The 133,363-nt window shown below is 49.3% G+C and overlaps 4 protein-coding genes across 7 annotated transcripts; 2 read left to right on the plus strand and 2 right to left on the minus strand.

The window, feature by feature from the left end:
• Positions 1-12,892: 12,892 nt before the first annotated feature.
• On the minus strand, positions 12,893-15,384 carry MRPL46 (mitochondrial ribosomal protein L46). The gene is made up of 4 exons (XM_085070429.1): positions 15,190-15,384; positions 14,635-14,827; positions 13,918-14,091; positions 12,893-13,341 (listed from the first exon to the last, which is right to left on the minus strand). The coding sequence occupies exons 1-4, from the start codon at positions 15,382-15,384 to the stop codon at positions 13,091-13,093; spliced, it is 813 nt and encodes a 270-aa protein (XP_084926555.1). The 3' UTR covers positions 12,893-13,090.
• Positions 15,373-18,968, plus strand: MRPS11 (mitochondrial ribosomal protein S11). The gene is made up of 6 exons (XM_085070430.1): positions 15,373-15,494; positions 15,665-15,775; positions 16,012-16,101; positions 16,824-16,953; positions 18,312-18,377; positions 18,627-18,968. Exons 1-6 carry the CDS (start codon positions 15,373-15,375, stop codon positions 18,732-18,734), a joined length of 627 nt encoding a protein of 208 aa, XP_084926556.1. The 3' UTR covers positions 18,735-18,968.
• An 8,089-nt stretch (positions 18,969-27,057) lies between these two features.
• Positions 27,058-40,568, minus strand: DET1 (DET1 partner of COP1 E3 ubiquitin ligase). 2 transcript variants are annotated; one of them, XM_085070427.1, is made up of 5 exons: positions 40,476-40,568; positions 38,711-39,819; positions 35,480-35,670; positions 33,663-33,854; positions 27,058-29,924 (listed from the first exon to the last, which is right to left on the minus strand). In XM_085070427.1, the coding sequence occupies exons 2-5, from the start codon at positions 39,791-39,793 to the stop codon at positions 29,735-29,737; spliced, it is 1,656 nt and encodes a 551-aa protein (XP_084926553.1). In that variant the 5' UTR covers positions 39,794-39,819; positions 40,476-40,568; the 3' UTR covers positions 27,058-29,734. The 2 variants fall into 2 exon arrangements, with proteins under 2 accessions (XP_084926553.1, XP_084926554.1); XM_085070428.1 differs by having other exon boundaries at positions 38,711-39,840; positions 40,476-40,524.
• Positions 40,569-59,437: 18,869 nt separating this feature from the next.
• AEN (apoptosis enhancing nuclease) lies at positions 59,438-62,876 on the plus strand. Of its 3 annotated transcripts, none has more exons than XM_085070432.1 (4): positions 59,438-59,505; positions 59,904-60,571; positions 60,871-61,071; positions 61,448-62,876. In XM_085070432.1, exons 1-4 carry the CDS (start codon positions 59,454-59,456, stop codon positions 61,649-61,651), a joined length of 1,125 nt encoding a protein of 374 aa, XP_084926558.1. In that variant the 5' UTR covers positions 59,438-59,453; the 3' UTR covers positions 61,652-62,876. The 3 variants fall into 3 exon arrangements, with proteins under 3 accessions (XP_084926558.1, XP_084926557.1, XP_084926559.1); XM_085070431.1 differs by having other exon boundaries at positions 59,454-59,505; positions 59,901-60,571; XM_085070433.1 differs by lacking the exon at positions 59,438-59,505 and adding an exon at positions 59,641-59,663.
• Positions 62,877-133,363: the final 70,487 nt, after the last annotated feature.

Below are 133,363 nucleotides of genomic sequence, written 5' to 3' on the forward strand. Positions count from 1 at the left end.
TCGATTTACACAGGATTTTCCTGAGACTCTTCGGGGCAAGTCACCATCACAGAGCAGGTGGGATGAAACAGAGGATTCTTCTTTTCTGTTCCCACTCTTCTTCACCTCCGTGCTGAAGCTCCACATGTGCCTTTTAATTCTGCCAGAGAAGCTGCAGGGACCCAGGAGGGAGGAGAGACATTTTTTACTCTTCTGCATGGTAAACAGATGCAGAGTGCTCTCTTGGATTTCTGCTCTAGGAACAGTAAAATCCTTTTTAAGATCGAGCTGTGGCATCGACAGCCAGCCTTAGAAAACGTTTTTAAAAATCATTACAGCCCAGCTCCAATTCATTACTGACTTGTGATATCAGATTTGCTCTTGGGGTAGCACTGTTGAGAGCATCTAGGGAGATATGACCCCCCAGCTTTCCAGGCTGCTTCCTGTGCTTTGGGTGGTGATGGGGAAAGGCTCAAAGGATGCAGGTATGGAGATGAGTGCTGAGGATGCTGCTGCTGACTGCTCTGCTTGCTGGTGAGGGTGGGCTTGACTGGGAGCTGCTGCCAGGCTGCCCGTGGAGGCACTCACTGAGATTTTCTCTTGCCATCTCAGTATCTCCTGCCCCTGCAGCTGTGGGAAGCTCAGAGAGCTCTCAAGGGCACATAGGGCAGCACTCTGAGGTGAGGATGGGCTGGTTCATTACCCCCTTTCAGCACTTCCCAAAAGTCACATGTGAGCTGCAGGTGATGCTCCAGTCTGGTTGTCCCATAATCCAAACTAGGCTATTTGTCTCTCCATGGTTTTTTCTTCTATTACAGAGTGCAAGCAGGGAGAAACACCTCAGAATGCTTAATTGCTTGTATTGGCTGAAACATCTCTTTTTATTAAAAAAAAGCCCAAACAACTCTTCCTAGTTTATTCCAAAGACCTCACTCCAATTTCTTCAGTAAATGTCAGTTTCTGAACATCTTCATATAAAAAGAGCCATTAATCATCGCAATGAGGTTCACAGCATCTTAATTTTGCTTTGACCAGCCTTCTCAGCTGCTTGCTCAGCTCCAGGACTGTTAAGCACTTCTCATCTGCTTCCCTCTGCAGTTTTGAACTAAGGAGGGTTTGTTGCACCAGCAAACAAAATATTCATGGAAAAATCAGAAGGACCAGAGGTGCCAACCCACAAGAATCAGCCCCTCAAAAGCCTCAGCAGAGAGAGGTGAGGAAGGTTCTCAAAGGCTCTCGGTATGGTAAGAAAATTGGAGCCCCTGGGAGAACATGTCCAGAGTCAATGTTTCCAGCATCCATAAATTCACACCCCACAGTCTGTGGAGCTGGGTCTGTAAGGTGTGGGGACACAAGCTCGGAGGGAGATGCACTTTCCATCTCACTTGCTCTCTGCCCCTCCAATTCAGGTTCGGTTGGCATTCCCATTCTCTTTCCTCACCCCTTGTTTTGCTGACGCAGGTTGGAAACCTGATGGCCCATCGAGGTACCAACACTGCCTGCGTCGGTGCAGTTCATGAGTCACCTCCTCATTTCACAGCTAACAGGGCTGCTGACGCTGATGCCCTCAGAAAGGACACATCAGCAGGAGCATCAGTACCTTTGAAACTGTGTCAGCGCTCATCAACAGCTGGCTGCGTGCACATTGGTTTGTTATTGTAGGGTCTCTTGTGTGCGTTGGGTTCCAGGCGCTGGGTTTGTGGTTGTAGGGTCATTTTCTACTTCAGGGGAAGGAAGCAGAGAGGAAGATTGCTTGACCTACTTGGATCATTCATGCAGAACTGCTTTGCAGCATAGGGTCGAGTTTGTCAGAACACTTACATCACAAAAAGAAATTATGGCCAAAAGAAACTTTAAACATGTTCAAGGAAAAAATAACAAAACCCCCATAGACATGCACTCCAATGGAGAGAAAAAATTGGACACTGTTTTTCAAATATTTCAAATTATTTTGGAATCTCACACTCAAAAGTGATCTGAGCATTAAAGGCACCAGGACTGTGACAGGACAAAGAGGAAACTGGTCCCAGTTCAAGTCCAAAGTGTCAGCAAAGTGGTGTTGTAGGAGAAACCAGTGAATGGGAGGGGAGGGAACCTGAGCAAGAAGAGGAGGCAAAATGGAAATGGCTGTCCAAGAGACCAGCACAGCTGGCAGCAGCAGGTTACCCACTCTGAAGGGATGCTCTCCATCCCAGCATGGAGGTGGGATGCCCCTAGGTGGATGTATTTTGTGGGCCACAGAGGTAATAAAAGTCAAATTTTCTTGCTGAAATCATCCTCCAGGGGAGAGGCAGGAGGTATGAGAGCAGCAATGCTAAGGGGAACCCATGGATGGAGCTTGGCACTGGGGTAATTCCTGGGATGCTGTTTGGTACAGTGATAGCTGACTGACAGAAAGCAGGGAAAGGACCAGGTCTGAGCAGAACAGGGACATCCTGCTGTCCCACAGAGCTGCCTGCAGACCTGGATGCTCTAGGGGCTCTTCACTCCCTTTGGCCCAATAAACAAACAGCTCTGGGTAGCTCCAGGAACAAGCTGCCTTAGTTGAATTGTTATTTGATTTCCAGAAACATCAATTCAGGGATCCCATCCAAACTGGACCCTGGGTTGTTTACTAAGCACAGGCTGCCATTTAGTTAGAAACACATGGGCTCTTTTTACATTTCCCTGGAAAAAAAAACCAAAACAATGGTTTAAACTAAAGGGGAAAATATTTAGTAAAAATCAAAACTTGTACTCACACACATAGAGATTCTAACATTTCATAACCACTCAACTCCCTGTTCCTCCATCCAAGTTTCCTGCTCAGCACAACTCTACTTACAAAGACCACCTCTAGGGAAGCCTACAGCCAAGGGCTTGGGTTTGCTAAGGTTACCCATGTTGACAGTCATGTGGGGTCAAGACTTGCAGGCTATGAAGTACAGGCAGGCTCTTGAAGTTTTCTACATTTGAAACAAATTCTTTACATCTCCAGGTAGCTCACACACCTCCAGGGCTCCCAGATCTAAGACCTGGCAGCTACTGCCCTTGAGGACACACAGTATTTGAAGCCAGCAGACAACCCTCCTCCATGAGGATTTTTTTGTGTTTCAGCTATAACCAGAAATCCAGTTTCAGCCACACTGAAAGACCCCTGCCCATATACCCACGAGTGACCCAAGCTCTTCTGAGCAGTCTCAGATCTCTCTCCACCACTACAACTGAGTCCATGGACCCCTGAGGAGCCTCATGTATCCACTTTGCTGCTGCTTTAAAACCCACAGGACAGGAAAATTGAAACACTAAAAGCCTCAATGTGGTCACTTCAACAGGCCCAGGAGGTGGCCAGTGCTCACAAGGTGTCTGTACTACTGGTGGTATTGATGCTGTCTGAAAATCAACATGCTTTTGAGACAAGCTACGAGGTACAAACAGGAGAGGATCAGCAGACTTGGAGGAATGCCCTGCTTCTCTTTGCACGGCTGCTGGATCTTGTAATCAAGACTATCTGATACACTGATGTCATGCTGGTAATGGTATAACTCTATATCAGCCTAATGGCACAATGGGTTTACAAAAGGAGCAGTATATGCAGAAATACGCATTCATGCTTGCTAATCCTTTATAAGCCTGTAATCCTGATTTTCTTTTCCAAATAATAAGTGCAGATCTATTAAGACCCTATCACTAGCTGCATGCTAAATTCCCCTCTTCCTGCCTGGAATCTGCAGTGTCCCCTGCACATGGTGGGGCAGGGGGGGTGACATGCCATCCCCACCAGCTTGCAGCTCCCTGTAATGATGGCTGGGATGGTTCATGCTTGAAAATCCCATCCTGGGGTTTGTCCCTCAGCTGTACCAGGGAGAGCACACAGAAGCAGCCACAGCTTCACTGCCATTTTGCTTCCTTTCTGGAGGGTCTGAGGATGCCTTGTAGAGGGCATTTCTACATGAAAATTAAATATATTTATTCAGGGGCATGCAAATAAGCAAGGGGATAACCAGCAGTGCTTGACAGCCTCCTATATCCAGCCCTAGCATCCCCTTGTGCCATTTCTGTTCCAGCACTGCCAAGTCCCCACCTCCACCAGCATCCCTGTCGCTGTTGAGCCGCTAGCAGAGAAGAGGACCCCAGTTCTCACTGTAGCAAGAAAAAGCGTTTATTATTTTGATTTCCATATATATATATAGACTTTTCAGAGGTCGCCCAGATTGGTCAGTCAGAAACCTCCCCCTAGGCCTAACTGGCCAGGCCTGAACTGTCCAAGTCTCGAGACACTGTTTGAAAAACATCCAGACTTTATCTTTGTTTGTAAAACACAGCAAAATGTTCTCACGAGAAAGACCTGTGCCAGCCACACATCCCCAGTCACAGAGAGCTACTTCCAGGGAGTCTTGGTATCAAACAATATTTCATAACCATTCTCCAGCCACTTCACACAAACAACCTGAAAATAACCCTTCCAGGAGTGACAAAGTAATAGTCACTAATTACACAATTAATTTATTCTTTGGCACTAATAAAAAAAATTACTTTGTGTTACAAAGGAGGAGAAAAAAGAAGAATCTAAGGATTTGTTTAATTAAAGCTACAGTGTCTTGAAAAACCAAGTAATTCTAATGATACAGACAATGCTGCAATTGTATAATTAGTAATTAATTACCTACAGAAATGACACTTTCTTTTCTTTAAAGCTATTAATTTTTCCTCTTCTTGTTTTTCTATTTTTTTGTTTTATTTGCATGCAACTGTCTTCAGGGTGCACAAATCATGGGAGCAAGTTGCTGTGTGGCACAGCAGTACCAACCTGGTTCTGTGTGCATTCTTACCTGTGGGCAGAGGTCCTGTACCCTCACCTCTCCCATCCTGATCCCCACCGAGCAGCAGTTGCAGAACTCCCTCCCCAATTTCCCTCTGCCTGTAACAACTGCTCTCCACACCAAGAGCCCTGCAAAAAATGGGCAGCAAGCAGGGCAAATTGTGACTCCAGCCTGAAGAGCCACTGGACCAGAGCTGACAGGTAGAACAGCTACAGCCTTCTGTGGAGGGAGTCAAGACACAGACCGTAAGCCTGGTGCTATATATATATATATATATATATAGATATTATGCTTATAAGTCCTGATGTTAACCAATGTTATATATATATTTTAAGTATTCATGTATTCACAGCTATAAAGGCCTTTTCTCTACTTGAGCTAAATTGTATAACCGTGACCTATCGTCCCAGAAGGCTTTTTATTCATGTTAAATGGGTTCTGAGATTAGAGCGCTCCTTGGTAGTAGGTACAGAAGTGCTCTGGAGGAGACAGGAGAAGATGGATGGTTGTATTGAGGCTCAGCACAGAAACCAAAAACAGGAGAACCAAGCAGCTCTGCAGCCCAGCTGGCTTGGCATCTGAAAAGTCAGATGTGGGGTTGGAGTGGGAGCAACAGTGCCCAGCACACACCCCTCACTCACTCACATATCCCCAGTTCTGGTGGCTCCAACTCCCCACAGTGATCCCTCACCACTGCCCAGTTCCATCTGTTCCCTGACCTGTGAGCCAGGGAGTGTGAGCCAGTTTGGGCTCTGTGGTGCTGTCCATGGCAATGCCTCACAAGTGCTCCATGCTGCACCTCTGACGGGCTGTCCCACCCTGTCCTGCTCCTCAGTGACAGCATTCCTGCTTGTACAGCCCCTGCCAAACAGGTCAGGTGGTCACTGGCTCCCTGGTACCCACAGAGCCTCCAGCCCCATCCCTAAGCACAGATGCACCCTGGCAGCTCCCAATTAATATTCATGAGGAAACACAACCTCCCTGAAAAAACTCTGCATCAGCATCCTGCACCCTCATCCCTCTCTGCCCAGCCAGGAGATCACTGCAAATCACATCAGTGAGACAGGAATGTTCCCTGCTCTGATCTTAACCTTTATCCAAGGCCAGGAAACCCCTCTGGCTCTGAGTCTCATGGTCACACAGGCACAGGCAGTGAAATGTTCCTCGTCCGTCTGTTCATTCCCAGTGCGTGCCAAGGACAGCCTCCAGTTCCTCAGAGCCACGTTACCTCCACGCTGTCTTGGGAAGAAATCAGGACAAGGCTGGCCTGGGTGCTGGTGCCAGGATGCACAGTGACAGCCAGGGATGCTGGTGTCCCCTCACTGGCTGTGATAGCTCAGTCTCTCTGACACAGTCAGGGTGGAAGCGGCAGCGAGCTGGCTGCTGGCTGTTATGCTGGTGCCAGATGGTGGATGAGATTAAAAGAATTTGATTTTCAAATAATCCATAAACCTGGCTGAGCTAATGTCGTTTCATATGCATTATCTTGTAATCCCAGGGAAGAGAACGTTTCAGAGCAAAGAGCCTTATTCTCCCTCCCTGCAAGGACTCTAACAAGCTAAAGATAATCCCCTTTTTGTTGGAAGGTGCTTACAGAGGACCTACAACACCCAGAGTGTGGCACAGGGGCTGTGGCTCTGTGCTGGTGCCTGGGGGCTGTCTTTCCTGAGCTTCAGAGAGGTGGGAGCAGCACATAGCAGGGTCCAGGGACAGGCTGAACTCAGACCCCTGGCCACTAAAGAAGGGATTTTGCCACTCCTGCCTCCTAACAGTGCATGGGAGCACATGCTGCATCACTGGGGTAGAGTAGGGTATACATATATTCTTCTAGGTGAGTCCACTTTTAGGTGCACTTTTGGGGATAAACCCCCAAAGCCCAACCCAAGTAAATCAAAGGCATGCTGTGCCAATCTGGAGAGAGGATCAGGGCCTCCCTAGTGACTAAGCCCCACAGCCACAGTCTGGTGACCACCCTTCCCCTCGCAAGCTGAGGGACAGCATGTGGCTGAAACCTTGCCACTGCCCTCTCCAAAGCAGCCCCTGCACAACCAGGTTTATAGGAAATTCATCCTTAGGGATTTCTTGATTCCTCCTTGTTTGTGTCAAACACACACAATCATTTTTTGCCTCTATGTCCATTCCATATGGATGCACCCCTTCTGCACTCCCATCCCTCCTTAACCCCTGCACAGTGCTCTGGGCAGCCCTCAGCAGCAGCCATCCACCAGACTCTATCCTCAGATGCTGCCTGCCTGCTCCCTGCCTCTTTTCCCTGCACTAGAAGCTCCTTGGACTGTCCCCTTACTTGTCAAGCCTCAGTGGAGCAAAGACGACCGTCTGCCAATCACTGGGATCCTTCAACATGTGAGGTACAAGCTTGAGCACAGCAGTTAAAAATTGTTGATCCTTATTCCGTGCTCCAGGTTCCCACGCTGGAGCATGCGAGAGCTAGAGCAGGAGGTTATTTTAAGGGGAAAGGGAAATAAAACTCCACTGATAGGATTTCCCAGTCACTGCCTGCCACCTAGTGCCTAGCACTGAACTGTTTCACAGGCAGCAAGCAGCATCCGCCTCCGTCCTCGGGAGAATTTAGCTCTTAATTAGAGCCAGCAACATCTGAGCATCAAGCTCCAGCACTGGTAATTCCTCACCATCCTCCTCACTCTGGGCCAGAGCCAGGGAATTGGTTTGGAGTCAAATAGCCCAAATCCTGATAGGACCTATCAGGGAAAACAGCATGGGAGTGAGGAGAGGTGATGCTGTGTGCCTGCCTCAGTTGTGACACGATGCCCAGCTACAAGAAGCTAACTAAATACAACACAGCTTGACTTGCTGCAAGCTGCTGCCTTCAAGGTCATGTCATCGTCGTCAGCAGCTCCCATCAAAGCAGTGCACACAGGCATTGTGTGAAGAGTGCCATAGACAGGCTAAAAATAGGGAGACGAATGGAAGCATGAGGGAAAGAGGTGAAGGGTGAGGTTTATCAGCTGTGCAGGAGACTGAAAACTGATAGAAAATCAGGAAATAAAAGTAATCAAGAAACACTGGCTTAGTGACTTGAAATGTTCTGGCACTTGGACACGCCACTGAAGTTTCCCACCCAGTTCAATCCATGGGCAACCACTGCAGCAGGAACACAGTCTCTACTACCCCCTTGTAGCCAGTGATTTTGAGTGTTTTACATGTTTTCAGGCAATCTCGGGAGCTGATGCTCTCCCTCCCCTTCCTTCAGCCAAGATACATATCTGTGTTCACCTTAGGGGGTGTCTGGCAGCTTCTTGTCCCTCTGAAAAGGCTCAGATAACTACCTACCCACAAAGGCAGGAGAGCAGACAAGACAGCTACAGCTCACCACAGTCCTGTTTCCAGGCAGAGAACATGAAAGGATATGAAATCCAGAAATATCTGGGACTGGTGATGTCCATCTTGCTCACTGCCTCCCACCCCTGCTAGCCCAGGAGCCTCTAGCACTCTGGTGGAAGGCACTCCCTGCTGCACCACATTCCCTAAGTAGGGACAAGACTGGATGTTGAGCTGTGGGTGCTGGTAGAGCAGAGGCTGAAAAGTGGGTCCCCATGGGTGCCACCCCCAGCAGTCACCTGTCCCAGATCCTGAAACGAGGGATTCACTGCCCCTCCACACAGGGCATTGGTGGGATCAGACACCCCAAATGCCCAATTTCTCTCCTCTCCAAACCTGTTATGGTTTGCTGCCCACTCCCCATCAGATCCCACTGCTTTCCTCAAGCTCGTCCAACATTTGCAGCCTGTGCCATTTGGTAGCAGCATGGTTTGGGAAGCAATTGCTGTTCTGCAGAGAGGGGCTTTGGGTTTGACACAAATGAGCTGCACAGGGCATTTGGAAAGGGCAGGTGGGGCAGGGCAGCAGCTTCTGAACACGCAGAACCAGATTTACTGATTAGCACATGGCTCCGATTTCCTCCAGTGCTTCCAAAAAAGCAATAGGCGACATTAACAAAAGGATTACTCAGAATTCAAAAGCAAATGGGATTTGTGACCCATTATATTAACTGGGGACTGGGGAAAGCTCTACAGAGAGAAAACACTGCCGGCAGGTCACCAAACCAATTATTAAGAGCTCACAGATCACGAAAGTAGATATATACACACATCAAGATAAATTTCTATTTGCCTGCAGAAGCAGGACGCTGGCTGAGCCACCCTTCAAACCCAGTGTGCTTTTTTCTATGTGCCCATTAAACCTGGATTATATGTAGGTTTTTTTCCCAACAATTCACTCACCCCACAGGTTTAAAGCTGTGGAATAATATTTGGAAGGGTAAAACCCAAAAGCAGAAATGTAATGGGCATAATTATTTTGATAGATGAGAGAGAGCAGAAAGCAGGCAGGCAGCAGCAGCAGCGCTGGCCCATGCCTCATGTCCTGATGTCCCCAGTCTCCCTCTGCCCAGATGCCTGAGAGGGAGAGCAGCCCCTCAGAAGATTATCTGCCTTCAACATCAGCTCTCACCTCAAGCTCCAACAGAGTTCAGTTTAAACTTCAAACTGTAAACTGAAAAATCTTTTCCTCAACTTTTGCCTCAGTTAATTACAACATAGGATATTCATGGTAGCCAGGTGAAGGGCCAGTTGCTGGCATCACTCAGTCCTGCTCCTGCAGTGGGCTGTGATGGTGAGTCCTAAAGCCTTGAAATAGCTCCATAAAGGCTTTGTTGCCTTGCCTTGCCTTGGTTTTGAAGCTTCATTTTAATATTGCTGAAAGACCCTTCATAATTCAATTGAGAAATGCCCCTGGGTCTCCAAGCATTGACTATGAAGTTCTGACAAAAGATTTTATACCCCATAAGACCTGTTAGGGAAAAGTAGCCTTGACAGCAAAGCTGTAGCTGGAGCTACCTGAAGGGGGTTCCTGCTGTCAGCATTTCATACTCACCTCACAAATTCCTGGCTTTCCTTTTTGAGGGATTGGGTAATATCAACAAAGCTTCTGGGGAAGTTTTACCCTGAGTACAAGTTTCCTAGTAGCACCCCTTCTTTATATCCAATCTTTGTAGAGATTCACTCAAGCATTGCCTCCTGACTGCCCCACTCTGTGTCCTTCCACCACACTGGTTATACCAACCCACAGGGGTTTCACAAGAAAAGGGAGGAAAAAGGTGTCCTGAAAAATAAAAGGATGGGATCTAGTCCCCTCATGTCACTGGTGACCTCAACCAGATTTTCCACACAATTTTCTGCTGGGTCTCTGGGCTGCTGTGAGCAGAGCAGCCCACACTGCATCCCCTGCAGGCAGCAGAGCACAGCAGGAAAGGGCAGCACCTGCAGAAAAATCCCGTCCAAAGAGACAGATCCATTCCAATACAAGCATGGGAACTTGAACAGAACAATGGCAAAGTAACTGATGCTGCTGGAGATGCTTCATCCTCCAGGACAGGGAGTGAGCCCAAAGGCTGCACCAGCTGGCACAGCACATCCTCCCTGAGCCAGCCCACCCCTGCACTCTAGCTCTCCCTGCTGTAACAAGCTCATGGTTGTATTTGGGAGCATCTCTCTTCTTACAGGTTTTCAGAGAGCAGGAAGAGGTGCGGCCTGTGGCCTGTTGCTAGCATCGATTTGCCACAAAGAAAACCTTCATTTCTCTCTTCTAACATGGTGGCTTAAGCAATGGCTTAGATGCCAGTGCTTTAAAATGCAACTGCTCCTTCCATCTGTTTCTGCTCCTGGAGACTTTTACCAACAGTTGCTGGACTGTATCACACCAGGGTCAGGATATGTTGAGATGCTTCCTTCCCCTTGCAAAGCATGAGGCTTTTTGTGTATGACTCTCAAGAATGAAAGCATCCTGTGCCAAAAAGGGCTTTGAGGAGCAGAAAGCCTCCACAGCCTGACCCTCTCCAGCTTCCTCTCCAGTGTGCACAGTCAGGAGTGGGTAACAGCAGCACTGATCTTACCTTGGACTTCTTAAATAAGCCCCACATTGCTGCTCCCAAAGCGAGGAGTCACAGGCCCTTTCCAAAACTCCTCTCTCCAGTGCACACTTCACAGGAGAGCTCTTCAACTGATCTCACAGTGCCTTGCACTGAAGAGCCACAGCAAACTCAGTTTCTTTCCCAGGCACTTGCTGCAGCTTCAGGTTCTGGCAGGGATCTCGTATGATGAGGCCTTTGTCAAGGTGAGAAAAACACTCCAGGGTTTGGGTGCAAACAAGCTCCAGCCTCCCTCAACACTCAGGCAGTTCTCCATCCTGCTTGCAGGGGGAGTTTTGTGTTTCATGTTCAACAAAAGTAAAATGCTCCCCCTGCTCTTTGTGCTGGACTGCAGGAGGCACACCTGGCTGCAGCAGCTCTCACACAGCCATGACTCCACAGGTTTCTTCTGCTCTGCCAGAAAAGGCTCTCAGGCTTTGTGCTGCCCCTTCAGCAGTTACCAGCAAAACATACCCCACCAGCCTGCCTGCTCAGATTCTGCAGCTGTGAGTATGGGAATAGCTTCACACTGAGTGGAAAGACAGCCTTCAGCCACCAAAGCTCCCAAAGGAAAAGAATGCCTCAGTGACCTACTGCAGGACCCTGGGAGTTGAGGAAATGAGAAGACTCAAACCATCCTCTAGGATCCTCCTGCCTTCCCTCTCACCGAGGCTGGGGAAGAAACTGACCATGCAGGAGAACTGAGCGAAGGGACCCAAGTTGCAGGATCTGTGATTGTTTGCAGCAAGCCCTGGCTGAGGGCCTTTAAATAAATCAACACAATGGAGAAAAAAAAAAAAAGGCGCTGTTCCCATGCAGGCTGCAAGCAGGAATTTCAACAATTTCAGCTTCCAGCAAAGACCAAGCTTCTCACACACCTGTTACCTGCAATAAGGATTGAGCACAGTCCTGGAGAAGGCAATATGCTTCCCTTCAGCAGTGCTGACCTCAGAGATCAGCCAAAAATCTGCAGTCTTTCAGGCACATATTCTGCTCCGTATTTATTTCCTCTTTGCCACTGCTCTCTGCTGCAGACTTAGCCTCCTCGCCAGGCCTGTGAGGATGCTCCCATGAACCAAATTTTGTTGGTAATTTATGGCAAACTGGCAGCTCCCAAACTGTCCAGCATTAGAAAATAGAAGGTTGCTGTGCTACCCTCCACCCCAATGGCTTGCAGAGTGATTAAGCATAACTTTAATTTAAAGCCTGCAGCTCAACAGCTCCCAAAGGATTGATAAAATACATATAGCAATCTCCAGCTCCACCTCTGGAGGCCAAACTCTCTCTGGATGATTAACAACAGTTATTTCCTCCTTCTCTCCCTGCTGCTGGAGGAAGCTGATTCCCTGCAAGGTCCAGCAGCACTCTTGACTACTGAACAGCAACATTTACAACCAGAAAAAACTTCCAACAGAAGCAGCCCCAGAGGGCCAAGGAAGCACCACACAAGCCCAGGATAGATCTTTTAATAAAGAAATTGAGGTAATGGGGTCAGGCTACCTGAGGCAAACCCAGCTGTGCTGGGTTAGCAGTGCTGGCCTAATGCAGTGGGAATGAGAGGCAAGAACTCCCTAGAGACATCTTTGAGGCTGCTCCCATGAGGCAGCAATGCTAAAGCACCTTCCCCTCCCAGGATAAATGAACCTCCCAGCCCAGACAGAGAGCAGCTGCTGCTGCTGTTATCCTCTTCAGTGTCTGTTGCTGTAACCTGAGGCTCAAGGAGAAGCAGTGTGGGTGGGAAAGCAGCTGCTTATTCCTCATGGATCTGTGTCCTCCACAGACCCTGTGCATCACAGACTCAAGGCCAGAGGCAGCTAACACTAAAAGTTAATAAGCTGTGAATATCCCTACTTACATCTCCCCAGAAACCCACCTTGTCCTGGCTGGTGCTCAGCAGGGTCTGTTCCCACCTAGACACACAGATAACCTTCCAGGTCTGTTTTTATAACAGAGGAGATACCAGAGATAAGCATTAGCCATTGCAAAGATAAACCCTTTGAGGTTGAGCCTGTGACAGGAGTCTGGAGAGGAAAGTGAACCTCCTGGGTACCACAACCCCAGGGAACCACACTCTTGGGAGAGGAAAAGATAATAATATGCATTTCCAGAAGAGGTGGAGGAGGAGAATTCAACAAGAGCAAAGAACTCCCTCAGGAAAGCTTCATTTCTGAGTATAAATTTTAATATTTATTCAGTACAGGGCCAGTGAAGAAAACTGGGAAATAAGGCAAAGGCAAATTATCCTCCAGAGCCCAAGTGAACATCTCATACACACAGACCATGCAAAGCAGCAGCAGCAGCCATGCTCCTCCCTGGAGCCATGTCCCACATCTTCCCCATCTGCTGGAGCAGAGCCCACTGCTTACAAGTCCAGGAGGAAACGATTGACTTTCTTTAGATATTCCGACTTCAGGTAGTCTCCCAGCTCCTTCTTTGTGACCCACAGGTAATCTGCCTTCAGCTTTGCCTGGGACAAATCACTGCTTTGGAGGAAGGCTTTGAAGAAGAAGACTTTGGCTCCCACATTATCCTCAGTTCTGATGGCCCTTGGGAATTTATACTTGTAAATCCCATATGGTGCATTCCCCAGGATTTTGGCTTGAATGTGATCTCCTGCAAGATGCCAGCAATGCAAGAGGAAGACAATAAGACATTAGAAAACAGAGCAACAATAATGGCTCTCCTATATAACAAAAAGGCAGTTCAGACTGACTGTACCCTCTTTGGCAGAAATACCGACAACCATAGAAAAACTGTGGTTTTTCTCATGAAAGAACAGCTCATATGGAGTCCAGAGGGTCATCTCAGAGTGGGAGAGGGAGGAAGGGAAGGAGAGGGTATGAAGCTTTGCCAATCTCAAGTGAAAAGCAAGAACATGTGTATACCATCATCACCCATCTGCCACAAAAGCTACTACAGGGCAAAAAGGGGGACAGAGAAGCCCAGAGTATGCCCAGACATTCAGGGGGTGTCCAGTGATGCCCCAACATCAGACCACAATGGCCAGACCCAGCATTGCTGCTGCTGGCAGCCAGAGATCCCAACTCACAGTCTGCCAGCCCTCTGTCATGAAATGCCTTTTGCCAGCAGACAGGAGAAGATTTCACTACAGCAGATGGCAAATGTCCCTCAGCAGGGCACTGGAAGAAAACCACTGGGACAAACAAGAAGGAAGGTCAAGCTACACACCCAAAAACGTAGCCATGGCTCGCTCAGCTGTGTTTCGCAGTGTCTCTCCAGGCTGCCACTCCATTTGAGGCAGGAGCCACAGCTCCTGGTTACCAATTTTCTGTTTCACCAGAAGCATCAGGTTACTGTCCAGCTTCCTGTTCAACGACGTTCGATCGTTGCTTTTATCAGCATCTGCGAAAACCCAACACATGCTGGAAACAAAGTCTCCTGGCAGATTGCTCTGATCCCCTTGATTCATCAACCCTCTGTGCCTCACACAGTCCCAGCAATAATACACAAATATAGATACATGGAATAAGATAAAAATCTAAACTAAAATGCTGTCAGTCACTCTGGAAGTCAATGCAGGATTCAGCTGGAACCAACTACTGTTTCATTTCCAGAAGGAATTTAGAGTAAGCACCCTGGATCTCTACCTTGACAAAAATAAGAGCACTAAGCAGAGCTTGAAAACCAAGTGACCAAATATTTCTCTTGTCTGGAAAAAACACCTATTTTACCATTTTGTTCTGGTAAGAATGAACACACACATTTTTGCAGCATGGGAACATCGATTTCCCTGTCAGACAGTTAATTGCTCATGTGCTGCCACAGAGTCACGACTCTCTTTAAAACAAACAGAAAACAGACTCCAAAATTGCTCCTTTTACTGAATTGCACTCTGTCTGGCAAACAGTCTGGGTATCCCCACCCACCATGAACTCCAGCCCGTACCTGTTATCCGTGGAGCAGCTTTGAACCGCAGAAACTTTTGTTCCCACTTCTCCTCCAGGTCCTGAGCCATGATGACCATCTTGCCAGATGCTTCATCCTCATCATACAAGCTTTCCTTCCTCCTCTTGAGCTGCTCCTCCTCCTCCAGCTTACGAATTTCATGGTCTGAATAGTGGCTTTTCTCCAGCTCTATCTAGAAAAGCAACATAAAGAATTCTTTAGCCACCAGCACTGTGGATGTTGGCAAGCGGAATTAAATTATTTCCACCTCCACAAATGCAGGATAAAGGGAATTTCCCTGAGGTTGAGCAGGGCTTCCCTGCTTGCAGCAGAACATCAACTCCATGGAGGAGGGCCATGGTACACCACCAACACCCACGAGATGTGGTGCAAATCGCACACAGACCGCTCGGGAGCAACACCACAGACGGTGTGTGCGAGGAGCAACGCCACAGACGGTGTGCAAGGCCACCAGCCCCTGATGCTCCTCTCCCCTCATGCCCGAGGGCGCCATTTCCCCACCAACACCCCAAACAGCCTCACACACCCGTCTACCTGCTCCATCAGCGCCGCCATCTCTTCCTCCTCCTTCTCCAGAGGCTGCGTGATCCGGGGAAGCCTCAGCAAGCACATCGCCCCGAAAAGCTTCCACGGGCGCGGCGCGGCAGCGCTGCAAACCCAGCGAGCGCGGCCCGCCGCCCGCTGCCCCAGGGGCGCCGCCATCACTCGCGCCCCACAATGCCCCGCCATGTTCGCTCCGCGCTCCCGGCGTGCTCCGCGGCGGAGCTCCGCGGCGCGGCTCGGAGCTCAGCCATGAGCGCCGCCATGGCGGTCGCCGGGCAACGGGTGCTGGGCTGGGGGTGAGCGGAGTGCGCGGCACGGGCTGTGGGGAGCGGGGGGACACCGGGAGGGCACCGGGAGAACACCGAGAGGGCTCCCCTCGCTGCGGGGTGGGTGCTGGGAGCGTCCCGCTATCGCTAGACGCGATGCGCCCACCCTCCCAGCGCTCACCGGCGGGTCTCTCCCTCAGGGGCCGCGCCGCCGCCCTGTGCCGCGGGCTCCGCACAGGCCTCCCGAGGCTGCAGGACGTGGCGGGGGCGGCTGCCAAGGAGACGGAGAAGCAGAGCGCGACCGGGCAGAGGTGAGAGCCGAGGGCAGGCCGCGCCGGGAGGGCGCTGCCATCTGCCGCTTGCTGCGAGGTTTTATCGCCTTCGGTGGGTTTTCAGCCCAGGAAGGGGAGGGAGCGACTTGACTCAATCAGAAACGCAGCTTGTGTTTTTCGGAGGCTTGATCCGTTCTTTCCTTATTTCCCAATATGAAATGAAACTCTGTGATATTTAAAGAGCGAGGCCTGGTAACTCTTGTTTTGTTCCTCAGCTTTTCAATCCTGCAGAGGAACTCCATGAGATGGGATGGCAAGGTTTATGAAGAGGTCCCGATAGCTCACATCAAAGCGACGTACAACAAGTAAGCAAATGAGCTGCTCCGTTCTTGCTCTCGTGTGAAATAAAAGCTTCGAACCCGAGGCTTTGGCCTGTCATCATTTTGATCTAAAGGCTCAAAGAAAAACAGCCGGGGGAGTTGTGTTCATCACTGGGAAGATGATACTGATTCAAACCTCAGTGATGTTCAGGAAGCATAACTGTCCTTGGAGTGTCTTTAAAGCAATAAGATTGTTTTTAGACATTTTGATTACATTCTGATATGAATAATCAGATGCTGATAGTTTTAACAGCAGGTTACTTCCAGCCCTCTGCTCTAGCACTGTTTCTGTACAGGTGTTGAAGAAATTATCATATTCTCCATGAGAGACAGTTGTGTTTCATCAGTGATTCCTACTGTGACATGTTACTGTTTTTCAAGGCTCTTTCAAGTTCTAGAAGTGTTTTGTAGTTTTCTTTTTTTTTAATAGAAGGGGTAAAATGCAGTGAGAGGTGGGTCTGAAAGGGCTGAGTGGGGTCTGAGGTGTACTTAGGTAAAGCACACCTTCTCCAGAAAGTTTCTGCCAGGGTTTGTAAGGTGACCAGAGGGTCACTGCTGGGTGGTCTCTGCGGCGAGTGTGAGTAAGTGGATACTTTGAAAGGGAGACAGAAATCCTGTGGTCAGCTGTGCCAGTAAAGTGAATGAGAAACTGGAAAATACAGCTTTGTTCCAGCTTGCTTCTTCCCTTTGCCCCTGTCCTTCTGCAGCACCCACATCCAGGTGGTCAGCTTTGACAACCAGCCGTTCTCCCGCACGTCCTGCGGCACGGAAGGCTTCCAGAACGCCAAGAAGGGAACTGCCATAGCAGCACAGACTGCAGCCATGGCAGCAGCAGTGGTGAGTCCCCAGCTGTGATTCCCAGCTCCAGAGGGGAGCACTGACTGCCTGCCCCCTTACCTGGGCACACACCTGGCTCACAGGCAGCACTGCAGCACTCCAGAGCTGTTCTGGCTGCTTGCTGAGCTTCATTTGCACACAAAGGCTGTTTGAAACAGCTGTTAGAAATGCCCCGAGGGTGAGCTGAGCTGTGCAGGTTGTGATTGGGAATGTAACTTGGAGCCTGTCCTCTCCTAGCACAGGTTTGCATAGCCTCCTTTTTTCCTAAGTGAACATCTCTCAGCCATTTTGGGATTGTAGCCCCTGAATCAGCAGCAGTTCAGTTTTGCACCACAGGGGACTGAGAAGTAGCTGTAGTTACTGTCTGGATGTTTCATATTTGCTCTCTGCCACAGGAGAACTGAGCTCCAGCCAGCAGTTCCAGTCAGAGAAGGTGATGTCCTTGCATTCGTAGTTTCCAGCTGCATATGGTTTAGTGTAACTGTTTCTAAAAAAAACCATGTGAGTGTCCAGGTGGAAGAGATGAGGCTGGCTGTGTCAGGGTCCTCATTACAGCAGAATGAGGCAGGTTAAACTGATAATCCTTATCCTAAATTAGGTGGAACTGACTCCAGCCTTTCATGCCAGAGGAGTTTGGTGCCACTGCTGGCCAACAGCTTATTGTGGTTAACTCAGAGGGATATAAGAGCATCTTCACTATTAATCTGTGCTTGTTGGAGCTTCATAATAGCTACATAGCTGTGCTTGGACAGATTTATTCTGTCACTGTTGAAGTAGTTAGTACGTTAATTGCAACAGAACACAATGAGAAAGAGAGCCAGAGGAACTCCCTCCACGTGGTGGCAGCAGGGCTGTGCTGTACAGCAGTTCTTCAATTCCAATTTGCAAGCCCCTAGAATTGTTGCACTGGAGGTGTGGACTCCTGCACAGCAAATCTGAAGCTTGCTTGCTCTTCTCATTTACCCTCCAGAAAGAATCCACTGCTCACAGGGGAGAAGTCACCACATTAGAGAAGGGAAAACAGCTTAGACTTAGTCCTTGTTAGTCCCTTGCCACTTCAGTCACGTATCCATGGATATGTCCTTTTCTGCCCTGGCTTTAGGTCACAGATAGTTTGATTTGAGAGCTTTCTCTGTGTGCAGAGCTGACAGTCTAGCACAGACTTTCTCTTGCATGGCTATATCCCGGCCTCCTTTGCTCCTAGTGTCTGCAATAATCTCCATATATGTCTTCTGTATCCATTACTACCTAATCTTTATTTTTACTTAAATACTGGATAATGGATCAGAAGGGAATGAAAGACACCAGGGCATCAGGGTTTATGTAAAGAGAACGCTAACCAGTTGTTATTTTCACAGAAAGCACGTGGGAAGGGTGTATTGCACGTGAGAGTCATGGTGAAAGGACTGGGACCAGGACGCAAAGTAGGTGTTGGAATTCCTTTTCCATACTTTTATTTTCTTAGGCATCATGCATGTTTGCTAAATTCAGGCTGGTCTCAATTAACTTGGTTTTTCTGAAGGTGATATAAGGGATTCCTCACCCAAGTGCCCAGTAATGAATATTTAGAATCATTAGATTTTCAGATGGGGGATCAAACTATTTTGCCCTGAGGTTTTTCCCTTCTCTGCTATTCCCTGTGTTCAAAACTGTCATCTGCTGTCTCATTGCAGGCTGCCATCAAGGGGCTGACAATGGGAGGTTTGGAGGTCATCTCCATCACTGACAACAGCCCAGTCCCCCACAACGGCTGCCGCCCACGGAAAGCCAGGAGAGTGTGAGAGACACACAGCTTTCAGCATCAGTTCATCAGGGACTGAGTTGAACATTGCTCCTGTGACAGAAAGCCACCCTCCCTGGACATACTTGTTGAGGGGAGCTTGGAGAGACCATCCTGGGCCTTAAAAACACAGGAGGTAGAAGCTGCTGGTGAAAGCAGGAATCCGTGTATTCCCTTAGTGGGAAGCCTCTTATCTGCAAAGTTTGTTGATTAAAATGTTGGTCTTTTGACAGCCGTTCCTGCTGTGTTCCCAGAAGTATTTTGGATTATTATTATTGCCTCTTGACTGCTCTCTTCCTCTTACCACCATATGCGGCTCTTGTCTAGCCCTCTGTGTCATTAGTGCCCTTGTTAGGCAGGAGAGCCTGAGGTCTCGATTTCCATGTAGTCATCTGTAGTAAACAACTCCACGGGGTCAGGTCATCTTCATTCCCTGTGTCTCTCACTGTTCACATTGGGAAACAAGTTATGGGGCAACTCTTTCCTTCCCCCTGGCCTGCTGAGCTCGGTGTGCAGTGCAGGAGGCAGCTCTCCCTGTTCAGAGCACAGAGCACTGGCCTGAATCTATTCCTGGCAAAGATGTGTTGCAGTGCTTTGTTTCAGCCCAGCTGTACTGACCTGCCACTGCTCTTGGCAAAGGAAAGCAGTGTTCTTTCTAAAGGGGCTGCTGGGGATCTTGCCAGGTTTGATGCTTGCAGTCTCTTTGGCCCTGCCTTGTGCACCACAAACTGGATTTTCTGGGGTCCTGGGGAAAGCAAGCAGGGGTTAGTAGGCCCAAGGAACAATGAAATGCTGCCAAGGAGATATAAAACACTTAAGTCTTGAACTGTACCTCTGTGTATCCACAAGCAGCAGGAGCTTGTTGTGGTTCTGTGATGTATTATCGCTGTCCCAGCTCCATCCAGAATTTCTGCCAAGGAAATATGTCTGGAGCATTAAGCAGGGAAGGTAACAGCAGTAACTGACTACAGGATTGATTTCCTGGATGGCAAAGGCACAGTGCCTAGCAAAGGGCATCTCCTTGAAATCCCTGCTGCCAGAGAAGCTCTGGCCCTATACAACATACATTGGGCAAGTATTTCACCTGTAAACAGGGTGTATTTTAGAGCAGCCAGCAGTTCTGTTGCAAACCCAGAATCTTCCTTTCTATTACTTCTGTTTCTGTCATTCCTCTGTAGTTTCTTAAATTGCATAATTAACAATTTTCTTCCTCTTTAGAGAAAGGGTACCATAGCAACCAGGCAGTGAACCTCCTTCATGGGACTGAATGGCATACGGCAGGTTTTGAAAGAAATCACTGCTTAGAAAAGCCTGTTGAGTTGCATCTGACAGAAGAGGAGAAAACAAGATCCATACAAATCCCCTACCTTAGTCCAACTCTCTGAATTTGAAGGGAGGGTAGGTGATCTTAAAGGGAAGTTCCTTGAGCTGTCACAGATTTGACAGCGAGGAAGAGAGGCTCTTCCATAGATGTTTGACACTCTGGGAGAGCTTCCCCCTCACTCCAGAAATATGGCTGCACTAGTGACTTTATATTCAGCTTTTTAAGAAAGCAGGTCAGCTATAAACTCCCAAAATGAACTCCAGCTATTGGGGCAGCTGGCTGGGGAAGAGGTGTGTGATGTGCTTACAGCAAGGTTGGGCTGCTGTCTGTGCTGAGCACAGCAACCAGCCTGAGAAAGGAGGGGCAGCAGGCTATGCTGGTGGGTTTGTCTAACACAGAAACCAAACACTGCTATTCTCTGCTACAGCCTGTTCATTGCATCAGTGCAGAAGTGCCCACGTCACATGAAGATAGAACAACTGAAAAATAAGATTGTGAAGAGCCCTGTGGTCCTTCAGAAATTCAGGGAACACTGTGTGGGTGAATTGAGAGTAAGAAAGCAACAAGAGTAAATCTTCGTCTTACCCAGACTGTGTCTTCTGTAAAAGCCACTCCTTAACACTCTTGGTTTCTGGATGTTGGTGAAGGTTTTAGAAGTTTGCCACTGCATCACCACTGCTTACACAGTGGGAAGCTTTATATCCCTCTCTGCCCTGCCTACTTCTGGTAGCTACCCCTACTTCTTCCTCCGACTGACATTTCTGTAACACCCTCTGAGCAGGACAGAAGGGCCTGACACTGTTCTCCATGGCTCAGTGGCTGGGATCTGTACAGCACCATGCAAATCTTCCAGACTCCCAGCTCCCTGTACACTGAGCTCCCTGACACTACTTCAGTTGTACAGCTTTTCGTTGAAGTCACATTTTCCACCCAGGTTCTCCCCTGCCCTGACTGAGCACTATCAAAGCCATGCCCTAACTCAATGCACAATCTGAGCTGTTTATCCTGCAGCAGCTCCTGGGCTCTGGGGCAGTCAGGTGGGGGAGCACAGCTGCACAAAGCAAGGGTTCAGGTGCTCCTTCGTGCACACACTGTACAGTGAAAGAAGGCTTAAAACTCCCTATTGTGGTTCGTGTTGCAGGGAATTAATAGACACCAATAGTGCTTAACGATTTCCTTACCATTCAAATGAAACTATTAATTAAGGTCCTGCTTTTAGTCAGCCATTGGTGTTTACGAGTTCTAATTGCTTTTCTTGGCGTCTGAGTGGAAAGCTGCTTTCTACTGGCTCACATTCCTCCTGAGCAGCAATTACTTTACTTGTCAGTAGTGTGGCCACGGCATTAGCACCCTCATTAGGGTCATATCCTCTCCCTTTGGGCTTCCCTATTGCTTTTGGACATTTTTCTCTCCATCCCCTCTTAACTTTTGATTCCCTACACTCAAAGATTACTTTTTCTGTGAAACAATCTCAGAAATTGCTGCTGGCTGCAAAGCTTCATCCTAGTTCAACCCTGGCCTTTTCTGGGATTTTGTCTTCTGCTCTAAATAAATGATCACATGGACCTCTCTCCATTGTATCCCTGTAAATCCCTGTGTAAAACACAGAACAGTCTCCTGACTTACAGATAAAATGCTGCCTCAGGTCTGTTTACCCCATTCTGAGTGCCACACCACCTTGGGGAGTTAGTCTAACTCAGTTACCCTTCCCTTGGTCAGGGATGGCACCTGGTGGCCTGGAAAAATAGCCCTCAGCCATCTCCCTAATAGTGTACTATTCTGCAAAGAGGAATTACTTCCCTGTCCCCAGCAACAAGGACTGTCTACCCAGAGCTGTAGTTTTATCTGCTGAATTGGTGATTTACTATTTCTTCCATGAGCATCTCAGTGACAAGAGTCAGGCAGCCAATTTCGATCCCTTTGTGAGATTCAATTAAACCATTAAGTGATGTCAGTGTCCTTTAACAGCTGACTGTACACACAAGCAGGGAAGGAGCAGGGGGAGAAGGGGACAGACCCTGCAGTGCCAATAAACTGTAGCAGCAGGGGTGGCTTACAGCAGTGGCTGCAGCTGTTCAAGACATCTGTGCAGGTTTTGCTGGCTTTCCTTCTGGTGTGGGAATACCTGGCTCAAGATGGGCACAAAGCAGGTCACTGAGTAGGTGTTTATAACCCTAAAGCCCTCCTGGGAGCCTTGAAGAACTAACAGTTTGAATCAGGTTATGTTTTTGCACTCAGATTTCGGCAGATAATCACGGTGCTGCTTTCATGCCTGGCATCCCCACCAGGCCCCTCTTCCCCTCCAACCTCAACCCATGACCTCTCAGACCAAAAAGAGATAAAGGGCCCTCAGATTGTTTTTGTGCTTTCCCAATGCTCTCTCCTCCCCTGAAGAGGCATTAATGGGTACTCGATGGCAGTAGGAACCGCTCAGAGGTTTTACTAATGAACAGCCTAAGAGCATCCAAGTCCCCATACTGATGGTGAAGCAGGGCTGCAGGGTCCTCTTGGGGAGATGCAGAGGGGAGCCAAGCCTCGATGCTATTCCCTTTTTTTGAAACCACTCACACCTCCCCTGCCAAGCTCTCAAAGCTTCCCCTGCACTAGTGCCACTTGGCAGGGTCCTTTCTTTTTTCTAGAGTCCATAACCCTCCTCCTGTGCCCACATCTCTTGAGAGTCAGAGCTGTGCACCTGGACCCAAACCTCTCAGCAGCTCTGGAGCCCTAACAGCTATTGCTTGGGAGAGCTCCTTCCAGCAGCAGCTTCACCACTTATTTTTCTAAAAAACAGTGAGCAGAAGGGAGAAAGGATTGGGAACAATAGGCTCCTCTGCACAGCAGCAGGCCAGGCTTCCCACACACACAGGGCTCCAGGTAATAAACTGGGGCCCTAGGTACCTTCTGCAGGTCCCAATGTGAGGTGGAATAGGACTCCTATCTCTTCATGCCTGCAGGCAAACAGCTTTCTCCCCTAATTGCCAGCCAGGCTCTCACACAGCCCCTTGGCAAGACCTGGGCGCTGCCTTTCACTTTGTTCCTGACAAATCCACAGAAATACCAATTTCTTGAGCTGCCAGGGCCCAACTGACCAAGAAATGCAAATTACTTTAGAGTGGCCAGCCCTGTGGACTTCCCAGTAATGCCAACGGCTGGGAAGCAGCTTTCTCCAGCACTGGCAAATGCTCTGGAATAATCTGTCCTTGGACATAGTTGCAAAACCAGCCCCACTTACCAAAATCCCTCCAAGGGAAGTACTGCTGGCCAGAGAGATCCCCTTCCCAGTGATCCTGCAGCCAAGAGACACAGTCACCAAAGGGCCAGTGTAAAACTGGAACAAACCCTGCCTGGCCACAAGCAGCTGCATGGCAGAGCAGCTCTCTCCAGCCGTTATCAGAGCCAGCAGGTCAGCACCGACATCACCTTCGAATCTGAGCCCTCTCTGGGGAAACAGCCGGCAGGGGATTTAAGGGGTAGGAGGCAGGATGAGGAGAGATTAACTCAGATTTTGCTGCCCAAAGCCAGACAGGCTGCGCTGCACAATCACACTGTTGAGATGACATTTGTCTGTCCTATGTTACAGGAGACCCTGTTTGGCTGCCAGTTGCTCCTTCTTCCTTACAAAGAGGGATTTTACAAGCATTAAGCACTAACCTGTCCGGGGTGAACCACTGACCTACCTACGCTGCTGCAGGTATCAGCACAGATAATCTGCACCTTACTCTGACTTCAGGACCAGCCCCAAAAAAATAGGGCAGCAGCAATGAAAACTATCCTTCACGGTCAGAGACACAGGAGCACGTGCTGGCTCTGCACTGGGGACAATTTCCATGTTTTGGGATGGCAGTCCCACATATGGGGATGAAGCCAGTGCTGCAGTAACCCACAGCACAGCCAAGGCTCCTTGCTAGTCGCCACAGAGGTGCTGGTGCCCTTCACCTCCCCAAACTCGCCATTTGAGCCGCTTTCCCCGCTCGGTTGCCGGGCACAGCAAGGCCGTTTCCATGCGGATGGGCTGTTTCTCCCCGTTGCTGTGGCGACAGCACTGGGCCCCAGCAGGTCGGAGGCGGGAGGGCGAGGATCGTATCTCCCCGGAGCTCACCAAGGGCACTGGGTACATCTAATCCGGCCCTGCTCCATTTTAGGCCTCTGAGGAGCACCGAGGAGCTATCAAATGACCGGCTCAGCGGCACTGAGCAGGCACTCACAGGGTGCAGTGCTGCCCGCTGCTCTTACCACCACCCTAAAATCATGTCCAACAGCAGCCAGATGGCCCTGGCAGGGCTTCCCTGCCGCCTGCCTGGTTTTCACCCTCCGAGCCCCTTAAGCAACTGGTGCCAAACATCCCAGCTCCAGCACCCCCAGGCTGGCAGGGCTCAGGCCAGGGCTGGATGCCAGCATTGCCAGTGCATCCCCCCCTGCCCCATCCAGGGTGAGCAGAAATTGCTGGTCAGTCAGGCACTGGGACAGAGACAGTGTGCTCAGCTACCCAACTCTCTCTCATACCCTTCTGCCTCCCTGCCTGATGATGTTGCAACACACCTGGATAGAGGAAAGACACTGGCAGAGGGAAGGATGAACCTGTGCAAGAGCAGCTTTCAGAGGGAATGGTTCTCTGCCAAAAGCAGGGAGTCCTCAGAGCAAAGCCAGGGCTGCTCTGGACTACATTTGGCATTTTGCAAAGTTGCTGGGTAGAAGGAAAGAAGACAGCCGTGGAAAGTAGAAGTAACATATTCCTGGCTTTAAAAAGACTGAACTCAAACTAGTTCTGTCATCCACAGAACATAAACTCCTCCAAAGGCTCCAGTTCATACCTGGACAAAGCAGAATGCAGAAAATGCTGGGAACTTGGTCTGTTATCTAAGGGCCCTGAGCATCCATGAGCCATCCTGTCACATTCTTCTATAACTGTCCTCAACTCATTAACCAAGTGAGGACCCACATGTTACCCAGATGCTGCAGCACAGCCCTGAGTGCCCCAGGACCAGGGGCACTGTGCCTCTTTCCAGTTCTCCTCACATGCAGGACCACAGCAGTTGACCATGATTACCAGTTTCCAGATTGCTAGTTTAAAACTGCAGTACTTTAATTGCAAAACATCATTTAAAAAAAAAAAAAAAAGTGTCATTCAGGGTTTTTCCCACATCAGTATTTTTCTGAGAACTCATTTCCTTACACAGTAAGTACAGCTCTTCCCCAAGAGAAACAAAGTCAAATCAGACCTTGGCCAGCAAACAGCTCTAGCAGGGGTTGGAACAGCACTGCACAGCTCAGCCCAGAGCCCCCACAGCCCTGGAGCAAGGAAAACTATTAAAAAAAAAAAAATAAAAAGCCATTTCACCATTCCCTCCTCCTGAGGAGTGTTTGACCAGGAAAGCTTTTACAACCATGTAACAAGACAGGGAAGCACAAGGATTCAGGCACATCAATGACACAGACTCTGGAACTTGGATAGCAAGGACAAAGCAAACCCACAAAATCCTGTCCTGCTGCCCACAGGACATCAATTTGCTCTGCAGTGTGCACCTATCTGATAAAGGCTCACAGAAAGACAACAGCTGTCAGAGGGCCACATGTCTCATTGCTGTCCCTTTACCACCTCTCTGCTCAGCCCTGAGAGATCCTTGCAGGAAAAGCTGGCTGAAAAGCAGCAAGACAGAGATCATAACCATGAAAAACAAAGAGATTTCTTAAAGCATCAGAAATCTGATTCTTCTAGCTGGGTCAAAATGACCAAGGGAAGAGCTTAATAGATGCAGCACCTGAGCAAAAGCAAGGTCCTGTCAGTACACACAGGCAACTAAATCAGGGCCAGCCATGAGCACTAGAAGGTTAATTGACAGGAGCATTTAGTAGGAACACATCATTAACAGATCCATATGTTTGATTCTGATGGGATTTCTGTGCCTCGCTGTCTAATGCAAGAAATGTCCATTTCTTTTCTATAAGAAATAACACAACTGTCCTGCTTTCACTACATTTTTTTCTTAAAACAAAGGCAGCACAAGAAGTAACGAAAGATGGGATTTTGCTGCCAGTCAAATGTGGTTTCCAACTCAAGCATCTCCTTGTCCCTTACTGCCTGCCTAAAAAGCCATGGGCTCAAGAGCTTTTTGGTGTGCTCAAGGTCTGCGCAGGAAAGCATCTGAGAACTGCACACAGGAAAATGGAGGAAACATTCAAAGGAAAATCACTTTCATGCTCAAGATGCAGATGGTATGGGGAACTAACACAGGGATGCTGCTGAGTTCTCAGCCACACTGTTCTGCAAAAAGGCAGAGAGCAGCACATGGAAAATCTGAGTGCCTTAGCTCAACCTAAAAGCAGTCCAGGCTGCTCTGCCAAGCAAGGTGTGTTCAGCTTTGTGCTGGTTTTGGTGGGGCAGTCACACAGGATGGAGCCCTGCTTTCCTGGAGATGGCTGAACACCTGCCTGCCCATGGGAAGTGAGAATGAACTGTTTTGCTTTGCTTGCATGTGTCTTTTGCTTTACCCATTAACTGGTGTTTATCTCAACCCACAAGTTTTCTCCCTTTTACTCTCCCAGTTCCCTCCCTAATCCTGTTGGTGAGGGAGGGAGTGAGTGAGTGAGTGGCTGTGTGGGGCTGAGTTGCCAGCTGAAGTTAAACCACAACAAGCTTTCATCGCTTGATCGTGCAGAAAATGGCCAAAAGATTAGACAAATGCTGTAAATGGAATAAAGGAAGAGGCTGTGAATACAAGTAGGGCTAGTAATAACATACAAAGGGAAAAAGTAACCAAGAATTCTTCTCTTGGCATTAGTTCATGGAGAGAAGAATTTGAGAAATCTGCAGGAACTACAGAAATGCCTCAGGTGGGAACATTCTTGAGCACACTTGTACTCCAAGTGCCAGGAAGAGGCAGCAAACTTCCATGTGATATGCCTGCATAGTCAAAGGCACACCCCTTGCCATCTCTTCTTAGCAAAGGAATTCCCATCTACCATTCAGATTTTTGGAAGACAAAGACAATAAATCAGACTCTTAAAGCAAATTCTGTTTATTCTGTTTTTGTCTTGTGTTGGTAACAAATCTTTACCCTAACCTAGGAAAAATATCAGGTAGAAAATATCTCCCCTTTTCTCCCACCCTCCCCACCACACACACTTTTTGTTTCTTAAATAAAAGCATGAAAATTTCAAGCATGACTTTTCTTTCATTTCTGTAATAAAATTAACTCTGTTGTTGATATAAAATGCAGCAGCCAAGACCAGAGGATCTGCTGTGCTACTCCAAGGCAATTAGTACCCAGAATGATCAGTTTGTCTGCAAACATAATAAGAAAATACTTAGCACTTACCCAGCGCTTTTTATCCATGAATCTCAAAGTGTTTTACAAAAGCTCAAAATATGTTTTTGGCCTCATTTACAGAGAAGAAAACACCAGCTGGAGCAGGAAGTGATTTGCCCCCAGCCTCAGAATTTAATAGCAGAGCTAAGAACAGATCTCTGGTTTCTCAGCCCCCAGTCCAACAATCCATGCCACACTCTTTCCTTCACACAGGGCAGCCTGAATTTGGCAAAAGCCCTGACTACAGCAATGCTGAAGTTTATATTTTTGCCACTGAAAAGAAAGTCTAAATGGAGATCTGACAGCTATTTTAGTGAGCACTGACCTCCGGAGGCTGTGACACCAAGGAGTAAACGCAGTCTCAGATGGAGCTGCTGAAAGCTCAGGGGGGAAAAAAAAGTCTCCAACTGAAGTGTGAACAGCTGTGACAGTGGTGCAGAGGGAGGTAAACCCATGATCTACGGTGTGCAAACGATTCTCCACTTGGAGCTTTAATTGAATATTTGAGGAACAGATCACAGGATAAAACCCTAAAACCTCAACAAATAGTGTTATTAGATGAGAGGAACCTGCAGCTAAAGCACGGACACCTCCTTTGTTAGCAGTCTCCTGACCCGCCGGCACTCTTGACAGACCTGAGACACCATCAGTGCAAACACCAGGAAAAGAGCAGTGAAATGCAATGTCTTCTCCAGAAATATGTTTAGCAAGGCCAGGAGAGAAGTACTATGAGGCAGAGAGTAAAGGCTGATTCAAGGACCCCAGGACACCCTTAATTTTGAGGTCCACCATTCATGGCATGGACAGGAACCACCACCCACGCAGTTCTTCTCCTCTGCATCACCAGCAAAATGAATGCATGACTCCAACACTCCTCTTCACAGGCACATGGCCACAACACATCATCCACTGCTCATTTTGGTCCAAACAAGACACCCACAGGGTCCTTTAATGTAGAGGATGTCTTGTGAATTAGCACCAATTTTCTAATGCCCCTGCTGTACCTCCGATAGGAATGGGACAAGAATGAGCTCCAGATTCTGATGGAGCACATCGTGATGCTGGAATGGTTGTGCTGCCTGGCAGCACACAGTCATTAACCAGCCTCTGTGTAAAAGTCCCTAAATGCTGGCCTAGAAAAAAAAACTCCATTTTTAAGGGAGAAGGGCAGGTCAGCATCCTCACCAGCCCACAGTGGCAGGTAATTACATCCAGGAGCTTAATTTATCAGCAGCACAAACACTGCCATGGTCCAGCCAACACTGACACACTGGCCAGCTGGGCACTGAAGCCTGGAAACAGCATCTGGGTTCTCACAGAGAACAGTGTATCAAACAGAGAGAGGTAAACAACCTAAGTCAACAAGTTCATCTCCAAACTGCCCACCCGCAGCAGTGAACATGAATTCAGGTCTCCACCCTCCTTCCTGGGCAAGCCCTACTAACTTTCCACACTACTCCAACACACAGGAGGGTGCCTAGCAGCTGGGTCTCCCCTCTTCTCAGCGGCAGAACCTGCAGAGGGCCGTGAGGATTCAGCCCCATGGTGCAGAAAAGTCCTTCTGACAAGACCAAGGAGCTGCTGTTGCTCCCCACACCATTCCCAAACAACCACCTTCCTTCTGCACCCACCTCCTCGTGTGTTATAGACACAACCAGCTGCCCTGGCTTGCTGCTGTAACACCACCTCTCACTTAGGAGCTTTTACAATACTAAGGCACAAAGATTAAGTGAACTTGCATAAGAGTCAGGACCACACCTCATGTCTCTCAACTGTAGTGATTTCTCACACCATTTTTTCCCTGACCTCTTGCATATTAAAATGACGTGGGTAGATTGTGTGGATGAGAGCAGGATCTCATTTCCCGAGCAATTCTGAAAGTACAAACAGGGGTAGCTGTATCCAAGCCCTCCCCATGGCTCCCATCCCTTCCCTCTGTGACAGGGCATTTGTCCAACAAGGTAGGAGAGCACCAGTGCAGAAGGGAGCGCTCCACAAGTGCGGTGCAAAGCTCCATCTCTGCCATCCTAAGACCTACAGCGGGATAGAAAATGGACATGCCTCTGGGAAACCACAAAAGGAACCTCAGCTATGCCTTGTCCATCAATAGGAACAGGGAAGGACAGCAGCGCTTAATGCAGCAGGATCTCCGCAGTACAAACAGGGTCAGAAGAAACATTCACCCCCATAACTGGGGTGGATCAGCTTCCCACAGCTGAGGCTGAGGGCTCTGCGAGATGCCACTGTAGAAGCTCCCAGGTGAGCCTTCTCGCTACGAGCGATGGTTTGGTTTCCCAGAAGGTCTGAGTGTCTGGCTTTGGTGCACCTGTGGCCGAGGCCCAGCGGCAAGGAGAGCAGCCCCCAGCCCCTCTAGGTGCAGCTGTGCCTCATGTGGAAGTTCACCACGTACTCGGCGTTGGTGCGCTGCACCGAGATGGCGAAGGGCTCGAAGGGGTGGAAGGTGAAGGCAACCAGGCGCCGCACTGTGTGATTGATGGGGCGCCCCAGGAGTCCCGCCTGGATCTCAAACTTCAGCAGGCCAGAGTCACGAGCGTAAAATCTGAAAGGAAGAGAAAGTCAATTATGGCTGTTCCCGACTATTGACTTTGCCATCTGGGCTCTTCGCACACAGAGACGAGCGCCTCGTTCAAGCTCTGGTGCTCCCTGAGGGGCAGAAGGTCCTCAGCTGGGTGTCTTGCTCTTGGCTTCACAGGAAAGTCCCTCTCGAGGCAGTTGTTTTCCACTGTCTAGAAAAGTGTCAGTTCATTTTATGATTAGCAGTGAGAGAATTCTGCCTGTCATTTTGATGGACAAAGCTGACTTCTCAAGAGGGAGTCAGTTCGGTTCAGACCCCACCTGTGCTGGCTCTCCATCCTCTCTTAATGCAAGCTGCTCCCCTTGATCCCTAAGTAAGATACACTGTACAGAACTGAGCTTACTTCCCTTAGCAATGGCCTTCACTGAGAGTGTCAGGCCACCACTTTCCTCCCCCTGGTGCTGCCAGAAGAGGCTTTACACTGCTGTCCTTGTGCCTGCTATGCCCCTGTTCAGTCAAGGAAGCCAATCCAAACCTGCTCAAGGATGCTGTGTTGTACTGTACAGCTCAAGCAAGGCTTTGCAGTTCCTTTTAGATTTCCATCAAAAAAGGATTAACAACATAGGCTGGGCAGGAGGTACTTGGTGGATTCAACAATCACAGCAAGGACAGAGGTCAAGGAAAACCTTATGTCCTTCTGCTGTCACCCACACCTCATGAGTGGGTCATACTCATGTACATCTCCAAACAGGTGAGCTCTGGAACACAGTTCCAGCACAAAGGGAACACTGTCAGGGGGATGAGGCAAACAGCACTGAAGAGAGAGGTGAGTCTAGGGAAGCTCTTTTGCCTCTTGAACCTCCTCTGCACACTCTGTGTAACTGACACAAGCCCACATAACACCACAGTCCTTTGCTGCTGCCAGAACACAGGACTGGCTGCAATGATCCCACTCTCCCCAAGACTTTGGAGGAGGCTTCTGGGACACAGTGGTGGAGGTTTCTGGATGTGGTACCTTCACCAGGTAGCTAGGCTCTAACTCAAGTCCTCACCCTGAAGCTGTCTCCGTTAGACCATTTTCATTAGACCTCTTCCAACTTGGGGCACAGAATTGCCATTATGCCTCCCAGCTGTTTCCTTTTCCACCAACACTTAGTGCATGTGGGTATTTTGCATTTTCCTCTGATTTTAACTCAAAGAATGCTTTTAATGTCAGAGCACATCTCCCCCCCGCCAGCAATGCGATGCACTCAGCTCTCAGCCTGGAAGAACGGCTGATGACAGATACCAGTGATGCTGTTTCAGGAGCAGACATACTCCACATTTTAACAACACAGCCTATTGAGAACCTCATGTTCTTCCTGGAGGGCCACTCTCCTCTCCCTTCCTCTGAATCAAAAGTGCCAGCCAGCCCTGCCTGAAAATTGCACACAAGAACCCAGCAAGAGAGTCACAATCTTGGTATTTGGCTTTTCAAAAAGCCCTTTCCCTCCTACGCAAGGCTGGGTATGCAGAGGGTCATTCTTTAAATAAAGCACAGTCCCCTGTCTGTTCCTCTCTCCCCCAATTCACAACAATTTACTACTCAAGATGAAGCTCCCTGTAATCTTAAAGATGCGCTCAGTTTGGTATTTTTAAATGTATTTTTAAAAGTGCTCTGCAATCAGAGGCCATTTCCATGGGCTCTCATTCTGGGGATAAATTAGGCACTGCAATATAAAATTGTATGTCAACAGAAACAGCAAGACCAGCCTTTTCAAACCGTAGGAAAATGGAAGATTTATCTGCAGACCAATTCTTTGGTTAAATGGCTCCTTATTAGCCATCTAGATGGATTTTAGAGACCCCCTGCTATAGGCAGAGCTGCGTTAGAGCCTCTTCCTCACAAGTGCCATCATTTCACCCATTGAATATCTCTTCAAGCCTCCTGAAAAGAGACTGGAAGGCAGTAGTGATGGGGAACCTAAAGTCTTTCCCACCTGACACCAAACAGCCACTGGTCTCTTAAGCAGGCAGAGTTGAGAGTTGAACCTTCTGGGATGCAGAAAAGCACTAATGGTTAAAAGGACGTAGTGCACAGAAATATTGAATTGATCTGGAAAAGGTCTGGAAGCCTTCCTAGCTCCCACATCATGCCAGGAAACCGCACACAGATTATAACACCCTTAGCTGCTGAAGGGTTTTCCAGTCCAGACAATTACAGGACTTACATTACAAATCCTGTGGTCCCTCATTTCCAAGCCCTCTAACCACAACAGGCAGCTGGCATTATTTTATTAATCCCTTTGTTTTGCACAGCACTATTTCAGCTACTGAATGGTTAAGGTTAGCGCCTCATCTTCTGCTTACTTTCCAAAAACCAGGAGCCCCACTGCTCCGAGGCTCTATTCAAGTCCTAATTGACTCTGCACAGCTTTGAGCTTTAAAAGCTCTGGCTCTGAAACGCGGGTTTGCTCAGGGGAGGGAGGGAAGGTGGCACTTGGCTTTGTTTACTACAAAGACTCAACCACAGCAAATGACTGCAGTTCTGCTGCCTTTTGTCTGCGGGAGCCAGGCACAGGTTGGCACTGGCAGACAACTGCCACCCTGCAAGTTTTCCCAGCGTCAAGCATGACAAGGGGGAAAAGGGCAGGCTTTCTTTGCAGATAACATGGAAACTGGAGATCAAACCAAATCATACAGGCAGAAGAATCAATTAAATATACATAATTTGGGAATTGAGAGCGCAGGAATAATCAGAAGTTCCCCGCCACCTGAGTCAGGGCCAGGGGAGATATGAAACCACTTTTTGAGAATGCATTGATGAAAATAAAGTTGGGAAGCAGCCCAGAATGATCTCCCTAGGCTGCCTGAGCCCCCAACATGTGTGCAGTCACTAAACAAAGCACTCAGGCACTGTAGGCTCTCTTTGTTTTCAGAGCATAGGTTTGCTTCTGCAGTACTGTGAGCAGAAAGACTATTCTGCCTCAATAACTCCGGCTCTTTGAGCCTTTCAAGCCAGAGATCTTGGATTTTTAACCACTACCTCTTGCAGCCATGGCTGCAGCCAACAAAAAAAATTAAATAGTCCTGATGATTCTTCAAGAAGCATTGCAAACCTCCTTATTCTCAAGCTCAGACCTATTTCTTCTGGCAGCATTGGAGACTTAGACAGAAGAGGCACAGAATGGCACTGACACCTGGCTAAAATTCCTACTACAGACAGAAATTTCCTGCAGATCACAGAGAGAAGGGAGCATGAAAAGGAGTACAGCTCCCAGGGTGAGAACAGTAAACAAGGGAAGTCTGAAAACAGCTCAATCAATACCACAAGCTTTCTGAGTAACACCTAGCCCAGACACTATTTTATTCACAGGACAAACCAGACAATCCTTGCCAACTAAACCCACATGCTCAGAAAGGATCCTTCCAGCATAGGAAAGCAGACATCAGAGCTGTATCACTCTGCAACCCAAACACAATGGCATCACTACAAGAAGAGGAGGAGGAACAAGACCATTCATATGGAAAAGGCTGAGACTTCGCCATCCAAACCTTCCCCAGAGAAGCTCAGCGAGAAAACATGAAGAGCCCTCCCACACACCCACATTACTGTAAAGGAGAGAGGCCAAGTTTTGTGGGACTGCTGAAATAAATCCCCTGCTGAAAGGATTTCCTAAGAGAAAGGCCTCCATCTACTCCTTTTTCTGCACACCGCAGAGGCGATTTAGAGCGACTCCTTGCACTCCCTCCTCACACACAGATCCCTGACCCGTCCCATACCTTATGGGGTGATCACCACAGGTCTTGGGCCGCTCCATGACTGACACCCACTTGTCATCGTAGCTGAAGAGGGACAGGTCGAGGTAGGGGCTGCCGCTGTAGGACTGGGCGCTGATGGGGAGCTGCCCCAGCAGGCGCCGCACGGCCTCCGTGTGCCCTCCGTACTTGGCGTTCACAATCGTGTCTTTGAACCTGCAGCACACCAAGAGACACCTTTTGGTCACCAAGGCCACAGGTGAGCAGCACAGCTTAAACCAACCAAGCAGGAAAACTGACAGGGAATGAAAACAGCAGTGGTGTAAGAACCAAAACAGCTCATTTCCAAAGATGTATCACAGTGATTCAAGCATCAACCAGTTCTGCTGACCTTTTCATCCTCCCTCATCATTATTGTGTCACTCAGAAAGTCCAAAGTGACAGAAGGAGAAGAATGTGCCTACCCACAAGGTCTGGACCCAGCTTCTCTGCAGTACAGGAAATGAACAGGATCAGAAACAGGGAGAGATGGATTAGCAGCTTATCAGTCAATCCAAGTTTTATCATGAAGCCTGGAAACAGCATGAGCAAAAGCCAGGGGGCTTCCACAGTAAAAGCTGAGTCCTCACTTTTGACTTGAGAATCCTCCTCTCTCCAGCCACTGTTTTAAATGCATAAACAGAGAAACCTTAGATGAAGAACCTTGATGAGAAGCATAAAGCTCTCCAGAAACTACAGTGATCTGAAAGTTCTTCGTGATGGGGAGATTAACACAGGCTGGATTTCTCTTTCCAAGTAAAATTTGGAACTTTACGTGTGCAAGAACAGTCAGACCAGCTGCAAGGACGTCATACAATAAGGAGGGTAAACACTCAGCCAAAAGCCAGCTCACTGTGGATTATGCTCTATGATACTTTGCTGTGGAAGTTACAACACTCCTGTTACACTTGTGGCAAGGGGATGAAAAGACTCCTCTTTCTACTTTAACAAAAGGCAGGAGTTGTTCTTCATGAGTCTTTGGTGAGTTCTCTCATTCTCTCTTCCATTAAGCATTATGTATTTCCTGACAGGTAACTCTAGAAAGTTACAGACATAGTCAACTTCATCATACTTATGTGACATCAGTCTAAGACAACAGAAGCTTGATGCCCATAAGTGAATGCCAAGTACTTTGGATGATGTGAAACAAGTCACTGGAAGAACAAAACACCCTGAGTCATAAAAAAATTATTCCAAGAGAAATAACACACTCTGCCTCATTAAAACCACATCTGACTGTTAAAGCATATTCTAGAAACCCAGGTTATTTTGGTATTTTGCTCAGCTTTCACAACAGATCTATGAGTTTCCTTTCTCCTAGCATAGCTTGAGGAGAACCACAAGCTGGTGACTGATGTTGAGGAAATGCTACAGAGCAGTTTGGTACACACTAAATTCAGAGAACATCACTTGGCAAAATACACCCAACTAGATCATGCCAGCATCTTGACAAATTGTATCTTCGGGGACCAAAGCCCCTGGGCAGTAACATTTTCATAACCTCCAGAAGAGTTACTGCTCAAGGAGCAATGGAAGCATCTTTCCCTCAAAATTCCTTTCCTTCCTTCTAAGCACCAGTTTGCCACTGCTTTGTTCCTTCCTCTAACGAGGCAAATGCTGTGGAATATTAAATCAGATGCATCAGGCTGCAAGATGAACCATGTATAATCCTGACCCTTGCACCACCTGGCAAAGGGGACCAAAGGAACTGGTTTTCTCAGGGTTGGTATTTGATACTGGCCTTCAGCAGACGGGGGTGAGCGTGTGTCTATACGGAATAAAGCATGCTCCGAATGGCTCACCGGCGCTGGATCTGCCTCGCAAAGTTGTTGCTGGAAGCTGAGCAGGGGAACTGGACAGCCTCACTGTGCAGGGTGGCATTCCTGAAGAGGTCACAGAAGTTCTCAAACAGCTCCAGCAGCTCATCAGACGTGTTCTCAAACACAGCAATGACCTCCGTGGTCACCATGTTGTACACGACGAAGAACGAGGGCTGGGGAGAAAGGTAGAGGTTACCCAGGAGAGCACAGGTGGAGAAGCTGTCCCTTCCTTCTCCTCACATTACACCACAGACTCTCCAAATTTCTCCACAGCACAGGAGAATCCTACATCCTCACACTAATCTGTTCTCCTATTGGAACACCTAAACATGTACCAAATTATTCACCTCAACTGTGATTATTTAAGAAAACTTAATGAGCTCCCAATTTTTTGACTCGAACTGGATGCAACAGTACTGTTTTCTCTTCTTTGTCCTCCACCAAATCCAAAACACGTTCTCAAGTGTCAAATTTAATTTTCATTCCTGCTGACAAAATGATTTCAGATCCAGTACTAGCTCACCGTAAATTATTTTTACCTCTGCGTTGATATATTATTTTCTTCCCCTCCTTAATATCTGCATCCCATAGAGATGAGCCTTCTTAGTGTACTAGTGCACTAGATCACTGCCCAAAAAAACTTGTGCCCTGCAGGTACCCTGTCAACACAGAAATGAAAATCTGAAAGACATTAATGACTTCTTTTTAATGCTGACATTCTTGTGCAAGAAAGCCCTTGTATCATGCTGGGGATTGGCAATGGCAATGTTTCCTGGCACAAATGAGCAAGAAATTGGGAAAAAAGGTGACATTGTGTCAGTGCAGGTACATCAAAGGGTGATGACATTCCCATCCCATTGGGAAAGGGCATATTTAATTCTTGGTCATTAAAAGTAACTTGTTAGAGACAGGAGTGCTGGCACCCCAAAGTGAGAACCTGCCCCCACTTCAAAGGGAACTAATTCCCGTGGTGGAGACACGTATCTGATTAAATCTTCTGTCAACAGAGACAATTCCTGAATGCTTCACCTCCTGCTCCAAAACAATGCTCAGGGATGACGGCAGGCACTCTGCCTACCCCACCCACCTGCAAATATCACAAGGTTTGTTTGTTTTACAGCCTCAAAATAAACTGTGATAATACAATCCATCCCCCACATGTCCAAATGAAACACACTAGATGAGGTTACTCACTAGACTACTGCCTGAGGAAAGGGAAGCCCTTCTGAAATAAAGGGCTGGAGCAGAGAGAAAATTAGAGAAGACAGCAGAAGGAAGAACTATTTAAATCACTGAAGACTGCAGGGAGTATCCTCCAACCTGAAATAAAAAACATTCTCTCGCCGGGTTAACAGACACATCAACAGGATGATGAGCAGGGAAACCCTCACTGCTTTTTGCAGCACCTGCAACACCACCAAAACATCATCACAGCATGGGAGGCAGCAGCTGAGTGCCACAAAAATCACACAGCAACGCTGTGAAGCCTATCAACACAAGCCTACAATAGCAACAAACCCCGAAGCTACATATGCAGAGCACACTACTAAACATCTCAAAGGATCTGGTGCCGACTCAGACAAAAAACACACAGCCCACAATCATGAAGAGCAACTCCTCAACCTTCTAGGCAGAGAAGCCAGAGAGGAAAGAGGAGACTGAAACTGGACGAAACTTCGTGCTCCTTGTCTGACAGACAGAAGAAAAATGGGAACTACAGGTATTTTGTGAGCCAAGTTTTATTCAAGGAGCCCTAACACAACACCTGCATTGAAAGAAGTCTGCAGAGACTGGTCCACATCTGGAATTATCTCCTGGAAGAAATGAGATGCTTTTCCTGCAGCACAAAACCCAGCATCTAAGGCACACTGCAAACAAACCACAACCTGCATTCTAAAGTAACCCTGGGGAGAAGAGAGTTGAGAGCTCCCTGCAGCAAACCAGGCACAAAAGCCCTGCTAACCAAAGCAGAGTGCAGAGCTGAGCCTGCCACAAACATTTCCATCAGGGTCAGGAGCTCATTCCAGACACCAGCAATGAGCAGAACCCTGCAGGCCACTTCAACAGAGCCCTGATATTTCTGAGACAGACACTTAGCTTAACAACATGGGCAAAATGGATTAAATCAGGCTTTACCTATTTCCTCCCAAAGCAACTCCCCCAAACAAACACCACAGAAGAGAAAAATAAACCAAAACAAACCAGAGTCATCTCCCAGGAAGAACTGGACAAAGGCAACACACAAAGAGCTACTGTCTATTTCTTCTAGGGTCTAAGTCCTAGATCTGGCAAAGATGTGGGGAAGAGAAAACAAGTATCTAGGGAGCCATCAGACTTACGTGCTGCACTAGAGATTTATTACAAATTCTTGCTAAAAACTTTCAACAAGCTAATTAAATGAATAAAAGCTAGCTAAAAATATCTCTCAGTTTCACAGGGCTCAAAACGTGACCAAACCCTCCAAAAGCAGTGAAAACAGATGATCAACATGTGGGGCTGTGAAACATCTGGAGGGACTGAGCACTGACTGAACTACATTTGCTCTAATTCCACTTCTTTAGTACTAAACTGAAAAGAGAAGCAATTCGCCCATTAGCCTGATCTAAAAGCTGCTACTTCAATTTGGAGAGATCATAAATACTACCTCTTACTGAAGCTTGAAAGACTAAGTATGTAGGCAGAACAGAAATGGTAATTGTACTGGGAAAAATGAAGACTATTATACTTGAAAAACATGTTGAAGATACATGAGAAAAGGGAGAGACTATCTCTACAAATTAAATGAACTATATCAAATATCTGCTGAAAATAAATTCAGTTGGGGATTTGGGAAAGAGGATTGTACAGCATCTGTAAGCATGAGGAACAACCCCTGGAGAAAGAAGACTTCCTAACACATCAGGTCTTTCTCATTTTACAGGTGAGAAGGAAGCAATGAAATCATGCAACCAAAAGATACAGAAGTTAACCAATATCAGAGGCATCAAATGTTCACACAAGAATCAAGTACTGGGGATCCCAAACAACATTCAGAGGCTCAGTAACAAACAGCTCACAGCACTGTAGTACTTGAGCACTTGCCACAAAGTAATGAGCAGCCTGAAGAGGGAGGCAGAATCTAAGCAACCTGGTCTAGTGGACCCCTAGCAGGGCAGCTGGAATTAGATTATACTTAAGGTCCATTCCAACCCAAACCATTGTGTGATTCTATACCTGGGAAGGATCTGTCACCCGCAGTGTGACCACATCCTCACTAGTGTATTTGATAAAGAGATGGTTCTCATCCAAGAGCTGCATCTTCCACATGCGCAGCTGCCTCAGCTGGTCAAAGTACTGGAAGAACCTTCTTTTTGCAATAGCACTTCCATCCTGCTCAGCCCTTCTCCACAGGTACACCAGCAGCCTGTGCTTCAGGGAGTTTATGAAGGGCTCCTTGTAGGGGTTGGCCATTCCTGTCTGAGTGTCCCGCTGCACCTCGGGGTACACCGCAGACAGGGTCAGGAGGTCATCCTCGTAGCAGAAGCGGCCGATGGTCCGCACGTCGATGAACGTCCCCTCGGGCGTCACCTGGAACACGTGGATGGTCTGCTGCTGCACGGAGAGAATGGCCAAGATGTTCTTGTACAAGTACAGCCCCTGGTTGTGAGACAGAATGACTTTGTCACACTTGAAAGTCCGCGTGTCGCACAGCCTGCCCGTGTGGAGGTCTATGATGTGCAGGGAATAGTCCTCCAGCGGGGAGCGGGGGTTGGGGGTCACGGACTCGCTGTTGCGGTACACCTCGAAGAAGGGCGGGTGTGGCTCCTCGGGCAGGTACGCAGCCGAGCCCACGATCACGTACCGGCAGTCGTCTGTGAACAGGCTGCACTCCCGGTTCAGGTGCTCCCCGTTGGAGGCCACGTTGGTGATGTGCAGCAGCACGAAGAAGCGCTCGAAGAGCCGCCCGCGGATGTTGACAGACCTCTGGTCGTTGCCGTTGGCCAGGATCTCCCCCTCGTAGCCCTGCAGGAGGTCCTCGGCCGCCTGGCAGCCCTGGTACTCGTAGATCTCCAGCGAGGTCTGGTCGGAGGAGAAGGCGATGAAGTAGCGGCCGTCGGGGGAGAACTTGCGCAGGAAGCAGGGCGGCTTCTCCACGTTGACCACGGTGAAGTTGGGGAAGACGTTCTGGTGGAAGACGCGGACTTGGTGCCAGTGGGTGCCAGCCTTGCCCGAGCTGATGCGGCGCCGCTCCAGGCGGTGGATGACGTTCTGGTTCTGGATGCGCCGGGGCCTGATGGTGGGGGCTTCATGGTCCATGGTCAGGGCTCTACTTCATCTTCGTCCTGCGGGGAGAGCACAATGCCCTGGGGACACACAGAGACTGGGGTGGAGTGCAGGGCACCGGGGAACTGCTCACACGGACCCACAGCACCCGAGGGGGTTGGCTAGAAGGTACAGACTTGGCCTCGGGAGAGGGGAAAATTACACGGGAGGACACAGGAAGCAGGTGGGGAGACTGGGAGAAATATCTCAGTGAGAAGCACCAGGAAAACAAGGGCAGTCCTGCCTGCTAAAGAGAGAGACAACGGGGCACCGGGAGGGGAGGGAGCCAGGAAGAGGAACAGGCACAGGCGGATACCAAGGGAATGGAGGAAGCCTCCATACAGCAGGGAGGGAGTGCAGGAAGCCAGGGACAATGCAAACCTGACAAGTAACAGCGTACAGCTTGGAAAGAACGGAGAGAGCTGGGGGCGAGGGGGCACAAGAGGGGTCGCCCACGATGAGTCCGGGCCCACCTGCCGAGAGAAGCGAGGAGCTTCGGTCCCGCGGGCTGAGGAGGGACTGAGCTCCAGGGAAGCCCGGGAGCAGCTGTGGGCCCGCCCGCCAAAGGTATCGGGGATCCCTGAAACTCTCCCGCGGGCCTGGGGTGAGGGGACACGGGGGCTGCGGTGGTCCCCGAGCCGGTTTAGGAGCTGGGGGAGGCCGCGGCCGCGCTCACCGCTGGGGCCGCGCCGGGTCCCGCTCACACCATGGCCGCCGCCATCTTTCCGCCACCGCACAGCTGCGGGAGGGCGTCACCGCACTTCCGCTTCCGGCCGCCGGAGCAGCGAGATGGGGCCTGCCGGGCCAGAGTGTCGGAGCACGGCGCGGCGCGCCCCCTGGCGGCGGGAGGGAGCCCCGCAGCGGGCACCCCTCTGCTCCCACCCAGTGCCCAACCCTGCCCATCCTGCCCCTCCTGCACCTTTGCAGCACCACCCTGCGCTCATCCTGCACCTGCCCTGCGCCCTCTGCACCCTCTGCACCCATCCTGCACTTCCCGCACCTCTGCACCCAGCCTGCACGTCAGACACCCCATGCCAGGACCCTCGGCAACCCCATCCAGTCATCCTCAAGCCCCCTGCACTATCCTGCACCCGCTACCCCTCATCCAAACACCCCCTGAACCCCTCCATCTCTGGAGCATCCCAGACTCCTCAGTCCCCAGGAAGAGTCTGGCATGGCCCCATCACTCCCTGCACCCCCTGTACCCCGAGTCCCAGCATGAGGACACCTCTAGGGACATCTCACCTCCCTCCAGCACACTGGGGTGCACCCCAAAACCTCAGCCCCGCCACCAACAGCAGAGACTGGGGTCACCCCCGGGCACCTCTTTGGCCTTTCCAAAGGGCTTGAGAGCCTTTTGCTCGCTTTGGCTTTTAGCAGCATCCCCTCCCGCCCTGTGCATTAGCATCGAGGACAGCTCTGAGGGGCACTTCTCCTTCAAAGGGAAGGAAGGAGGAATGTCAGGGGGCCCTTGAGATCCATTTGCCGACCTCTTGCCGAGGCTGAGCAGAGGCACCAGCTCTTGGAGCCACTCCACCAGCAGGCATGGGAGCTGGGAGCACGGACACAGGGCAGAACACTCAAACTGGGGTGCTGCAGAGCCCCTTGGGGTGTTCCTTCTGCCTTCTGTGGGGTGGGTGGACCCACAGGGATGCAGCAGCAGCACCCAGCCAGTGTCACCTGGATGGATGGGGGATGCTCCTGCTGCAGCAAAGCTCTCACCGCTGAATTCCCAGCAATCCTTCATGTGTTTTACGGGATGCTTTAGGGTCTCACCAGCAGTGGGGCAGAGCAGGACCCCACTGCCCCAGGGGATAAGACCTGTGTGGCTTCAGCTGCTTTCCCATGGGGACGCAGCACGTCAGCCTTCCTGGCACCCTGAGCAGCAGGCAAGGACTCCTGGGGGACCCTCTGGGTGACCCCAGTGCCACCCCACCTGCCTGCCCCATTGCCATCTCCCAGTGGTTTCAACCCAGCAGCAATATCCCGTCCCTTCCCGCTCTCCCCCTGCCTGCCCGTTGCAGAAGGCACGATGACAAGACTAAAATGAATGGCCCCGGAGTCCCTCTTTGTCTCTCTGCCTCCTGCCTAATTAATTGAGATCCACCTTAATAGGATCAAGCTAAATACCGAAGAACATCCAACCACACAGCAGCTGGCATGAAAACAACCTCCCGGCGCACAGGCACCACCGAAAGGCAGCTCACTGGACAAAGGAGCCACTAGGACAGCAGCAATTGGTGCTCCCAGAGCTCAGAACTTCATCATATCAGCATTGCCACAGCTGCAGCCCCCTCCCCACTACTGGGGAGGGATCAGAAGGCACTCATTGGGGCAGTTTCAGCCATCAGCAGGGATTTCAATCGCGTGCAATAAATCTCAGAACAGGGGAAAGGATGGGGATAAAGTTAGTCCTGGCTTATTTTGGCCTGGGATTAGGCAGGAGGTGTGGGGTTATAGTTGCTGAGGGCTCAGGACTCCTGGGGATATTTCCCACCTCCCACAGCACTTTATGCAGCCCCTTCGGGATCCAGCAACAGGGGTCATGTGGCTGTCCCCATCCCCATGGGCTGCCAGACAGGTGGGGTGTCCCTCTGCACATCCCAGGCCAGAGGAACAGGGCAAGCCCCAGTCTAGCACCCAGAGCTCTGATAGTGGGGCTGGTGTGGATGCTACTGGGGGATTGAAGGTTACTGGGGGCTGGCCCAGGGGCTGCTGGGCTCCTCCAGCCTTGCAGAGCAGCTGTGGGTCCATGGCCTTGGGTGTCACTGGGCTGGTTTTGGTGGAAGTCCCTTCAGCAGTGTGCCAAAGAAAGGGATGCTCTGCTCCTTTGTGGTATCACCAGCCCCACCAGCGCCCTGCCAGTGCCACATCCACCTCCAGTCGGTTTCTCCAGAGCCAACAGATGGGTTAAAAAAAAAAAGAAAATAGTATAATGCAGCTCATTTGGGCTGTTTTGGATGTTTTTTCCTGTTGTTGAAGCAAGGACCCTTCTGCTGTTCTTGCTTTGGCTATTTTTCAAGAGCTTCTCAGCCCTGGATCCCGCGGCTGCTTTCCCAGGATTAGAGAGGGTGTGTAAGGAGAACAGCACTGGAGAGAATGCAGGGGTGGGCTGCTCCCATCCTGGCTGCCCCCAGCCAGACACAACCCCCAGCACGAAATCCCTCTGGGAAAAAGCTGGACCATCTCCTTGCAGGAATGCTTGTGGAGGAAGAAAAACCTCCAGGTCCTCAGCCAAGCCCTTCTCATGGCCACTGGCCTTGGTGGCTGTTGACTTCTTCATCGAGCTTAGGACAGGGCAAAAGAAATTAAACCCTTTTTTTTAATATAATTTTTTTAAAAAATATAAAAATAAGAGGGTGAAGTTTGCACAGGAGCCTGGTGTGGGAAAGAATGCTGAAGCTCTGAGGTGATTCCCAAGCCCCAGGGTATGCAGGGGTGAGTGTGGCTGTTCTGTGGGAACTGGCTGCCTCCATGGGTATCTTTTAGGGTGAAGCATCCTAAAGATCATTTCAACAAACCAGCTGGGGGAAAAAACTCCTGTTGGTGTGAGAAAAGACCAAAGGAAACACAGTATCCTTGGGTGTATCTCATCTTTCCAAACAAACAAGGATGTTATTAAAAATTTATTTCTTCCCCAAGCCTGGGCAGTGACTTTATTCACATTTGCAGAGTTTGGGGCTCCCATTGCACGGGGATCCATGTACACATTCACACATTTTCATAAAGGGGGTGAACAGGTCCTGTCCACCACAGCCAGGACTCAGGGCTCCCCAGCCTGTGGAAGCTGCAGCCCTTCTCTCCACACTGGGCAGGTCTCACTGGGATTGAGCTCCATCAAAGCCAAGTTCACAGGATGCAGCACTGGTGGACCTTCACAGCTCTCTGGATATCTTTCTTTGCCAACAAATCATTCCTTGCTCTGGTTTTGATTGGTGTCAGAGGCTCATTTTGGAGTGGACAGGACAAATTTTAGAGGCTGATAATGGAATCACCACCACTGGGATGTGGTCCACGACTCTGGGGTCTGTGGGTTCAGGGTTTGGCCCCCTTTTCTTGCTCCACACCACCAGTGGTCTTGTCCATGCTTGAAGGCAAGATCTGATTTAAACACCCTCCGAAATGTTCCTGGGCTTTGCGAAACACTCCACTGCAGGGGCAGAGCTCAGGCAGGACCAGAAGGGCAGGAGATGGGGGCTCACTGGGGTGCCTGGTCATCTCGGGGTGCCCAGGGGATGGCTCTGGGTGGGTGTCACTGCTGGGGATCGGGGATCCCCCAAACACAGGGGACGAGCCGTGAGCAGCACCCTCCTGGGCAGGGGGACAGCAGCACCAACCCCTGTGCAGGGTGTCCGGGTTGGGGACAAATCCGGCTGCTCCACATCCCGTGGTGACAGCCGGAGCTGCCCACCCGCTAAACCTACAGCCAGGTCCGTGTGCGGGTGACAGCCCTGTCCCCTCCCATACCCGAACCACGGGATAACCATCCTGTCCCCACCGCGAGGTGACAGCCCTGTCCCCTACCGTACACCCATCACAGGGTGACAGCCCTGCCCACCCCCGGGCCATCCATGGGGGTGACAGCCCCGTGTCCCCCGTGCCACCCATGGCGTGACAGCCCCGTCCCCCCGCCGTGTCACCCGTGGGGGGGCAGCCCGGCAGCCTCCTCCCGGCTGATGCGCAGTGACATTTGCAATCTGTTGCCATGGGCGCTCGGGGACTTTTGCTGTGGAGGGGGATCGCGTTTCTCCCCCCTCCTCCTCCTCCTCCTCCCCTTCCCTCCCTCCCGATGACGTCATGGATGACCACGGTGGTGACAGGGCCACCTGTGGGCTGATGAGGGGTTTAAAGAGACAGTCTGCAGCTGCAACAGGAGCCCTGGCTATTGTCTCCGCACCTGGGAGCGGGGAAACCTGCAGCCCCCAGACCATCTATCCATCCATCCGCCCACCCCATGCCATCCGTCTCACCTCATCCCTGCATCCCCTGCCTCCGCCACTGCAGCTCTCCCGGGACCGGGGCGTCCCAAGCTGGGTCCCGTATCCCTTCCCTGTAGCGGCTTCTCCAAGGTAAGGCTGCGCTCCGTGTCCCCCCGTCCCGCTGGGGACCCCGGTGGGCTGCAGCCCCAAATGCCGCTGGCAGTATTCAGGGCTGCAGCGAGAAGGGACCCCTGGGAATGCAAAGCCTGGATGGGTGCCCCCAGCTTGGACGGAACAACAGAACCTCTCCTGGGACAACAAACCCCCCGAGGTGGCAGGTCCCTGCTTGCGGGAAGGGGCTGGGATGCTCCTGCCTGGGAGCTGTGGGGGTCTTCGGCGTCTCCATCCCTTGCCAGCCGGCATTCCCAGACCACCTCCGAGGATGCCAACCACTGGGCATCTGCCCTGCTATGCCAACTCCCTGGAATAAGCCTTGTCCCTGCCGTGGCCCTCACCAAGGGAACCCTCAGAGCTGCTGCCATGCCGTGCACCCAAAACCCACCGTGGCCAAGCCCTGAGGGGCCCCGGGTGATGCGAAGAGCCACGGTGCATGCTGTGGGAGCAGGCAAGGGAAGGAGAGGAGCTGCTCTCCTCATCTTGGGGGGGAAGAAGGACCAACTCTGCCCTGTCCCGAGGGCTTTGTCCTACTGTCCTTTCTGTTCCAATGGGGCAAGCAGCAGGTAAGTGCCTCTGCTCGGTGTCACTCAGATGTGCAGGCAGTGGACAACGTGGGAGAAGGGTCTGGGACATGTGAGAGGCTTGGAGAAGAGCAGGGTGGAGATGTGCATGCAGGGATGGGTGTGTGTATTCCCAGTAAGGGGAAGGCTGTGCCCCTTCCCACCGGACATGCCCCACTGGTGACCATGCAAGTCGCCAAACTCCTCGGTAGCTCCCACCAAGCAGTCCTGGTTTCTGAGCCCACAGCTGCCTGCAGATCCACATCCACTGGAGCCTGTATGGCCCTCCAGCAGCTACAGAGCCACTGGTCCCACAGGGGTGGCTGTCACAGGAGCAAAACAACCGGGACAAACCCCACAGCAAGTAGCCTGGGCTGCCTCTGCAGCCTTCCTAGGGACAGATGGCATGGGGACATGGGACAGGCGGGGAAGTGGTCCATGCTCCAGTGGCTCTTTGGTCCATCTTTGAGGACCTCAGCAAACCCAGTGATGCAGCTGCCCCTGGTACCCTGGGGTCCCGCTGGAGTCAGGCTGTCCATGTCCCACTCCTGCAGTGCTGGGAGCTGAAGGAATAAGCGGCAGCATGTTTCTGCCATCCATCCCTCAAAAGATGCAGAGGGCTCAGGCTGGGCCTGGTTTTTGGGTGGAAGAAGCAAAATATAAATTGTCTGACAGGTGGAAATTTCTGCCTGGGTGGTCTTGGCATTTGCCCACCTGGCAGCAGCAGAAACCTAGGGACACAGTCTGGACCTCTTGGCGCATGGCCTGGGAGATTTAGGGGAACACCCACAGCCCCCTGTGATCCTCTGTCACTTTTGGCCCCTCTGCTGCCATAGACACACCCTAGGTGTGCAGCTGGTAGATTGGGGAGCTCTGGCTGTGCTCAGCACCCCAGTGTGGCACAGGGCAGCCCTGGGTGCACTCACATGGCTTTGGAGGGATTTGGGGAAGCCGAGGCTGCTGCTCTGTGGGCTGCTCCCTGGAAGATGCTCAGAGCAGGGCGCAGGGTCTGTAGCAGAGAGCTGTTGGGGTCTTGGCTCCCAAGTGTGCAGTCGGGCTCATGCCCTTCCTGCAGGTTGTGCGGGGCAGGGGCTGCTGGAGCAGCAGCCACGGAAAGCAGAAGCTAATTTAATATTAGATGGGCACGGGTGTGGGCTGCCTGTTTTTCCAGTGTCTCTAAAAGGTGCGGGCAGAGCAGGGGTAGGGGTCTGGTTCATGCAGATGAGCACACGGAGCAGGCAAGGGTTGTACAACGCACGGGAGGAGTTGTGGAGTAGCGGCCGGCAGTGCCCGATGATTCAGGGATGCACCATGGAGCCAAGCTCCGTTTACTGCTTCAAAATCCTGCGAGAGCAGGATGTAACCAGGAGGGAACTCTTGCCTGTGTGTGAGGGCACCCAAATATACACATACACACACGTGTCCTACCCCAATACGTCGCGGAACTGGGGAATGCCAGCACATGAGCTGGTTACGCTCCCAGCTCCCCCCGGCAGGCGCTTCCACCTCCCCCATTCCCTCAGGGAAAACTCTTCCAACGCTGCTGATGGATAACGCTGCCAGAGCGCGGGCTCCTTTCTTGACCCTCCTTCTGGCATCATCCAAATTCCCTCTGCCGGCTTTGTAAGCTTCAGTTTGAGATGGTGCAGGAGCTTGAGGCTAAATGTCTGTTTGCCACTGTCTTAAACTAGGATGGGATCTCCAACAGGGATTTCTCTGGGTGGGGAATGAAGTGGGGACCTTGCTCTGGCGATGAGGAGCCCAACCCTTTGCCCATAGGTGAGAGGGTTAGGGCGAAGTGACCAATTCCACCACCTTCAAGGCTTCTTGCTGGTCTGTATTTTCCCATCTGGATCTGAGTCCACCCAAGGTTCAGGATGTTACTGTGTGCCAGAGCAGCAGCTCCCTCTGGTCAAACACAGAGAGGGGATGAAGGTGCCAGCTTTGGTGCTGCCCTTGGCATGTTTTAGGCTGAATTGTGCCCAAGCCACAGGGGGGAAAGGTGAGGAACTGATGCCACCAGGCAGTGGCCAGCATCCCTCACCTCCCAGCCTGGCTCAGCTTGTGCAAGCAGCAGGCAACTGGCTCCTTGGCACCGAGGCTTTTCCAGCACAGCCTCTTAACCCTGATTATTCCCTTGTGTTCTCCTGCCAGGCCTGCTGCCCCCCTGCCAGGGGATGGCCTGGAGCCTGCTAATTGCACCAGCATGCTGCCATGTGTTTCCACCACTGGGATGGTTATTTTGGTGTTATTTTGGGGACTTGCCTGGCAGGGTGGGACAGGACAGTGACTGGCAGCATGCCTTGCCACTTCCCCTCCACCATCGCCTGTTAAATTATCTCAATCATGGATTGATGCCCCTGCTCCCAGTCTCACCAGGGATCAGGGCAATCCTCAGCACAGCACAGAGCTTCTCCCATCACTTCTCCCCTGTTGGAAAGGCAACAAAGGCACAGCAAGAGGAAGAGCTGTCTGAGCTTGCCTAACCCACTCTCTGCCCGAAAGTCCACATCTCCAAGGCTGGTTTGGAGGTGCCACAGCTCATCCCCACAACAGTCCCCTGCTCTCCTCCCCTTCTCATCCAGGGGAGGCTCAGGGTGCCAGCAGCACCCTGGAGCATCACTCACCTCCCACCTCCCCATCCCCTCCTCCTGTCCCCAGGCCATCTGGCCACACTCATCCATGTTAAACAAATGCTGGAGTCTATTATCAGGCCCTGCTTCCCCCTTCCCCCCCAGACAGATGGAGGCTGAGCACACCCGGAGCCCCGGCCCGCAGCATTCATGTGTGTGAATGAGAAAATTGAATTATTTATGGCCATGTGAATAAGGCTGGCGGCTGCGGAGGCCGAGCGGAAAGGACTCCATTACGTGGAGAGTACCTGTTGCTATGGAGCTGGGGCTTCTTCCCCATGGCCCCCCATGCACAGCTGCATCCCTGCCCACCCCCCATCCTGCCCTGATCCTCATGGAGCTGGGATGGGGAGCAGAGCTGAGCGCTGGACTGGTCACAGTGTGATCAGTATGGGTGCTTTCCTTCCTGCACTGTGCCCGCTGCTTCTGCAGACAGGTTTGGAGGTCACCTCAAATCTCCCCATGTTTTGAAGCAGGACCCCCAGTGCAATGTGGGGATAGTGTGGTGTTGGTGGCCAGTGGCTCCCTGATCCCCTGGCCACAACGGTCTGCAGCCCGAAAACAGGGGGAAATGTTGGGGTGGGAAGTGTTCGGGTGGGCAGTGCCAGCATCTCATGGCTGGGGCTGGGCAAAGCAAGTCTGACCCTGGCACAGCATGGGGTGATGGGTGACTCTCAGCTCAGACTCCTCAACTCCCCTTAAAAGTCCCATCCCCAGAGGCAGCAGGAGCTGTGACTTGAGGTCCCCCACTCTTCCCATGCCTAGGCAGAAAAGCAGCTTTGCAAGAGCAGGGATTCCTTCCAGAGCCACCTGCATTGCAGCCTCTCCTTCAGGGATGCCAAATCCTGCAGTGATGCTGAGTGAAGTGCTGGGGCTTCCCTCACTCCCACTGTCTCTCCAGCTCATCTTTGGCTAAAAAGTAGGACTTTGTCCCTAATGGAATGCAGTCCCTCCTGCCTCGATGCCACCCTGGGGTCAGGCCAGGCTCCTGGGGACCATGATGAGATGGGACCTGGCAGCCCCAACCCTGCACGACAGCAGTGCAGGGACTCCTGCTCCTTTCCCTGCAGAGCTAAGAATAGACTCCAGCTCCGCTCCTAGTGCTGAGTGGGCTCTGCTGGGCTCAGAGGAATAAAAAGCAGGAAAATGCTTATTTTAGTTGCTGCAGTCGACAGCTGTGACTCGTATGTACCTAAGGAGTGGCTTTGCACCGTGTTTACCCTCCCGCTGCCGGGAGCAGAGGCACCACTGCAGACCTCTCATTCAGGCTGTGGATGCCCCTGCCATGCTCCCAGCCCTGAAATCCCACCTGGCTCTCAATCCTTCTCTGGCACAACTGGCTGCTTCCCATCCTTTTTTTCCCCATGCTCTTAGAGTGAGCCCAGGCAATGCAGATGCTCCCCACCATCCCCATGCCTTGGGAGATGCTCCCCGCCATCTCCCTGCATCAGCCACTGCTGGAGGCCAGCAGAGCCTTGCTGAGATCTTAGGGCTTCTGTAGGATCCCAGGTGCATCCAGCTACACAAGACACAGGGGGATTGTCCCCAGCACCTGAGATAAAGGGGGACTGCAGATGTCCCCATGTCCGAGTGACACACCTGCCCAGGATGCTGCAGCAGCAAGCAGGCACTTGCCAGCCCTGGCTCTGGGTGCAAGGCCAGGGGAAGCACCTGCTCCAGGAGAGCAGCTCTGGGTCCCTCTCCCCAGCGTCACCCCCGAGGTAAAACCAAGAGAAAGCTAATTGTTACCATAGTTACGTGAAGTGGCCTTTCTTAGGGAGCCGCGTCATCACTGCTGTCACAAGGTTAAGGCGGTGGGGAGTGGTGGTGGGGAAGGGGGGGAGAGATGTGTTTTCTTTGGGAAAACCATGGCAACAGCTATTTCTAAGGGAACAGCTGTGCACAGCGAGGCCATGGGGAAGGGGAAGGGGCTGGGGCATCTCGATGCCAGCCATGCTCTGAAGGCAGCAGTGCCAGGTCCAGCAGCTCTCCATGGCAGCCTGCATCCCCAGAGTCCCCTTCCCACCTGTGCCAGGGCTTGCTGGGTGTCTCCCACAGTGCTGGCATGTTGCCATGGGCTCCAGCATGCCCAGCAAAGCATCACCAGGCCACTCCAGTTTGCTTGGCATGTGCAATCCCTCCTAGCATGTTCCCCTGGCCAGGGTTTGAAGGGTTGCCAGATGTGTGGGATGGCTGGAACCATCCAACATGGGGAGTGGGGATGCAATTACTTGTCTGGAGCAAATTCACATGGAAAGAGCCTCAACAGAAAGCTCAAGGTTGATTAAAGAGTGACATGAAGATGAACAACCATAATGCAAATGCTGGTGGAAATCATAGGGATGGTGTAAACATCACCAGAGTCAGTACAGCCTGGGCTGGTAAAATGGGAAGGTGCTCTTGGGGCTGAGGAGCACTAGTGGCAGTGCAAAAGCCATGGAGATATCCTGCAGGTCCAGACATAGCTGGCTAACCCCTGGAGATGCAGAGGTCTGAGGAATCCACATGTGGGATCAGCTTTGCAATGGCCAAGTGGACCCAGCAAGGAGAAGGTGTTGGTCTCAGCTGCACCCTCCACCTCAGCTCCTGTTTCAACATATAGCTGGAAATTATCTCTGCTTGCAAGACACTTAATTAAGACCATTTCCCTGATGGAAACCAAGATGGAGAGCTTCACTTCTCGATATTCCAGCGCTTTCTGGCATTCGTTTCCACACCAATTAAGGTGCAAATTAGTCATCCAGAGTGCAATCCAGCAGCTGTGCTCAAGGGAAGCTCTTCAGCACATGTGCCATCTTCTCCCAGGAATGCAGGTGGCAGGCACAGGTGGGGTGGCCACTGCAGGGACAGGGAAGGAGTCCCTGGGGTTCTGAGGCCTGCAGTTTGTAGTAACAGCTTGGGACTGGGCTGATTCTCCAGGACTGGGCAGGGAGCAGAATCAGCAAGAGGGTTTAGGGTGTCTCCATGAGTTATGTGTGCTTCTCCTTGGCCCCTGGACTTCAGGATGACTTGGTGAACCACTGGACTCTGAGATTAAGCTCCCTGTTGGCACTGACAAGGGAGGGAGATGAATGTGAGGATGAGGAGCTCAGCTCTGTACCTTGCTGTGACAGGATCCAGCTGGAGGGTGCACAGAGGGTTGGCACAGAAATGTGGATTAAGGGTGGTTGACATCTCAGTCTCAAGATTGTTGGGTCTGGACAGTCTCCTGCTCAGGTCTTCAGATGGACATGTGGAGGTACCTCTGCCACATTTATGGCTGTTCATCCATCCATCTGCAGATAAACCTGTGCTTGTTCAATTTGGCTGAGTGATTTTCATAGAAGACACAGCTGAAATGTGGGATAAGAGTTCAGGAGGAGGAGGGTCCGAAGGGGAATAAACAAAGCCCCTCTGGGCAGCATTACAGTCACACTGGCTGCTCTCCCAGGTGCTGCAGTTGTAGGAATTCACTGAACATGACCAAGGGCACCTGCTGGGAGCAGTGGCACAGCCGCCCAGCACGCGAGGGAGAATCTGCTTCATTGATTGATGGGAGACTGTGCTGGCAGAGCAGGCAGAAGAGGAGCTGGCAGAGAGGTGGCTGGGAGGAAGCATCTGAAAGTCACAGCTGGCTGTGCACATGTCCCCATGTCACTCAGGGAGTGGGGTCTCACTGCAGCACCAGTATTGTCCTTGCTTTCCTTCCTTGCCCTCTTCAGGGGGGTTGAAATCTTCCACAGCCCTGCAGAAACTGCACAGAGCCCGTGCTGATTTTCAGAGGGTCAGGATGGGAAGGTTTCAGCTAAAGTGCCAATTTCTTGGTGATCTCAGTGGTGAGGTTCAGCTTCCCCATTACTTTTGATCCCCTTTTGCTGCCTTTGTGGGGTGGTCTTGGCTGGTGCCTCCTTTTCCATCAGAACACTCCTGTCTGCCTTCATGGGATAAACTCAGGGTCAGGTGCATGATGCTACTTTCCCTAAATCTTCCAGCTTTCTCATTTCCCATGGGCACAGCCACCATGCAGGGACCAGAAGCTTTCCTCACCTTCTGGCCAGCCTGCCCACCACCTGCTGCCCACTGCCTGCTCCATCTCCTTCCAAACAGAACCAGAATTCCTGTGAGGAGCCACCTGCCCACGGGACGTGCCCTCTGAGCCCCCATTAGTTAGTGGTTGCCTTAAGCACTGAAACATTTGATGCCTTATTCCTCCTAATCCCGCCTGATGTAACCGTGGCTGTCCTCATTAGCCACATAATTGTCTGGCAAACACAAAACAGGCCCTGACACGGTCTAAGGAAATTGGTTTAAAAATATGAAGCCACATTCTCAGATGTTGTTGAAGGGGGTCTCATTTGTTTATTTGCATTCACACGGCACACTGTGGATAATGAGAGACAGACCACTGCGAAAGCACGTATATTTCTTAAAGATCATCTGAGGAGCAGGTGGGAAATGCCAGCTGGGATATCCAACCCAACCCTGCACTCATGGAGGACAGCTACCTCCCCACTTGGTCTCAACTGTTGCACCAAGGGGTTTCCAAGAAGAGAAGGTGGCATGTGCCACCCATGTCCACACTGGTAGAATTGCCCAGGGAGAGACTTAGCCATCCACTACTCCCAGTGATAATGCCTATGAATTTTGAAGGGGCTCTGACAGCAGACAACAGGGCTAGGTTAATGGAGGCAGCAGTAAGAAATCTAATTAACCCACAGTATGTTTAATTTGTGCAAAGTTGTTGTGGTTACTCAACTATAAACTCCATCCCCAGCTCTAATGACAGTGACTTGCATGGCAGCAGTGGAGAGCATCCTGGAGGTGGGCAGCTGCCCCGAGCTCACCCTTGAAGGTGCCCTCAATTACGTGCAGAGTGTTCCAGTGGTTGCCTCCATCTGGTCCTTCCATGGCATTTGAGACCCTTTTCTAGCTCTGGTCTTTGGAACAGGCACCTGTGCTGCTTCGCTGCCTGCTCTGGCATTCAACCCCGGTGCATGGCTTCCAAAAACCAGCCTTCAGGACCCAGCAATGTCAATCTGTTGATTGCACTCAGGTCCAGGAGATGGCTTCAGGTCGTTGAGTTCCCATCACAGCTCTTAGGCTGTAATTATGTTCAAGGCTCTTTGCCTCGGTTATGTCTTTTTACTAATGCTTGGAGCCGCCGTACTGATCTTTTCTTCAAGGCTGACCTCCATGTAGCTTCCCAGGAGAGAGGCAGGACTGTTATTTAAGCCAATTCACAAACCAGGTCCCAAAGGCCAGTTGTCCATTATACAATTTTTTGAACAGCAGGAAACATCAGCGGGGCTGATGGTGGCTGAGCTCTTTGTGTTGGTTCAGGGAGAAGCGCAGGAAAAGGGATTGATGTCACTCATCAGGTTCTCTTCCCAGGTTAGCCTTCCCCAAAGATGTTTGACCAGACAACAGCTCCTCTGCAGAGGGGCTCTGGAGCCTGTGGTGCCCACAGAAGGGTGATGCTGTGCCCCAGCACCTGCATCTCTCACCAAATTCTATGGTTCCCCCATGATCACTACAACAGACACAGACACACTCATACCCTGCAGGGACATCCTTCCTGTGGAGCAAAATCTTTCACCAGAAGACTCCCAGTTGCTGAATGAGGTGAAGTTTGACAAAAAAGGAATCAAGAAGGGAAATGATTCACCTCTGGGGTCCATTAAAGCCAAGCAGGTTGATCCCACACTGCTGCAGGGTCTGTAGGAACAGAGATTTCCAGCACTGAGCACGCTGAGGTCCTGCTTGGTGCTGGTGCTCCAGGAGTGCTGGGGATGCGGAATACAAACACACTCTTGGCAGCAACATAGAGTTACACTGAGCCCTGCAAGGTCTGCAGCCTCCTCCCTGCAGCCTGCAGCAGCTCCCACTCCCGTTTCCAGGGGACTGCAGCCCCCTCTGTCTGATGGGAAGTCTGGAGGGAGACTTTTGCTCACTCATCCCTGGACACAGGCTGCTCCTCCAAGCCAGTGGAGGTGCCTGGTGGTGATGCCAGGGGTTTGCTCACTGTCCAGGATGGGATTCCCATCAAACAGTACTCCCAGCAAGCTAGACTGCATCAACAAATGGGGTTCCCAGCGAAGTCCCATGGGCAGAGACAGAGAAGTGCCCTCAGAGCAGGGGCAGCTGTCACCACCAGTTTGAGTGTGTCCCCACGCAAATCTCTTGGCATCCTGTTCCCACATCACTGAGCTCTATAGCCCTTTCCCTTCAGCCTGGGGACAAAACCAGGTCCCTGGGCAGCCAAGGAGGGAAATAGCAGCTCAGTTTGGGTTTTCCTTTCTTTTCTTTCTTTGCTTTTTTTTTTTTTTTTAAGAATTTAAAAGTGGCAGTGCTAGCAAAGGGTAATTATCCCTCTGTTCCAGCTGAAATACAATTAAGGCGGCTCTCAACGAGCCCCCGGGATATTGTGGTTTACTAATTAACAAGCGGATATGCTGTGGCCCCTGTCATGGCAATTACAGCATGAGACAGGCTTCAGGAGCTCTAATTACACGTCAACCCGCGACACACGCTGCAATACAAATTAATGAGGGCCCGAGCTGGCAATGGAGGGAATTTGCCCAGCAAGAGGCTGAGATGGGCAGCAGGGATGGGGATGGATGCAGGAGACAGGGATGTGACTCCAGGCCTGGGGATGCCAGTGCACGCTGCAGGATCAGGAGGATGGAGGGAGGAAATTTAGGATAAAATGCCCCATGGTTACCCAAAAATGGTGTACTGGGGAAAGGAGAGGGGCTTTTGCTTTGTGGAGCCATGGCCTGATGAGATGAGTGGCATTTGGGATGACTGCAATGAATAGCAAGTATTGCATCTTTCACTGTTAATTCCCAGACCAATAAAGATGCTGTTAAGAAAAGAAGTCAGATGGGAAATACCCAACAGGGTTTTGACTGCTGACAAATAACAAACAGATCTCCCAGAGCCAGAAGGAATTTTTCTGACAAACTGTTTATTGGGGAAAGTTATGCACTTTCAGCTTGAGTTGAACTAATAGCTTTGGCCAGGTCTGGAAAATAAAAAAAAAAAAAAGGCCATCAGGATTTTTGTAAATGCAGTTTTGACATCTTGCATTTTAAAAAGCTGCTTCCTTTCAAAATGTATTTAAAAGATGTAATTAAACAATAATACAGACTCCACACCTAACGAGGACATTTTGTTTCTGACAAAATGAAACAATATTTATCAGCTTTGCTGATATTTATCAGAGTTTTGCTGCTCCAAGCTCAGCAGTGACACAGATTTTCTGTGACATTAGTGTGCCTGTTGAGTTTACTGCTCCTGAATTTACTGTCTCCTCTCCAACACCTGTCTGCTGTGGGTATCCAAGGAGGGACAGTGGGAGGTGATGTAGTGGATGCTCCAGGCTTTGACCACCAGCATCACCTGCAAATGCTGCTGCAGACAGAGAGGTTCTTGGGCAGATGGGAGGATCTGGGGAAGATGAAGCCAAGCTCCCGGGTTTTGGAGCTTCCTCCAGCCTCCTGCCAGGCCAGAATCAATGAATTTCAGGGGCAGCCCTTGCAGGGGATGGAGTCTCACACCAGGAGGCTGCACAGCAGGTCTCTCATTTGCTCAGGTTGTGACGAAGGGCTGAGAGGAGGCAGGTGAGGGGCTTTCAGACTAATTCTTCTTGTCCCTTGGAGAGGAGACCCTGCACAGTCCCCACTGCCAACACCCAGAGCACAAAACTGCCAGAGGCCACCTCTGTCCCAGAATGTGGCAGGGGAAGAGCACACACCTCCTCACACATTGCTCCCAGTATAGATCCCATTAACCATCGCAATTAACACCAGCCAGGCCCTCTCCCTTCCTTGTCACCCCAGCCAGAGCTGTACATAAAAATAACTGTTTATTACACAGCGGGCAGAGCCTGGCTTATCGCTGCAGACAGGAAATTGCTGCGCAGAAACCGCACGTTTCACTTTTAATAAGTTTGGCAATAAAACATCTCATCAAACGAGGCCACGACAGGGCAATAATGAAGCTTCCGCGTGGATCGTAATTGCTCACTGCTCTCCTGGGGGTGAGCCAGAAAATGGGGAGCGAGGGGGGAGATGGATGGCAGCATCATCCTCCCTCACCTCCTGCTCTGGGAGCAGCAATCTCTCCTTATCCCCAGCAGCATCCCCGGAGCACTGACACCCTCCAGGGCATGATTGAAGAGGAGATCTGTCCGTGCTGGAGGGATACAGGCAATTCCCATGGAGGAGATGTCAGAGGAATAGAGAGGCTCTTGATGCTCTGAGGGAAAGGAAAGGTTTTCTGCCTTCCAAGTACAACTTTCCAGCACTGAGTAGCCTTAAGGGCTGAGCAGGTGCTCTCACACACAGTTCATCCCTGTCCTTAGCCAGGAGGGATAGAGTCTCCTGGAGGTTTTGCACAGGTGGGCTCAGGATGGGGAACTCAGCATGGCAATGGAGGGGTCCCACAGGGATCTCTGTGCCTCTGCTGTGGACTAAGAGGGCTGCAGCGCTCTGAGACCCATCACAGCAAAGCCCAGGGAATGACATGGTGCCTGTTCTGATGTCCTCATGCTGGTGGCCTCAGACTGCTGGCTGGTGACACCTCAGCCAGGTGGCACCAGCTGCCCCAGCTGGTCCCTCACACCAAAGGATGGTGCTGCTGTTTCCAGGTGCTCCCTCATGATGAAACTCTGTGAAGGAAGCCAGGTCCAGCAAAGGACTGGTCAGTGCCCCAAACTATTTGTGTAAATTCACAGCTTCTGTTTGATCTTTTGGTTTCTGGTGTACACAAACCATCCCAGCCACATGCCTACTCAGGGTGACAGGAGCAGCTCAGGGAGCCTTGGTGAGGTTCCCCAACCACAGGTGGGTGACAGGGAAACACCAGGCAGTCTGCAAAGCCCAGGATGATGAAGTGATCCCTCTTGACCCCTGGAGGCAAAGCTGGGTCCTTGCTGCCTTCTCTGAGTTAACCTATCCCATTCGCACCAGTCATCCCCTTTGGAAGGGAGAGAATAGAGAGGTCCAGGAGGACTTGGTGCAACCAATGCTGCAAAGACAAGCTCTGGCATCGAGGTAATAGGAGACAAAACAATGCATGTCCAGGCTGGCATGAGGAAATGAAGCAGTTTAGAGTCACAGCAGGACTGTGCTGGCACTGGCAGGGCCCCGGGTGGGCAGGAGGCTTTGTTCGCTCGCAGCACTGCTCTTGGGGAGTTTACCTGGAATTACTGATCTGCATTCATAAACATGATCACGTTAATTGGCTGCTGAGGCTGCAGTCCCAATCTCCTCTCAGCACTGGGACTTCATCTCCCTTCCCATCCCAAATGTCAAGATGTGTCTGTTCTTCCATCCGCTCGGCACTGTGGCCGAAGACAGAGAAGTGGTTGGAGGAGGGAAAGAGGCAGAAGATGGGTGACTCCAGCAGCCTGGAGACAGACACCCACTCCCACCACCTCCACTCTGCAAAGCAGCACCTGGAAAACAAACAGCAGACACCTTCTGGAAGGCACCAGGAGGTCTGTGGGAATCCTTGCAGCCTTGGGCAGTGATGACCTGGGGAAAGGCACCTTGTCTAGAGACCAGCTTTTGGGGCAGGAGCAATGACCAGGTGGCAGGAGAGGGACCAGCTCCCAGCTGAGCACAGAGACACCCAGGCTGCTCAGCCTGAGACCAGGCTGGTGCTCGTCTCACTTGGAGCACGGCCAATCCCTTCTAGTAAATTATTCATCTGACAAATTTAGCCTGTTATTCTAGTCGTGCTCTACCCAGAGTTGTACAGATTTCGTTATTATTTCAAATTGTGCAAACACCGCAGAAACCTCTCCTGGGCTCTGGCGCGCTCTGCCTTCATCTCAGCTCATCTGCCACATCTGAAACAGGATTTCTACCACCTGGTGCCCAGCCTTCCATCCCCAGCATGGCCCCAGGACCTTGGGGAGGTAAGTAGCATCCATGTTCAGCACAAGGTTTTTACCCAAGGGAGAACCATCTACCATGGGAGAACCATCTACTGAGGACCCAGGAATCAGTGGGATCACAGGAGGCCACAGCACACTTTCAAAGTCATTTTGAGTTACCTTTCAAGGATATTTTGACTTTTTTTTCATCCCCCATCTTTGTATATGGGGTAGGGGGAAAAAATGATAGCACTGTTCCCTTGCATCCTGGAGTATCTGGTTTTCCAAGCCTGGTCACTTTTTCCTGTTTTCAATGGGAAAACAGGAAAAAGCTTTTCCCTTCCTCCCTACATGCCATAAGTTCAACCAAATGAACCATCCCCAAGAGCTGTAATACACAGTTTCACCAAAAACACGAGAAAAAGAGTATAAATTTCTACACAGAGAGCTGACAGGGCTCCCTAGCAAGGTATTGTGAGACACTTGAATTACTCTCATTAAAGGGAGATTAATTAGCTGAACAGCAGGGATGGAAGCAATAGATTCAAAACATGGAGCAATTAATTTAAGGAAGAGGTTTACTGACCAAAAGAAAAATGTAAAAGAAATATGGAAAAAATAAATCACAGGGTAATCTAAATCTTTCCTTTCTGACCAGGCTAGAGAAGCTAATGGGTGGTGGAAAGGGAGAATGCTGGAGTGTGAAAACACTTGTCCTGCATCCCTGTGAGCCCCATCAGTAGCAGGGAGAGGGAATGCTCCCAGCAAGGCCCAGAGGGATGAGGATGGACACGATGCCTCGTTCCCTGTGGAAGACTAGTGATTTTGTTGTTGTATGGCTCATCCCACCACAACAAGTCACAGTCTGCCCTAGGGCACACGGCCTCCGCAGCGATGCTGAATGCATGGGGACAAGCTGGTGGCTGGGGCTGCCTGCGGCCCTTCTCCACTTCTGACCACCTCGGACATTGCTTTTGTGAGCCTTGAGAGTGAAGCAACGAGAGGCTGGTCTGAAAACCCACCTTCAACCGTGCCCCAGCCGGAGCTGTCCCCCGCAGCCATGGGGAACACCCTGCGAGAGCCTAGAGAGTGCAAACCCCAAGGCACGGTGCTTCAGCCCACCCCACCTGCAGGACAAGGGATGCTCACAGGGTCAGGAAACACACAGGAAAACTGCAGCACATGACTGCCAGGCTGCGCTCCAGGGCGTGGAGCTGAGCACCCCAAACCCACCGCAGAGGGTCCCTTGCTAGCTGGGGTAGAGGTGGCACAGGCTTGAAGCGCTGAGCATCACCCAGTGTGCGCTGGGAGCTCCAGATGTGCTGCTCCTGAAGCTCCAGATGTGCTGCTCCTGAAGCTCCAGATGTGCTGCTCGGGGATTCCCCAAAAACCCCGAACCCCCAGCCCCGGGGGCGGCAGAAGCCCCGCCCCATATGCAGATTAGCCGCTCCGCGCAGCCAATGGGCGATGAGGGGGCGTGGCCACGGCGGGACTTGCCCGGGCATGTGCGCGCGGCGGCTTCCGGGCCGGACACGTGTGAGCCGCGCCGGGAGCGGTCAGCAGCGGGGACAGCGGGGACAGCGGGGACAGCGGGGGGCACGGGGCCTGGGGGGGTCTGCAGGGGCCGGGGGATGGCTAACGGGGCGGGCAGGGGGCTGGGGCCTGCGGCGAGGCAGAGAGGACCCGGGTAATGGGCAGCCAGGGCCCTAGGTGGTACGTCATGGGGAGGTAGTGGGGTGGGCAGGGCACTGGGACCGGGAGTGGGGCGGTTTGGGACCGGGGAAAGGCGTGGGGACAGGGTGTGACAGTGTCCCTGTGCCCTTCTTCCCCTGCCCCATAGCTTTTGCCTGTGCCACCCCGCGGGGGGGTTGCGGTGGGGTATGTGCGTCCTTGTGTGACAGGGGACCATGGGGTCGGCATGGCACTCATACCCCCCTGTGCATGCTCCAGCAGGAATGCCGCCCGGCAAAGGGCAGATGACCCCGCTGCTGCCCGCCCCGAAGGTCCTCGCTCCCACCCTGCAGGGCAGCCATGACCCCACTGCGGGGGGCTGCGCTCAGGCCCCCAGCTCGTCTCAGGGTCACAGCAAGAAGAAGAGCCGTAAGCACCAGCGGTTCATGGAGCGCCGGGCCCTGCTGGAGCAGAAGGGGCTGCTGAGCCCCCGTGGGCACCGGGGCACTCAGACCCCTGAGGCAGGGCTGGAGGCTCACGCCACACTCAGCAAGGCAAATGGCACCACGGCAGCGAGCTGTGACAAGGTCCCCAAGCCGAAACGGATCGCCTCCACACCCCTGTCTCCAAATGCTTCTCCAGACAGCATAGCCAGGCACCACTCCGTGCTGCTGTCCCAGGGGAATGGCAGCTCCAAGAGGGTGAGGACGTCCTCTCTGGTGCTGCGCCCAGGCAAGTACGTGGCCATCGACTGTGAGATGGTGGGCACTGGTCCTCAGGGCAGGCTGAGCGAGCTGGCACGATGCTCCGTGGTGAACTACGAGGGGGATGTCATCTATGACAAGTATGTCCAGCCTGAGCTCCCTATTGTGGACTACCGGACACGCTGGAGTGGCATCACCAAGCGGCACATGAAGAATGCAATTCCCTTCAAGGCTGCCCAGGCAGAGGTAAGGAAAAATAGAAATATTAAAAAAAAAAAAAGCCTCTGTGCTATGTCAGACAGAAATGTGGATTCTTGGTGGCCTGTGCTAGGCTGCTCTGAGGCAGGGACACAAACACAGGATGGGGAGCCTCTGAAAAGTGGACTTTTCACTCTGCAGTGCATTGATTTGCTTCCTTGCTATTCCTTCTGGGAACCTAAAAACTAGAAGTCAAGGAGCTGAGTTTAATGCAAAAGTGCTTATTTTATGCTTAATTGGTGATTCTTTTGCTGTGGTGTCTGTCTAACCCTCTCTGACTCTTCCAGATCCTGAAGATCTTGAAAGACAAGATTGTGGTAGGACACGCCATCCACCATGACTTCCAAGCCCTGAAGTACTTCCACCCGAAAGACAGGACTCGAGACACCAGCCAGATCCCTGTGCTGAAGCAGAAAGCAGGCCTGCCTGTCAGGGCCAATGTCTCCCTCAAGAATTTGGCCAGGCACCTGCTCCATAAAAAGATCCAGGTAAGCACCAGGAGCCCTGAGATGGGAAGCAATCCTGGCGTAGCTATGAACCTGTGTGGTCAGCCTGGTTCTCCCATCTCCATGTGTGCTCACTGTGAGGTGGAGATGAACCTTCTTCACCCAGTGCTCCTGGCTGTAAATAAGCCAATAGAGCCCAGGAGCTCCCAAACTGATCATTAAGCATCTCAGTAAAAAGGGGACAGGACCTGTGTTCTCCAGACAGTGTGGAAGAGATACCTGTACCTCCTTGGCTGCATCAAACCTTTGCTGTCTCCAAAACCCACAGCACTTGTGTCCTTCCAAGCAAGCAGACAACATGACCTGTGGGATTTTTGCAGTCCCCTTTATTTAATGAGGCTTTTCTCCCTTTCCTCAGGTTGGCAGCAAAGGACACTCATCGGTGGAGGATGCTCAGACAGCCATGGAGCTGTACAGACTGGTGGAGGTGCAGTGGGAGAAGGAGCTGGCCCACAGCCTGCCCCCCCGGCCCCCCAGCCCCATCACAGACCCCACTGCAGACAGCAGCCAGTACCTGGATGACCAGTACTGGCCCACAGACCTGATGGCAAGCGGCCTGTGATGGGGGACAGCCATCACAGGATGCTTCAGGCCATCCTGGTGCCTTCAGTTGCTAAAGGTGGAGGTGACTGCTGACCTCCTTCCCTGGGGCTTGTGCCCTGTGCCCAGCCCTGCTCAGGGATGGAGACATGGTGACACCTGGACACCAGTGATCTCCCCAAAATGCTGTCTGCAGCCTTGAGCTGTCGCACAGAAATAAGGGCTGTGACTGCGCCGTGACCATCTGTCACTTGGGGATGAGCAGGGCCCTGTGGCAGCCTGGAGGAGCCCCCATGGGCATGTAGTGGGTGCTACCACTACACTCTCCATGCCTTCTATGGGGTTGTCTTACTCCCAGACAGCAAGGGGCAAGTTTTCTTGTGGAGGGACTGAGGTGTTTTGCTGCTGCCCAAAGGCTGGAAACAATCTGGGGCCAGTAACCAACCAGTTTGCTCTTCACTTTCTTTCATAGAATCATAGAATATGCTGAGTTGGAAGGAATCCATTGGGATCATTGAGCCCAACACCTGGCCCTGCACAGGACACCCCAGTAATCCCACTATGTGCCTGAGAGCTTTGTCCAAACACACCTTGAACTCGGACAGGCTTGGTGCTGTGATCACTGGGGAGCCTGTTCTAGTGCTCAAGCTGTGTGCTGAACATTTTGTCCAGAAGGATACTGTGAGCTGTGAGAGATTTTACCAAAGGCTTTGCTTAAGTCCAAAAGGATTGCATCACCTGGTGTTCCTTGATCAGCTAGGTGGGTACCCTGTTGTAGAAGGAAATCAGGTTCAAAAAGCTGGACTTTGCCCTCATGAAGCCATGCTGGCTGTGACCTCCAGGTGGTTTTGAATACCTCCCAGAAAAATGTTTTCAATACCTCCCAGAAAATACTCAGTTGTCAGTGAAGTGAGATGGACAGGCTGTAGTTTCCAGGGTCCTTGACATTTTGAAAATTGGGGTAACATTTGCCAGTTTTCAGTCAGCTGAGACCTCTCTGGATTCCCAAGACTGCTTAAAAATCATTGAGCGCCTTTCCAGTGACATCAGCAGCTCTTTTGAGGATTCTTGGATGAATCCCATCAGGCCCCATAGATTTGTAGGGATCCAACTGCACAATGAAGTCCAAGAAGAAAGTCTGGATCTAATCAATGTCCATCCTGGACCAGAGCGTAGAATGCACTTCATTTTAAATAAATTATTCACACTATCATCCAATTCTGAATTAAAAACTGCTCTGGCTGAAACCCTTGTGTATCTTCTGCATGATTTGATCTGGCAGTTCTCCAAGAGTGAGAGGGCAGGGCTGAGGTTGGCAAACAGCTGTCCAAGTAGCATGCCACGTTCTAGGGTTTAAAGCCCGCCTGCAACTGGAAAAGATGCTTTGAGTGGCTGGAGTAAGTAGTTCTTTGGGGTGCAGGCTTGTCCCCTCTGCTCTGGGGACACTCCTGTGAAGACAGGAGGAATGGGATGGGCTCAGGCAGAGCCCAGGGTCTGGGAGCAAGAGCACAGTGGGAACGTTGGTGAGCTGTGGCATGGACTGCTGCTATGGTGTGGGGACAGGGTGATGCTCATCTGCAGTGACTCTGCCTGTGGGTGACACATTTGTACCTGTGGCTGCAGAGATGTGCCCCAGCTGGGTGTGCAAGCACCAAAGAGGGATTTAGAGCTGGACAGGGGGAGCTGTGTGTTTCCCCAGGGAACTGAACAGCCAGGGCTATAGAAAATTGAATTTTTTTTGCTGTGTGTATCAAGGGCAGCCCTCGGGGGGCATCCCTGTAGCACAGTGTCACTGCCCGGGCTGTGAGACAGGAGATGGCTGGGGACTTTGGGGAGCCTGGTGCAGTACAGTGGGGTACAACAACCAGCACTGGAATGGAGTCCATGACCCTCTCAGTCAGGCTGGACTGTCCCAGGGTTTTCCCAGCAGCCAGGGGAAGGTAAGGAGAGCTCAGCCCCAGCCTTGGGAAGCGGCCAAGGCAGCCGAGTGACGTAGACACACCTGACGCACACATCAGTGCCATTACCAGACACATCTTGCACTTCCCATCTTAACTCCTCCCTGCCTGGCAGAGGAAACCAGGAACAGCTCAGAAATTGCTTTGAAATGTGTCAGACACATCTAAAAATCTTTGTTCTCACAGTGGTCCAAACACAACCATCCTTCAACACGCGTATAACCTGGGCTCTGCTGGGAGCTCATGGTCTGGACAGGAAAGGAGATGTGGCTCCATGGTAGGCCTTTAAATCCTGCTTGTTCCAGTTTGTCCCAGGTGTGCTCCTGATGCAGCAAGCTGTAAAACAGGGCCAGCACCACCCTCTGTGCTCAGCTGGGCTTTGCAATGTCAGCAGGATCTGCTGAGGCATGGCAGGGACTGAACCCCACAGGGCACACAGAGCAGTGCAGGAGGAGCACACCTGGTGCAGGTTTTCATGTTTCCTCCTCTGCCATCTCCACCTGCCATCCCAGGGTGGCAGGAGGGAAGTGAAGCTGTAGAAAAGGTGAAAGCTCTGCATCCCACAGTCAGTAGATGGTGGCATTCCAAAAGTGATGCAGCAGTGCTGTCTTCTGCTCCTGGGAAAGCAGACAGAGGAAGGACACAGCAGAGCTTTGCTCATGGCCATATAACCCAGCCCATGTAACCACATCCCCTCGGGGTGTACATGAGTTCAAGAGCTTGTGTGGGGCACCCATGGCTCCCAAATTATTTGTCCACCTGAACCCCAACCTGTTGCTCCTCCATCCCCTCAGTCTCACTGCACTAAGCCCTGTGATGGTCCATGTGAGACACAGGTGTGTTGGGGAGAACCTGGAGAAGGCTTTATCAGACTGTGACTCAGTCTGCCTTGCCGCCAGCCTAAGGCAAAATTAAGGAAAAAATACCATTTCTGAAGTCTTGACCATCCAAACAGTTCAGTGAGACCCACTTCCAGCAGTAAGGCTGGGCTGGGCTGCAGGCAAGGGGCAGATTTCTCTAAGCACTCCCTGTAATCCAGGGCAGCTTCTTCCCCACCTGCCCACGGTGGATCTCCCCCAGCCTGCCTCCCCTCCTGGCAGCACAGGGTTTGCACTGAGGCAGGAGACACTGGGAAACTCCCAGGCTGCCTCTGAGAGCTTGTCCCCATTGTCACCTCGCTGATTTAACCCTCCTGCTGAAATACCCTGCTTCGGAGGAAAACTTGGGGGCAGCCAGGCAGCCAAAGGCCAGCTGTTTGACGCTGACGTGCTCTTCAAGCTTTGCTCCTTGCCATGATCTCCAGTTCTCGGGGAAGGTGAGAAACAAATTTGAGGGTTAATCTCTATTTGCATCAGATTTGAAGGGCTTGGAAAACCCCAACACTGTGCACTGCAGCCCCCCAAAATCGGGGTGGTGCTGAGCAAACCCCACATGGATGATTAGAGGTGGCAGCAATTTGCTCCCTGCCAGCGGATGTTTGCTCTGAATCATCTAAACGGCAGCATTCGCCCCATTTTCACCCTCTGAGAGCTAATCGGGATTTTCACAGGTGTTTGTGAATATTCACCTCCATGCCAGCTTGGAGTTGCCATGGCTGAACAAACTCCAGCTCATCACACGCTCTGGCTCATCTCAGGAGCAGCCTGCTGGAGCTCGTGTCGGGAGGCTGAGCATCTTTAGGCAGCCTGAGCATCTTTAGGCAGGCGAAGGAGAGCTGGGCTGGCTCACCATTTACGCTAAATGTTGTGATAATTGAAGAATCTGCAGAAAACTCAGCCGTTATCTCAACAACCCTGAACAATGATTAACCCAAACCCATGAATCCAGCATTGGGCTTTTTTATCAGAGGGAAAACATTGTCAAATGAGTTTTTTCCAGCCAGCTGCGAGTGCAGGTAACCGATAAGGCCGTCATTGGAGTGGGGCTGAGCCAATGGGAGCCGATGGCGACAGCTTTTACTTCTGTCTAGCAACAGCTTCTCCTTGAGCAGCAGACACAATTCAATGCTTTCTCTTGCTTTTATTGAGCTTCTCTCCTGCTACACGGGGGTTTTCATGGGGACACTCAGGAACTGAGGCTTGTGTGGATTGTCCGTGTTTTCCTGCATATTTTGGTGTCTATTTGGCGAGAGCTTTGCAGCTGTAAAAGGCTCCATCCTGCTCACATCCTGGGCTCTGCTCGCTCCCTCCCTTGTCCACGCACCAGAGATTCTGCTGGGTGGATTTTGGACACCGATAAGGCACTTGGAATAGCACCATGGCAGAATAGCAGCTATAGCAGCAGCCCTGTGCCAGGGCGGTGTCTGACCCTCCTGCCCTGCATCCCCAGTGCCTGACCATGGTCCAGCAGCTCTCCCAGCTGCCAGGAGCTGTTTGCATGGGGAACAGCATCCCCTGATCCAACACCTGGCTTGCTTTGCTGCTGGCTCTGCCTATCACCGTACACATGGTTGAAATGCCACGTAAACCCCAAATCACAGAATCACAGAGCTGGAAGGAACCCACCAACACCTGGCGTTGGACAGGACATCCCTAAAAATCACACCATGAATGTCTTGGGGTGGAGAAATGCTGGTACCTAAGAAGAGCCCCTAATGTGAGGCAGTCTGTCCCCTGGCTGTGGGGACAAGAGGGACAATTCATGCTGTTTGCCGTCAGAGAGCAGCGGCTTCACTCTGGCATTTCACCTGAAACCAAACCAGTCACAGCAGAAGGAGCACCCACCTCCCCTTCACCTCCACCCCATCAGCACCCCCCACCCACCAACACCCTTCTCCTCTACCCCCCGAGGGTAAATTAGAAGGCAGAAAACTCGCAGCCAACTCTAAATTAAAAATCTCAGGAGCCTTAATAAGCGGCTTGGCCGGAAGAAGCGGATAGGTGTGATGTGGAAATGAATAGGCACATCTGGCAGCCGCTTAGCACCTGGGCTGCAGGAGGGGTGTGCGTGATGTGTGCGTGTGCAAACCCCAGCACAGCCTCCCGGATTGGCTGCAAAACCCCTTCCCGACCAACGCCGGGGAACAGGGTGGCCTAGCAACAGTCTTTTCCTAATGAAAAACAAGCCACTTAACTAACCATCGTGACTGTGTGCATATGAGAGGCAAAGGCACCATTCCCAGGAGCTCCACCCTCCCCAGGGAGCTGGACGCAAAGGGGGCTGCAGAGGGTGAGCTGGACAGGTGGGGTGACCTGATCTGAGTGTCCCTGTGCCCCTCAGTCCCTGCTCCACGAGTGCTTTGGAATGGTAGCTGCAGGCAAAACCACAAAGAAGCCCCCAGGGATAAACCCCCTTCATTCTCTGTGCAGGCAGCCACTCCCAGAATGGCTCACCCCTCCACAGGCACCCCACAGCTCTGCATTTGTGGGGTGAGCTGGGGGATGATGGATGCCAGCAGGTCATGGGGGCCATGAGCTGCTGTAGGTGCCACCTTTCGATCAGCAGGGACTTGTGGGGTGCAGCACTGGGGGAATGTGCAGTGTTCCCCTGCACTGCCAGGAAAAGGAGGAGCTGAAGGGTTGGTCACTGCTGTGGTTTTGCTTGGGGATGTCACCTTTTCTCGTTCCTGCCCTGGGATTCTCTCCTCCAGCAGCTGCCCAGGAAAAAGGCTCCAAGGACAGAGGGGTTGCATACATGAGCATAAGCCCATGCCTTCACCACAGCCTCTCTGCAAGCCAAATAACAAAATAAATATTGGTCTCATGGATGAGGGGACTGGGGTTGGCCCTGGAATCAGAGGGAACAGGGACACGTTGCAAGAGTCAGGCTGGCAACAATGGCAAAGATATCAAGGCACAGAATTGTTTGGGGTTGCAGAAACCCCTCTTCCTTGGGGAACTGCAAGTTGTAGGACAGCTTTATCCTGGTAAGGTGTGCAATTCCCAGTAGGGCAATGTGGGGAGAGGACCAGCTCAGCCCACTGGCACTGGGGACAGTGTGGTGTGCTGTTCCCTTCATCCCCATTTGCTGCATCATTTCAGGGACCTTGAAGCTCTGCACCAAACCTGTGGTCTTTCAGCCTCTGCTTTTCTCCCTCTCAGCTCACCCTGCAGGTGATGGGGAGATGTTAGAGCACCTATGGTGCTTTTTAAATTTTCCCCCCAATGGGAGGTTTCATCTCAGCTGAAAGAACAGCCCATGCCTCTAGTTCAGACCTGCCCCAGAACAGAGCTGCCTCTCCTACTCCACTCCTGCACACCTGCGTCCCCTCACAAAACATTAAAAATAACCTCATTTCTTTTTTTTTTTTGCTCCCCCAAACAAGAAAACATAATGCCATCATCCTTACAAGGCCACTGGCCACGACAGAGCAGCAAGTGTGATGTGCTCCACGACAACATCCCTGCCACAATGGGTGGAGGGTGGTGAAGGCTCTTCTCTAGGGGAACGTGATGGAGAAAATTAAAAAATAACACGAGTAGAGGGAAAGCACGAAGTGTGACTCCTCAATCCCCTGAGCTGACCCCCTGGGAGTCCCCATTCCCAATTTTCACTCAATTTCTGCCCATTTCAGCTTTTTGCAGTCCTGGCTATTCACTAGATGGTGCCCTCGGGCTGCTGGTTCCTGAATTATCACCTCACAGGCTGGGATGGGATGGGAGGGAGCCCAGCTCTGCTGGCGTTCCCAGGATGTATTTAGGAAGCTCACAAGCAAGAAAGCAGCATGAAGGCCACTTAGATCACTCAGTTAAATCCCTGCATGTTTTGGGGTCTTCGAGGTCTGATAATGCACTGCAGGCCCTGGACTCCCTCCCATATCCTGGGTCTTCCTGAATCCATTAGTATTTTATATTTCTACTGCTGTGATGGTGACTTACAGCCCCAAAACAGGAGGAGAAAATGGGCAAAGAAGCAATTCTGTGGTGAATGTATTTGAGTAAAATAGCAACTAATAGCAACAAAGGCCAGGAACTGTGCCAAGCTTTTATTAGGGTTTTTTTTTTGGTTGGTTGGTTGGTTGGTTTTTTGTCGGTTTTTTGGTTTGTTTTTGTTTTTTCTTGTTTTTTTTTTTTTTTTATTATTATCATTTTGGGGGGTTGAGGGTTTTTTGATGCTGGGCAGATCAAGGTGGAAATAATGGACAAGAAATTATGTTTGCCTTCAGCATCAGCAGCCTAAATGTCCTGCAGGGAGACACCTTTCCAATGAGCCTTGAGGAGCTCATGTCAGCAGGAGGCAGGAATGGTCCTCTTGGCCTCTGGCATCACTGGCTGCTATAAAAACAGGGCAAAACAGCACTCAGAGGCCTCCTTAGCATCTCTCATTTTGGGGATGACTGTAGAGAACAAGCACATGACCACAATGACTGCCTACAGAGCCTCCTTTTGATCTTTTAGGGCTCCCTCACTGGAGGAGAACTCGACCAAACCAAAGCATTAAATTGGGAATTCAGTCCCAGGTACTCCAAGGGGCTGCTCTTCAACAATGAAATGATGCTCCTGCCTTGGACAGATGCAGGTTCATGCCACAGCTGGGAGTGGCACCTTCCTCCCTGATGAATCCCACCCTCAGAACCTTCACATTCACACTTTCTGCCTGGACCTGACAACCCACTGCCTCCCACCCTGCAAATAAAACCCTGTATATAAGTCCAGTGTCAGGAAAAACACCTTGGTAAAGCTACACACTCCTGTCATCTCTAATTTGCCCTAATTTACTCTAATTTACCTTTGTGTAAGCTCAGGATACCCCCTTGTGAGGGAAATGCTTTGTATCCCACGCTACACTGAATGCTGATTCATTTTCCACATTTGCTTCTCACTCAGGAGAAAAATCTTGCTGCAGGGAATCGAGTCCTGGTGGTGGGAAATGCTTGGCAAAGGTGAGCTCTGTCTCCTCTCAAACCTTCTTTTTTGGCACCAGGCAAGCACTGAGCCCCCCAGGAGAAGAAAATAGGTGTGGGGGGAGAGAAAGATGGAGCAGCTGATGGGAGTTTAAGGAGAGGGAGTTTTTCACCTTGGACTTGCCTCTCATCATCTCAGGCCACCGTTGCCTCCCCCAAGGGACCCATTTCACTTCCCAAAGCTGTTCACAGGAATTGCTGCACTGGGAGCCTATGGGGCTCTGCCAGCCTCCAGCAAGGATTCTGGGCACTTACTCACTCCCTCACCAGGAGCAGGCAGAAGGGCATGAAGGCAGAGGGACTGACTGCACCCCCAGCCTCCCAAAAGCTTTACCAGGCAAGATGAGGATCAATCCTGACTGCCTGCACCCCCCCAAAACGGGAGAACACCACTGCCAAAGCCAAGACACTGTGTGTGTGTGCAGCAGTTTGGTGCCTCTGTCCCCAGAGCGGGGCTGACCCGCTCGGCAGGTCCCAATAACAGGACGTTTTGAGCAAGAGCCTTATGAAACTGCCTTTCACGGGCAGCACAGAGGACAGTTGTTCCCAGGGCCAAACCTCCTTCTCCCCTGCTCCTGCTGCGGGATACTCGGCTGCTCAAAACCCGCAGAGCCCGTGGCGGAGGAGGAGAGGTGGCAGAGGGGATTTACGGCTCGCTGCGAGGCGAGTGGGGCAGCGGGAGGAGCTGAGGGAAGGCTTTGGGGAGAGGGAGGCATCAGGGCAGGGCTGCAGCCGGCTGACGCCAGCCCCGCTCTGCGGCCTGAGACCCTTCCAAGGCGCCAGCCGAGGTACAGATGTTCCCATTGTGCATCTTGGGAGCCTTCTCGGAAAACTCCAGCAGCTTCGTTCCTCAAGCTGCCTTTTTAGCTCCAGCTTTTGGGTTGGTTTTTTTTTTTTTTTTTTTTTTTTGCTCTCTCTCTCCTTTTTTTTTTTAAATAATATATATAAGTTTGGAAGAGAGCCTTCTCGCTGCTGCATTTCTCTGCCTCATGCCAAGCCCTGCAGCATTTTATAAGCTCCATCTCCACTTCATGGCCCTCCAACCTGAATGATCATCACCATCCCAGGGGCTGGCACTGCTGGACTCCAGTACAAGGCAACCACTGCCAACCACAGCCTGTTTGATACTGCAGGGGCTGGTTAGTGGGGTGAAGCAGAGAAGCAGGATCCTGCAAACTGGTTCTGCTCTGGTGCTCCCAGGCACTGGATGCCTGAAATACAAGTGACCCCATCGCTGCTCCCTGACTCAGTTTTCCCACCAATAGAACAAGCAGCATCACAGTGGGGAGAGAAGAGCTTTGCAAACCACTTTGAGATTCTCAATTACAGGGCTTTTTCCCCCCACCCTGCTTCCAACGGGCAGAAGCAGCTAAACTGGGACAAGAAGTGAGACATGCAAGGAGGGTGTTGAAGAGGCAGTTTTGAAAATTCAAGCTGAGAAGGGAGCTGAAAAGATGTGGAAGCCTTTGGAGAAGAATCAGCCTCTTAGGGCAGGATCAGGGCAAGGAATCAAAGCTGCAAGGAGCCTGCACCTGCCTTGAGCTCCATCTTTATGGTGTGCTTGGTTCCTGCAGGGAGAGGGACTGACCATCCTTGGATTCAGTCTAGATGTGAGGAGGGGGAATAATAAAACCCTGCTTTGGGACCTGCTCTGCTCCTGCCCCTCATCCTGCCCTTGCTTAGAAATCATTTGGGCCAAGCCACAGACCACTGTGGACTCCCCATGGCTGAAGTTCCCCTACAGACACAACAGGAGGGCAAGGAGAAAGCCCTGCAGTGCTCTCAAACCCTCATCCTGGCCTGAATCCTCTCTCAAGAACAGCATCCTTAGTGTTAGTGGTAGATCCAGGTGTAATTTAGTTAGGAAGTGTAGCTTAGAAGAGGGGAAATTACCCCACCTCTCCTGAGCAGCTTATGGATAAGAGGGTAATAAACAAGAATCAGCTTACAAAGAGAAAGAGAAAAACAACACTGCTTAGAGCCAGAGAGCAACTGAAAGGGCACGTTTGTAACAGGAAAGATGTTTACAGCCCACTAGAAACAAGAAAAGCCATGGCTTTTAAAGGGAGCGGGGGCAGAGGGCATCAGTCTTTCAATACAATCAGGAAAGGGAATCTGAAAAGCAAACACAGCTCCCTGAGACATTAAAGAAAAGGCAGCAGCTGGTGGAAGTCACCCTCAGATCAGGAGGACACGCAGAGCAGGGATCACGTCAGGAGGCACAGCAGTGGCAGGGTGACAGGCAGGGCTGGTGACAGGAGGGAAGGCAGGGCTCCCACGAGCCTCTTGCTGGAGTCAGCCTGCCTTGGGAAACTCCAGGCTGAGGGTTTAATCTCCTGCTCCTGCAGACAGGCCCTTCCATATCAGCTTCCTTCTCCAGGCACAAGGCCCTTGGGACTTGCAGGCCAGCATGTCCCTCACTCTGTGGGCAGCAGGAGGCAGAGGGCAGCTGGGGGGTGGCACCAGCATGGTGCTGATTTCACGCTGATTTGATTCCTGTGCTCCCTAAAATCAGAGCAAAACCGTGGGTAACTCCCAGCCAGGGCCAAGCCTGCCCCCCAAGCCATGAGCACAAGCCAGGCCAGTGTCTGCTGTCCTCCAACATAAAAACTTGGGTTTTACAGACTCCTCCATGGCCTACAAGTTGCATTAAAATTACCCTAAGCATAACTTCCACCCTCCCCATCCATCTCTGAGGTCCTCATGCCCGCCAGAAGCTCTGGCCCATCCACACTGACTGTGCACCCCAGACAGAGCACAGGCACCACGAGGCGCCCAGGAGAGCAGCTTCAAAGGCTGCCTTGCTAAACAGAGAGTCACTCAGGCAAGGCAGGGAGAGACCCACACCTTTGAGTTATCAGATCTGAGAAACTGAGAAGCACCTGTAGGATTAAGGAGCAGGGCAGAAGCTTTAAGAACACTTTCAGCCCCAAAAAGATGAATAGGAGGCATCTCCCATCCTCTGACACCTACACCCCTTTTGAAGTCCTGGCTCATATGCTAAAAAGCTAATAGTTATAAAGAAAAACAGAGAGAGAGAGGGAAGCATCTTCCAGCAAAGAGCAGTGAACACACACATCCTACTGCTGTTCATTAAAAGTAGCTAATAATCTCTTTTTTTCCCGCCCAGATAAAGCACTGTGTGTAAGTAGATAAGAGGCTTACATACCCAGGAGGCTCAATTAATGTTCTTAGTTCACATGGCCTCAGGTAGGCAGCATTGCTGACCCCCAGCTGCAGCTACTAAGTGTTTAAAAAATATCTTTTAAGTCCTTAGAATCCAAAGACTTTTAATTTTAGTTATTCCTATTACCCTTCTCATCTCTTCAGCACCTCAGCATGATGTTTCCTAGCTCTACAGGTACTGCTGGCTGTACACCAGCAGTCTGATAAAAATTCTCTTCCCTCCCCTAAATCACCTAAATCCTTACAGAAAAGGAAGAGGCACCTGATGAGCCCTTTCCTATAGAACCCTGGTGCTGGGATGGGCAGGCTCAGGTAAGGGCTCAGGGCAAGGGCTGCTCTGCCCACCTGTGTCCTCTGTCCTGTACAAAGCTGGAGCTGCCTCTTGGGCTATTTTAAGTAAATATGTGCGATGTTAGGCTGTCTGGAGGATGGGATGGGTTGTTTTCCTCACCCTACTGGTCAAATTTGCTCACTTTGAGGAAGAAGCTAAGGGTGACCAGAGGATTCCTCTGCCTCTGTGAGACAGAGGCACAGCTGGAGATTTGCCAGCAGCTCCAGCCCACCCTAAACCCTCCTGACATCGCCCAGAGCGCTGCCATGGAACAGAAGCATCTGCCTGTTTCTCCCAGATGTCCCCTGACCCACCTTCCAGGCGTCGGTTCCTTTCTGGCATCATTGGTGACCACATGTGAAGGTGACTTTCAGATGCTTTCAGCTCACAGCCTCATGCTCTCCCCACCAACCCAACCCACACCAACCCACCCCACCTTGTAGCTGATGTTTCTCACAGGGGGTGAAGCTGTCACAGAAGAGCACGAGTGCTGAAATGAGCACAGTGTTTCATTCCAAGGTGGACTACACACTATCCCAGTGCTCCTGGTTTCATCCTGCACATATAAACTGGTGGCTGTTTCTCCTTCCCCTCCTGCACTGCTCCTCTCTGCCAGCTCAGCCCTCCTCTGAGGCTGTCAAAGGACAATATGGGTGAGCTCTGCTGGCTATCATGGCAGGGAGGCTTCAGCAGCAGCTGCACTCAATGGGCTAGAGAAAATTAAGTGCTCTCTTTGCTTCTAAAAGGCTCATTTAATTCACTTTCACCCTCTCTTCCCCCTTCCACAGACCTCCCTGGCATCTAGGACACAGGGACTTTTATTACACCACCGAAAATCTTGAAGAGGACTCATCTAATTTTTTTTTTTCCTTTTTCCACCCCTTAGAGAAATACCTCCTGTGATGGGCCACCAAGCTTTCGTGCCTGCTGTCACACACAGGTGGCTCCAGTCCCAGGACAGTGTGCCAGGGGGATCTCCCAGCTGGCATCTACCTCAGGCTCAGATGGCCCCAAGAGCAAGATTTAGAGCTTGGCTGTGGGGAGGACTCTGAGAAATGCTGTGTTATCAGCCAGGGACAAAGATTGGCTCTTGCTACTTGGTCCCCTTCAGTGTTTCACAGAGACCTGGCAGAAGCTCCGAGGTGCTGGCAGGGTGGCAATAACATGGACAGGAGGCTGCAGAAGGCTGTGGGATAGGACCAACCTGCCCCTGGCCTTTCCACATCTGTTTCTCCCTGTGCTGGGCTATCAGCTTCCTTCCTGCCAGCCCTTAGTACTGAGCCCTTGTGGCAGGGCACAGCTGCTTGATGAAGTAGCTGAAATTCCAGAAACGTCTGAAATTCATTCAATTTCCTCAGCTTGCACAGGGGATGCTGAAACCCACTCCACTCCAGAATTGTCCTGCTAGAAATGAGCTTTTCTAGATGTTGCGCAGTCAGGAAGCTGGGCTGGGTTTATTCTTAGTGGGGAATGAGAGGAATCACAGGCTTTGCATGCATGTGCCTTCCTCTGGCTCAGCTCAGCAGCAAGTTTGCTGTCTCCCTGGGGCCAAGCCCTCCCTGGTGTAACAGCCCAAGGGGCAGAGGGACACGGGTGGGAATGCTTTTGCTGACAAAACAGCAGTTGTAGCTCAGCATCCCATGCGCTGCCAGGTGTGGGTGTCTGGGTTTAACTGGGAAGAGGCTACATCCCCACTGGGGCAGACAGCTACAATATGCACTGGCTGTTAGGTTCTTAATGGGAGCCTCTCCAGACCTAACTCATTAAAACAAACTGGGAATCCAAAGATTCCTACTGAGAGATGCATGAGCAGGGAAAGGCACATCTGCCTGCTTGGTGAGCTTCCCATCCCAGAGTGGCTTCTCTCTGTCTGCTGCCCCTTACAGGGAGGGTTTTGGATTCATCCTGCCTCCCCTGCCTGCCTTTGAGGTCCAATACCCTTCCAACCCTCTCATGACAGATACAAATGCCTAATGTAAGTGTGGCAGTGACTTGCACTGCTCTAACCAAAGCTGCTGCAGTGTAGGAGAGCACCTGCAGAGAGAGATGCTGCTGCCACTGCCTTCAGCCCTGTTCTCAGCCCTCTGGGTAACACCAAGATTGTGTCCTTGCAGAAGACCATGGCAAAACTCCAGCTGAGCTTGAATTTCTCTGGTTTCTTCTTAGGAAAACTTGCTGAAAGAATAGTGATAAAACCGGTGTTTCTAAAAGCAAATGAAATGGCAAGCAAGAATAGTGTTTTCTCACAAAGATGCGCCAGTAATGAGAAAATCCTGAGTCAATAAACTGCAAGAGAAATGCTAAGCTTCTAGAAATCAGGTGGGGCTGTCTCCAATTAGCCTGTTACCATACGAATACAGCACATCTGGATTTTCTTTTGTTGCTCTGACCTTTCTTTTCCAAAAGCCATAAATGTCCAACAGGGCTTGCTATTTTTTTTCCCCCAAGACAGTCCTGCCTTTCGCAGCACTCAGTCCTCTGGCAATTGTGCTTCCCTACTGTAAGTGGGTGAGGTGCCAGCCTGCTCTGCCAGCAGGCTCTGGAGAGATGGTCATTTGTCCCAGGGAAGGTCTGGCAGGTGAATTTGAGCTGTGTAAGGAAATCTGAACCTGGCTCAGCAATGCCAACACATCACCCTAAAGCAAGTCTTGCAGCTCTGATGGAAGGTGGGATATGACACAACTTCTGAGCTCCTCTGTGTGGGAAAGGCAGAGGTGTGAGTAAGGCAGGGTGAAACGAGGCTTTCTGTCTTGAGACAACAGCAGGTTTTGAAGGTCAAGGACTCTTCCATAAAGTCCCTCCCATGGGCTCATCCAAAGGCTCCTGTGACCCTTGGCTCTGCCAGGGAGGTTGCAGAGGGGCACTTTCCACCCAAAAAGCTCTTGCAGGATGAGTCAGGCTATGAATAAGGGCAGAGTTTTGGAACAGCCTGGCACACCCACAGTTGGGATAAGGCATCTTGGTCAATATCTCTACTCAACTGAAATGGGGAGAAACCTGTCACCAGTGAGTTACTGAAGTCTTTTGCCTTTTCCCTTGTGCATTGCTTGAGAAGAAAACACAGCTTTCTGCAAAGCATGTGTTTATTTGAAATGAGTTCTTGAACTCCTTCCCTGCCCAGGTTTCAGACTGCAGGATCTCTGTGGTGACAAAGCTGCATTGCTTGCTCTGATGTGACACAGGTCAAATTTCTTTCTCAATCCCTCACTCCAAACACCCTCTCCAATATTTGCTTTAAAAAAATCACCTTTTCCATGTCTATTCTGCCAGCAATTGCTCTTACTGGAATCTCTCATAGTTCAAGTGCTGTCAAAAGAAGAAAAATTGCCCAAATAATCTTATTCCTTTAGTGTTATCACATACTGACTGCTCCATCCCGAATGTGCCCTCAGTAAGGCAGAGATGGAGTCACCATAATAATTTTTGTTATGGCATGGCTGAAAGTCTGAAAAGTCACAGTGGTTATGGGAAGGAAAACCTGCAGCTAGCAACCAGGTCCAGTTTATGCAAACACAACCTGACTCACAAAAGCCATAGGCAGAGTTGAGAACTCCTTCTGTCATCTGAGGGCTCTTTCCAGCTTTCACTGGGCTGGCCCAGCTCTGGGATGGGCCATAGCTTGGGCTGTACTCTGTCCCAAAGCATGCTCTGTGTGTCCCAGCAATGTGAGCACCTCTGTCCCTTCCCCAGCACAGCACAGACTCCTCTCAGCACCCTACCAGCTGCAGAACAGCACACAGGGCTGACCCCTGGGCAGTGCCACTACTGTTAGGAGAGCAAGAAGACAGCCCTGAAGGATTGCTCTTCAAGTAGCATGAGCATTTTCCAAGCCTCAGCACACATGGAGAGGATGTTTCTGTTTCCAGGTCTGCCCCATCATGTCAGGGCTGGGGAAAGCAGGGATATTCATGACTTTCCCTGGGCACAGTCCCTCAAGCCCACACCTCACCTGTTCACACTGTCTGTAGCAACAACAGTCTCAGAGCTCTGGCTGTTCAGAAGCAAGTGTACCTGATAATGCTTTATTAAGAGAAACTCCAGAATGTGCTGGAGAAGAGGACCCTGATCTTCCTTCATAGTGTAGCACATGCTGATGTTCTCTGAGCTGCACTCCTGCCTTGAGACACTGGACAACACATCCAGCACTCATTAGCTGATGGATCATTAGTGCAGGATATGTGCTTGTGTCCTGGCCAGCCTGTTCTTCCTGGCCAGGGTCAAGAACAATGTCCTTCTAGTCCTCTTTTTGTTGAGTTTTTGGGTTGCTTGGGGATTTTTTGTTTGGTTTCTTGGGGTTTTTTTGTTGTTTGTTTGTTTGTTTTGTTTGGGTTTTTTTGTTTTGTTTGTTTTTCATGGGGACAAAGCAGAGTGAAAACCAGAAGAACTTGTTCTCATGGCAGAGACATGACTGCCTGGTGCCTGCAGCCTGTATCTGCAGAAGGGATGATCCTGCTGGGCTCCCTTCCTCCCTGTTGCTTCGATTATTATCCTTGCAGCCAGGCACACTGACCTGACAGGGCCTTGTTCCTACCTCTTTTGCACATTTCTCTGTCTTCTGTTCCTCTGGGCAGAAAGCTCTTGGCTGGAGGGTCAGGGTAGATTCTGCACCATGGAAGTGTGGGGCTGGGATATTTAGCTAAGTATTTGATGGGCACAAGTTTCAGAGCCATTATCTAAGCAGGAGAGGAGCTGGGGTTTGATATCCTAAATCACCTACCCCTGCTTTTGTCCTGCTGCTTCGCTGCCCAGACCAGGAATGAAGTGCTGAGCTCTGTGTGTGTGCAGCTGTCAGAAGCTGCTGGCTGGTCACAGAGGTGTTTCTGCTGCTGAACTCTGTGAACAGGGGTAAAAGGTGATGCTGAAGGCAGCATTGCACCCAGGGCTGAGCCATCCATGACTCGGGGGCAGGCAATCTTGGCAGGGTTTGTGGTGTTTCCCTGTGTGCTGCCTCATGCCAGAGACTCCCAGCTCACAAAGCAGGGGACAGCTACTGGGACTCAAAAACACACCACTGCCATCTTTCTCCCCAGACATCCTGGCTCCAATCTCCTCAGGTTACCATGGGAGCCACAAAGCTCTGCCAAAATTCACACCTTATAAGAATTTCAGAGTGGAAACTTCGAATCTGTGCAATTTCCACACTTTCAGTGGCAACCTCTCCATCCCTCTCCCTGCCCTCATCCTCCCTCCCAGTACTTTGTTATCCTACAGATCCACAGACTGGACAGGCTCCCTCATTTCAGCATCTGTGCCCTGCAGCTCTGTGCTCTGCCTGCCCCAGCCCTCAATGGAACCATTGATAGCAAACCCTGGTTTGCTTTGGCCTCTGATTTAGCTCCCCAGAAACCCTAAAAAGACACATCAGCATTTCCCCAATGTATATCTAGGAATTAAGCATTTCAGGAGAAACAGCCCCAGGCCTAAAAGTGCAGCAGGACACAGAGGATTTGAGTTCATCTCCTCCACGTTCCTCCTCAGGTCTCCTCAGGGACGACAAGCAATCATTCTCCTAAAGCAGGCATCACTTTCTCAATGCTGTGGGTACAGAGACCTCACAGCTACTTCTCTCCAGCCCAGGCTCTCCACCACTTTTTGGCCAACTCGAGGGCTGGTCTAACTTAGGGACTATCTGCACATGCTGTGGGACATCCCCATGTCCCCTCCTTCTTGCCCCTGAGGTGCCCTGGAGTAAAGGCACATCCAGCTGCTTCACTGGCTGATGCTTTTGGCTTTATGCTAATGGAAAGTTTTCCTTCTCAAGGCATGTTTTTTTCCTCCAGGCAGTCACAACTAGAGTCCAGTCCTCAACTTAGCAAGGACAGAGCAAAGGTCTCTGTATATGACTTGTGGGTTCTGGCTGGCAAATCTTAACATCATATATGGTTGTTGACTTTTCAGGTTTACAAATGTACAAGTCACACACTTTGTAGACCAGCTGGTGGGAGATATTTTCTTTAAGCTCTTTGAGAGCCCCAGTGAAGAACAGTGAACATTTCTTATCCCCAGGCTACATACTTATTTTATCCTTAAATGTTCTTAGTAACTATTCACAGATTAACTCCTTAGTTTTCTTGAGGAGGAAAGGCCAAGATTATAGATAGCAAGGGCTACCAGCAGAGATAGAAGAGCACAGCTGAGAGCCTTTTTTGATCACTACAGGTGATTAAGAGAATTTAACAAGCTGCGTGTTGCAAGGTGAAAATTACCCAGACCAGCATTTTGATGAGCTAGGTAAAGAATTATATATCCATATTATACATGTATAAAAGCACACACACATGGAGAAAATGAGCTTAGCTAATGGCTGAGCCTGGCACTTACATTACCTTTGTCATATAAAGAGCTCAGCATGGTTTATCATGCCACACAAGAGCAGTTTTCCCTCACCATTGATAAATGGGGAGTTTTGTTTCAGTTTTTCATAGCAACAGCTTGAAAGGAAAAGCACAGTGTCAAGCAAAGCTGCTGGCTGGATTGGTGAGGCCAGTTTATTGGAGACTTAATGCAGAGTTAGTGTCCTTCTTCCATCAGGTACCAGGAGAAACTTGAAAGGTATTCATCCTGTGTATCTACAGTGTGTTAGTCCAGGAATCCCAGTCTTGCCCAATACCCCACTGTGCTTTGTTCTTACACAATCAGCAAAAAACCCCAAATTTTACTCCACATCATGCCATTCCTGATGAAGCATGTCGATTGATGGAGTTTTGGTGTCAGGATGTTCAGTCTAATCTGTTGTTACCTTGGCACATCATCATGCACCATCACACATGGATCAGGGTTCTCCTAACCCTGGGGGACACTGCTACATCCCAGTGAGCAACTTTCCATCAGCTGGAGAATTGTGTGGTGCCCACAGAATGAAAACACACCACTGGTTCTGCCTTCATCCTTACTGTTTCCCTCTTCTCAATCCTAATAATTGTTCTTTTTCTTCCCCCTCGGTTCCCCTCTCCCTTCCCTCCCTGTCTTTTCTCCCCATGCCTGCTCCAAGCCATCTCTTCTTACTTGCCTGCACGTATTTTTCAAAATGAAAGGGCTATACAAACAGAACCCCATGAGTGCCAGGCTAAATTCCTAAAACAAGCTTTCTCTTCCGGGAGGAGACCCAAACACATTCACTCATTGATTGGGCCGCTAGCTGATACTCAGCTCACCCCCCTCCTCCTGTATTTTAGATAGGTTTTCTTTTTTTATTAAATGTCTCTAAAAAGACCAACAGATTGCCCGTGAATGACCACACAGTAGAATCCTACAAAGCTCCCATTCATGGCCAAGAAACTTGTACAATCCCAGTGGTGCAACAGAAAGACAGCTCTTTATAGACCTACCTGAGTTAAAAGGTCAATGGCCATAAACTCCCCCTCCCTGCTTTCCTGCGGGGTTTGGGTTTTTAATAGTAATCAGTGCTTTTTTGCTATATCACAAGGAATAGGTCTTTTGAAGGGAGGGGTGAAGGGTTATTTTTTTTGCTGGAGGGCTGCAGGGAAAGAGCTGTATCATGCTGAGGGATGTGCCCCAGGACCCCTCCACTGCTGTTGCCTTTATCCAGGCTGGATGGATTAAGCCTGGCTTGGTCTGGTTTTTGCTGCTGGGTTTGGAAAGCAGGAAAGTGCTTTGGCTTGAACATGATCTGAAGCTGAAAGAACCTCTGGTAGATGATGCCCATGGACATGGTCTCTGAGAGAAGACAGGAAATGGAATTAGGGCATCAAGAGTCCCAAAATCAGGCCAAGCGTTTTGATCAAGAACAGGCAACTTTTGACAACATCAGGAGTCTCAGTACTTCCAGCAGCATCCTTTCCTCTCAATCATCTGACCATGAAAAAGCTGTTCTGGGTGCCTGAGACCCCTTTTATCCTTCTGTTGCTTTTTTGTAACGTGCAGACAACACATAGGTCTCTGTATTTTCATGTGCATTAACAAGAGGCCATACAAGAATACCTGAAAAAGAAAAAAAAATAAAAAGGAAACAGGTCTTCATGGACAGAACATCCAGGCGTGTGGGCAGCTAATGCCAATATGTCTCTGCACAATGGCAAAGCTATGATGGAATTAGGTGCTTCAGAGAGACACACATGGAGAGGCAGGTACAGCAAGTTAGCTTTGCTCCCTCTGTGTGAACACAAGCTCTGCCTTCTCAGTGCAGATTCCTCAATCAGCAGGTTAAGAAGAGCCTGTGAACATTGTTCGTTAAAACCTGGGGTGGATTCCCAAGGAAGAAAAGTGTGTGAGTTCTCCCTGTTGTGCTAAGTCAGGACCAGTGAGACCCTTTAGCAGAAAACACTCAAAGGTTTGTCCAAGAAGGAACATTTGCCACTGTCTTGGACTTCTAGGAATTGACCTGGTTACTTTTATATCTCTGATATCTGTAAAAAGTAACTGATTCTGAAAATGTTAAGCAATTTTTATAGAAATTATATAATCCCTTTCCTAAAAATCCCGGAGGAGACAGAGTCCTTCATTGCAATAAACAACTCATGGGACCATAAATAAGAGCACTTGCAGGTGAAGTATTTATGATTTCAGCATGTATTTCCTTTCTCAGAAATACATTTTTGTTCAGGAATTATTGTGAAAGGACTACAGTTCTCCATGGTAGTAGGGATAAATGAATGAGTGGGTCTGAATGAAAGCAGGTGCATGTTTGTTTGAGTGAACTTCAAAGGCATCAGCACACAAACATCCACACTCATTGTAGTGGGAATAAAAGGTTATTTAAGTTTTTCCATTAAAAAATATCATTCTTCAATTGTTTTAGCATGTTTAAGATGTTTAAGCCCTTATTAATATCCTTTAAATCTCCCTTTCAGACACACTGCAAAGCCTTTCAACGACGCACTCATTTTAATGGACTTAAAGGTAATCTTGTTTTTTAGCAAATAAAATAAAGGTTTCACTAATTAAAAACGTTACAACATTTAGTTTGGTCTTTTCTTTCCACTGCTTTAATTAAAAGGCATCTTGGGGGAAGGTTTCGAGAGCTGTATCCAAGTTTGATTTAATAATTCTAATACCGAGGCCAAAAAGGAACAAGCTGTTCTTGAAAGAATTCCATCCAGGAGATGCAGAGGATGGGCAAGGCTTGGCTCAGCTATGAGCCACTGGTTCAGGTGGCTCTGAGCAAACCCTTCAAGGGGCATGTGAGGCAGAGACAGCATTGCTTCGTCTCTGTTGCCATGGAGAGCAGGGTTAAAACCAACACTCTTTGGAGTTCAAGGACCAGGAATGTGCTCTTTGGGTCACTGGAGAGCAACCATAGCGACGGCAACTCCAGCCCTGTGTTGCTGGGTTCTCATCCCACAGCTATCCAGCTATCTGCAGAGCATCATCCAGCATGAGAGCTGCACCCACCCAGCTGACCCATGGAAGGACACAAGCACTTGCCTTGTAGGCTCCTTTGACCACCCACACCACCCTGGCAGGTTCAGGCACGAGCTACAGGAGCAGGGCTGCAGTTTGGTGATCTCTGTGTGTTTGCTGAGGAAAGGTAGGTTACCTGTGAGTTGGATTAGCTGCCTGCAGGAGACAGCACGAGTGCTCCCTCCAGAGCCCCTGCTGACTCCCATGGGCTGGGCTTGAATCCATGTCTTGGTGGGAAATCAGACAGGAGAGGTTCTACTCTCTCTGCTTTTTCCTTCCCTCACTTTAACTCCTGTTGATGAGCACCTCCTCTGTGCTCAAAATCAGTGAAACTATCAAGGTTCATGGGAAAGCTTGTGTTTGTTCTCAAGGGCTATTTTTAAACACAGATCCCTGACCCAGTTAGACATGAGCTGGCACAATGGAGCAGGGTAGCCAGCTGCCCCACTTCAGAGAGGAACAAGTAGCTGGAGGATGTGAACTTCAACTGGCTTTGCCTCTAGGAAAATCACAGTGGTAACACACCCTTCACCTCCTCTCTCTTCTCCTCCTCCTAACGGTGCTTGAACAAAGACCAAATTCCAGCCTGGTTTGCAGTGGACACTCTGTTGCACAGTGCCACTCTCTGCTTGACTCCAAATCCTGCTACGCTGGCTTTGAGATGATGTAAGGCATTGAGGGTGCTAAATGCAAGGAGGCAGAGATGTCCTGGTGCCCATTTAATGCGCAATCTTATGAGCAATGATATCCTAAGGGCTCCAGCTGTTGTCCCTTTCAGGGAATGGCAAAGGGAGAACTGCTTGCTTTTCCCCATGGAAGGAAGGAAGTCGGGCTAGATGATCATTTTAAGTCCCTTTCAACTGAAATATTCTATTCTATTCTATTCTATTCTATTCTATTCTATTCCATTCCAATCCATTCCATTCCATTCCATTCCATTCCAATCCATTCCATTCCATTCCATTCCTTTCCATAAAATCTAAGCCTGTTTCCTCTGACAAGTGCAGAGATAGCTGGAATTCTGGCTTCTGCCTCGTTCTGAGGAGCAGCAATGGGGGAAACCAGGTGATAAAGGTGAAGGTTTCTCTAGCACTGACCTAAACAGACACCCACAGCTCTGAGCATGGCAGAGGGCTGGCTCTTCCACCTCCCAGCACTGAATGTCTCTTCCATTCCTGGGTGAGGGAGCCCTGAAAAGCTGTTTTGATCTTGTGATCAAACAGCTTTACAACCTTCACCTCCCTCAGCACGTGAGCTGTGAAAGCATAAAGGATGAGATGTGGGAGTCTGAACCTCAGATTCAGCACGGCACCTTGCCACTGACTCACACAGAATATCCCTAGGTTCACTCCCTCATCCTTCCTAGACTATAAAAGCTATTTTCAAAGCTTGGCCTCATGTGTCTTTATTGGTGTTGAGCAATAGCACCTCTTTCCAGCTCAGTCACTTGCATCTCTCCCACACATCTGCTAAAGGACCAGAAACAACTGTTAAAGGGAGCATGAGACACCATCCACTTCTGGAAAATGTTAATGTTTTCCTGCCTGATACGCTCAGCTAGGCTGGAATTATTTAAAAAAAAATAGAAAGGATTTTCCACAAGATTTCTGGGAGGGGTCTGCAAAGAGGAACTTGTTGTCAGCCACAGTTCATGACTAATGTAATATAAAAAGCAACTCTTTGGCAGGACTTTTGGCAAGGAACTGTTTCAGAAATGAGGGTATTATTTTATGTGCAAGGTTATATTTAGAATTTGTAGACTGCAGAGTAGCAAGAAAATAATTGCATCAAGGAAATCTGGTGGAATCACAAACCATGAGAATGCAAAGCCTGAATCACTCTAGCCCTCAGGAGCCTGGGATTCATTCCACCAGTGCTCACAGCAGCTCATCCAATTGTTGGAATTTCCTTAATTTTAAAGTAGTTTATGCTTCCCTGTTGATATATTTACTAAGGCAATAACTGCAGCATGTGAGAGAGACTGAAGCTGTAAAATGGTTTCTAGACCCTTAGAGAGCAGACTTCAAACTGTCTCGTTTTGAATTATACTTCCTCCTCCTGGCACGGGTGCATCTGAAAAGTCTGAAGATAGGAATCCTCAGGAATTTGATTATTGTTCAGATGTGGCTTTCCACATGATGATTCACACGCTCCTCATTTGGGCATCCTGATGTCACTTCTTCCTAAGAATGTGTCTAGAATACAAAACACCCCAAGATGAGATGGCAAAGCATTCACCCTCACCCTCTGTGTCCCACAAGATCCTCTCGTGGCAGCTAAAAGCCCCCCAAGTGGCTGTGGGCAGTGTTGATAGCACAAGGAAAGCTGAGAGATATTTTCTTCCAAATTCTTGTGCTGGATCACAAAAATGGTCTGATCTGATGGTTTCATGTGTTGTCTTTAAGACACTTCAACAGTTTGCAGTTGGCTAAACTGATGCCTGGTCTTGTTTTTAAATTAAATAGGTATTTTATTGAGGTTTCACTCTGGTTGCACAGTGATGGGGCAGGTATGATCCTGACAGTCAGTGATCTTGCCTTTTCTAACAAGAAAAGAATGTATTTATCCCAATAAAAAGGGACATGTGAATATTGCCAAGGGTTGGCTCAGGTAAACTGACCTTGGAAAAAAACCCATAATGCCTCCTCTTCACTCCTGCATCAGAGCTGAAGAGCATAATGGGTTTCAGTTACTTTTATTTGGTCAGGGAAGACAAGACCCTTGTCACAGCATCCCAAGGGACAGATGAACACACACATGCCATGGCTCCCAACCTCCCTCCTGCTGAAGGGCACGTATGGTACCTAAGAAGAGCCTCTTTCTTCACAAGGCAGTACACTGCCATAGTGTCCTCAGTGAGCAGGAAGGAGGGATGGGGCAAAAGAGGGTTTCAGAGAAAGAGATGAGAGTGGTGGTGACATTTATTTCAAGACCTTCATGATGAAAGGTTCCCCACGCTGTGAGGACTCATTCATGCCATTTCAGAGCTGGCATTCAACCAGGGCTTAATCCGCTGCAGAATGAAATCAGGCATTATGAAGAGATGGATGGTTGTAATTGAAATAATAACATAAATATAATTGAAATATAAATATATGTATGGACAGACACATGCACACTGTGTAAAACCCCTGTGGCAACAACAATAACCTTTTAGCTCTGCAAGCCAACCAACCTATTCCTGTAACCGCCCCTAATCTGTATGTTTGCACCTGGGGTTCTTTAAGGAAATGCAGAGTTGTAATTAGCTGGGGGTGTGGAGAAGTCAGATGAGTGGGATATTCACACTGTGAGACCAGAGCGTGAATGTGCACCAGGTCACAGGCATAAAGAGCAGCGTGCCAGCCTCGTCCCAAGAGGACGTTTTACGTGCTCTCCATCATCAAATAGCCACACACTGCAACTCACAAATTTCTTCCAGTGACCATAAAGCTTTTCAAAAAACTTTACTTCTGAGTTAGCCATTCAAAACGTTGCTCTGTGACATTAAAAAAAGACCCTTGGATTTCGTTAGGCTCCTGCACAGCTTTAGCAGCAGTGAAGTTGGTACCAAGCTGCCATGAGGCCTCACAGTGCTTACATTGTTGGTGGGAACCTTAGGGAAAGAGGTTTCTGGACATGCCCTAGCGTCCACTTTCAGGTGATAACTTCTTGGCTAATAAACACATTTAAAACACAAAATATGAATTTCCCTTATTGCTCATGATGGAGTGGCTGCCAAGCATTGGCAATTAGGATTATGTCTGGAGAGGGAAGGGGCTCAGCCAGCGCCTTTGGACGTTCAGCACAGGAGACTTGGCTTGCAGCTGAGACAGCTCTGGCTGAAAGGGCTGGCTGGCTGTGACACTTAGGTGAAGCTTTGAACTGGGTTTAGGTCTGGTGAGGTGAGGCACAGCTCACCCCAGGTTCCCACAGGCCAGTCCCTGAGTGAGCAGCTCCTTCTTTTCCCTGTTCACTCTGCTTGTTTTACTTTGGGGATGAAATTTGTCTACAGAGCCTCCAGATCCAAACCAGCAGTGTCAAAGATGTTCAGGAGGCTCCATGAACAAAACTGAGGAGTTAAGAAATCCAAATGTCCAATCAGTATAGCACAGCCCACTAATGGGTTCTTCTCTGTTCCTCTCCTGGACACTGCAGGCCACAAAGAGACTTTTGGAAGGAGATGATGTTTCTATTGTTTGTGAGAAGGATGCTCTGTAAACAACTGAGACCAGTAGCTACCTTGAGGTAACATTGTGCCGTGACAAGTGGGGCAAACACAGAGAATTTGACAGAGTGAGTGGTGGAGCTGAGAGTAATGTGGAGACTTCATTCTGTCGAGCCAGATGTTGCCATTGGGTGGAGTGTCTGGTGTGTGCTCTTGTCAGTGACAAGTCTGAAAAATGCCAAAAAATTGTCATCGGTGATTAAGCTCCCTCACGCAGGGAGGCTCTGGGAATAGCAGTCAATGGCTTTATAATTAGCAAAAATTACTGAGAAAAGTGTCATTTGGATGCTTCTTTTCTCTCATCAAAGACTTTCCGTCTCTAAGTCCCCTTCTGAGCTGGTCTGTCTCCCAGCCCAGCTTTCCTGTGATGACAAGGGACAGCAGACTGCCTCAGATCACACAAGGCAGGACAGATTCACAGTTGCCAATGTGTGAATCATACAATGACTAGAGAATCTCTGCTGGAGTCTGCTCCTTCAAATGCCAGTCAGCATTTGCATGGCACCTGATGCTGGCTGGGTGGTCAGTCCCAGGCATGGTGTTCCCTGCTGGGGCTCATGCCTGCCAGCTAAAGCAGTGATCACTCAATAGACTTGGAGGTGACTAACACAGCCAGAAGCCTGTGCTCCTGAAACTTTTTGATCTCCCAGCCTGCAGCCCAAAGACCCAAATGTAAGAACTAGGACCACATCAGGACCTCAAACTCTGAGCTTGTCCTGCTGGATGAAGCACAGCTTCTGTCCTTGGTACCATTAAATCCTCTTCTCTAGCTGGGTCACACGTGAGGCCAGAGGAACAGGAGTCTGGCAACATTTAGAAGCAAGGCTGCTGACTTTTTAGGCACAAATTACACTCAGGAAATATATCTGGTGTGGTTTGCATGCTCATCTCCCCACCATACATGTATGAAGCTTGGCCAGCACATCCTGGCTGATGCACAGAGCGTGCAGAAGACTGAACTTTTCCTTCTGGAGATGATGAGCCCAGATGAGCCCCAGGGAACAGTGACAGATTCACACCCATGCTGGATGAGGCCCCAAGAGGATGCATAACACCCCTTCCACAGTCAGATTGCATACATTAGTATAGGAATTTCTCAGGAAAACCCATTCTTAGAGAGAGCTGGCTTCTATTTAGAAAATGCCACATGAAACAAGCTGTCATGAGACTGCTGTCTTTTATAGCATGACGAGGCCCTTTATTTCTTGACCTCTTTTTTTCTTGAAGGAGTCTTCTTGAATATACAGATATTATCTTCTCCTCAGAAAGAAATTCACCATCCTTGTATCTGAGGCTATATTCTTCTTCCCAGGGGGCTGGACAGGCCTGCCAGTGATCCCACTTGTATGAACCCATGGAGTGTTGCCAAAAAAGTGTGATTAGGGTTCAAGGGAGCTGGTGGCACTGTGGTTGTGTGCTGGCCCCAGGTGACGCAGTGACACGTGCTGAAGTCACATATCAGAGTATAAAGCATGTGTTCCAACACACACAGGTTGTTCTTGTTTCCTTGGATGTGACTCTATTGATTGCAGGGGAATTGCAATGGATAGGAGAGCAAAGAAGGAGCAAAGAGGGACACAGCACCATATGGAAGTGTTAGATACTGCTTCTGCTGCATTCAGCACCTGGTCCTGTAAAACACACCACTGAAAACACCAAATATCTGGACAGCGCAAGCCCCTGCTCACTGCTTTGGAGGGACAATAGGAACAGGTCCCCAGAGGCATCAGTGGAGTCTGTGGCTCCCACCAGAGCCGGCGTTCACCCTCCCCGAGTCCCGCAGCCTCCGGCGAGCCCTGAGCAGCATCCTGCCAACAGACTGGAGCTTCTTAAAGCCTGAAGACTGGCAGTGTTGTTCCAGGCACAAGGCAGCAGTGTTCAAGCCGCCGTTCCCCAGGGCTTTCTCTCGCGAGCTCTGTGATTGCGTCATGTCTCCAGTGAGGTCAGCGCTCAGGTATCGACGCGGAGTTTCTGGCGCACTCTCCCCGAGCAGGATGTGGCCAAGCCATCACCAGGAGGGTGCAATGGGATTGTCCCTCCTCAGTAGCCCTTTCTTCAGGGGCTGGCTTCCCCCTGCACACCCATGCGGGTCCTGTGGTGGGAAGAAAGGGGCGCTTGTTTCTTGCCTACCATTAATAGAAAGGGCTGGAAGTGTAACCAGAAATGACAACCTGAGTGAAATGTGATGCCTCTGGAGGGGCCCAGAAGGCAGCAAAGTGGTGCCTTCCAGCCACGCCAGAGACCCTTTTCTTCCCCTCTCCAAAGGAGCAGTCAGCTTGGGAAATCTTGTGCTCACAAACATGTATTTTTCCCTCTAAAAACAATAAATGGCGTTATTGATGGGCAAAGCTGAGGTCCAATATGGCCACACACTGTGAGGCTTGGCAGGCTTCCTCTGCTGTCATTAGGCTCTTCGTTTCCCAAGGAGACTTTGGATACTTCCTTCTGCTGCAAGGGCCACACATAGAGACAGAACAATCCATTGGAGGATGCTCTATACCCCATCCCATCCAGGGTCTGGGCAGAGCATGAGACACCAGTGCCTGGCTGGAATTTGGGCCTCTAACTCCATCTGCCACTGCTGACCTGCAAGAACAGAGCATGCCTGAAGTCTGAAGGTCCAATCCAAGCTGACAAACCCATTTCTCAATATTAAATTTCAGTGGACAAGGCTGTAAATTCATATGTACACAGAAATGACCATCCTCATGTGGAGAAACAGCTCTGAGCATCTGCTGCTCTTTCAGTCCCACATACTGCATGTGTTGGCCTGACATAGAGTCGTCCTTATCTCTCAGGTACAAATGTTTTGGGAGCTTTTTCGGGCACAGATGTTCAGGAAAAGGTCCAATTTCATCTGAATGATGTGTAAGCAAGGAAGGAAACTTTGCTTAGTGGCTGGCTTGGACAATGTGTAATTCTCAAGAGCTGTCTTCATAACTTTCCCCCAACACTGTCTTTGACCAGTAGTTGCCAAAATTAAAAAGAAAAAAAAAAAAGTGAGACCCTGGACAGATGTTAGAAAAGAAAAGTTAGAGGAAATAAATAGCTTCTGGCTTCATATCAGGAATCCAAACTATGAACAAAACTCAATGTTCAATTGTCATTAAAGCAAACACAGGACAAGAGAGTGGAAACTGACCAAGACCTTGATCTCTTCCACACATCTTCAACACCAATCTGCTTCCTTGATCCACATCCCCTCCCAGCCCTCCCAGCTCCAGGCACCACATCCCCTGCACAGGCTGAGCTCTGCACAAGCACAGGTACACTCACACACTCAGACACACTCAGGCACACTCTCCCTCTCCTCCTGCCCACCCAGCCCACAGCTCTCATTCCCAGCAGTGCCCTGGCTGCCATGGCAGGGTTGCTGCTGATTCACGTGTCGTCACTGGCAGCTGCCCTCCCGCATCCCTTGGCTCTGCTGCGCCGCACGTCGCTGGCACACGGCAGGGCCAGCAGCATTTTCTGGTGTGAAGTAGGGTACTGGGGCAAACGCCCACTGCATAGCAATGAGGAGAAAGCCTCCCGTGAGCAGACAGGGAGCAAAGGTTCCCTATTCTCTTTTCTTGGCTGCCGGCACATGTGGGGCAGCGGGGATGTGGGAGAGGAGGGAAGGAGTGGTGTGAGCCAGAGACAGCAGTAGGAGCTCTGTGGCACTTTGGGATGAATGCTAAGCAGACCCCACTGGGCGGGAGTGCCCAGATGAATGGGATCCTTTCACATCAGCCTGACAGAGGAGGGATTTCATAGTTCTCTGAGCAGCACAGAGCTGCCTTAATCCAGCAGATACAATGCCCTGCTCATACGGCTCAGGAAACAAAATAAATATGGTCTTGCAAAGACATCACAATGAAGCTTTTAAGGACTCAGCACAGGAAGGCTCTACCTGGTTCTTGGGTCTCCTCGCATGTGTGGGAGCTAAGAGCCAGGCTTTTTATTTTCTCCCTCTCTTTGCTTTTCTCAATATTTTTCCCCATCGCTGAACCTGGCCCTGAGGTGGAGGAGGAAAAGAACATTTCCATATAGGCTGTCCTCTAAAAACAAACAGAAGCAGTCACCCCCAGGTTAATTCTAAATAAAGCAATAACAGATACTATTGGGGGAAAAAACTTCCCTGCAGATCAAGTAAAAATAAGCAAAAAAGACAAGAGCTGAAGGGACAATGTCTTGGGAGTACAAAGAAGGTGTTTTCTCCCCATGTCTACCATCTTGGGCATCTCTACCAAACAGCCATTACAGCACCAGCAGGATGCAGTAGCTGTGACTACAGGTTAACCATGGAGTGAAGCTCACTGTCAAGGACCAGCGACTGTTCCTTCCCCTTTCCCATTGATCCCCCATGCAGGGATTCAGCCAAACAGCCCAACAGAGTGCAGTGCAGTGATACCAAAGCCATGGAGCTGGAGATGAGCCCTTTGCACTGTGGCTCAGTCCTTCAGCAGATACCCTGGCCTGCAGGACTGCAGGCTGCTGCAGCTCGGCAGAGCCTGGCACCCAGCAAGCTCCACAGGGCTTTGAGACTCCTTCTGCACTTGCACCCAGCCATGGGTGGAGAGGAGTCTTTAGCACTTGTGGCCAACCCAGCTGCCCTACTCTGGCCACACACTTGGCTTTTGATATTCTGGCCTTTTGTTCTGTCATGCTGCTGCAGCAAAGAGCATTTACTCCACTGTAAAAGAGTGATACTGTATGGGGGATCTGTGGCACACTTGCTGTGCTCATGGCATCGTTTATGGTGATGCCATCAGCGATGCTTGGGTCCATCCCTCCCTTCTAAGGCTTTTCTTCTCCAGGTGGCATGCAGCCTTGAGAAGGGGCTGGGTGACTTCAACCCCCTTAAGGTATATGTGGTTCATTTCTTATTTCCATGCTGATTTGGGTTCCCAGTTCAAGGTGAGCCCTGTTGTGCTGGGAGGAGATATATTAATATCTCTGCTAGGAGGTCATGGAGGCTCTTTGAAACACTGCAGCTGAAATCTCTCCGAAGAGATGGGCTCACAATACCCAGAGGTTGCAACAGAATTATACCATGTATATGGGACGTGTGACTGCCATATGTGGCCATCTGTGATGTGCCTGGTGAGGAGGACCAGGTTATGTGGGATTATTGGAGCACCCTTTGGCACCTATCCAGAACAAATTTCAGCCTGCAGGACTCTGTTGTCACACATCAGCTCAGGAAGCTTCCTGCCTTGTTCTGCACATGGCAGGTACAACACAGCAGCATTAAACTGCCAAATCCACACCTGAGATAAAGTGCTTGTGTCAAGCTGATCAAAGCATGAAGGCAAGAGAAATGCACAGAGGCAAAGGTTTTATGACCAGAACTGGTGGCTTCTCCACCAGACCTCCCTGAACAGACCCAGACCATAAAATGTCAACTGACAATGGCAGAAATTGTTCTTCCTATCAATCAGCAGAGACGTACCTTTTGGAGACAAAACTCTGCTTTCCACAACCCTAGCAGCCTGTTGGCTCACTGCAACACTTCTGGCCCCATTTTGCTTTCCCAAAGAGTTAAGCCCTGTTGAGAACCACTGCTGATGCCCATTGCTGATGCCCATTGCTGAAACGGAAACACGCTCTTCCCAAAATTAGCCTAACTGTGGCCCTCACTGTTGGATGTGTGTTCTCTCCCATGCTCTGCAGCCTGTCTGGATGCAGAGTAAAAAGCCCATTTTTCTGCCAGCTTCCCGTGCCCCTCTGTGTGTGAGCACTGCCATTCCTGTGCCAGAGCTGCCGAGATGAGGCGGTGGGCTTGGCTGGGATAGCACTGGGTTTGGCTGGGATAGCAGCAGCTCCACAATTCCCCAGGCCCACGAGGTACCAGCAGTGCCAGACTGTGTCAAGCGACTGTGTGAGTCACCACTCAGCTTCTGCTCAGAAATCCACAATCCTGGCAAAATTTAGGCCCTTTTATTATTCTCTCTAGCAGCCTTACCGAGCTGGCTTTTTTAGCGTCCCAAACCAGAGCTGAATAGAGCTGCCAAGGGCTGTCATCCCAAGTTTCTGTTTCTAATTTCCTTGCAGTGGAGATGCTGAGATGGCTGAGAATATTTCATTTTACCACCTGGCCGCCAAAAGGCTGGGTCTGCATTTTGGGTGATGTCACATTTCCTGAGCTTTGGAGAATGGTTGTCTCTCCTTTCTCTTTTGGCGCAAAATGAACTCAATCATTCAAAAAAAGAAATCCCTCATGAGCTGCCAAGGAAATACCAACGAGAGAGACAGGAACAAAAGCACAACTGTAAAATCAGAGGAGACAAAAGGATTCAATAAATCTGATTTTCTTTTTCCCACCCAGACCATAGCATCCATCTCAAATAATGACAAGAATTATTTGGTGACGTCGGAAGGAGTTGGAACAAATCTGTTCTTCCTTTACAGCCCTGTGTCTAAACCACCCATCCCAGTGGGTTTGTGGTTACTCTGGCTAAGGTCTATGCCCTCTTTGACACAAGCTGTAGCTCCCATACAGCCCTTCCTAGCAGGATTCATCTCAGAGATGTCAGGGAGATGACTAATAACCAAATGTGCTCTCAAGCGCGGTGACTGAATTCATCTGTGTGGCCAAAAGCCCCATTAATAGTCTGTACACACAATATATATAGTTACTTTTTAAATATAGAGGCATTGTCCAGAGGTATTTCCACTAGCCCTGTTTACTCCCAAACCACTTGGGCTCAGACATCTTGACGTCCTGAACCTAAATGCGGATAAAGTGTGAGGCAGCTGTCCAAAGGGTGAGACAGAAGGGAAATCACTGTGCCAAGCAGCTTTAATGGAAAAAAACATTTGAATTGCCCCAGTTCAGTGTTTCTTTTATTTTTTTTTTAACCTGGGTAGCCCAAGAAGTGCAATGACTTAATTACAGCAGAGGTAGGGATTAGGTGCTTAGGATTACCACCACATTAGGTGCTCATGGAAAAGGAAGAGATATCAGTCACAAAGGGAAAGCTAGATTTGGTTATTGGAATATCGCACTGCTGGAAAAGTTTGGAGTCTGATTTGCTGGGAATTCCCATAGAAGCAACAATCTCATCTTTATGTTGTTATTTTCCAGGACATGACATTTTTTTCAGTAAAATAGTAAAGTGACCCCAACTCCTTTAAGAACATTTGCCACTCCAAAGCACCCATGAAAGAACCTCTCTTCAGTGATTTTTGAGTTAAGAAGTATCCGATGGCTAGTTCCTGTTTGCTTCTTATGCTGTGCCACTCAGAAGTTGAATTGCACCAAGTTTTGATTTTGGTTTGGGTTTGGTTTTGTTCTTGAGGGTGTTGACTTTGGTTTTTTCCCCTTTCTGAATGAAGAACAGGAAATCACTTTAAAAGAGCAACAGCAAAAAATAGCACCTCTATGGCGAGGACATGTGAGCAGATGACGGGTAAGGCTTAATGAATACAGGGGTTTGCAAATATTTTCACCCAGAAACAACGTTCCACCACCTGTAAATAGCAGCAATTCAAACAGAGAGCTCAAGCTCAGAAATAAATACATGAATCACTGTTTTTATTTCTTAGTCACATTAGTTACTAAATCCTTGGGAGCTCCAGCTCTTCCACTCTTCTAGTTGGAATGGGAAAAGCAGAGGTGTAAGGCAAAATGCTGACTCAGAGCGGTAAAGTAAAGCATATATGTGGCAGAAGGGCTTTTGAGAGCCATTCTCCATTCAGTCTGCTTTGTTCCTGCTAGAGCTCTTCTGAGGCTCTTGTTTAGGACTCACAGATTTAGAAATGAGGTTTGGTTTGATCCAAATCAAAACAAAACTTCCCAGCTAAATGAAAGCCTGAGAGTCTGTGGCTCTGGGGTGGTTCTGCTGGCTGGTGTGGAAAAGGATGCAGCAGGGGTCTGATCCCAGCCATGGATGGCTGTGGGACTGCACTCCTCTGTGTTGCCATCACTGCCTTAGACAGTCCTTTTGGCTAGCTACATGAGATCAGTGAAGGTCCCAGCTTACCAGGGAGGCTTCTGGAGCATCTCCCATCATGCCAGGGATGGCAGTCTGGACACAAACCTTTATTCCCACATTTAGCCCCACAGTGAAGCACTGTTGGTGTTTTTGGCAACAATGAAAACACACAATAAAAAAAAAAAATTAAAAAGGGTTCTTGGGAAAGGAAATGGGGAGAAATTAAAAGGGAGGTCCTGGATCTGCATCTCTGTCACATAAGGGACAAAGAGAAATAGGCATTGCTAATTATTGGGTGTTTTTCAACATTATGCAAAAAGTTTTATAAAGTCTCATTTGAGCAAGAGCTGCCCTGATGTGCTGGGGGATGTTTGAGCCTTTTCAGGTCTCAGCTGACTTGCTCACACCTCAGCCCTGCTGAGCCTGCTGGCTGCTCCTGCAGAAGTGGGGCATTCATGCTCCTGGAGTGTTAATGATTTCACCCGCCGTAAACCCAGCCACTGAACCGCGTGCTCCATGGACACACACCGAGATGAAATGCTCTCTTTGAAGGCCAGGAGCACAGGACTGAAGTTTCTTCCTGGGAGAGTTTCATCTCCATCCCCAGAGGTCCCCATGGGAAGTATTTTCTTGTTCCTATCAGCCATGGAAAAATCTAGTCATCTTAGCCTCTCTGGTATTGATATATTTTAACATGCTCAGACAGCCCTAGGCTCATGAGGCTGTTAATGCCTGGCCTAGAGTATTTTCTTGGCTCCTGCACTGAGGAAGGGGCATGAGGACTCTGTATAGCAGCAGTGCTGACATTGAGGGGCAGAACACCTTCTCATTGCTGAGCTCTCCACCCCAGGCACACACAGTTAATTTCTTCCCCAAGCACTCTGTTGACAAATTTTACAGGAGGCTGGGAAAGTAATGAAAATAGTCTGCACTGCATGTTTATTTGAAAAATGCTATAAAACCCCCTGAATAATTTTCACACTGAGGTGATCTGACCAGCCTGACATGGAATATTTAAGTGGCTAACAGCCCTGGGCCTGCCTGTGTCACCCAGCTGGGCATGATGCTCTTTGTTGCTGGTGTTGCTCCAGCCATGCCTGGGGGTGAGAGAGAGTCTGCTGCTGGCTCTGGGCTGCTCTCATTTGTATCCAGCTGTGGGATTTACAATGCCACTGCCAGGACCACTGGTGCTCCATGATTAATTCCCCTTGCCCAGAGTATGGGATGTAGGGGATGAACCTGAGCACAGACTGCTCCTGCATTCTGAACTGGGAGGTTCTCATGTGGTGACTTAGGGTAGCACAGCATCATCACAAGGACAGCCAAGGCAAGAGGAAAGGAGACACAAAGGAAAAAATAATAATTTTCTTTATGTTTTCAAGGAAAGAAAATGATGCAAACTTTCAGATGTGGTGAATTAAATGTGATCCTATCTCATGATCAAAGCATCATGGGGAGCCAGCCCTTCAGATGAAACTGCTCAGGTTCCTCTCCCTGAAGATTGGACATTTGCAGCTCAAGGGAACTGCAGATTCCAGTGTGAAAAGGTCCCTCTCCTTCTGGAAGGCCTGAGGGAATTGTGGATACTGCTGGATTAAAGTGTTTTCACCACTAAGGCTCCATGCCAGTACAGATGTTTCTATAGCTCTTATCCTCACTCCATCCACTGACTTCAGAAGAATTTCCCTCTGTGATACAGTAATGCTTTTTTTCACAGATATTAATAGCAGGAAGATCCAAACCCACCAGCTCTGCTGGGTGAAGCAGCTTTACATGATGATCTCCTTCCAGCAGATCCATCATGGATATGCTGGAGCAGTGAGAGGTGCTGATGAGAACTGATGAAGTGCAAGAGTCTTCTCAAAGAAGGCCAATCTTCACCTTCTGGGAGACTCATGACCCACAGCAGATGGAAAAGCAGCAGAGGAGCAACACCTCCATAAAATTACATGGTGCTTTTGAGGGGAGGAAGGGATTCCATTCATGGGGTAGCTGAGATCAGAGTTTGGACCAGTGTGAGACAACAACTCAAGATGTGCTTCAGGAGGACCCAGTAATGCTTCTCCCAGTGACCAGAGCTCTTTTTCCCTCTCCTGTAGCAACAAATGTCAGTGCTCTGCCTTCCCACTTCAGCACCTCTGTCCCCCAGTGAGGCAAGGAGCAGCCTCGGGAGGGTGGCATTGTGAACAGGACATGTCACTTCAGTGCAGGGAGACAGGAAGGGGACACACCCCACAGATTTCCTGAGTACACAGGGAACTCCATCCTGTGCCTGACACAGCCCCTCCAGCCTCCTTTGCATGAGCGACTTGCTCCCCTCCACGAGACTGACCATCTGCCAGCCTTCCTGCCTGTCCCTCCTGACCCCTCCTTCCTGCCTGCCCAGATAGGCTCTCCCACTGAGGGAAAGCAAACAGCTTCTGTTTATTCCTTTTTCTCCATCTGCTAGTGCAATAATATGAGCACACTCCACCATTTTTCCCTTTCTTTTCCCCCTTTTTCCCTGCTAAAGGAGCCTTTCCCAGCTGAGCCAAGGGACAGCCACCTGCACTGCCCCACTGCAGATGTCCACAGTGAGATGCAGTCCTTGGACTAAAGATGATTTAAAAACAAACAAAATCTTTCATTTGGCTTCACCACCTTCAGATATTTGTCACAGGAACATAAACCCAAAATATTAACTTGACACAAAATGTACCTCTTCTATTCTTGACCTTACAAGGCTTTTTTTTTTTTAATTATACCTATCACCCAAATGAATTAAGAATGGACCTTTCCACAGGGGGAAAATTGAAAAAAAAAACCTAATACTAATATCACTCCTTCTTGTTCTCTCTACCATGCAGGACAGCCTCAAACTGGACACCACAAAGCTCTGTGGGATTTGGGTCTGGGATGCAGTGGGGAAATATCACAGATTGCTTGCACACTCCTCCACCACACAACACCACTGTTATGGACTCAGAACAGGACACTTGTGGTGTTTGCTCTGTTTCTGCACAATGCCCTGCAGCACTCTGTGACTCTTAAGCATGTAAATCCTGCATAAATACATAAATTGGTTATTTCATATCTAAGCACTGTGCGCATAATTTTCCTAGGAAGAAATGGCTTGAGAACAGCTGGGGATGGGGAGTGTTGAAGGTTCATTCTTTTTTCTTTCTATTTACCCAACTCACATTCTCTGCATGCAACATCAGATTAAGGTGTCCCCTTGCAAGACTAGAGCAGGTCCCCAACAGGGACTTGCAGCAAAGCCACACTCAGCATGACAGTATTTCTGTGACAGTGTGACAGCTCCCTGGCTGGATGTTCTTGCTACTCTGTACGTGAGTCCCACATCATATATTTCATTAATACTCCCTGGAAGCCTCACCCATGGGAAGTTGGGAGTGTGTTTGTCACATCTAGAGGTGGCAAAACCCACCCCAGCGCCTGGGAGGAAAAGGAGCTGCTGGAAGCATTTCTGCACTGCACAGGCAGTTCCCCAAAGCCAGCAAGGAGCTGAACCCTCCTAAAACTAACTTTTTTTTGGTAGTGGGTGGAGGTGGGAGGAGCTCTCCCACCCCCACTGCGAGTTATCCAAGGTGAGTCTCAACTATATTGGTCTGCTTCCAAATAAAAAAAATATCATTGCTTACACATAGTATTTATATGCTCCTCCACCCTGGTTTTGGCTCCTTCCCGCTTTTCTTCAGAAACTGCAGGCTGAAAAGGGCCATTCAGGGAGGCTCAGTGACGTGAACACAGCTCTGGCCCTGCTGCCAGCTCCCTGCTCCAGAGTGAGCACAACAGATTTTCAGCAGGAGAAAAAGCTTTCTTGGACTGTGTTAACATTTTCACTTCTCACACTCACACTATGTTGCCTTGGGCTTTTTTTTTTTTTCTCTCTCTACTTTCCTCTTTTGATACTAATCATTGTAATAGAGACCATAGCAGCAACCAGGCAGCAGAGCTGCAGCCCATGTAATGTCCAGCTGAATTCTGTATATCCACATAAGCCTGAGGAAGCACCTTCTTCCCACGACCCCACTTTTGAGATTACACTGGACTGACGTAGGTGGCCCTTGGTTTCTGCTCCTGAAATGTATTTGTACCTGTTTCTCTACCAATTTGTACCTGTTTCTCTTGCAATAAGTGCAAAACGGAAAATAAACACGAATATGTGTTTCCCTGTTGTGAATTTGGGCATGTGATTCCTTTGTGGGATTTTTTTTTTTCCCTGTTGGAAACTGAATTTCTCGCTCTCTATGGTATATTAACTGTGTTCTAGAGATCAAATTTTCAGCCAGGACTAAACAGTGTGGCTCCACTTACTCCCTGGAATATGTTTGATTTTGCATTTCACAGCCAATTCACCTCTCAATTCCAGTCCCCTACAGGTTTGTACGAACACAATTCCAGTGTCTCCATAATTGCTATGAAGCTGATTTTCAGAGGAAATTTGAAATCTCTTCACCATGTGTCAAGTCACCGAATGCATTCTTAGACTCTTGGACTGATAAACATGGATTAGATACCCTCTGATTATCAGTGCAGGTAGTCTGGGCAGAAGTGGGACAGAAGCTTTTTGTTGATCAGTGTGTTCAAAGATAAGCTGAACCTGGTGGGAGAAGCACCTGGAAAACTCTGGAGCACATAGGGTGACCTTGATCCTTTTGCCAAATCACCAAGTCAGGCAACACCAAACTTGACAGCTGCTGGGTTTTAAGCATATTTTCACTGGGATCAAAAGTGGGATTCCCCAGCTCCTGCAACCAAAAATACTACAAGATTGTAATGGCTTTTGGACACAGCCAGCATCAAAACAGAGGACACTGCTCTAGAGAAAAGCTGTGTTCCTCTCCCAGTACTTCTGCTGGCTGTGCAGGAGACAATTCTCTCCCCCCCAAAGGCACCAGGGTCCATTTGCTGTGATTCAGGGTCGTGTTTGTTGTACACAAACACTCCTCCAGCCTTTGGAAACCTGCAAAAATATTTGTGTGTGCAATGATGTACACACAGCAGCACAAAGGTCTACCTGTGAACAAAATGTCTATGGAGAAGCACATCATTATTGTCCTATTTTTGAAAACATGCCTCATACAACCAGGGGGCTGGACTGCTGTGGCCAATTGCCAAATGTAGATGCCAAGTGAGTGAAGGATGTAGCACACAGATTACCCATGGGCTGGCTGAGGTGATTCAAAAAATGCTCAAAAACATGAAAGGGAACATGCTGGGGGCCTGGGCCCATGCCAGGGTTTGTGTTGGGGATGCCAGGATGCTGAACAGCCATTCCCATCAACTCAATGCCAAGCTACATCTCCTCTCCAGGTGGATGGAGACAAAGAAACCAGAAATTAAAGCTGGGTTTGTGCAACATTTTGCAGGGGAAACAGAGTTATGGCAAGCTGGGGGAAGCTCTGCAATAAACCAAACTATGGAAAAGACATGGTGCTCTTTGCTCTCACAGCCCCACCCAGAGCTACACTATCTCCTGAGGACTGCTCATCCACCCCAGCCCATCTTTACTGTCCAAAATATTCCTGGAGCAAAGAGAGCTGCTACCTGCCCTGATGTAACCAGACCTTGTGCTGGTGAGCTTGGGAGAACAGCCCCCCAAGAGTAAAACCAGGCCAAAGTGTCTCCCTGGCATCCACCACAACACTCCAAGTGCTGCCCAGCATCAGGGATCTTACAAACTTTTCTTTTCCCCATGTGCTTGCAGTGTGTGTTTTCTTTGGCCCCCTTGCCCCAACCTCTTTTTCATTTCTAATTTTTGTATTCAATCACTTTACACAGAGCAATTGGCTCCAGTTGGAGCAGACACAGGTCCTCACTTGTTCCAGCCAGAGCCATAGACCACGTAGTGTTCTGAGTCGTGAAGAGGAAGAAAATGGAGACAGAGAAGAGACTGACAGACCTAAGCAGACAAAGGAAAAGGAGAGGACTGGGTTTTGGGGATGCTGGCCTGAGGGGTTCGTGGAGCTCCACTTTTCTCAAACAGCTTCCTGTTGTCCTCCCAAAGAAACATCATGTGTTTTAAAAATCCCAGCAAATCACAACTGCCAGCTGAATAAAAATGCAGTGTTGTTCACGCTTGGGTTTTTCATCCAGGACTGGTTTTGACTGTATTTTTCCTGTTGTTTATTGCCACTTGCAGTGTGTGCGTAAGGTGGTGTCGGCATGCTCTGGTGAAATGAGACATTGGTGGTTTGTCTGCTCTTCTCCAGGAAATATGGCTCCCTTGTGGCAGCCTGGTCCTGTCACTCTCTCCTGCCTCCTCCTGTAAATGCAGAAGTTATGGTGGTGTCTGTGCTAAAAGGCATTACAGAGCTGGATAAGGGGTGTACCCAAGACAATACAGAGGACTGGGGTGAAGATGGGCACAGAATCCAGCTCTTTGCCTCAAGCACAGCCTCTGTCCTCACACAGAGACAAGAAACTCATTGCCGTGCGAGCCAGTGAGGGAACTTTGTAGGGTAAAGCCCTAAATGCATACACCATGCTCTGTAGCTGCACTGGGACAAACCTCGTAACCCAGTGGCAATTAACAGGTGCACTGAAGTTGGCTAAAGAATTAGATAACATCCCTACCTCTTTCCTCCTTGAAGTGCTTATTGCTTGTGAAATGTCTACTATGGGACACTACCACCTTTGTCAAGCAGGATTCTATAATGATCTTCATAAACATCAGTGGTCCCATCTGTAATGTCACCAATGTCCTTAGGACTAGGCTAAAAATCTCCAGGTCTTATGGCTAGCAGGGTTTCTCAAGATGTCTTTTCAATTTTGCTTTGACAGATGACTTACTATTTACGTCTATTGATTTTACAGCATGGAATGGTTCCACTATGAAAGAAAACAGCTCTGACCAAGGACACATATTGCTTCTGAATGCTGACCAAACACAGGCCAAAAACCATCTCAACCACTCAGAAAGGCTAAGAAATCAGCCACAGAGATTTTCCCTGCTCTTGGGGAATTTCCCAATCTTCTTCTTTGATCACTATCTTTCTGTCTTGCATCACAAGCAAAACTTTGTGTCACAAGCAGATAAAAGGAGTTGCCTTTTGAGAGGGAAAAGACCATAGTGACCCCTTTGGCTGTGGTAGCCTGGCACTGGAGGAGTTAAACCAGCAGCCCCTCTGAGGGGCTGGAATCCACAAAGGTGTGCAAATGGCAGCCAGCCCATCAGAAGTGCTGAGTTTGCCCAGGGACTGCTAAATTCCTGCCTCTCCCCACGCAGTTGACATCTCCATCCCCACCAGCTTGCTGGCTGCCTTCCCTTCCCTGCAGAGCTGGGAGAGAGAAATGAAAACACAGATGACTATGAGGGAGAAAACGCTCCGAAAAGGTGGTTTCTGGCACAGGAGGGTTTGCCACGTCACGGGCACTTCTTGGCTTCAGCCCTACAAACAGCTCCCACCGAGGTGGCCAGCAGCCTGTGAGGAGGAGGATGGAAAAGTACCAGGGAGTGCTCACTCCCAGCCCTCCTCCTTCTCCTTCCCTGCTCTGCAGACACCCCACACTCACACCCCTGCTGTGGTATTTAACACAGAGCTGTGGGGACTGTGAGGCTTTCACAGGGCATGGGCCTCGAGGTGTCACAGACCCCTGCAGTGGGAGCAGGGAGAGCACAGGGAATACATGACCTGGTCCTTGCAAAGCTGCATTAGAAAAAGGTCTCCAGCTGGCCCTGTTCCCACAGCTGATCCAGTACCCAGCAAGAACAATGGAGGGGTCACTTGGATAGTCTTGGGATTTCCAAGCCTGTTTCCAGGCAAAGGTGTTAAATCTTTAGGCAACTTTTACCAAACTCCAAGCCTAAGAACCCATAGATAGATAGATCCATAGATAGATCCAGAGAGGGCAGACAGCCCGATCTGAGAGCTGGATGAATATTTTGCAGTCACTGTTTAAAAACAGGACATGAGCAATTTATAATGAAGCAGTGTCACCAGCTGGCATCTGAAAAGCATTTTCTCTCCGTCAACGAGCAGGCGAGAAACTGGAGGGAATTGTGTGAAACCAAATTTCATTTGCCTTTATTTATAAAATGGTTCCCCAGCTCAGTGGCTGAGCAGCCTCCAGATGTTTTTTTGGATCAAAGTTCAGCCCAGGGTGTCCCCTGATCCAGCAGCAGCAAGTTCCTTAAGCCCTGTTTTTGGTGTGGTTTGGTTCCAAAGCTTGCCAAGACAGCACACGTGTATGGAGATTGGCAGTGGAGTCCCATGCCCATATTTTCTTAAGCTGATGCCATGTAGGAGATAAGAAAATTCAAATCTCATGTTTGTGGGCTTCATGCAGCCATGCAGAGAAAGAGAAACAGCTTTTCTCTACCTCTGAATCTGATTTGCCCATTATCTCCCAGCTCCTGTCCTCCAGCCTGGGGAATAATTGGGAATACAGATCTCTTTATAATTCTCCTCCATAAGCACATGAGTCAGAGCTGCTGCCTTCATTTGCAGGTAATCACACTAGTGAATGCAGCCACACTAGTTCCTTGCCTTTTAGCATCCTCAGAGGGGGTCTTTGAAGTTTTAATGCTTTGGATCTGAATTAGCTCTTTCAGCTCATTATTTATGGCCATTTCTCCCAACCTGAAATGGGTCCCACAAACTCTGGTAAACTGGGTGAGAGAGCATCTAATTCCAAGGGAGTTTCTGGAAGTGTCACTGGCCTCAACTCAAAACAGCATCATCAAGAATATTTAGCTTCATGATTTTCCTGTCATTTAATGTCATAACCACCGCTTCCTCTGCAGCTATCAGGGAGTTCTGGGACCTGTGCAAGTCACCCCACTCTGTCACAGAAATACACTGTCCAAAGTGTGCCACTCTGCCTGGGCAAGGTAATGTGCTGCATTGCTGCACAAGTGATAAATCATTAAACTGTTCTCTGTTCAGCTTCACTGGGCAGAATTTAGTCAGTGTTGCATTCATTCGTCAGTTTTCATCACTCCTGTGGCTCTGCTCTGCAAAGACACCACCATCACATCCCAGTGCTAGGGCAGTGCCGCCACTCCTCTTTTGTAATAGCAAATCCAGTTACTGAGAGGACAAGGCTTGCCAGAGGCCACAATGTCCACTCAGAAGCAATGCAGGGAGCTGGACAGGTCAACACTGTGTGACACTGAGCATCCTTCCTCCTACCAGGTCACCCATGGAGGGAACAGCCCTACCCATGGAGGGAACAGCCCTGCAATTTATAACTGCCCCCAAATACCATGCACTTCATGCAACTTGCAGTCTGACTCATACAGTCCTTAGAGTCATTTCTGAGTGAGTGGCTATTTGCTGTCAGACAGGTTCCTGGTGTTGGAAAGCAGGAAAAATTTCTTCATCAAGAGGACTGTCAAGCATTGGAACAGGCTTCCCAGGGAAGTGGTTAAGTCACCATCCCTGGGGGTGTTTAAAATCTATGTAGATGGGGCACAAAGGGACATGGCTTAGTGGTGGATTGGCAGTGCTGGGTTAACAGTTGGCTTTGATCACCTTAGAGGTCTTTCCAACCCTAATAATTCTGTGATTCCATGATCTCCCAATGTCATCAGGGATCCTGCTCTTGTCTGGTAACATGGGAATGGTGGGAATTAGAAAGCTGCACTCCTCACACCTCCAACCACCTCCCAGAGCTTCCAGCTTTGCTAGCCCAGGAGAAGCAGTGGTGTCTCCATCAGATGCCATGGGTGGCTGTAGCCTGACTTCTGCACTGCCCAAGTGCAAGGCTGCACTCACACCACACAAATCACCATTTAACCCCAGATAACAGTTTAACTCCCACTGAATTCCAGTAAAGGGTTGAACAGCAGGTATCTGTTGAGTTCTACGGGGAAAAATACAAAAGCAGCAAGCAAAGGAGCCTGTTGATTTAGGAAGGGTGACAGGTAGAAAACAGCTGTCCAATTAAGCTGAGGAGCATGGAGCAAAGTGCAGGGCCCACTCTGAGCCTTGCTAGACAAGAGTGCTCTGTGCAAAGAGAGCTGCAGGACTTCCAGTTCTTCCAGAAGTCCAGTGCTTTAGTCACTGTTCCCTGCCAGATGCCTGTGGTCACCAGCTCCAGGGCACTGGCAGCCAGGACAAGATGGCCAGAGCTGCCTCTTCTCTCCTCAAATCACAGAGTTATGCAATTTGCTCACTGGCTTAACAAACTGCTTTAAATTAAACATAGATCTCTTTTTATTTACCTGAATGTTGCAATGCTGTCTGTGCTACTACTAAGACCAAGAGGGTATGTTAAATTCCTGTCCTGTTACCCAGGGTCTGAAAGAAAGTCATGGCCAAGAGGCAGAGCTAATCCAGTTTGTACTCTAAGCCCACAGAGTCCTCAGTGGTTTTGTTTTAGCACCTGGAAACCCATCTCCATGCACTTTCATTCTGTCTTACTGATGAATCTCGACCTTCTCCCGGAGGAATTCATCCTGCCATCACTGGCAGGGGCCCTGGGTTTATGCCCTCTTTGGTACCTTCAAAGCCTAAGCATGAGTGCTTTGTTAGAGTCCTTTCTTGCATTCCTATATTGTTTCTGCTGCTTTCCCCACACAGCTGTTTAAGGAGACTGCCCTAAAACCCCTGTAGATTTCTGCTTAAGAGCTTCAGAAACTTTGGCCGCTTTCACACCAGAGCGCCCTACTGCTTTAATTTCTGTTCCTCACTTTTCTGAAGATGGGGAGTTTACCACCTCTCCAGCCAGAACACCTCATGATGACTATTATAACAGACCCACCGATGTTTTTAGGAAGATTCACTGCTGGAACAAATACCTAGCAGGTGGAGCAGGGCCTGGAGAAAAGACATTCTCCACAAAATCCCTCTCTACAGCTGATTAAAGCTCAGCAGGCTTTTCTGCTGAAACACTAATGCAAGCCTTGGTCTCAAAGAGGGACTTTTCAATAGTCTGAAGTGGATTGGTTAGTGAGCTAAGTACTGGACTGGGAACAAGACTCCTGCTTTTCAGCCCCAGGGCTCTCTGCAGCTTTGGTCCCGTCCTTTAAAGCCATTGAGTCAGTTTTTCATGAGTTTCCATAAAGAGGCTGCTCTCAGGCCATGTGTGCACTGCCAACAGCACAGTCAAGCACAGTTGTCCCTGGGAGCTTTAAATGAGTTACTATGAGTGCTGGAAGGAGCCCAGCCCAGGTGTCCAGCTCTCAGTGCTCTGGATTCAGCCCTCTCCCCCCAGCAAGGAGCCAGAATCCAGGCTTACCCTGGGGAGCAGAGTGTCACCAGGAGAGATGTCCCACCACACCCCTCAGCCCATAGCTCACACCACTGCAGTCTGGGAGTTTGACAGTCAAGGCCACCTAAATTAAAGGCTATCTCAATTAAATGTGTAACTGCAGTAATTCAGACCTGCCCAAACTCTGCTGCCTGCTGCACCTCCAGCCTCTCATCCCAGACATTCACCTGGCCAGGCAGGTGCTCCTCCAGCCAACCCAGGGAAGGGAAATGCATCCCTGATCAAGTCTTAAAATCTGTTTTTCTCTTACTCCTGCTTTCTCTCTGCTGGTGTTTTTTGGTCCCACTGGGTGCTGGAGCTTGTGCAGAGGCGTCTGATGTGTGAAGTGAAATATGAAGGCAGCCACAGGCCCTGCAGTCAGAATCTGTGAGTCTCCAACGGCAGCAGGTTGGCAACTTCTCAGAAGACAGCACTAGCAATCACCTCAGGACAGAAAATTATGTCTGAGTGTGTTTGAGGTCAGTCTGCTCTGAGCTCTGTCAAGCATCCCATTGAGGTCTCGGCTCTTATTAACCAGTTCCTTCACTCCCCTCCAGCTCATGGTCATGCCTAGAAAGGAAACCTCTTTCTCCATCTTTACACACTGAATTCCCTGCAGGAGCTCCCTGCAGTGCAGACTGAGGCTCATGGGGAAGTTGGATCCACGTTGGGGGACACAAATATATTGCTGTCCAGAAAGCCAGAAGCTGTTATACCAGACCAGTTCCTTCTTCATCCAGCCTCATAAATCTCATGTCATTTCTTCTGCTGTACTGAAAAGTGACCATTTATTCCCAACCAACCCAAATTCTCTCATCTGGATTCTGATCCTGGATCTCTGATTTTGATCTTGAGGCAGAAATTTCCCATCAACTCTTTCCAGGCTTGCTGCTTTGAGGGACCTTAAAATAATTTGAATTGTTGTTTCACATTATATGCTTGTATTCATTTGCCAAGTGTTTTTCAAATGAGATTCCTGCTCAAAGTTGAGTTTCAGAAGGGGTCCTTGAATCACTCCTTGTCACATAGAAAGGGAATAGCTTTCCTCCTGTGCTCAAGCTGCCTTTGTGGTTAAAGTGATGCAGGCAAGATAAAATTAAGGTGTATTTGCTATGAGACTGTCAGAGAGAATAAGAGAGAGTCTGGCAGGGCTAGAAGCAGGGAGGTGATGCTCTCAGCATCCACTTGAATGAATGGCAGGGAATGTGCAGGACTCTTACTCTGATGGTTAGGGACTACCAGCCTTGTGCTGGGGCAGGGACCATGCACCTGGCTCAGGTATTTGTGGAGGCAGGGAATGCCACCTGGAGACCAGCACTGTGGTTTGTGGGGTCTGTGGGAAGGACCCCTGGGGTGTGGAGCAGCCCTGAGCCCAGGCAGTGGGAAGGGAAGATGCTTTGGGGCACTTTGTTTCCAGCTCTCCCTTTCCCACCACTTCTGCTGCCCTGTTTTGCTCTCTTCTGCGTGTGGTGTGCCACATTCTGCATGGCTGTGGCAGAAGAGCTGGGCCAGTGGCTTTCCTAAATCAGAGACACACCGGTAGCTTATTTGCCTGCGTCAGCAGAGAAAGAATTAATGTCACAAACCAGCCTCAGCACTAACGGACATGGAAAATTGGCAGGGAAGAGAGAGCCATAATTGCAGCGGCTGCAGCAGCATGGAACAGTGCTGCCCAGAGACACACATCAAAGGAAAATCCCTGCCGACCTGGCTGCCTCTGCCACCAGCCCTGCTTCCCTCCTCCATCCTTTGTCTCCTGCCCTGAGGATATCACAAGCCAGAGTGTGTCTGCCAGCCCTTCACCTCTGCATCCAGACTGGGACAGAAACAGGGTGGCTTTAAATAAGGCAAGAGTGGCAGCAAAGGGACAGATGCCACCTGAGTGTCTCTGGGGCTCCCGGGGAGGGTGCTGTTCCTCCTCACACCCCAACCACCTCCCCACAACCTGAGCACTGTTAAATAGAGAAGCTTGTCTGGGGATGACTGGGGCCTGGGCTTTTCCAGGGCTGGCATGAGTCAGGGGACAGAGAGGAGAGCCACACACAGGGCAGATGGAAAAATCCAACCAGGACACCTTGCTGGTGGCTAACAGAGAGTTATTATTGGCCACCCTTGCCCTGTACCAAGGAGGAGTGCTGTAAACACTGTCCCAGGGCTTGCCCTGCCTCCTGGTACCTCTTCCCAATTAATCAGCATCCTGAGTTACAGGCAACAGCTTAGTAATGGGAATAAACACTCATTTGCTTAATCATATCCGCAATGCCCAGACTCTCCTTGGCCAGCAGGGGTTTGATGCATGCCATGCTCCTCAGGTTCATTCTCAGCCCCAGAAGCACCAGTGCAGCACCTCAACCTGTGGGAGGTGAGTTCCCTGAGCAGATCCTAAGCCCGAGTACCTTTCCAGTCCCTGCACTAACCACCAGGCACTGCTCCTCCCTAATGGCTAATACCAACCACCACAAACAGGCTTCACTCCTCTCCGAAGCACAGCAGGAAATAAACAGCCACAGTATATCTGTGCCTTCTGCTGTAAAGCTGGCACATGGAAAAGCTGGGGGAACATAAGCTGGGAGTGAGAGAAGTGCACAAAGAAATGACCTTCCAGACTGGAGAGAGGTCAGAAGCTTCAGGAGAGCCCGTGAGATTCTCCAGCAGGGAATATCATGCAGGGATAGGTATAAAGTCCAAAAGGAGAAAATACGATCTCCCAAAAAAAGGTATAGGCACCACTTGAAAGCTTTTTGCACTGCTTTACTACCCTAGCCCTCCCTGCTAAACACCCATATGAGTGTGTCCTATGCCAAACACCACCATACAGCCAGAGAACACACCATGGCAGCTGAGCTGCTGTTGAATTACCGAATTATCTGGGTGCTGCCAGCTCATTTCTGGAATAGTTAAATATACTGATGTCCCTATCCAGCATGAGGAGACCTGGTCATGTCACTTTGCCCCTCAAAGTCAGTGGCATTGCTGTGAATATAACAGGAACCCATGCCTGTCCCTCTGCCAACCACCAGGCGCTGCTCCTCCCTGATGTCTAATAGCAACCACCACAAATATGCCTCCTAAGCAGAGAAGGAAATAAATGGCCACAGTATATTCATGCCTTCTGTAGAGCTGCTGTTCAGCTCTGGTGCTGCCCTCAGGTAACCTGGGAGAGAGTAGCTCTTGTATGACACCCAAGACATTGCTGGCCACAGAGTGATGTAAGCTTCAAAAACGAAACAAGCTGAAACAATAAGGAAGACAAACCAGCCAGCAGCAAGCACATGATTTTCATAGGAAACAGCTGCATTTGCAAGCAGGAGAGTCTAAATGCTGCTTCCCTTGCCTGGGAACAAGTGTACCAGGGCACTGTAGGTTGATTTGTGGGCAGCTGAATATGTGTGAAGCAGAGATTTTTAACATGGCCCTGGGCAGGGCTGTGCACTTCACATCTCTACATCTAAATAATGGTACTTCTGTGTGTCTGAAGTGACAGTGACACCTCAGCATGGCAGAGAGCTCAGACAGTTCAACAGTAGGTGCCATGCAATAAAGTACCAACATGGACACAGCAGTCCTCTGCTCCTGTATCAGTGTCCCTCAAACTAGAGTGAAACAGAAAATTAAGTTTTTCATTTTCAAGGATCTCACTGAGCCCCAGGTATCAAAAAATCCCACCTGAATAAGATCATACCTCGCTCACACCACTTTCTTTTTGGATGGAAGCAAGGTCCACCAGGAAACTCAGAACTCCAGGGAGCACAAAGTGATTGGTTGCATGGAAACACCCAGAGAGAAAGAGGCCTGTGCTGGGCTTTTCACCAGAATATGGACAAGGCTGAGCTACTTGGGTTTGTCCTGGAAGTTTTTGCATTAATAGAATTCCTGTTCTCTTTGGAGTGGGTTCAGCAGACGGAAGAAGCAGGCAAGAGCTCTTATATCATGTTGGAAAGGTCTTCAAGATAGAAGGGCTGGCTGGTTTTACACACTGACACAGGGGTAAAACTGAAAGTGGGCAACTTTAGCTGAAGGAGACACCAAGGATTTTGATACTAAGAAATAAGTTAGGCTCTTGGTCCTTGCTCTCCTCCTTCCATGGGAATGGAATCTCCCCCTGAGCTGACCACCCAGGCTGGCAGCCTGCAGCCCTGGTGGGGTCTGGGGGAGGGAAGCAGGGAGCATCATGGCCCTCAGTAGCTTAGTTTAATCCCAGCCCCTGATGCACATGCTGCCCTCCTGAACAGTTTCTTTCTTGCAGCTTGAACACCCCACATTGTCCTTCCCCACCATTTTGCAGGCAAGGTCCTTCTCCTGGCTGCTAGTGTTAACACAGCTCTCCCTTGTTCTGTCCCTTGAAATTTCCAGTAAAGCGCCTTTAATACAATCTCTCTGTGGCTGCACTAATTATGTGTGAAATATTTTTTCCCCCCATAAACCAAAGAAAACAAATCAACACAGTAAGATCCTTTCTCTCGGGCTGTTTGGCAGGTCTCACGGCCTTCAAAAAAGTTACCAAAGGTCCACACAGTCTCTGCTGTCTTTTCAAAACAGCTACTTTTGGGTTCCTGTAAAAGGACCCAACAAAGGAAAGGGTAAAACAAATCACAAAGCCCTGAAAGGCTATTTCCCACCTGAGTAGTCCCAAGCCAAAGGACAGGCTGTCTGCTGAATGTTTTTGCTACGTGTGGGGGCTGAAGAAAGGAGGGATAAGGGGTAGGGTAGCACATGCCCACAGCCCTCACTCCCTAGTGTGGGGATTTCCTTCGTCTGCTAACTCTGCTTCCACCTTTGCAGCCTCAGTTGCTGCTCAGTTTCACTTTCCCAGCAGTGGATCAGGTTTTCCTTGCCCCCCAGGATGTATCCAGCCTTTTCTAATAGTGCTTGGGAAAAGAGGGGAAAGAGGATGAATGACCCACAAGATGAAGCATGGCTGTCATTCCTTCCATGCAAGAAAATATTCTTACATCTTTTTTTTCCAAAAACAATACCAAGCACTTTCCACTTAAGGGAATACTATCCCCATATTTTGAAGGAAGGAAGGAAGGAAGGAAGGAAGGAAGGAAGGAAGGAAGGAAGGAAGGAAGGAAGGAAGGGAGTCAAGTATATGTGCTTTGGGAGCAGCTAGCCTTGAGGCTGTGGCTATGCCAGATCTGTTACTCGCTCACCTGAAGGGTCCTCGAATTACATCAGAATGGGCTCCCAGCCCATTCCCTCTGAGGTGGCAGGTCCCCTCCTGGGGACAGTGACGTTGCTCTTGCAGCCTGACATCATCATCATTACATCAAATCTCATGTTCTCGCCCGTTCCCAGCTGTCTCAGGGCTGTGAGAGTCAAGTCACTGTCAACTCATCCCTCAGAGGAAGCTGCCTTGACACAGTTTTGACACAGGGGTTGTGCTGCAGCAGCATCATTCCTGAGCAGACATCAAGGCTCTTGCCCCCAGGCCCTCAGACAATTCTGCTGCAGTATCACAGACAACTCGCTCGTGCGTTTTGCTGAAACACTATGGCATCAGAGCAATGCTTGCCATCTGCTTCTCTGAAGAACAGGATAAATCTCACCCAAACCTCAAAGGGGCAGATCAGGATTGTGAGTAGAGCCATTCCTCTGCTTTCCCCAGCCCCACAGGGCAGGACTGGCCAGGGGTTTGTGCAGCAGTGTCCCAGGCTGAGCCCCAGCAGCTGCCCTAGCCCTGTGCACAGAGGCTTGTTTCTGGGAATGCTGCATCTGGCAGGGCCCTTCCTACTTCCCAAATATTGACACTGGGATCTCAACATCCCGGCCGAGCAATAACATTTCCAGAGAGCCCTTGATCTGCAGAGCTGCTCTGATGAAGGTGGGGGATTTGGATTTCAGTCCTTTGCTTTCCTCTCCGCTGTAGTAACTCCTCAGGTGGACCTGTCCAGCCCTGACCCAGATTCAGGCACCAGGAACCTCTGGAGAGGGACACAGAAATGCCTCCTGGAGCTGCAGCCACCTCTTTGCAGGCCAGTGGGGGATGTTTCCCAAAAATGTGCAGATGCCAGGAGGCAGCAGTTGTCAAAGAGAGACCTGTTAAGAGCTCCAAGCATGGTCCCAGCTGGGTTTTTAAGAAAGCAACAGCAGTCAGTAAAGTGTACAGATTGCTGGGAAGGTGTTCTAAGGACTTCTCCCCTGCAGCCTTGCTTGGTCCAGTATTTGGCAGTGAGTGCAAATCTAATCCCAGCATGGATGCAAAAGCTTGGGGCAGTTCAGAATGTTCTGTCCTAACAGAACCCAAGCCAAGTTTTTCTTACCAGCCACACCACGTGTGTCTCAACCCAGGCTCAAACCTCTATTGTTCATCTTATCCACCTGGGAACTCAGCAGAGGGCAGGAAGAGACATCAAGGTGTGGGAAGGGTTGAGCAGCACTGAGCTAAGGAAAAGAAGAGGGGCTGTCTGGTGGTGTATTTATTAATGGAGACCCATATGAGCATCTCCCCAACTCTGTTTGCTTCTCTGAGAACTCCAGTCCAGTGCTGAAAAAAGGATGGGAGGGTCACAACCTCCTGTCCAACCATGGTCTTATTAATGGAAGGTTTATCTGCCCCCCTGAGTACTCAGGGCTGAAAGGTGAGGCAGGTTATATATTCCACTGGCAGAAAAAGTAGAGGTGTGCTATTAGGAGTAACCCTGTGGATATTTCTGGGTCTTCTGACCTAAAATTCCTGCTCCACCTACCCAACGTACAATCCAAACAGAGAAATGTCCTCTCTTCCTCAGCAAACAAAAAACACACGTTTGCTGAAGACTGGAAAACGAGTGAAATGCTGAAACCAGAGGATGAGATTTCATAGTTCAACAGAAAAAGAAAGAGAAAGACTAATAATAAATGTAAGAGAAGTGGAAGGAACCAGCTGCCTACTCACTGCCAACCCTGAGGCTGGATAATTTATTGAGGTTTCCATGTGTCATGCCTGAAGAAGCTCCCTACACTCTTTTCCATTTGTACAGGTCTGCAACTGAGTTCTGATGGCTCCAGTGGTTGCAGATAGCAAAATCCAGCACTGATCTTATATCCACATCTGTTATATGTGGATCTGTGTAATTACTGCCCAACTGAGTGGAGCTTTTAGTGGGGTTTTGGTTTTGAGATTGACTTTTTTACAACATTTTCTTGTTTACCAGCATGAAACCTCTTTCACTTGCAAATTAAGAAGTGAGATATAAATGGGGAAGGGAAAATTAATATTCTGGGCAGGACTGAGAGGGTTAAGAGGCTCAAGGGGATTCTTGTGTTAATGGGATGACAGAAGAGGCTGAGTGCCCAAGAGATGAGTACACACCTCTTGCTGAGGACTGAAAACCAGTTAAGTGCTGTAAGAAAAGCCCACTGCCTGCTGTGAATGTTCTTGGACGTCTGCTTAAAAAATGACCTCTGGGCTGTTGCATGCCAGTGGAGCCAAGTCTCCCTGCAATCCCTTTATTCATCAGCTGAAGCTGCTCAGCCTGGAGGATTCCTGGAAAGCTCTTTGCCACCAAGTGCCTTGGCCTAGTCCTCTGCATGGGCTTTAAAACTACCAGCACAGTGGCCATGACCTTCAGAGTGGGAAGAACAGAAGGTGTTCCTTCCAGTTCCCAGGAGGAAGCCTTTCCTGGGATAAATTTCCAGAAATAAGTGACTTTGGGTGGGGAGCACCTCATTCACCCCTCGGTACTGAGACACACAGGTTCATTCCTCCGCCATACCCAGAGGTGTGGAGCAGCCCTTTCCATGGGTCAGGTTGCTGCTGGTGTTTCTGTTGAGCTTTCTTTTCACCATCAACAAATGAGCTCAATATTTCCTAGTGGAGGGGCTTTGGTATACTCAGGTCAAAAGCCTCTCCACTGACCTCTCCCACCTCCAAAGCACCTGGCACATCCCACCAAGACCAGAGAAGCTTTTTGAAGAAAGCAGATGAAGCTACAGCTGCTACCAGAGCCTATTTGCTTCCTGCTCTATGCACTCTCACATCTCCTCCCTGCCTCTTCCTCGCTGACCTCAGACAAGCAAACACCTTCCACTGGAACAAAACAAATGCCATAAAAAACCTTGTTCAACAAAAAGAGCAAACAAAGCAACAGAAGGAACTCTCTGCAGGATTTCCCCTGAGCAGAAAATTTCACTGGGGTCAGGAAGACCTCCAGCTTCCCCAGTGCCACAGGCAGGGGTGGGCAGCCTCCCTTGGGATCCCAGCAGGGAGCTGGGAGTGCTCCATGTACGTCACCTCTTGCCAGAGCAGGAGGGTGCAAAAGCATAAATACCCAGCCCAGCAAATCTGCCGGGCTTGACGTAACCCCTCCGACAGCTTCCAAGGTCAACAGCGACCTGTTTATACCCTGCAGGGTGAGAAGAGGCATTCTGGGAGAAAAGCAAACAGAGGAGATGTCCCATCCCCGTACAAAAGGGGCTGTATTCCCGTGTTGCTCCATCCCAGGTTGGGAGGAACATAAAATTAGCACTGTTTTCATTCATTCATTGTACAAACATTCTGTGCCCACCCCCACGTTTCCTTGCTGAGCCTGCAAGTCTCCATCAGGGAGGCTGGGAGGGGGGCGAAGTTAGGTTCAGTCCAAGCAGCTGATTAACAAGGTGAGGTGAGGGCATGAATGTGGCAAAAGGGGAAAAAAGGAGAAAGGGAGAGCCGTGAGTTTTGTGAGAGGGCAGGGAGCTCCGCACAGCATCGCCCTGGCCAAGAGAGGAATCCACACTGTCTGTCCTGTAAAAAAGCTGTTTCACTGTCACCCAGAGATGGCCAGGAAGGCTGGACATGTGTCACACACTGTGGGCATGGAGCTGGGCAGCAGGAGGGACAGCAAGTCCCTGGTGAGACAGGACTGTGAAGTCGTGTCTCATCCAATTAACAACCCTGTGCCAGCTCAGGCTGCAGACTCACCTCTGCCCTCTCCCCTCACCACCCAGGAGATGTCAGCCCTTCCCTGCACCCCAAAACACAAGAGCAAGTATCCCAGGGGAGCTCTTGAGAAGGGCAGAGGGATGAGCAGCCCCAGGCCACTGGCCATCCCCTCTGTGTGCCAAGCCCCAGCCAAAACACTGGTGTGAGCCCTGACACCACACATTTCTGCTGGTGGTGCCTGTTGCCTCCACACCTTCCCTTTGGCCATCCAAGAATGGAGATGTGATGCTGGGCAGCCAGGATAAGCATAAGAGGCCTCCTCTAGGTGATCCAGAGTTGCCCAGTGCCAAATCTTTGACCAAAGGCATCCATCCCCACTCCCTTCACACAGACCTGTTGCACAATCGGAAAGACACCAAGGGGACAAGAGAAGCAAAAAGAAGAAAATATTTTTTTAAAAAATCATTTGCCAAACAAACCCTGTTCTGTGTGCACCATGCCACCCAGGATTCTATTTTTATCAGGGGATGAACAAGCCACAATATCGGGGTGGGGGCGAGCCCCGCTGTTTACGTCTGCCAGCTCTGGGACGGGCTGGGAGCAGAAGGCAGCTCATTCAGCAGGAGCTGGAGCCTCCTGGCCACTGAAGCTTCAATAGGTACTTTGTCCAGCACAGGAGGTTCAGGAAGGGCACCGTTTCCAATCCGGGATGCAAACAGGGCTGGGAGAAGTTGTGTGTGTGTGGATGGGGCTGGCTTTTTAAATATGGGGTGAGTTTTCCACCTGCACCAACAAGGCTGATATTCACGTTGGAATAAAGGGGCACAGGTGCTGTGTTTGCTGGGGAGGGTCCTCTGTGTCCTTTTTACCCCCAGATGTTGATTCATTTCTTTTTAGTCCCCTTCCATGCTCTCAGGATAACATTTCAGCAGGCAAAGCCTCTCCTGGGAGGTTTTAGGCCCCTCCTAAATTTTTAGCTAGGGAGGTGTCAGCACTGTCTCTTTTCATGCCTCCAGCAGGACTCCAAAATGAGACCATACAATAACCCCCCTCAGGGACCCAGTGACGAAAGCTATGACATGGACATTTCTATATCACACCATGCTTTCCCCATCATGGGATGGATCTTGGCTTGGGGAAGTGCAGGACCCAAATATGAGGGTCAAAGCTGACATTTTGAGGTGGCATTGAGCATCACTCCAGAAAAACAGCTTAGCAGAGCAGCAAACACACTCCTGAACTGCTGCACTGGAAAAGGGCTTTACTGGCTTTAAAAGAGGGAATAGGACTGGGAATGGAGACATTCTGGCTCTAACTCTGGCTTCACCTATAGCCTTGAACAAGGCACCTTGCCTCTGTGTGCCTCAGCTCAATGTGGTGTCAGCTCCAGCAGCACCGCAGGGCAGGGAGAGCTCAAATATTGATCACTGAAGGAAATTGTGACAGCTGATCAAGGAGTGTCTGCTGCAATGTCAGACAACTGACTGTAAAAGAATGAACAATACTTTTTGGACAGAAGCCCAAAGGTCCTGGCTTGACCCTAGATCTTCAGCACCTGAAGTGTTCATGGACTGAAGCTGTGCACAGACTGAAATTGTGCACACACCGAAATTGTGCCCCCCACTCAACTAACTGTGCACAGAGCAGCTTGGATCCCACAGCCCTTTCTTATGTCCACACTGTTTGGGTTTTTTTAAATACCAAATTAGCTTTTAATAGGACAAATAATTCCAGAAATTATAAGGTGGAGGAAGGGACACAAGCCTTTCTCATGTCCACACTGTTTGTTTTTTTTTAAATCTAAATTAGTTTTTAATAGAACACAATAATTCCAGAAATGATGTTTTAGGGACAGAATATCCTCTTTTTCATTTTGAGAGTAAGACAAGCTGAGAGCTGTGAGATGACTGCTCTGGAAATTGTAGGGAAGGAGCAGCAGTTCACAGCCATGAGTGGTTTGATTAGCACAATTTTTAACAGCAGTTTGAAAGGTTTATTCTTTATTCTATTATTGTTCTATTTCTCTTTTTCTTTCCCTCTCTCTTTTGGCTGAAAAGCCACCCAAGCCCGCCTTTCATTGCTTTTGAAAAACTGCAACTATCACCTTAATTGACACAACCTTTTTCTGTCTGGTGTTTTTCCCTTTTCTGGCCATTTTCATTCAGTGACTGTTTCCACCATATAAATTTTGGATATTCAGTAGTCTTCACAGAAAAGCTATTATCCACTTTTCCTTGGCCACAGGGTTTGTTCTCTGTTCAAATATTCGTGCTCCCTGAAGGCTAAACTTCACTGGGAATAGACATAAACCTCCATTGAACTTGATAATGACATGTAAAAATCTTAACCTAACTGCAAGCACTTTTGCAATGTGTTACCTGTATTTCAAAGAGCCATGAACTGTTGCTTTCCTTCTTTAAACAAAAAACAAAAGCCATCTATGTGACTTTTTTTTTTTACCTGGCCGCTCCTCAGCTTAAAGAACAAACAAACACAAGAGCAGTTTATGAATCACAATTTCTCTGAACGTATTTAGCTGTTTTTCCAATCGTTCCTGATGCAGACAAAAAACTGGGACAGCCAGCAGGTACTGAGAAGTTTCTATCCCTTTCCTGAAGCTGCTAAGAAACCACTATGTGTGGAGCATCACATTTTCCTAGCTGGTCAGCTCCGAAGTGGAATTTTCTCTGTTCCCTGGCTTAAGCTCACCAAAGGTTCAAATGAGGTTTTCTTTGCCAAACCACGGCAGCAGCAGAGGGTACAGAGGGCTCAGTTATTCCACAGCAAAACAACTAAACATGTACATTTCCCAAAAGATCTTTATGTTACGGGGAGAAAGGGCTGTGGTCAGGCATGAGCTGTTTCAGAGTGTCTCACGTACGTGAGTCTGAGCAAAATCAGCCAGGTCACATTTTATAGATCCTGTCTATGTGTCTTTTACACCCAGCTGGAAATACCGAGTCCTGCCTAGAGCATGAGCTGTCATGGCCCATCTGCAGTGTGTTTTGCTTGTTCTCCTTTCATTGCTATGGCTACACCGTGAGGAAATACCCCTGCTAGTGATGGGGGGGAGGCAGGTGATGCTCCAGCACAGCCCTGGCTGTCCCAGCCCACCCAGCACCTGCAGCTGGTGGCAGCCCTGGGATGGATCCAGTGCCTTTTGAGTAGGTGGGAAAGGCCCTGGTTTATCACAGCAGATGGAGAATTAAATTTGATGAACAGACAGGACTGGTATGGACTGAAAGGATTGTGAGGTGGGGGAAGTGAGCACAAATACAGGCTGGGCAGAGAACAGATTGGGAGTTCTACTCTTCCTGAGAAGCAGGACTTGGTGTTGGTGGATAAGAAGCTCAGCATGACCCAAAAATGTGCACTGGCAGCCCAGAAAGCCAAACACGTCCTGGGCTGCCCCAAAGGCAATGTTTCAGGTGGCAAAGACACTGTCCTTTCCAATGTCCTTTCCAAAGCTTTCCCTCATTGCCCTATTGACTTTTAACATATGGGCACCTGGCAAGTTTTGTAGTTAATATCTAATGCTGCACTACTGGGAGAATAAAAGAGGGGAGGGGAGGGGAGGGATAATCCAAAGGGAAATTCACAACCAAAATTTGGTATTGAATCTCCGAGATGGAATAAGGTACTTGCAGGAAGAAGTGAGGCTCCATGCTCTGTGGTCTGGGAGCATTACCTGTCAGCATGATGGATGCATGGCTGGTGGTTATGAGCCTCGGGTTAAAAAGTGAGGCAGTCAAGGAAGCAAGGCTTGAAGTGAGGCATGGGACCGAAATAATTTATGGGGAGGGGAGAAACTATTATATCATAAACGAGAAATCAAAGCAGGATGTTGGGAAAAGAGAGGGAAGTGCAGATATTAAAGATCATATTAAAAGAGAAATGGCAGGAGAGATACTGAGGGCAGCCATGTGGTTTGGGTGCAAGGAGGGCACAGGGAGACCTCCCTGTGCTCAGTTTCAGACTTTTCCTTTATCTTAGGCTGGTGGTGCTCTCTTCCATGTTAGAAACAACAGATTTTTCAAACAAAAGAGCTTTTCTCTACTGTGAGCCCCTCGGCAGTTTGTCACCTGCTCCCAGGTGGCCCCTTCGTGTCACGTGTCCTCTTCACAAGCCAAGGTGTAGGTCTGCAGTCACAGACCCATTCCCTCATCCCCAATCACAGCTTTTGATCCCTCTCAAAGGTACCAGCAACCCCACAGAAAAAAGAAAAAGAAAAAAAGAAAACACAAACACATTACAGTCCTCTCAGCACTTTCTCACAGCTTCACTACTGCCAAGGATTCAGTTATGGAATCCTCCTCAGTTTTGGGGTAGTTTCCTCAGGCTCCACCATTACTAGGTGTGTACAGGCTCTGAATTTCTTCCCAGTTCACCCCAAATAACCTTTAAGCAAACTCATTCCCAAATGCCTCCTTTCTCTGCCTCTGTATCACTTATCAGTTACTGATGCTGCAGGTGCTTCCCTTTTTCCCAATGCTGAGCATCCCTTCCTTCCCTCCATCACCTGCTTGCCTCCCTCAGCAGCAAGTGGGGCCATGCAGGAGTTCCCCAAACTGTCCTGTTTGCTGCTGTCTTTGGGCTTCCCAGTGGATCTGCTCCTTTCTGCTCAGACTGCAGTGATATTGACTGCACTGCAGACACACATATTTTGCCCAGGTTCCTTAATTAGCTTCATCTTATTTTAGTTTGCATAAACCACGTTTTTTTCTATTACACAAACTATTTCTTCTCTCTCAACCACTTGTGGTGCCCCAGCCAGTTTGCTTCCAAACCAGAGGGCTAAATTTAATCCCCCACTCCCCATTCAGCTTTCTCAATTTACAGTATTTTTTTTGGTAATGCTTTTTTTTTCCCTTTCTTTTCTTTTCTGGGTTGGGTGTTTGGTTTGGGTTTTTTTTTTTTTTCCTTCTTTCCAAGAGGCTGGGCTTCCTTTTCGGTCCATAAGCCCTCCTATTTCCCCCTGCCCCCTGGATGCCTGCCTACCTTTACTCTAAAATCCAGAGGAGGATCCAATACACTTAGAGTGCCAGCTCTTCAAGAGGTATCTAAGGAGGCTGACAGGAGTTTGATGGTCTCTTTTGCAGCCAGTGGCAGCTAATGTGGTCTGAAACCCTCTCTCTCTTTTTTGCCATTCACACACAGTACTTACTCTTCAAGCTTGCTGCTGCTGCCACTGCCTGAAAGGACCTGAAATACCACATAGGGAATTTTGATTTCTTCTGGGGAACCGGAGAAGGGAAAAAAAACCCAAACCAAAAACGCAGGAAAACTCATCTGGAGATTGTGAAGAAGACATACAGCAACAGCAAGAAGTGGCAAGCTCTTTACTTCTTGAACACCGAAAAAGACCTCATTTCTCTGCCAGGTGTATGGGACTTAGATTCTGGAAGCACTGCACTGAACTGTTAAAGGTAATGTGTCGTACTTTCCTCCCTTCTCTGTCTTTGGTGTCTTTTCCTTAACTTTCCTAAGAGCTCTACAGAAGCAGCCTCTCAGTCAGTGGATTGGTTGTTTCCCTGGTGAGCAACCAGCAGAGAAATGTGAGAAAAGTTGTAAAATTGATTGAGCCAGGGCTTTTCCCTCCTGCAAGCAGCGCTGCTGTGAAGGGGAGCCTATGCCTGGGGTTCCCCTTGGAACGAAGGGTCCTCACCAGCATCCCACCCGTTATGGGGAGCAGACTTACAGCCAGGGGCAGCAGCTGTGTGTCAAGTTTGTTGGTTGGCTTGGGGAAGGGAGGGAAAGGATTGAGAGATCCCACAGTCAGTCAGAACCACGAGGTGGGAGAGCAGAGACAGGGTTATCCCCCTTTTCCCTCTCCAGCAGACCCTCCAACCCTTTGGTGTTTGTTTGTGATGAATTTCAGCTGCTGCTGGAGCTCAGGTGATGTGTCTGGTCCTGTTCCCAAGCTCTGGGGATGGAGGCTGCTGTCCTGCTGATTTGTTCTGAGTGTCCCAACCAGCACTGGGGTTTCTTGTGGTCATGGCTTTGCTCGGTGTTATTGCTCTGCCACAGGGCAGGCAAAGGGTGACCCCTGGGCTGGATGGGTGTTAAGCTCCGGAGGGGCTGACAAAATCAGAAAGAGAATGAAAAGAAGCAGGATGCCCGAGGGTTTGACAGCTCTCCCCTCGCATGAGAGTGTCAGGAACCGGCGGCTGGCAGAGTCCCCTGGGCTGTTTCCAGTGAGCTCTCCGGGCGTTCCTCAGTACCTGCCCGTTTTCCGAATCCATTCACAGATGAAGCATATTTTTAGCAATAGTTTTCAAGGAGCTGAGCTCTTCTCCAGAAGTAGACAGAGCAAAAAAAAGGTTTTATTTGTCAGAATCTGTCAGAAATTTCTTCTTTCCATTCATTTACTACCCTTTAAAAATTTTCATTTAAATCCTGTGCTCGGTAGCGCTCTGCACACAGCGGAAAGCATACATTTTAACCTTTCCCTTTTGAATCATTTAGCCAAAAAACGTCAGTTTGAAAAGCTTTCCTTGCTTTCTAAAATAGCTTTGCCAGATGTGGAAAGGGGGAAACATCCCACAACGAAATAGCTGGGAGAGAGGAATTTCTTAGCATTCCTCACTACTTTGGTTTTCATCTATAAGCTCCCGGTAAAGGATGTCAGCTGGGCAGAGGGGCCAGTGGTTTGGGAACTGAATTTCATGAGGTTTCAAACCCTGCAAAGGCACTATTGGAAGCTGAACTATTTCTTTCTTTGCTTTGGTTGTTTGATGTTATATTTTCCTGCTGGCTTGAAGAGACTGTATCTGCCTGACAGGTCAAAGGGGACGTTGCCCCTTTCTGATGTGTTTCAAATTGCTGTCAGAGTGCAGAAAGAGGAGGCATCACCTCCCACCATCTCTGGATGGGACAGAGACTGAGCTCTTTCTGCAGCCTGAGCAGTCTTGGGGGAAAACTCCATCTGTTCCACTTGAACTGTTGTTTAATGTTTCATATAATCACCTCCCTGTACAGTAGCCAGGTTTGACAGCAGCATGAGGGCTGGAGGATGGATGGGCAAAGAAAGCAGACAGGAAAGGAAATTGAGGGTGTGAAAGAGGTGGAGGAGAAAACTTACTAAAGAAAAGAGGACACTAAACAAAATTCAGCAGATTTAGATTCCATCAGAGAAAACGGCAGCTCATCACTATAAAATACTCCCCAATAAGTGAGAAATATTAAGGGGTTTAGAGAAAAAGAGGATGGATGGTATCGCTTAAAAGACAGAAATAAATTAATGTACATTTAAAAAGAGATCAGATTGTTGTTCTGTGCTCTGGTACCACCCAAGGATGCACATAATGATTAGGGACCCTGAAACTCCAAAACCCACTCCATTATTAGTCTTTTCTCTCCCCTTCCCTCTCCGGGGCAGATCCTCCACAAGCGTAAGCTGCACAGACCCAGTGACTTCACTGCCTTCCCATGCCGACTTACACCCGGCGGCAACGTGGGCTGGTGCAGGGCCAGCTGGTCCCATTTGAAAAATCAACGGGACCTTTCTTAGCTGCCTGAGGCATCTTTTCCACCACCACCCGCCTCCGTCTCCTCGCTTCCCCCTTTCCCTTGCCAGCGGTGGGATGGCTGCTCTACCACAAGACAACCTAACCCAAGTTGCTCTCCTCCGCCTCCTCCGCCTCCTCCTCTTTTTTCTCCCCCCTTCCCAAGCCCTCTGCAGCCTCCACGTGTGGAACAAGCCGGGCTGTGTGTGCTGCTCTCAGGCAGCTTCCCAGCAGCAGCAACAAAAGCCGTGTTCATAGCGGGTCTGGACCACATAGGGAGCCAGCGCACGACGGCTGCCGAGCAGCCCAGAGCAGCCAGGGCTGTTTAAAGAGTGAAGGAGAGAGAGGGACAGCAAAGAGAGGGAGCTGTTATATATTTAAAAAAAAAAAAAAAAAAATTACTTGAGCCCAGTGCAACAACGGAAACCTTACAGTTTACTTTTAAAAACTCAGAGCTTCCTTGTGAGCGGGCAGAACAGCCCGGCCTGTGTGTGCGGGGCAGGACTGCGGGCTCTGCTATGTGCACAAGGGTGGTGTGTGAGCTCTGCCTCCCTCCCCTCCCTCTCAATGGGCTCACAGTATAAATCTAAAGAAGCTTTTTGTTGGCCTGATGAATAGGCAGGGGGTTTTGTCGCGCTACCCGCGCAGCCTTCTTTGAGACACTTCACACCGAGGTTTTTTTCCTCTGTGTGTTTTTCATTGGAGTTTCCTTTTTTAAGAAAAATTTCCATGTCTCCCTTGCATGATATTCCCCCTCCCCAATGACTGCTCCATACGGACTATAGAGCAGAAAGACCAGAATCATTCAACTTGGGCACCCCAAGACCTTCCATGGGCTTTAGCTGTTGAAAAGCCCTGAGGTGTTAAGCAGCAGCCCCATGGACAGCTTTGCTCCCACTTCCTTCCCCTGCTTTACAAGCTCAGCTGCTGTGCCATCGGCTGTGGTGATCTAATGCTCCCAAAGGCTCCAGAACATTGATGGAGGCAGCTGGAGCTGTGTCATTGCCACTGTGACCAAAGAAGGATAAGGGAAATGCCGTGACTGGAGAATGTTGCTCATGTAGGGAGGTCCAGAAGCCACCAGGACCCCATTCTTGATGTATATGCTACATGGAAATAGCCTGGAAGCTGGCTTTGCCTGAGGGTTTCTGTGGTTCTACCAGTTCCTGAGGCTGCTCAGGGGGAAACCTTGCTGTGCTGGGGAGCTGGACAGGAAGACAGAAAGAGTTCTGCTGAGAGAGGGGAGCAAGGGATGAAAGTAGGGAAGTGAAAGACCTCTGACAAACAATCCTCTGGGTTTTCACCTTTGTAGTTGATCTGTCAACTGAGGCATAGCAACTTAAGGCTTTTCCATAAAACTCAGTTTATAGGGCAAGCCAGAAGATACTTAGGGCAGTTGAAGTAGGGAGAACTTTGGGCAATACCCAAAATTAACTCCGGTGAGTGAATAGTTCTGCCTCACTGCACAGTTCCTCCCAGGCTGTCACTGCATGGGGGCTCATGAGGGAAAGGAGCAGTGACTGCTGTGAAGAACTTGAGGTGTCCCAGGAGAGGCAGGTCAGGACAGCTTGAGCTGGCAGAGGTTCTTGATATGATATTAATGAGGCACCACATGACCCTTGAACTTGTGGATAGTCCTGGTTGCCACCATGTTATCAGAGAACTACCTGGGAGTCAGGGATCTTCTGATACACCTTGGGGTGAGGGAGCTGAGCCCAGCCTTCCTCTGTGCCCAACAGTGGCTAGGGCAGGTCCTGGAGGAAAGGAATTCACTTCAACAGAGACCACATCGAGTGACACAAGACAAAAGGGCATCTGCAAGAGCAACCACCTCGCATCATGAGGATGAAGCTATCAGGACAGGAAATTTCTTCTGGCAGGGTAGTGCTCACGGGTTAGGCTCGAGAGGAGTAAAATTGTCTATTAAGCCATGCCAAATAAACCTAGTGTACATTAGTGGGAGAATATGGAATGTAAATACTCATGCTTCAAGGCGGAAGGTAACCACTAAATGCCTTGTGTTAAAAAGAAACTTCCTGCTCAGCAATTTGCTCCCTATTTTTCTGTGATGAGAACTTTGCTCTGAAGCTGGTAATGTAGGTCTTGTCGATGACAGGATACTGGTCTGAACACACCATTGGTTTCATCTGGTCTGGCAATTTCCATGTGCCTTTGGCTTCTCCAGTGCCCTTGGTTAGCAGTGGGCAGAGCACTTGGACACTTTATTATTTATTTATTTAGTAGTGTAGGCAACCACTGAAAGACAAAAGGAATCATTTGTGACGGCTGCAGATTTGACTTAATAGGAATAATTTGACAGGACACAAAAATCTGTAGAGGAAACTAAAAGGAAATAACCAAGGAACATCTCCTGCCTGAGGTTAGATCACAGACTGGATGAGAAAGGTGTGTGAAAAAAATGCAAAGGCCAGCAGCTGATAAACAGAACATGGAAATGTTGCTGATCCCTCCCAGCTGGAGCTCCCATCCATCATTTGCACCTCTGCTGAGAGAGCAGTCGCTGTGCTGGTGATTGAATAACCTGTAATCCACAGAAAAACCTGTGAATCCTGCTGGGATCCTGTACAGGGTCAGGGATAAACACCCTGGAAATCCCCAGGCACCACAGGCTTTGCACAGGGCAGGGCAGATTCAGTAGTTTTGCTGGCATAAATCTATCAACTTCAGAAGATTATTCCAGCTTAGCAGTCCTGTGGTAGAGCAGCTGTAGATCTCAGTATAATTAACATTACATCATCTGTACCACAGATTCAAGGTTGAAATAATCATGTAGGTTACATATTGGAAATTACAGAATGGCTTTCATATAAATGATTAACTGTCGCTGTTACTTACCCCAAAAAAATAGTTTCTCTGTTGTTTGGTGTATAAATAATACCCTGTACCTCTACAGTGCTCAGCTTCAAAGTAATACTTCAGTGCTGTACCACAACAAACACCCTCCCATTCTGTAATAACTGGTCTGCAAATGATGTCTTTTCCTCTGTTGTAAATTATACCATGCAGTTACTGCCACTGCTGCTATTGCATTCGATCTGGTTAGTAAGTAATACTCTTTCCCTACCATTGTATCTGGGGTTTAAATAATAACCTGTCCTCATACAGTAGCTGGCATGTAAGTATCACCCTCATCCTGCCCAGCACTTTGGAGTGCACAGAACATCCTGCTGCTGCAGAACAAATTGTAGCTTTCCCATCCATAGCATTTACCCTCTAAATATTGCTCTGTTGTTTTGTATAGCACTTATTGTATAAATAATACCCTGCTGCCTTGTTGTAATTGATATGTAAGTGATCCCATCAGGCTGCAGGGTTCTTACTCTGCTAATACTGCCTACTACACCAGCACTGTGAAGACAGGGACACTGGGCTCCCAGCTTAGCCCTTCACCACTGATACTTGGGTGTCCTCTCAAAAAAACAGGGTGGTCATCAGCCACAGAGCTAATGCTACCCTGCAACCATCACTGTGTGTCAGCAGGAAAAGGGATCACCCCTTTGCTTAGCCAGCTAGCCCATGGGATTGTGACCCTTCCTGATGCCCTTCAAGACCAGGAGCCGTTTTTCCAGAGACAGGGCAAAATCCTTGTGACTTCATAATTCCCAGATTCCCGGCAATTTGTCTCCTCAAAAAACCTCTTGATGCCACTTAACAGCACTTACCTCTTGATGTGACTTCCTGCCTGTTACAGGAGACATGAAAGGATTCAGCACCACCAATAATGTTGGGCTGTGTTTAGCAGAGGACAGAACAGTCTTTATTGCTCTTATTATTCAGCTCTGAATCTGTCCAGCATTTTGGAATGCTCCAGACCAGCCCCAGCATGCCTTTGAGCCCCTGTGCAGTGCTGTACCCATTTCATCTACAAAATCATTCCTATATTGGCACAGCAATAGGCACATGCACCTTCCTTTGTACCCATCAGATGTGAGTGTGTCTGGGGCCATTTTGGCCTTTCTTTTGCCATATCCAGGTGGGAATGTGGGTTACAGACATGAAGAACTCAGAGTCACCCATGATCTTCGTTTCAGTTCACCTTCAATGCTGTGCTTTCAGCTCTCACTGGCACATACAACATATCTCTGAATTATCTCACCCAGGCACCATCACCCCTCTGAGAAATACAGCTGAGACAATCAAGTTCAGTGTGGGCTACAAAGCCTTCCTGAGAAATAAGTTCTTGAGTGAGCTGGCCTCTGCAGGATATCACACTGCCCTTTTCCAGCTTTTAAATCCACACAGGATACCTCCCTTCTGCTCATTTTGCATGCAATTGCCATTGGCCTCCTACTTGAATAAGCACACCAAACTGACCCAAGCACATGTACTTTATGAATGTTATGCTCAGCCCCTTCTTTCCTGGATGCTAAGGCTCTCCACTTCCCCTGCAACCCCCATGGCATCTCATCTGTTCAGGCAGTGATGGAGAAAGGGTGTGTTGGCAACTTCAGAATCACAGTCTAGCAGGAAAGACTAGAAGGTTGGGGTTTTTTATGCTTGAAATGGAAACTTTCTCACACTTCAGTCTCAGATTAACACTAAGCTTTACTCATTTCTCCATTATGTGTATTGGCAAATGTGAAGATAAATACATTGGTTGGCACCTTCTCTTCAACCCTGGCACAGTTCATTTCCAGTTTCTTCTATTTTCAATTGGATTGCTTTCTGTTCTGTAGCTTCCAGCTCAGCTGACTGGTTTCCTGTAAATCTGCATGCAATGCCTCACCCATTAGAGATGTCTCTCTCTTCAGTGCTGTTGGGTGTAATTAAACAATAATATTACTAAACTGGTCGGGTACGAGGGTCATTAGATGATCAGATAGCTGATTGGATTTATCTCCCTTATAAGATTAGTCCTTTTCCAGAAGTTGCTTTAGGGATTCAAAGCCAGCTTTGCAGCAGAATACCCCAAGACAGAGAGAATCAGTTCTGCAAATCCCATTATGTGTCTTGCTCATCCATTTGCATCTCTAAATTCTGAAATACTGTGCACAATTTGGCAGACCATCAGACTTTTACCACACAATTTTGACATTCCCAGGAATCTCACAGTATCTCCCAAGAAAGCACTGTATCCTTTGCTGTAGAGTCAAAACTTGTACTCCAGATCTGTGAAAGCTCCATTTAGAAGCCACCTCTTAAATTTGTTAATGACCAGTGGGTCTGGTGTCTCTTGCTCTCCAAAACACTTGCTTTTATTTTTCATTCCCTTTTGAAACATCCTTATGGTGGGAAGGAGATCCACTGAGTCGTGCTGAGAGAAAGCAGAGCTCACAGCCTAAGGGAAGAGGATGTCCAGCATGGACTTTGTACACCCCAAATGCCCACAGGAGGCTCAAGAGACTCCAGATATTGGCTGGACAAGGCTGGAGTCTGTATGGGCCAAAATTTAAGGGCAAAAGTGAATATCACTCTAGCCCCTCATATATACTCCCATTGTACTTCCATTAAAAAGCATTAAGTGAAAGCATGACTCATTCAACCATGTTTGCAGGAATGCTCCTCCAAAGTGTTAGAGAATATTTTTGGTTTGAACATTTAGCTGTCAGCTATCTTCCTGAACATCTCTCCTGCTGTGTGGTTTATTTCAACGGTGCATCAATGTCCACTAATTCTGTGATGAATACTGTGATGGACTCTTCAGTTGCAGCTGTGGAATTTCCAGGACCTGCAGACTGTTATGTATGATTTGATCCAGTTCTCCCACTGTGTGTAAAAGCCACACAGGATTTTCCTCGCTATATTGTTTTAAGGAATCAGTTCTTCTTCTGTCTGAAAGCAGAGTGCTCTGTGCCAGCTTGTGGTGATTTAAACATCTTTTTGAGGGCTTTCCCTGCTGTCTTTTCAGGGCTTCCAAACAGCTACCTGTCTAGACTAGGTTTTAACAGAAGAATTTGGGATTAATATTCCCAACCTCAGAGGTAAATGGCATCTTTACTACTGATTCCAGTGGTAACTGGATCTGGCCACCAGATAATTTACCTGCCCATCTTATTGGAAGAATGACAAGATAGGTTAAAATAAATCATAATTATTACTTGCCTTTGAATTGGTCTTTTATGCCAATAATATAAAACAAATTTTACTTTTATGCAGTTTCCCTTGGTTAAAATACCAGCATAACACGCTCCAGGATCCATTTTAAAGCCTACATCTCCTCCATCAGTGCTGGACCATATTTATAGGTTTTAAACATTTTGCTAGTTATTCTGCCTACAAGGGGATCTGTGTTGGTGCCTTTCTGTTCCTCAAAATGTGGGCACTGTTGGTTTTAAGCTGTTCCACATATCTCTGGAAAAACACCATTTTCTGTTGCCCCTGCAGAATACTTCACCAAACACTGGACAACATTTTGGCACTATCCCTTGACCACATCTCGTACATAGGAATTTATTTACCTCTCAGAATACTTGTCTTTCCCGTCTAATTGCTGTTTTGGTTTCCTCCATAGTTCACTTTCTCTTTTGGAAGGTATGATATACAGACTTTGCTTAGCAAACTGCAGATTTGGGCTTAGCAGCAGCAGCTCTCCAAATGTCTGTGGCTTATGTTAAGGTTACATTTCTTTCCCTTCACAGTCTACACCTCACAGAATAATTTTATATTTCATGTGAGAGCCTTGCTTTTATTCAGGATTCCCGTGGTCTCCCCAAATTCACATTTGGGCTCTCTAGGCTTGGCTAGCAGCACACTTTCTAAATTCCAAGATCTCTAAGGCAGGGACTGTTGTCTGCCTGTGCTGGGGTAATTCAGTGGAGTCCTGAGATCTGAGCTGAAATGAAAAGATTATTGATATTCAGGCATTGACCCTAGACTGAAACTCATTTTGGAGAGCCTAATTGTCTTCCTCTTGCTCTCTCTTTCAATGTCAGATCTTGGTTTTCTCCTAAGTTATACCATACCTAAGCCCATTTATAAAATCACATATATGTAGAGAAAATGATCTCTCAGTACACAATATACATTCAGGTGAAAGAGTTTGGCTGTATTTCCAGTGCAGTGTCCCTGTTCTTTAGGGTAGTTTTGCCATGTGTTTGAAGGGAAAAGACCTTTTAGTGTGGGCAGACTTTCGAGAAGATATTGAGACCTCCTTTGGAAAAAAAGGAAAACGCTGTGATTGAGTTTTGGACTGAGCAATGGGTCCCATATGATTAAAATATTCTCCTTTTACCTTTGCTGCTTTATTCAGGAAGTGTTTGTTTGAAGGGTTTTCTTGGGGAAGTTTTGGCATGAGCCAAGATGGAAATCTCAAGACAAGGAACTGAAACACTTCTGCCACTTATTCTCTCTCTTATGATGAGGAGTCCCATTACCTTTCCTCCTGGGTGGATGAATACATCACCCAGAGAACAACATCCACTGCAGGGAGCGGTCAGAGGCTGAAAAAGGACAATTTCTTAAGCATGTTTTCCATCACCTTGCTCCTTTCTTTCTAGCTCCCTGCCAGTCTCATAAAATAGGACTTAAAGCTTTTGAGGTCTCTGATGGATGGTCCTTCTCTGTGGCAGCCCCAAAACAAGCTTGTTTGGCTGTGAACTATTTTGTCGTTATCTTCTTTCTGGTCATGTTTTGTTCTCTGCTGTACAATTTGGCTTGGTTTTAAAGCATCACTACAGCAGAAAAACACAAGAGAAAGATTTATTTTCTGCCTGGAGTCCCCGTTGGTTTCTTCCCAAGAAGAAAAGGACAGTCTGAACCAAAGGCAGGAATTACTGTTTGGACAAAGTGACCTGACAAGTGAATAGGAGCAGAGGATGAGTGTCCATGCCCAATGGAAGTGTCCCCAGCATGGCCAGCTGAGCATCCCTTGGTGTTCCCTGCACAGTGAAATCCCCTTGGAATGACTGGTGCAGGACAGGGCAGTTGACTGCACTCTATCCCCCAAAAGGAATGGAGCAGTACTAAATTAAATAGAGAAGCTATTGACTGAGCCAGTTAAATTAAGTTAAACACACACTGTGTGTCTTAGTTAAGAGTGAAGAGAGCACTGCACAGCTGAATGGTCTCCTGGGACAGGAACAGTTTGAGCCCAGAAAAAAAGGAAAGAACTGTACAGGGATGCAGTGCTGTGAAGATGCTCAGACGTCTAGAACACCTCTGCTATGAAGAGTGGCTGGGAGAGCTGGATTATTCAGCCTGCAGAAGAGAAGGCTCCAGGGAGACCTTAGAGCACCTTCCAGTACCTGAAGGGGCTACAAGAGAGCTGGAGAGGGACTTGGGACAGGAACATGTAGTGACAGAACAAGGGGGAATGGACTCAAACTGAGAGAGGGCAGTTTAGATTAGATATTAAGAATAAATTCTTCCCTGTGAAGGTGATGAGACACCAGTACAGGTTGCCCAGAGAAGCTGTGGATTGCTAGAAATGTCCAAGGCAGGTTGGACAGGGCCTTGAGGGCCTTGAGATGGCAATGGCTGAGGGAGTGCCTGGGGATGAATAGAAAAGGAAAACATGAAAGAAGAGATTTTCTGGTGGGATTTCTACAGGGCCTTAAGCCATCTACACACTCACAGGAAAGGCCCTGGTTTGCACAGCCAGACAGCAGCCTTGGGCACTGCCCTGCTCTGCACCCACCGGCTGCTTGGCTCTGTCCCTGGAAGGGACCAAGAGGGAATGCTTTGTCCATGGTCCACAAAATCTTTCACCACTGCTGAAGCTGTCAAGAGGGGGACAAAGTGGTCTGGGAGAGCTGGTCAAGGAGGAAATGAGAGGAGACAGCAAACCATTCTCCTGCTGTCATGCATGAAGCAGTTTCAGCGGGTGCAATGCCCAGCTATTGATTAAGTTTTCCTAGAACCAGAGATGGGAGTGAAAAGCTGCTTCTCTTCCTTAATCCTTCCTGTACCATTCAACCTCCTAGAGAAGTACAAGCTGGCATGGCTGTTTTGTGCTCAATTTAGTTGTCAGAGGTTTGCTGGCAGAGGAAATGGAGAAGTAGGAGAGTCTTGTTCAACACAGCCAAGGCAGCAAAACCCTCATTTATAGTCTGAATGTGAAGCTTGTGGTCTCTTTATACTGTGTGCCCTCTCCATAAGCTGGAAGGCAAAGTGAGCCCAGTGCCTTCAGAACTGAGGGTGATCAGATCATTCCCAGACAGCAGACCACTTTGGTGAAAACTCACCCCAATTCTCTGGTAAAGACCCTTCTTCTGACCCCAAAGTAGGTGCAATCCTTCAGCAGCAGTAGCAAAACCCACACTTGCACTGTGGTTGGGGGTTCACGTTGCTGCCAGAGAAATTATCTGAAGTCCCAGTGAGCAGAGGATGAGAGGAAAAGCTCTTATACTCCTAGAACTTTCTCTGCTTGCCTTGCACAAAGAGTGTGTGTGAACATTTGATATTCGTGTGCCTTTCTAAGGAGTCAAAGATACTTTGAGGATTCTGGATACAGGAGCAAATAGTAATCCTTTGCTTCTCCACTGAGAATGCCATTAATGTGCTCAGTAGGAAAAGATGGTTCTCCATCTTCTGGGGTTATGAAGAAAAAAGATATGCCAAGGAATTGGCAGATTTCAAAACTTGCAGATTATTTAAGGCGAATAGTAACAGTCTCTTGGACCACTGGCACTACCTGCTGAACAGCACATGGCAGGATGGCTCCCCTCTTTCAGCCAGTAACCAGAAATCCCCAGGCCCTCTCCCATGCCATTTGCCCTTTTGTCTTCCAGGTCATCCCTAAGGGAGGATCAGTTTGAGATTCTACCTTCCTAGCAAAACTAAACTGTTCATGTCTTGAATTTATGAGGCAGGAAATCTACTTGGGAGGAAAGCTGGGGCTGAAACAGCCCCATTTAAGTAAATCTAAGCACAGTGTTTACACAATGTCTGGAATTAATGCAGAGAAAACTTTCAGGTGCCAACTTTGGAAAGAGAAAATGGGGAGCAAAAAGAGGCAGATACTGAGACTGGGATGAAGCTGGAAGCTCTTCCTCCAGGTTGGATGAAAGGTTGCTTTTACTGATGTTAAGCACCAGCAGCAGGCTGTACTCTCTAAGGCAAAGCCCAGATAGGATGTGATCACTCACCAACTTCTTTTGTGTCCAAGCTGTGACACCATGAGGAGGTTTAATATCACCAGCTGTGTGTATTCCCAGCAGGGACAGCCTCACCAAAGATCATGGTGGAGTCTGATACCTGTAGCACATCAGTAGAGAGTGTCCTTAGCAAGAGGTTGCTTTAGTTTTGTGTCCTGGAAGAGGTGGCCTTTCCCATGAAGGGACATTGACACAATGGGGCTATGAGGTCACATGTCATTAGTGTGATCCAGGGTGTGGTCATTGGAGAGCTCTACAGCCACACACATGGTCCTGTGGCTCTCACCTTGAATCTCCTGAGTTTGTTGTCACTCCAAGCTAGTGTAATATTTTCTGCCTACCTGGAAAAATGATTGTGAAGTTGGCAGAAATCAGTTTTGCAAGTCTCTTCCAGTGCCACCCAGTGCTCTGTTAGGTGAACTTCCATGTTGCATTTTTTAGGAGCACATATATTGCATTCAAGGTGATTTGAGGTAGCAGATTATTAAGTTATTAGATTTGGGCAGCAACAAGCAGAGTCTATGAAGACTTAGGTCTCCATGCCTACAGATTCTGTATTAAAACATGGTTTCAAAGACTTTATTGCATTCTGGAAAGCCATCCTTCTGAAGGGCTGAGCTGGGTCAGAGCAGAAGAATTGACCATGAATTCTTTAAGGTCTCTTCCAACCCAAACCATTCCATGGTTCTTTGGAATGATCTGCCAGCACAGAAGCTCTGCAGAGATTTGCTGTTCTGCAGTCACATTCACATCTTGTTCTGCAGCCAGAGAGGGATGATTGCTCATTGTTAAGGCTACATCTTTGCACAAATGAGGTTTTAGCCACCTCCTGAAACAAGTAAGAAGTCAAATTCTGCACGAGAGGAAGTCCAGTGCAGCCTGTGCATCACCCACCCACTCCAGTAGAGCAACAGGATACCCTCTGGTGAGAACAAGTAGATGCTGCCACTCAGATGAGCTTTACCTGTCTTACACAAGTTCTCTCAGAGGGTTTTCCACGTTCCTCAATCTTTTCTTCCTCCTGCTCCATGTTGAGCTTTGATAGCTCAGATCCTAGGTGCACAGAAAAAACACCTTTTGTGTTTTTCATGGGGTTTATAGTGAGCCTGTGTATTTGGATGGAAAAAGTCATCAGTCAAAGGATTTGTTATTGACTTCCTTGGATCATGGCCCAAGCTGCCATCTTCACACCTCACATTCAGGGAGGATTTGGTTTCTCTTTTTTGCGTTTTGGCGGTTTTGCTTCCCATGTCTGGGGGAGTTTCACTTAAGGCTGACAGCAGCTCCAGAAAAAAAAGTGTACAGGATGTAGGGAGACTTTATGAAG

This window comes from Lichenostomus cassidix, chromosome 10, assembly GCF_008360975.1.
Source record: "Lichenostomus cassidix isolate B80296 chromosome 10, HeHo_3.0, whole genome shotgun sequence".
NCBI lineage: Eukaryota > Metazoa > Chordata > Aves > Passeriformes > Meliphagidae > Lichenostomus > Lichenostomus cassidix.

Coding starts and splice junctions, on each gene's coding strand:
- MRPS11 (XM_085070430.1), top strand. CDS start 15,373: ATGCCCCGCCATGTTCGCTCCGCGCTCCCGGCGTGCTCCGCGGCGGAG. Junction 15,495..15,664: donor CAACGGGTGCTGGGCTGGGG/GTGAGCGGAGTG, acceptor TCTCTCCCTCAG/GGGCCGCGCCGCCGCCCTGT. Junction 18,378..18,626: donor GACTGGGACCAGGACGCAAA/GTAGGTGTTGGA, acceptor GTCTCATTGCAG/GCTGCCATCAAGGGGCTGAC.
- MRPL46 (XM_085070429.1), bottom strand. CDS start 15,384: ATGGCGGGGCATTGTGGGGCGCGAGTGATGGCGGCGCCCCTGGGGCAG. Junction 14,828..15,189: donor TGGCGGCGCTGATGGAGCAG/GTAGACGGGTGT, acceptor TTGCTTTTCTAG/ATAGAGCTGGAGAAAAGCCA. Junction 14,092..14,634: donor AGCTGCTCCACGGATAACAG/GTACGGGCTGGA, acceptor GGGTTTTCGCAG/ATGCTGATAAAAGCAACGAT.
- DET1 (XM_085070427.1), bottom strand. CDS start 39,793: ATGGACCATGAAGCCCCCACCATCAGGCCCCGGCGCATCCAGAACCAG. Junction 35,671..38,710: donor GGGTGACAGATCCTTCCCAG/GTATAGAATCAC, acceptor CTTTCTCCCCAG/CCCTCGTTCTTCGTCGTGTA. Junction 33,855..35,479: donor GCGAGGCAGATCCAGCGCCG/GTGAGCCATTCG, acceptor GGTGTGCTGCAG/GTTCAAAGACACGATTGTGA.
- AEN (XM_085070431.1), top strand. CDS start 59,454: ATGTGCGCGCGGCGGCTTCCGGGCCGGACACGTGTGAGCCGCGCCGGG. Junction 60,572..60,870: donor TCAAGGCTGCCCAGGCAGAG/GTAAGGAAAAAT, acceptor TGACTCTTCCAG/ATCCTGAAGATCTTGAAAGA. Junction 61,072..61,447: donor TGCTCCATAAAAAGATCCAG/GTAAGCACCAGG, acceptor CCCTTTCCTCAG/GTTGGCAGCAAAGGACACTC.